Source organism: Andrographis paniculata, unplaced genomic scaffold (assembly GCF_009805555.1).
Source record: "Andrographis paniculata isolate CXL003 unplaced genomic scaffold, ASM980555v1 Contig12END, whole genome shotgun sequence".
In the NCBI taxonomy this organism is placed as follows: Eukaryota; Viridiplantae; Streptophyta; class Magnoliopsida; order Lamiales; family Acanthaceae; genus Andrographis; species Andrographis paniculata.
Window position 1 is genome coordinate 4,079,831 of NW_026137402.1, and position 121,896 is coordinate 4,201,726.

The window sequence follows — 121,896 nt, forward strand, 5'->3', positions numbered from 1 at the left end:
TAAAAAATATATATATATATTTTTTACGAGAAAATGTGGACAAACTGATAATTATGGGACGATACAACCAATACAAGCACGACAAACAACCTTACAATGCCATTACCCTTATGTCCGATAAACAACACAATTCCATCCAGGTTCAATGAATCTCTATCGCTGTCTCCATCTCTATGCTTTGATTTCTCACCTTTTTACAGTTTTTTTATATGTAAAAGTAATTTTTATTTTTTAATAAAATATCTTTTTTAATTATTATTTAAATAAATAAATAAATACAAAACAAATGCTCTATCCGTATCATATGTAACAATTTTTGTCATTTTCATATATCCTAACGCAAATATATATTTTCTCTGTTCGGACACTATAGTCTTAGTTGCGTTGGGCACATGATTTAAAAAATATTGATATTATATTGATAATGGGTAAAAAGTATAGTTAAAAAATATTTTTGTCCTTGTGAATATATTAGTGTAAAAAATAGTGGCAATTATGTAATAATAATAAAAGAGTAAAAGTAGATATATAGTGATACGATTATTTATGAAAATAAGACTATTATTTTGGAATAGACAAAAATAGTAAATAAAACTATTGTATTGGAGTATATATTTTTTCCAGTAAATGTAATTATTAGTTTAATAAATTTATTCTTACATTGTACATAATATTACAGACAATATTATTAAATAATAAATGAATTTAAGGGCACAAAAAAAAAAAAAAAAAAAAAAATCTACTATACTATTACCTAATATAAAATACCAATATATTAAAATTTACATGCAAAAAACTAAATAGATACATATAATTCAGATATAATAGATATAATTTGTGTCTTTTGAAATTTAATTTTATAAATTGGTTGTCATATATTGTAATGTATTATTATTTTTTCTTACACTACTAGTCTACTACTTTATTTTAACTTTTTAATAATTTTACTATGATACCTCTATTTTAATTTTAAATTTTTCTACACTTATATTAAACTATTATTATTTTTTAGTCTTCATATCTGATATTATGTCATAATTAATTCAAATTATTTGTTATGCACATATGTATTGTCTATATTGTCTATTATCATATTAAAATCTATATTATGAAATTCATCTACTCTTTATTCAAACATTGTCTATTATCATATCAAATTTTATATTCTTAGGGTGTGTTTGTTTGAGGGATTGGATTTAATATACATTATTCATTCTATTTTTTTCTCCCAAAAATATCAAATCAAACACCTATTTTTTATTTTTTATATTATACTAAAAATCAATTTTACATTCAAAACATCACATCAACACCTATTTATATCACATTATACAACTATTTAAATTCAAAATTTTTACTATTCAAATCTCAATTCAAAATCCAAACCCTCAAACAAACACACCCTTAATTCATCTCCTCTTTATTCAAACAAATTAAATAAAGAAATCGACACAGAAAAGAGAGAGAGAGAAAGAAAGAGAAAAAAAGATAATTATAATTTAAATAATTTATGTACTCTTTCTCGGTTTTATAATAAAGTATTTATTTGTATTTTGTATCATTGTACTTAACATTAAAAATATCTATTATATTTACATAATTTTTGTACAAATATCATTATATTAGTATTATAAGACACTAATAAAATTATTTTTGCCATTTGTAATATATTTTTATATAATAATTACTATTCAAATATCATAATGCAAAAAGTAAATGTAATATTTCTTTTAACTATAATATTATATATAAAAAAAAGTTATTTAATATTTTAATATAATTTTCATAATAGTTTAATGTAACGTGATATAAGGATGTCTATTCATTTTGTATTTTTTATATGAATATATTTTATTATGTTAGATACAATGGTTTAAGTTATTAATATAAAAAATTAATACCTTGGATTGAATTATTAATTTTTTGCGATGGTATAAAGTGTATATATTGTGTTACGTATATGCATATATTATATATTTATTTATAATATTTATGAGAATTGTTAACACCTAAAAATATGAAGTAAACAAATTCTTTATAAAGAATAAAATAATTTTACAAAAATTAATCATAAAATAACACAATAAAATTTAAAATAAAAACAACTTATATTTTTGTTTACCTATTATTTATTATTTAACAAATGTTTTCAACAAAAAATAAAATATAAAAATTATACTTAAATTTAATTTAATTTAATTATATTTTTTTATTAAGTTATTTTATAAATTTTACAAGGATACATTAAATAGTTTTTTTATATATATATTTATTTTTTACTTTTAGAATGATATTTTATAGAAAATAATAAATATTACAAAAAAAATCTAAATTCATTTTTCATTTAATTTAATTTATTTTTATTTTTCAATGATTGAATAAAAATTAATTTGAAATATAATTTTTATTTTTATTTTAAAAAAAAACAAATAAAATTAATTAGTAAATAATAGAAACACTCCTTCCATCCCGAATATTTTGTCCGGTTTACTGTAGACATAGAAATTTAGTAAGAGTATAATTAATAAATAATTAAAAATATATTAGTGAAAATAATTATCGTATAATAAAAATAATTATAGATTAATGTAAGTAATTAGTATAATTAAAAACAAAAAATCATAAATTATATTTTTAAAAATAAAATTTAAGTGTATAATTCAAAAAAGTGATAAAATAAATGAAACGATCGAAAATAAAAAAATAAACATGAAAAATAGAATGAAGAAAATATAATTAAAAAATACATAAATTCTATATCATACTCGTATTATTTTCCTTTTCATCTTTCTTTTCATCGTGTTATCATATCATTTGAAGGGATTGAATCTCCTACACCGAGTATTTAATGCCGTTTATTATATTGTGCTATCAGAAATTAATATTCTCTCCGTCCCGCCACAGATGACTTTATTTCCTTTTTGATACGTTCCACAAAAGATGACCTATTTTCATTTTTGGTAAATTTATCAATTTTAAACATATTTAATAAATATAAATCAATTTAATTAGACTTCTAACATTTTATGTGTAGACCACTCAAAACTCTTTTATTTCTATCTCTCTCCTCAGTTAACAAATATTTTTATCTATCTTTAAAATTACTCATTTTTTATAAAACTAATTTATGATAATGATAAATAAATAAATATTTTTTTATTCATTTGTATTATATAAAGTTTTATTGTTTATAAAATAATATCCATATTACATATATTTTATTGAGATATAATTTTAAAAATATTTAAATATCAACAACATTACACATATAAAAAAAAATTTATAAATTTATTTGCTGCTGCTGGGATGTTGGTGTTAATTTTATATTTTTTTAAATAATTTATAATATACTTATATTTTTGTAAAAAATTACAATGAAATTTAATTTTCATTTAATATTAAAATAATACTATATAATAAAATATTTCTTAAAAATATATATGTATTTCAAAAATATACAAACCAAATAGAATTTGGAAGTTTTGAGAAAAAAAAAACAAAAAAACAAAAAAAAACCACATAGTTAAAAAAATAAAAATAAAAAAGTAAAAACGTAAATAAACAATATATAGTCTGTCTCCGACTATAGCTGTAAATCATCAAAACAAAACCATCGTCGTCACCACCAACCCAACCCAAGCCAACCCACACTTTATTTCACAATCACACACTCCGTCCAGATTCAATGAATCTCTCCCAAACTATATACATATACAGATATAATTAATTCAATCTGCACAAACTAACCACACCACCATGGGCGCCGCCGCACCTCCGCTGCAAGCCTCGCCGGCGTTCATTCAGGCCGTCGAAAACCGCCCGAAACCCCACGCCCCCGAGGCCGACGGGATTCCCACAATCGATCTGTCCTCAACCGACTCCGCCAAACTGGCCGTCGAGATCGGAGAAGCCTGCCGGAATTGGGGATTCTTCGAGGTGATCAACCACGGCGTGGCGGAGGAGGTCCGCCGGAGGATGGAATCGGCGGCGAGGGAGTTCTTCGGGCTGGAGACGCCGGAGAAGAAGAAGGTATCGAGAGACGAAGCGAACCCCACAGGATATTACGACACGGAGCACACTAAGAACGTCAGGGACTGGAAGGAGGTCTTCGATTTCACCGTCCAAGACCCCACCGTCATTCCGGCGTCGCCGGACCCCGCCGACGGTACGGTTAAGGTCATGGTTAACCAGTGGCCGGAAAAGCCTCCGGCGATGAGGTACGTACTCATTTTATTACTACAACTCTATTCAGTTATAAATATATACTCCTACTATTTTTTAATTGCGATTGTAAAATAATAATATAAAAAAACATAAAATATTTTATATAAAAAAAAAATATATTTTAATTTAAAATAATATATTTTATAATTTAACACAATTTTGGTACGCACGGAATGGACAGACACGACATATTCTATAGGATATTTTCGTGTGGAAAGTCTATTTATATTAAATTAAATATTTATTTCTTTACACTCACAAATAAATTGTTTGAATTTATGTTTTGGTGATTTAATTTATTTTAATACAATATTTGTACTTTACCAATTGAATATAGGTGAAATTAAAATTAAACACACTCAAAATTAGAATAACTTGACCAAGTCTTTGGTCCGATGGTTGAATTCATAATTAAAATAAAATTAACATATATGTTAACGTATTTTATAAATTATATATATTCACAAAAAAGTCTTTTTTTGCAAGGAAATAATGTTTTATATAATACTAACTAATTTGAAAATATAAATCTATATATGATTAATAATATAAAATGTTTGAATAGATAAATATGTTTAGATGAAAGATAGAAATACAAAAATTATATATTAGTATGTTTGTTTGAAAGATTGGATTTTCAATCCACTATTCATCTTATTTTTTTTTCTCCAAAAACATCAAATCAAACACCTATTTTTTATTTTTTTATATTATATTAAAAATCAATTTTATATTATATTATATTAAAAATCATACAATTATTCAAATTCAAAATTTTTACTGTTCAAATCCCAACTCAAAATTCAAATCCCCAAACAAATACACCTCAATATAATTAATATTTGAAAAAAAAAAAAAAAAAAAAAACTTTGTGAATATGGACTAGTGAATCATGGAATAAGAAGTGAACTTTCTTAAATATATAATTTAATATAGTTTTTTTTTTTTTCAATACGTTAAAAAATAATTCATTCAAAATTTTTTTTTACGGTACCTTTTGTTTAGTTGCTTTAAAGTAGTATAATTGTTCTTGTCAATGGGTTCAACAAGTAACATCCCAATCAATTTTCGAACATTTTTTACCTTAATATTCTAATCGAATTCTCCTTAGGGAGGTTTGTCGAGAATATGGAGAAGAGATGCAAAAGCTAGCATTCAAGTTGCTCGAGCTTATAGCACTAAGCTTAGGCTTGGCAAAAGATCGATTCAATAATTTTTTCAACGAGCAAACAAGCTTCATCCGGCTAAATCACTATCCTCCATGTCCGATTTCTGATCTAGCTTTGGGGGTGGGTCGACATAAGGATGGCGGCGCGCTAACAATTCTTGCACAAGATAGTGTGGGAGGGCTCCAAGTGAGAAGAAAAAGCGATGGGGAATGGATTCTTGTTAAACCTAACCCAAACACGTACATCATCAATGTCGGAGACATTATACAGGTAAATTTTATTACAAAGACTTTTGATTAAGTCCTATATATGTGTTATCAATTGCTCAGACTCTTTTACATTTAATTTTTTTATTTTTTAATTTGAATATGATATGTTTCTTAAAAAAAAATAAAAATAATACTCCCTCCGTCCCGAAACTAAATATCCATTTTTTTTGCACGTAGTTTTAGAAATATTAGTATTATCTGTTCTAACTTTTACAACGAATATTATGAATATTATGTATCGAATGTTCAAGGACAAAATAAGGGTGTGTTTGTTTGAGGAATTGGATTTAATATACACTATTCATTCCATTTTTTTCCCTAAAAAATATCAAATCAAACACCTATTTTTCATTTTTTTTATATTATACTAAAAATCAATTTTACATTCAAAACATCACATCAACAATTATTTATATCACATCATACAACTATTTAAATTCAAAATTTTTACTATTTAAATCCCAACTCAAAATCCAAACTCTGTGTACAATTTAATTTTTTTTTCTAGACTTTGCTTATATAACATGAAAAAGGTATTTTAAACTCAAATAATTTTAAACAATTTAAGCTCGCACATAATTCGTTCTTTTTAAGCAAAGTCATTTTATAGGATTATATTAATTCATGTTTTCAACTATGAGTACAGGTTTGGAGCAACGACAAGTACGAAAGCGTGGAGCACCGGGTGAAAGTGAATTCGGAGAAAGAACGGTTCTCGGTTCCTTTCTTCTTAAATCCGGCACACTACACCATGGTCGAGCCTGTGGAAGAGCTCGTCGATGAACAAAATCCGGCCAAATACAATGCTTACAATTGGGGAAAATTCTTCACGAGTCGGAAACTAAGCAACTACAAGAAGCTCGAGGCCGAGAATATTCAAATATACCATTTCAAGAAAGTGTGATTCGAGAATAATGAATATATATAAGTATATATGTATGTATGTTTATGAATGACTACTTTGGAAATAATATGTATGTTTTGTTTGGTTTGTGTTTGTATTTGTAGTTAGTGTTTGATACTTGCATTGTAGTTTGGTGTGACATTCGATAGATGGAATAATGTGTGGATATATTTGGAGCGTAGAAATTACATAATAATCAAATAAAAAAATATTACTCCTTCCATCCGCCTCTAAGGATCACATTTATCTTTTGCGTCATTGTACTTAACATTAAAAATATCATTATATTTGTATAATTTGTTGTACAAATGTATTTTTGCAATTTTTACTTAATTTGTACTATGTTTTGATATAATAATTAATATTCAAAGATCAATACGCAAAAAGTAAACGAGACATTTAGAACAGGGCGGAGGTAGTCTTAAAAGGACAATACGTATTTTACTAGAAAACAAAAATACAATTAATGTTATTCCGTAAGTGATGACTTGGTGGTGTTGGAATTGATTCGTGATCGTGAGGTCGTGAGGATGAACTCGTGGCCCGTAAAATTATATAGGCAGAAAGGATTGGTTAATGTGATGTAGTGATGAATTGTTGTTTTAAGTTACGACTATGAGGAGTTGTATTGTTGATTTTTTGTAAATTTGATTTGCAATGTTAGTACTCGACATTGGCTGATTTCTACATATTTCATTTGAATGTACTCATGGAATAAAATTATTATATGTCAAGCACAACACAAATTTTTTCTCCTTTCTTTAATGTCTAGAGCATTCAATTAACACAAATATCACATATACATTTCTTATACCCAAAATCAAAATGTTAAACAACAATTCTAATACAAAACATAAATTACAACCAAAATATCAAACTTTCGAGCTGTTATAGACTCCTAATACAAAAAAACAACCACCAAAAAAGCCTATCCTGATTAATAACATTAAGCTTTACACGTTCACGCAGATTTGAGAACAACAACAACAAGATATAGGGCAAATACTTTTTGTTATTTTCTTACTCATTGCTTCGGGATAATGGTTTATGCCTCTTTTTTGTTCAATTTTTTTAACAAATCCGGGATGATAATCCTTGTTTGTTGATACAACAAATACTCTCAACAAAACACTCGCACAACAAATATAATGTAATAACACATATCTACATATTATAATACTTCCTCTATCCGGGAAATTTAATCCCAATTTTTTTGTAAAAATACAAAAGAAATGAGCTAAATTTGTCGGATAGAGAGAGTATAAATAAACTAAAGAATTGATACTTTCGACTTGAGACAACAATTGAACCTCTCAAAATTTTCATCTATAGTACAAACAAGCGCTCTAATTCCACAGTAACAGCCTACAACATCATCCGTCATTGTGACATCCCACATTTAACATTACGAGCAAAAACCACGTATTTCGAGTTTCAAGCCAATACATTTTGTATAGATGAATCACACATATATAAATGAAAATAGTTATTTATCTATAATTAACATAAATTAATTTTATAAAAAATTAGAAAATTTAAATATAAATAAAAATATTTATTTATTGAAAAAAATAAATAAAAGGATTTTGAATGAGTCTCATTGTGAGATGTTTGAAATTTAGTTAAATTAGTTTATATTTGTTAATTATATTTATAAATTTTAAATTTAATAAAAATAATAATAGATCATCTTATTTGAGAAGAAAAATGGGTCATGTAAGTTGGGATGAAGAGAATAGTTTTAGCACACCACGTACTGTTATACAACACACTTATAATTATGAACCAACAACACTTGTCTTTATTATACATAATATGTGTTGTCTATAATAAGAGTGTGTGTTGTTTGTATATATTATGGGTGTTGGGTGCTGATTTTTCCAATTCAGCACCCTAATTGTTCCCCAACTATGGTATTAGAGCTTGGTTGGAACTCGAGTTGTGCAGTTTGAATCAGAATATTAATTATTGGCCCTGAGTTAGTATCGAAAGGCTAATCTTAAACTTTTATGTGTTATATAGTTTTACGTTGATTTTTGGTTGAATCTTTTGTGATAAATCTTAATTTTCAATTTTTTATGAATTATTTGACACTGTTATCACGGAATTGGTTATTCCAAAAACGAGTAAGGAGTTAAACACTGATAGTTAGTGAGTCTGTGTGATATATTTGAGTGATGTGAGTTGTATGACTGATGAAAGAAAAATTGAAATAAATAAATATGCTTTTTTTTTATTATTATTATTTTGAACTTATGACTCACACAACATCTATTTCTATATAATAAATGATATGTTATTTATCTTACGATGAAATGTTAATCGTCTTAATTTAAAATGTTGATTGATCAAATTAACACGATGTTGACTTGACTAAGTCAACGCCTCAACTGTCGCCATATATATATATATACACACACGTGTATTTCTCCAAGTGTGATCGAAATACATAATAATGTATATACAAAATACGAATGGCTAAGTACCATATCTATTATAGTATTTAAGAATATAACTTTGACGGTGTTTGGACAAGGATTTATTTAATAGTTTCTAGTTGACTAATAATAGTACAATAAATTTTAATATTTAGTAAACTAGTTTATTGAAAGAATTTATAGGACTCTTAAAGCTAATTTGTCATAATATATTCTATTTCTATTTGGTCTTTTTTTTTTCTTTGTTTATGTTATTTAATAATTATTTTAATATATTTATTTTTGCTTAAATTATAATTTTGTAAATTTAAAACAATTGAACTTATTAATCATTTTATATATATAAAAAAACATTTTATTTAGAAACATATAAACTTATTAAAATTTAGACAAAAAATAAATAAATACTATTAATCTTTATATACATTTTTATCACATAAATTTTATATTAAAAATAAATAAATACTAAAATAGTAAAAAAATACATTTAATATTTATAAAACCAAAAGAGGTAGTAGTATTTATAGTTTTATTTATTTACTTTAAAAACTGGTAGATATAAATACTGATATTGTTTATATTTTTATTAAATTTTAGTGTTTCGTACACATATTATTTTTTTAAAAAAAATAATTTAAGAATGATGTATTCAAATAATCCGAAATTCTGAAAAACAAGGCGTAAAGAATTGACCATCGTACGGTTAACATTACCTGTGAAGAAACTGGCGGACATAAATTTACATTTGTTTGTTCATTGGATTTTTTATTTTTTTATTTTTTTACTTTTTTTTTAAATAAAGGCGTAACAGAAGCCATTTAGATTTAGTACTCGGCCATGGCCGGCGCCGGCGGAGGAGACGACAAGTAACGGCCGCCTAAGCTTTCAGGTATTTTGATCGGTGGGAATGCCGTCGACGGCGACGGCGACGGCGCAGAGGAGTACACTGCCGCCGCCGGCGGCGGCGGCGGAGAAGATTTAACAATTTGTGGAATGAAAGATTTTGGCGGTTTGGGAGACGCCCTCGGCGCCACCCTCGCCGTGGACGGCGTTTTTGGCTGCGACGGCGGCGGCGGCGGCACTGCTTTCTCAAACTCGAGCGGCGCCGCCTCCTCGTCCGCCGTCGACCTGGACTTACCGGCGTCACAAACAACCTCCCTACTCAACTCCGCCCGGCACTCCTCCTCCGGCTTCTGATTCCGGCCGGTCACGAGACAGTTATCCCTGTCGTCCACCACCACCTCCGGCAGCGCCTCGCACGCCGGATCCACCTCCTCGAAGTAATTTCCGGCGACGGCGAGGGTTTTCAGATTCGGCAGGGCGCACACCATTTCCGACACCTTCCCTCGAAACTCATTCCCGGAGATATCCAGCACTTCCAGGCTCTGCAATTTCTCCATCCCCGCCGGCAGCTCGCCGGCGAAATGGTTCCCTTGCAGGTCCAAAACCGCCGTCGTGTTAAACATGGTAAATTCCTCCGGCAGACATCCCGACAGGTTACTGTTCGATAAAATCAGCTCGTCGACCTTCCCCGCCATTCCGGCGAGGCTTCTCGGAAACTTCCCGGTCAGCGTGTTCCCCGACATCACGATCACCGACGCCGGCGAGTTTCCGATGTTCTCCGGGATCGCCGATTTGAACCGATTATTGTTCACGAAAATGGCGTCGAGGTCCTTCTCGAAGAGCTTTTCCGGCAGGGGGCCTTCGAACTCGTTGAACCGGAGATCCAAATACTTGATTTCCGGCAGGTCAAGCACGGCCATCGGAAAAGCTCCGACGAGGCGGTTATTGCTCAAATCGAGCTCGTACAGACGTCGGAGCTTCGAGATTCCGGCGGGGACGACGCCGCAGAATCTGTTGGAGTTGATGTGGAGGATCGCGAGGTCGGCGAGGTCTGCAATATTTTCCGGCAGGTGTCCGGCGATGTCGGCGTGGTTGAGGTCGAGGGCGGCGACGACGGTGAGGTCGTGGTCGTCAATCGCCGGCGCGCAAACGACGCCGTTGTAGGCGCAGACGTCCGTACCGATCCAATTGGCGGTAAAGTTGTAGGGATCGGAATAAATGGCGGTTTTCCAGGCCTGGAAGAAATGGTAGGCTTTCTCGAGGCGGCAATTGGGGAATTGCGGCGGCGGCGGCGGTGGTGGCGCGGGGTTGTGGTGGGCGGCGTAGTGGAGGTGGAGATGGGCGGAGGAGAGAGAGATGGAGGAGAGAGAGAGGAGGAATAAAGGGATTATTGAAAAGGGGCCTGCCATGGCGGACAAGCAAGCCCGGAGAGGAGCGGTGTCGATAATCCGGTGGCGGCGGCGGTGGCGGTGGCGATGGCGATGGCGGGAAAGTGTTATAAGTACGAGGTGGTAAATGGACGGCCGTGCTTTTCGGACATCCATTTTCGATGCCTATAAAAATGGGTTTTTGCTATATCAGGGAGCTGATTGATTGGGCATTTAGGCGCTAAAGTTTAAAAGAACATACGAGGGCAGTATAGGAAATTCATAAATAATGATATAGAAATTCTTTTGGAATAATGTGAATTTTTTTTTTTTAGTTTGTATTTGTATTTTATTTTTTTATTTTAATTTAAATGCTATTTTAACTAAAATGCTATTATAAAAATCATACTCCCCACTTTTTATCAATTTATTTATTTTTAAAAAGTAATCGCATACTAATATCAAAATATTACTCATTCCGTCCCGGTACAATAGTTTGTCTACCATTTTTGTTTGTCCCAAAACAATAGTCTTATATTCATAAATAGTCATATAACCATAAAACTACCTCTATTTTTTCATTTTTATTACACAATTGCTACTACTTTTTACATTAATACTTTTTTATCCATACTTTTTACCAAGGAGAGAGTATTTAATTTTTTTAAATTACAAATATATAATTATATATATAAAAAAATTTACATACTAATAAAATACTATTATTTTTTAATTTATTATAAAATGTCATAAATGATTTGGGACGAAGATAGTGTATTTTTACTAAAAATATTTATATTAAACTACAAATCAATCGGTCTTCTTTATAATATTTTTAAAATTTTGATATTATTTAAAGTTTTAAAAATATTTGTATTAAATATATTTTTATGTTATAAAATACTCCATCTTGTTTACATTTACTTTTGGCGTCGTATTTAAGAAATAATAGTATTTTAATTATAGTGAGTAGTTAAAAGTAGTGTAATAATATTTTTGTCCTTACTTTTTTGTGTAAAAATAATGATGTGACCTAAAGTAAGAGTATTTGTGGAAAAAAGTAGGGTATTTAATGAAATGTTAACTTTGTAATTAGACGTCCTCAAATAAAAATATGTAAACATGGTAAGTGGACGGAAGAAGTATAATATTAAACATTAATTTGTTATTATTTTTAATTTTGTATCTTTAAATGTATATTTTTCATTTTTCTTTTCTTATGCTAGATGTGACAAATCATTTGGTACAACAAAAAATACTACGAATATTTTATGTTAGTATATAAAGTATGGATATTATATATTATGTAAGTGCATATATTATAATGGGTAAACTGTTTTTTTAGTCAAGTAACACTCTTATCATTTTAGTATCGTAAGTAGAGCCTGTCGTAAACTAGTCCCATAAGTGAAAATTTTTCGTTGTTTTAGTTGTTCGGCGCCGGAGACGCCCGTGTGGCTCGCCGGAGGTGACGTGACGGACACGTAGATTTTTTATTTCATTACTTATTTTTAATTTTATTTATATTTTATTTATTTTTTTATTTGGTCAAATTAAAAAAATTTAAAAAATAAATAAAAAATAAATAAATATACGTGTCCGTAAAATAAATCCATTTTATTTATTTTTTTATTATTATATATTTGTATTCGCCGAGTCAAAATATCATACTGTTTTGACACAATTAATATCAAAACTAAAACATTTTTCAAACCTTTGTTTATATACATGTTTCTTGAACTTTTGACAAGTAAAATATATTATGGTCCCATTTATTTATATTTTGTCACTTTTAGTATCTATATTATTAAAATGATAATTTTGATTTATTTTATTCATATTTGGATCAATTTTAGTTTTTAAATTTTTAAAATAACAATTTTGATCCCTTATCAATTAATATAATTCAAATTAAATCATAATTATCACTGTCTTGAACAATTAATAGATATACTAGTAATATGCATTTTTAAACAATAGACTATCCTTAGAGAATCATTAAAAAAAAAAATATTCTCCTTATAATATCTATTAACAAAAATAGATATGTCATTATATTTAATTCATGCTCAAATCCACAATATATATATACTCCATCCGTCCCAAAAAAAAGTATCTATTTGCTTTTTGCATGTAGTTTTAGAAATATTAGTATTATATTGGGATATAGTAAGAATAAAGTAGAAATAACTAAAATAACCTTGTTAATATGTGTGATATAAAGATAATGACATTTGTGTAATATATTGTAAGTTGTAAGGGTATTTGTAATGTTAGATAGATAGTACACTTACTAAAAAAGAAAATGAATACTTTGTTGTGGGACGGACTAAAATGAAAAAATAGATACTTTGTTATGGGATGGAGGGAGTATATATTTCATTTTTTTATGGTAACAATTTAATTAAGACAAACAATTAGCTATAAGCTATATTGTTTCAAACAAATTATTTTTAAATTAAATATTTAAATTTATTTTGAAAAGACTTATTTGGAAAAAAAAAATATTTGAAGGGAGATATTTGAAAAAGAATAATAATATAAATTAATTTAAATAATGAATAGTGTGTTTGTTTTGGGGTTTGGATATGAGTTGAAATTTGAATAGTAAAAATTTTAAATTGAAATAGTTGTATGATGTGATATAAATAAATAATGATTTGATATTTTGAATGCAAAATTAATTTTTAATATAATATGAAAATGATAAATATGGCGTTTGATGTGATATTTTTGAAAAATTCGATGAATAGCAAAATTTGGAAAGAATCTCCAAACAAACACAATGATATTTTCGGATGCCTCTGAAGAGCATAACTATTGAGGATGAGTTTTAATATTGTGTCTACTTTTTCTTTTACATAACCATATTTTATTTTTATTTTTATTTTTATTAAAAATGAAAATTTTTATATTTTCATGCGACAAAGGTAAGAATAATTATATTTATTAATTTTTAAGAAAAATAATTAAAGACTAAAATTAAATTAATTTAATTGAATCAAAATTGTTATTTTAAAAATAAAGGGATTAAAATTAAAACATTAGTAAATAGGTAATATCAAAAATACATTTTACTCAATTTTTAACACTATTAACCAATAATACTTTTTTTTTTTAAAAAAAATATATTTATTTCATCCCTTATTTACCATTATTAAAACTTGCAAAACGTTTATATAAAAAAGTATTTTATTTTTTTATAAAAAAATATAACATTTAAATTTTATATTTAGACGTAATATTTCATCAAAATAACTTTATTATCTAAAAATATATATAAAAATACACAAAACAAAATTAAAAATACAAAAGAAAATAATAATAATAATAATACTCCCTCGTTTTATTGGATTATAGTAAAAAATACAAATATATTATAAATTAAAAAATATTTATTATGTTAAAAAATGATAATTTTATTTTAGTACAGAAGAAAATAAAAAATAGTAATGAACGGTGGAGCAATGTAGATCCGGCATTGCATTCGGCAATATGATTATATGAAAGTTGGAAGGCACGTGGAAGGGCAAAAGTGTCATTTTAAATTCCGACACCACAACTAGATATCGCTATTCTAAACGAGAATCGCTATTGCTGAGTGGTAACATGCGACAAACGACGTCGTTTTGCAAACTTTGCCCCTCCCACGTTTTCTCTCTCTCTCTCTCTCTATCTCCCCGTCATCACAGACGAAGACGGAGACGATTCTCAATAGGAAAGACGAAAGACGCATTAGAGAAGGGAGAATCCCGTCTCGGAGACGATCAAAGAATTGATTTTACTCACTCGCCTTTTCCGTCCAAGACAAGTTTCCACGAACTTTAATTTCTACAGAATTTGGAATTCTAAGCAGTCGGGAGGGGAATTCTTTTTTGTTTTTGCTGCTGAATTTTTAGGTTTTTTTTTTTTGGTTAAAATCCATTCGATAGTTAATTCTTGCACGTGAAATAGAGGTTGGTCTGACGATTGTAGAGTTTTAGGATTTGATCATTATGAAGACAGCGATGGAGAGTTTGCAAGATCTAATTGAAGAAGCTAAACTTCGTGCGGTGTGGTGGATTCTCTGTATATTCGTAGTATCTTACTTCTTGACGCGTAAGCTCTCAGCTGTGTTGTTATTATTATTGTCTTTGTTTTCTGTACTTTTTAATGTTTGTGTTTCTTGAAATCAAGAAACCAAATGTTCTGTTTGATTCTAAATTATTCACTTGAAATGTTTTTAAGCTGATCCTACTTTGTTGTTTTAATACTTAGAATTTCTCGCATTGGCTACATTCCATTCGCTCAAGAATTTTATGTGAATTGGCATTGTAATGGTGTGGTTTGTTTTGATTGGGAATTGAATTTACACTTATGCTGCGTGTTATGACATAGACTGAGTAAGTAAACGGGAGTTTCTGTAGTTGGTGGATAGGAACAAGTTAGGGGGGAATAACACGGTGGGAATGTGGATAAGTGCAGAACACTTGAACTTTTTTTTTTGTTGGCTAATAGATTGTCATTGGTGAAATGGATTGTGATTCTCTAGTTATATTCTTGTTTGAAGGTGATAAAGCGGTTAGCATATCTGGAAATTATGTGTTCACTGGGAAGCTTACACAAAAAGGGGCCATTTATTGTTTCTGTCATCCCTTTAGAATAGATGTTATGAGAAGAATGAATCTGAAATTTCGAATAGTTTTAGAGTTTTCTTAAGGAACTGCAAGTTGTGCTAGGCAAGACCTTTTACTGTATTTTGTCTCTCTAAAGCCTTTTCCTTCTTCATTGCTGATTTTCTTTTGGTTTTTATGTATACATGTTACGGATCACAGATACTAGTAAAGCAATGCTGATGAATATACCAGTAGCCATTTTCTTGGTTGCTGGACTAAGATTGCTCTTGAATGAGGTGGAGTTTCGATGGAAGGTGAAAAATGACAGACCTGTGTCTTACCTGTCACACTTAGAAAAGAAGCAGCTGTCTGTGAATGATTCCCGTCTTACAACTATTCGTCCCCCACAAAAATGGAAAAGAAAGATAGATTCCCCTATTGTGGAAGCAGCAATTGAGGATTTTATCAACAAGCTTTTGCATGATTTTGTTGTAGATTTGTGGTATTCTGATATTACTCCTGACAAAGAAGCACCAGACCTAATACATGATATAATTATGGATATTCTTGGTGAAGTATCTGGAAGAATGAAAGCACTAAACCTTGTCGATTTGCTGACAAGGTATAACACTGGTGCATGATTGTACTTCAAGAGTGGAAGTGTGAAACTTTTAATAGAAGAAACTTTAAGCTGATGTGAATTTGATACATGCATATTGTTTCTCCATTCCTACAGGGATGTTGTAGACTTGATAGGTGATCACCTTGATCTCTTCAGAAGAAACCAGGCTGCAATAGGTGTGGATGTAATGGGAACATTGTCTTCTGAGCAAAGGGATGAAAGGTTGAAACACCATCTTTTGACCACTAAGGAGCTTCACCCTGCTTTGATATCTCCCGAGTGTGAGTACAAGGTGTTGAAGCATGCTGATCTTGTAGTATTTATGACCTGTTTGAATTTTCATATTCATTTTCTCTTTTGCTGTTATATATATATATATTGAAACTTCTTTTACTTAATACATTTGTACAGGTTCTTCAGCGGCTCATGAGTGGACTTTTAGCTGTAGTGATGAGACCAAAGGAAGTACAATGCCCTTTAGTGCGATCCATTGCTCGTGAACTTTTGACTTGTCTAGTAATGCAACCTATTATGAATTTTGCAAGCCCTGGGTAAGATCTTATTCTCACTGGCTCTTTGCTATTCCAAGAAAAAAGCTAGTTTGATTCATGTTTCTCCGTAACTGGTTTATGGTGCTAGAAGGATGGTTATTGTCCGCACATCTGATGAGATTTGCTGAATGAGAAGGCCGTGTGATTTTTAATCATTGTTGCCATATTCATTAAAGTCTTTACACTATAAGGTTTAGTGCTAGCATATATTTTTGCAATAGGCGAATAACCATCAGTTTGATATTTGGCAGTAAAGAATTTTCTTTTTAGTTATTTGTCTTACTACTAGTGGTAGTAGTACAATTTTATTGGGACTTGTTTCTTCTAATAATAAATAACAATAGATTAGGAACATGACTATCTCGTTTCCTTTTTATGTTCTAGGTATATTAATGAGTTGATTGAATATATCGTCCTTTCCCATAACAATGAGGAAGTCAAGGATGCTGCCTGTGATCAATCATCTAATGTCAGGGGTCAGAATCGGGAATGCACAGTTTCTGGAGATCATGGTCAAAGCAATGAATCTAACATGAAAAAGAATATGCTTTCAAGCAATGAAAGAACTAATCTGTCTATGGTGCTCAGTCACGAGAACCAACTAGAGCAGGTTGGCTCCCAAGATCCCGTATCTTGTACAGTGGATGTACCCCTCCATGCACGGCATGCTGAGTGGGCAAAAGCATTTGAGGCAGTAACCCAGAGAAGAACGGAAGTCCTTATGCCTGAAAATCTTGAGAACATGTGGGCAATAGGAAGAAATTACAAAAAGAAAATGCAAAAGAAGGCTGGTCCAGGAAATCTGGCTTCTGATGCTATAGGTTCAGGCAGCAGCATATTGCCTAGAAAAACTTTGGTGGCTGAAGTACCCAAGCTGAAGCCTGAAGCTTCAATTGGATTACAAGACAAAGCTTGTACGCAACTACCACCGCCACCCAGACAACAGAAAACTCAATCTGCTGATCTCAGTTTTGATCCTCTAAGCGGGTCCCTAGAGCTTAACAAGGAGGAGCTTTCAAAGGAAAGCTCTACTATTCATGAACTTGAGAACACTGCTTCTACTTCTTCACATGAAAACAGAACCCTGAAAAGATCAAATAGCACTTCTGACTTGAAAGATCAATCAAACCCTGGAGACATGTTTAGTTCAAGAGAAAGTACACCCATCATTAATGAATACTATAGTGCAGATACTAAAAAGCTTAATGTACAAAACACTAGTAGTAACTTGGACGTGGTGTTGCGCCGTGAAGGGTATATTCCAAAGCTCAGATGTCGAGTAAGGCAACTACTTCCTTTCTGTTCTTTGTAATTGAACTGGATTTACACTTTTGCATGTATCTTAGATTCTCCTTTTATTAAATAAAGTTGCATACTGAAGTAGGGGTAACATGTGATTCAAACATGTAAAGTTACTTTCATGTAATGCCATTGATATTCCTTGAAAGAGTAATTTATGAAATTTAAAAATCCCTGCACAATCAATCTTGGGGCATCCGTCTAGGTCATACTTTTTGGGTTGAGTTTGGTTGATGAGATATCATTGGTTTTGCAGGTTACCGGAGCATACTTCGAAAAACATGGCTCAAAATCATTTGCAGTTTACTCAATTGCTGTAACAGATCCTGACAATAACACTTGGTTTGTAAAACGGAGGTACATGTTTATGTTCAGTTGGAATGACAAGTATTACTATGTTGAAGATACAGTGATATAGCATTCTACATCTTAACAACATTAAGTTCATCAAAAAGTAAAAGTGTCTTGATTAGATCAGGATGGCTCAGTCATTTATACATAATTTATTATATTTTGGAACTCCTCATCTCCAGGTATCGGAACTTTGAAAGATTGCACAGACATCTAAAGGATATTCCCAATTATACATTACATTTGCCTCCCAAAAGGATATTCTCTTCTAGTACAGAGGATTCATTTGTCCACCAGCGCTGTATTCAGCTTGACAAATATCTTAGAGTACGATACGTTACCAACCCATTCTCTCTCTTGGTACAAGTTTCATTCCTTTGACATTCTTGTCTATTCCAGGATCTCTTGTCAATTGCTAACGTTGCTGAACAACATGAAGTGTGGGATTTTCTGAGTTCCTCTTCTCAGGTGTGCATTTTATTTTCATTTGTTTCTTTTAGTAGCATTCTTGGTACTGATATGTACACTAGTTAATACGTATGATTTCAACAATACAGAATTACTCTTCCGGGAAGTCTCCTTCTGTTATGAGGACTCTAGCAGGTTTCTTCCTCTCCTTGTACATAATTGACTCTCCATATATTTGATAGGCTTGAAATTCTTGTTTTAATCCTATAAATTACCGAGATTATGCAGATATCAAAACATTGTCAAATTTCGCTTTATTTGTTGTGATATGACAAATGTTTGACTGCTCAAATGCAACATGGATAAACATCTTTGCTAGTTTATCTGGGAATTTTAAATTATAGTAGTTAATGTATGAAATAAAGTTCCTGATATATGTGTGTTTAGATATGCTTTGGAAGTCTTTTGGGGTATGTTTATGAGTGGGTTTTGCCTTTTGGGTTTTGAATAGTAAATTTTTAAATTGATTTAGTTGTATAATGTGATATAAATAGATATTTATATGATGTTTTGAATGTAAAATTAAGTTTTAGTGTAACATAAAAGAAGTATGTGTGATTTGATGTTTTTGCGGAGAAAAAATTTCATAAATAGTAAAAACTGGGTAAAAGTCCTACAAGCAATGACAACTTGTGTGTTTTGGATTGTTTTGAAAATAGTAAAAGAATTAAATAAAGTTAGACATAAATAGGCATTAGACTTTGATGTTTCTATAAGAGAGAATTTTTTATGAATAGAGCAAAAATAAAGTTGAAAATATAAGTAAACTGAGCCTGTTTGTTTTCCCTATTCAGAAAAAGTCAGGTCGCTGAAGGCTTAAGTGTGGCATATTGTGATGGTGCTTGAGATAAAATAAATCATTAAGTTGTTTTTTCTGTTAGCCACAACCTGGAATTTTACAACTAGAAACCACCTTGTAATTAGTGGATTGTGCTCTCCTGCTTACTTTTAAATATATATATATATATTTTCTTTGCTAATGGTTTTTATTTTGTTAATTTAGATGTGTTTACAAGACATAATAGATCTAAACTTCTATGACTGTTGTATCAGCATATATCTAAGTTTAACAGAGAATATTTGGTCGGAGACAATTTCAGAGTTCAAAATATATTTTTCTAGTGCATCTATTTTGTTTGTGGGATGAGCAGTAAGCTTAATCTTATTTCAGCGTTATGGTTATCATTTTGAACTCTTCTTTGACTGGGAACAGTTAATGTGGATGATGCTGTTGATGATATTGTTCGCCAATTCAAAGGGGTTTCTGATGGCCTAATGTGGAAAGTTGTCGGTACACCTGTTGTTTCCCCTGAGCAATCTACGCCAGTTGTTAGCAGAAACTTATCCTGGAATGCAGATGATGCAAATAAAATTTCTGTGAGGCTGAATACCTCTGAGTCAATGAATAGCTTCTCTGACAATGATGAAGGTGATAAAGATGTCAGTCATGGAGAACAGGAACTAGAAGCTGAAAACCAAGATTCAGACGATGAATCCAACATAGCTGGATTAATGCCACCAGCTCTTAAAACTGACGAAGATATCAATAATTCTGATGAAACCCATACTTTGGGATTTAGAGGAGAATCAACTTCTGCCAGCAGATCTCTGGAGTCAAATCTGGCCTTAATGTCTGTTCCTCAACAAGATCCAACAATGGTGCCTCCTGAGGTACTGTGGATTATGGCCTTATTATGTATCTAAGCCTCATGTATTATTGCTGCCTTCTATTGCAATTATGAATCTGTTGTGTTGACTATCTAAGTAAGTATTAATATAAATAGACTAAGTAGAATTAAGATTAGGGCATGATTCGTTAATATCGATAGAGTAATTCGAGTAAGATTAAGAAAGGATTTTTTAGGGATTTTCTTTTGGCACCTTAATCTTGTTTGATGCATGTGATATTACATCCTACATGTTAACTTTGTTGCAGTTTCAAACACATTTTCTTTGTTTTATTTTTCCACCAATTTGAATAATCTGTCAGGCAAGATGTACATTTCCTTGGAAAATTGTTACATTGTCATGTTTTCGCGCCTTGCACTTGACTGTATCTGAATGTGCTAATTTTTTTATGCCTTGCTTGCTACTAACCGTTTATTTAAGAAGTGTTGGTTTTTCTGACGTGTAAATTCAACTTTCTATCAGCATGTTCACGTGTTTTTTACTTGAACATCTCTTTGCTGCTATATCTATTTATATTGGATTTAGACACTCAGATATCCTAACAATTTTAGGCGGCTGCTAGCTTCTTTCCGGTTATGATACCCCTTTTTAAATCTAATTAATCAGAATATTAGTTATGCATTGAATAGCTTCTCTATTTGACTTTTGATGTTCCTTGCAGTGGACACCGCCCAATTTAAGTGTTCCGGTCTTGAATCTAGTTGACAATTTATTTCAGCTCAAGAGAAGAGGCTGGATAAGGTGACAGTGTTATTTATTTCTGTACATGTGCACATATATACATCTCTATTTGAGCATTTTCTTACAATAGCTGATTGCGTATTCACCATTTCTTTATCTCTGTAGTCTTGTTCATAATATCTTGTAGAATGGTTCTATACCACCAAGCTTTTGATTTGTGTTCAACTATCAAATTTATTCCAATATGTGTAATATGCTGAAGTGGTCTTAATTTATCATCACCATTTTTGTTGCAATACTGAATTAGGTGGGGCAAATTTCTTCTTTAATTGCAGGAGGCAGGTTTTTTGGATATCTAAGCAGATATTGCAGCTAGTCATGGAAGATGCAATTGACGACTGGCTCTTGAGGCAGTTACAATGGCTTCGTAGGGAGGATGTTATTGCACAAGGGATTCTATGGGTCAAGGATGTAAGTTAAAAGGTTCCGTTGATAAAATACTTTCGGTTTCTATAACTTGCATAATTGCAATTCAGTATTTGAAGCACTTACATAAAGCATTCGTGTATTTAGCTCAAATCAGTTATCGAAACTTATACTCAACCCTGCCTCCAGTCTTTTATTAGTGTCCATAACTTTCGAATCTGCTCATTAACTTTTCCATCCCCTCATTTTTTTCATTCTCTCCAAGAGGCATTTTATGCATATATCTTATCATTCATTACCTCATTAGGTGCTCTGGCCCGAAGGCACATTCTTCTTAAGATTGCGAGCTCAAGAACAAGAAAATGATTCCAAAACTGCCGGGGGATCTCATCAGACTACAAAGCAATCAGGTGGAATAAGAACAGCCCAACCAGGATCTTTCGAGCAACAACTCGAAGCTGCTCGCAGAGCTAGTGATGTGAAAAAGATTATCTTCAGTGAGTACTTTATTAACTTGTTTAGATTGTTCACAAGATCTACATCAAATACTATACTGTTTATTTGAGACATTTTTGTATGATTCTTTTTCGGGAGTTCATTGCCCCTTGGTTCACTTTTAGGTGATCAACTTCTTAGTCCAAAACCTCTTGAGTTGAAGGGTTTGTTTGGTTGTTATTTAAATAGTATTTTGATGTGATATTTTGTAAGAGGAAATGCCATATTTTTATTGGACAACATGCGTGCTGAATAGTACTAATATTTTTTATTTGGAACTTTTTCCTTTCAATATATATATATATATATAACTATACATACAAGTTAACGAGTCATGTTTTAGCCATCGACGTATAATTGTTTTAATTCGACTAATCCTTGCATTCTTCCCTTCCCCGCAGATAGTGCTCCCAACACATTGGTTAGTCTAATCGGGCAAAAGCAGTACAGAAGGTGTGCCAGAGATTTATACTATTTTCTTCAGGTAAAACTCCAACTCCACCCACCCGAAAGTCCTTTTCTCTCCCCAACTCTTGCTCTAATTCTGGCTACTCAATTTTCAGTCCACAGTTTGCTTGAAGCAACTCGGCTATGGAATTCTAGAACTCGTACTGGTGTCAATTTTCCCGGAACTACGAGATGTGGTGATGGATATCCACAAGATGGATCTGTCCAATGATATCCACAGGAAGTAAACGATGGTGTGTAGTGACCTGACTCTGTATAGAACACCCAGTTTTGTACCCTTGCGACTTTCGGGGCTATGAATTGAAGGCCGGATTCTTTCTTGGGGCGTCGCAGGTTAGCCGTATTCTATTCTTGGTGTGAAGAATGTATGATAGCTCATGTACAGTTGTCGCTGTCGATGTCTTGGTGGCTGTTTGTTTTCATATTCTTGGAGTTTGTTTGTTTGTATTGCTTCTACTCTACTCTCTATAACCTTCCTTGATTGAATCTCTTATCAATGGATATCAACAAGCATCTCCAGTCTCTGTTTCTTTTAGATTTGGTTTTACTCTTTTGGATTATTATTATTATTATTATTATATTTTAAAATTATTGAATCAAACATCAAGATTTGTGTGTGTGTGGGTGGAATTTAATGTGATTTTGATACTACTTCAATAAGTGGAAATACTTTTGGTTTCAAAGCGTGGGATGGGATGATATTTAGTTAAATAAAACTATTAAAGTAAAAGCGAAGATTACTAATATTGGTTTGTTTACTTTTATGGTTTTTGGTTTTGATTTTGAATAGTAAAATTTTGAATAGAAACAATTGTTCGATGTGATATAAATATGTATTCGTGTGATGTTTTGAATGTAAAATTTAATTTTAGTGTAATAAAATAAATAAAAAAATAAATTTTTGATTTGATATTTTTAAAAAAAAAATAAAATTAAAATTGTGAAATCAATGATAAAATTCCACAAGTACACCCATTATAAATGAAAATGGACAAGTAGTGATAGAAGTAAAGATAAAATAATAGTCGAATAGATATTAAATAGACTATAATTTTTGTCGTTGAATAGCAAAAAAATTAATTATTTTTAATTAATATAATTATTAGATAATAAAATTAATATAAATATATATTTTTGATTTACAAGGACTCAGCAAGGTGCTGAAAGAAACTTTTCAGCACTTGATCTTCAGCATTTAAATAAAATTTAAGACAAATTTTAAATAATAAGTATGAATTTTGAAAGTTTATAGAAATAACAATTTCGAATTTATATCTTCATTCTACACAACGACAGTCATATAATATAATAATAAATGATATACTATTCATATTAATATAATTATTTCGATTAATTGATCGTACTGATTTTGATTCGATTAGCAAATATTTATTAAAAAATTAACAAATATTAATATAATATATATAGTATATATATATATAAATAGTACATTATATAATTATATTTTTTTGGTAGGCCTTAGCCCTATCTCTGCATTTGATAGTGATATTATCAACTCCAAATTAGCAACCTTTGGCTTCATTAACCTTCTTCTTCTCCATCACTTTTCCCTAATGGAATCATCCATTTTTTGTGCCAAAAAATGGAAACTTTAGACCACAATGGCAATCCAACATACCTCTCATTTCTACCCCTAACAACCATGGGCAACCACACATACCTCGAGTCCCCGAGATCGTCGGGTTTCCATCGATCCGCCAAGAAAATAAACGATCCCGGAGCCCCACCGGGCATCGGGATCACACAAGTGCCTTGTGAGAAGAACGTCGCCACTCGAAAAGCTTTATTTGCCCCGACACAAGGATTTCCGATGCTCTCCCAAGGCCCAAGAATCGACTCGGCTTCGTGCACCATGGCCTCATTCGGCGCCCACCCGCTACATCCTGATGTCACCATATAGTACACGTCCTCGTGCTTGAACACGGCCGGAGCTTCCCTTCGTTTTAATTTAAAAACATGAATATTTTGTAAAAGAAAATAATAATAATAATAATATATCTCGTATAAAAAACATTTAGAAATTTTTTTTTACAATTAAAAAATGTCGAGTAAAATTGAAGATTATTTGAAGTAAATGTAAATTTGCAATGCCTCGAACTTGAATATATAGTTTAAGAGATTTAGTAACACTATAACAACTTCAAATGTAGTACAAAATCAGATCAATTTTAGAATGAGGTTTGTTTAGATAGAAGTTATTAGGTTCTAGAAAAAAAATTAAATAATAAAAAAATTGAGTGTTTAATAACTTTTTTCCGTCCCAAAACAATAGACATTTAGGATGTACATGAATAATAGTATTATATTAACAGTGAATGTAAAAGTATTTTTAAAAGATTAAAATACTCATATTTTATGTAATTATTGTGAAAAAATGAAGATAATTTTGTAAAAATGGGAAGTAGTTACAAAAATAAAAATGAGATTATTATTTTGGGACAGACGAAAATGACAAAATAAGACTATTGTTTTGAGACGGGAGGACTCATATTTTATGAGATGGAAATGATATTTTATAGTGATACTCGCTCCGTCCCGTAACAATGATACCATTTTTTCATTTTTGTCCGTTCAAAAACAGGGATATCATTTTTTAATTTAGTAATTATACTACCTACTTAATATAATTAATACCCTTACGACTTTCAAAATATTACACAAATGTCATTATTTTTATATTACATAATCTAATAATGGTATTTTTATTCTTTTCGCTGTAAACCAATATAATACTAATATTTAAAAATCTAAGTGTATAAAATAAATGATACTGATGTTATGGAACGGATGTAGTATCTTCTTTGAAAAAGTTACTATTAGCGAATAGCGCTAAAAATTTCGAAACTATCTGTTAATATCAAATTCTACCTGTATTGTCCAACAAGGGCCTTGATCGTTCGATTCGCGACGTGAAGATAATCCCGGCTCATCGGGCTTATATGCATCTCCTTATTCCGATTCGACGAATAAATCAAATACGCAACACCGTTTCCATCCTTGAAAACCGTCATGTCCCGACTTTCGAACCCATTAGGCCGAAAGCTATGGAGATAATTGAACGGTCCCATAGGAAAATCGCTAGTCGCGACCCCGACTGAAGCCTTGCTATAGGACTCGTCGTCGACATGCATCCACATCACGTATTTTTGGCTTCTTTCATTGTACACAACTTTAGGCCTTTCCAAGACCTTCGTCTTGTACAAATCGTGGAACGAGTCGTTCGCCTCCGATGCCAACGCAATTCCTTCGTATTTCCATTCCCGTAAATTTGTCGACGAGTAGCAACCCACGCCGGTGATGTCCACCCGGGTCACCCCGGTTTTGCCGGCACGATAAGTCGAGCCATTTTTATACTCTCCGTACCTATATTGAAATCAAAATGTTATTCTATTTACAATTTTTTCACTTGATTTATTGTTTAACTCTGATAATTTTGGTAAACATATTATTTTCTCTTATAAAATAGTATATTAAAATACTATTTCACAATAATATTATAAAAAAAAATTATAGAACAAAAGTGATAATCGAATATATAGTAATCAAAATAAAAATACTCATTCAATTAGATGAATAGTACCAAAAGTAGAGCCCCGATTTCTCGTCGAACATAACGCCTCCGCCGTGTGCATGGATAGGGTTCCCGTCGGTGTCGAGCCACACTTTCCCGGGATGGAAGTATCTCCGATCATCTGTTCTCGGATCGACGGCGCCTTCCGGGAAGAAAATGGTCCGAGCACGGGAGGATGCGTCGAGGAATTCGCGGACGAGGTCGATTTCGCGAGGGTCGACTCGGAGGTCGTTGGGCGGGAGGAGAATCAACTCTTCGACGTGCTCGAGGTGGCGGAGAGGGAGGGGATGGAGAGCTAGAATTTGCTTCATTTTCTCGAACTCGACGCCGACATGGCGGAGGAAGGAGTGGAGCTGGAGGATCAGGAAGCAGATCAGGCCGCCGGCGGCCAATCGCCGCCATGAGCAGCGGCGGTTGCCGGCCATGTTGAACTTAGCTTTTTATTAAGTCAAATGGGAGGAAGAATTAACTTATTTATTATTATTATTATTATTATTATTATTATTATTATTATATAATCTCGAGATCTATGTTGAAGAAAACGTTATGTTGAAGGACCCAAAAATTTATAAAATGGAATAGGCAGATCTGTAATGGCCCAAGAAGAAAGAAGGTGGCCCAAAATGATCAAGACAAAAAAAAGGTGGGTAAAAAAATGAAACGGAATCGTCGAACCGCTGAACCGAACTGAATCGAACCGAATTTTCAATTAACCGAACAAATTTGGTTCGAATACAAATACTGCATATTTGATATTTGTTTGGTCGATTTTTCATATTTTTTTTGGTTTGGTTAACTGAATTGAATATATTTATATATTTAAATTATTATATTTTAAAATTTATAGTATTAATAATTATATTCGGTTTGGTTCCGATTTTTGAAATATTTGCAAATATTTTTTATTTAGTTAGAATTTTAATTATTTTTTTATATATTTTTTCTTAATTTCAGTTCAGTTCGAATTATTTGCAAATACTACAATTATTTTCGGTTAACGGTTCGCGGTTTTAAGTATTTGTTCGGTTCGATTCGATTATCAAATACCTATATATTTGTAAATAACCGAACCGTATCCACCCCTATCTTCTTATTCAAATAAAAAAATAAATACTGAGACAAACAAAAATAATAAAATTGATATTTGAATTTGGCCGGGGAGAAAGTGCATTCACAAAGAAATAATATTAACACATATTGCATAATTTGTTTTATTGTAATTTTAAATTAATTTACAATGAGATGTTAATTAAATTTATTTAAATATTATATTTTATAAAAAAATAATTTAAAAAAATAATGAAAAACTTCGGATCTAATATCCTTTAAAAAATATTCCAAAAAATATCCAAAACGATGAACTGTCCCTCCGACAGAAACTTCCCGATCGATTATAATAATATTAAAAATAATCAGTTCTTGCCACGACAAATTAATTGGACAACTGGATATAGTTGTTGCAATAAATTAATTAAATCAATAATTACACGTAACTTTCCAACCAATTCCAGAAGCTCCAGGCTCCAGACTCCAGATAAATCCAGACCGTCCGATTATAAAATCAAAGGTCAAGATCCATCAGAGCCCACACTCCATGACCTCCAAAAATAACCACCAATAATACACGCCCACGTGGCGCCTCACTGACTTCGTCGGCAGTACATACATCCATCGTTCCCACCTGTTTTAGCAATCAATCGTTTTAGCGATTTTATTCTAATTTCTAATCTTTCCAATTTCACTCAAACCCTAAATCCCTAAATATTCCGGCGACGGAGAAAATGATCGGCGGGAAGACGAACTTCTTGGCGATGAAGACTGATGATTCGGCGGTCGGCGATTTGCTGAGCTCGGACATGAAGGACATCGGGAACGCCGTGAAAAAGCTTGCGGATCACGCTATCAAATTGGGGGGACTCGGATTCGGAACTTCCTTCCTCAAATGGGTTGCTGCTGTTGCTGCAATGTAAGAACTAACCCTAATCTGATCTTAATTCAGTTTTATTTATTTATTTTCTGCTCACTACACTCAATTATGTGTGTGTGTGTTCTAATTGGATGGATTGTTTCTTAGAGAGATTTCTTACGTTACGTTGTTGTATCAACAATTTTTGAATCGATTGGCGTTTGTGTGCTATTGTTTGGATTTGGATTTTGGATATGAATTTTGAATAGTAAAAATTTGAATCAAAATAATCGTTTGAATGCAAAATTAATTTTTTATAATAAAAAATAATAATATACTATATCCGTCTGCTCTAAAGTTTTATTTATTTACTTATTTCTTTTTTTTTTATATTTGATTTTTGAATATTAATTAGTACTAAATAAGAAAAAATTACAAAAATATTTGAATCAGCTTTATAATACTAATAGAAGTATATTGGTAAAAAAAAAAATGCAATGACAAAAAAAAAAGAAGGTAAATGTGACTTTTAGAGACGAACGGCGGAGTAAACGTGATCTTTAAAGAAGGACGGATGAAGTAATATATATATAGTTGTTTGATTTGAGAATTTTGTAATTTTGGATTAGGATTAAACTAGCGCGTGTTTTCTTTTGAGTTTTTTTTAATTTTGATTAAATAAGTGTTGGATAAGATATTTTGCATCAAGAAAAAATTATTTTTAATATAAAAGTAAAAGCTATAAGGGTATTTTGGGAAAATAAATCATTTTATTTTAATTTTTAAACTTTTTATAAAAAATACTATTTATTGTAGGTATAAAAAGTGATTAGGGGCATGTTTGTTTGTGTTTAAGAGTGGTTTGGTTGTTTTGAATTTGAATATATTTTACCAAATGCATGTTTTTTTAGTGAAATATTTCGAATGAATTTATTGCTTAGCTTTTCTTACACATTGCTATCATATTCGTTCTTGTTTGATCGAAAACTCATCGGCATTGTGCAGTTACTTGTTGATCTTGGATCGGACCAACTGGAAAACCAACATACTTACATCCCTCTTGATCCCTTACATCTTCTTCAGTCTTCCCTCGTGGCTCTTCGGTTTGCTCAGGTAATAAATCGCCCTTCTCCGAATCGCCAAAATGTCATACTTCTTACAGCTCAACGCCGCCTATGCTTTCGTAATAAGCTCGATAACATTTCTTTCGCAATGAAGGGGAGAAGTAGGAAAATGGATCGCTCTCATTGCCGTCGTGCTTCGCCTTTTCTTCCCCCGACGTTTCCCAGGTATTATTACGTAAACGTATTTATATCCACGGGCGTGTATGATAGTGTCGAAAATGTTTTTTGTTTTAATAGCGCGCCTGCATTCGATAATTGTGTTCGACAGATTGGTTGGAATTGCCCGGGGCGTTGATCCTACTGATTGTGGTGGCGCCGGGGTTCTTTGCCGACACCCTAAGGGGCAGCGTCGTGGGGGTCTTCGTGTGCCTCGTTATCGGGTGTTACTTGCTGCAGGAGCACATTCGGGCATCTGGTGGGTTCCGAAATTCCTTCACGAAAAGCAGCGGGATTTCGAACTCGATCGGGATACTTCTGCTCTTCTTGTACCCGGTTTGGGCTCTCGTGATCTCGTTCATTTAGGCGTATGTTCGCGATTCATCCATCGTTTGTTTATTGCTTTTGTCGCAACGTGTAAAGCTTGGTTGTGTAAAGATACCGGCTTGTGAACTCGGATCGAACTTGGGGTGAATTTCGTGTGTTTGTTTGCGAATTTGTTTTGTGTACTTTGATCAATCGATCGATCAATTGATTGCCCGTTCTTGAAATGAACATAGTCGCAGTCGAAGTAATTAAGAATAAATTTGACTGACGGAAAAAGTATTTCTATACACAAGAAAGCAGGGACAGGAGTTCAGGAATTTGAGTAGAAAACTTTTTCGACAGTCGGGATGGTAAATTTCTCAGGGTGTCGTCGGGTTGAGGCTATTACGGTGCTTTCGCTTCTTTGATTTCTCGGTACAGTTTATCGACCCGATCCTGCATATGCGTCGCGGCGCGGATAATGAACTAAATTAAACGTATTGAAATGGTAATCAAAGTAGACGTGGAGTTCGACGTCGTTGTACCTTGTAGTATTTGAGCAGCTGTGGCCTCTTAAGCTTGAACGTAGGCGTAACTAGGTCGCGATCCATGTCGAAGGGCACCGGGTCGAGATGAACTGCTCGGAGCATTTCGAAGCCTCGAAGCTGCGACAAGAAGCGAGAGGACGAGTATCAAGCAAGAATCGAAAAGATACGAGCGCGACGAATATATATAGGGAATGCGTACGTTGTGTCGTTTGGCAGTCGCGTTTAGTTCGTCGAGTATGTATTTTCTAACTTTGTCCGAGCTGCATAGCGATCGGAAGTCGCCTTTCACGTGATTAGCAGCCGCCCAATCTTCGAGCGCCTTCTTCTCCGGGATGGCCACAGCCACCAGCACCGACTCGAAGCTGTTCCCGTAGACCCAAATCTACAAGCAGACGAGACGTGTTGTCAAATAACGATAGATTGTACACATTAGTGTTGGCAAGAGGTGTCATTCGAGGACTAACCGATGTGATGAGAGGGCATCGCGAGTATACGCTTTCGATGCTTTCGACAGCTACGTACTCGCCTTGTGACAGCTTGAATATATTCTTCTTCCTGTCGATGATTTTCATCGCGCCGTTTGGTTGCCATTCCCCGACATCTCCTACAACAGGCAAGATTTTTATTGCAACTCGGCGTTATGTTAAGAGCTTCAGGTTCTTAGATGTTTACCTGTATGGAACCATCCGTCGACAACAGCCTCATCGGTGAGATCGGAGCGTTTATAGTATCCGGAGAACAATGTGTTTCCTCTGATGCATATTTCACCTCTTGGAACGTCAGAAAGCGCGTCGTATCCCATCTCGGGGATCGACTCGAGCCTTGCTTCGATCGTGGTCATAGGGACGCCGACGGATCCTATCATAGGGAAGATGTTGGCGATGGAAGTGAAGCATCCTCCGCAACTTTCTGTGAGGCCTGATGTGGAAACACAAAGAGAGTGATGTACCGTTTTATGGTTACGGAATTGATAATAGACGAGCAGATACCGTATCCTTGAGATAAGATGCAGCAGCAAGTTACTCTCAAGAATTCCTCGATGTGCTTAGGCAACGGCGCAGCGCCGGACAACATCAGACGAACACGTCCTCCGAAAGCTAGTTTGATCTGAAGCAGAGAAGACCATTGTTGAGTACAGTGCTGACAACATACAATATAACGACTGACAGCGCGATTTAACTGAAAATAAATGATATAGTTCGCACAATATATATTATCAATTCGCAAAATGGGACAGCTTATGAAACTGCTAACCTTATCGAAAACAAGCTTGTCCATGAGAGGAGATGCTTCATCTTGCCTGGATCCTTTCTCCAAATTCCTTAATTTACTGCCGGTTAAATGTTCGATTTCGTAAGAACAGCGAAGGACATTGTAAATGAGAAAAATGTTTGAATTGCAGAAGGGATGTATGTACTAATTGTATGCAATGTAGAACAACGATTTCTTCAGTGCACCTCCGGCTTCGATTTTATCCATGATGCCTGTAAAACACCAACGTCGAAAAAGAACTCAGATCAAGTGATGCTTTCAGAATCTTGAATCGAAAACATTGTAACATATAAATGGTTCCACACCTGTGTATATACGTTCAAAAACTCTCGGAACACCACAAAAGATAGTCGGTTTTAACACAAGAAGATCCTCAATCAAATATCTAATATCCTGCAAGTTCAACAGGATTGATGTCTCAAAAATTCAAGTAGCAATAGCTTAAGAGAGATTAATAGTTGCATTTTAAGATAACTCAAAAGTGTGAGATGTCGATCGTTACCCCCTGCCAAAAACCAATCGAAGAACCACGGAGAATGCAGTAGGTCTCGATGATTTGGTCGAAAATGTGAGCTAGTGGAAGGAAGGAAAAGTATACATCCTCTTCAGTCCCCTTCAGAGTGAACTTATCGGCTTAATCAGTTGAATCGATGAAATCATTCGAAAAACGAAGTCTTTGAGCACAAAAGAGGCATTTTCATTTGTTACCGCTTTGTCGGTCTCTGTAAGAAGTTGATCCATAGATAGAACTTCAGACATGAAAGCAGCATTGGACAGAATGACCCCTTTCGGCTCCCCTGTTGTTCCACTTGTGTACATTATTGTGCAGATGTCTGTCTTCTTTTTGGCCGGAAGTTCGTCATCCAAATCTCCCTAAAAAGATCGTAAACAAATGTGAAACTACAAAATGAATCTGCCATTAAAGGCTAAACAATAGCTGTTAGAGAAAAGATTACATAACACTACTGATTGATGACTCTTACTAACCAATGAAGTAAATTCTTCCCAGGAGAAGCACAGCACACCGAGCTCCTCGGCTGCCTTCTTTTGCTCGTCGCTAATCTTTCCAAAACTGACAATAGCTTATGAAAGAACAGAATGTACCCCTCAGTTAAAGATCTCACAAAACCGACATTTTTTATTGTAACATCGTGAATTATAAGGACTAATCCCATAAAATCTGTGAACTTGCCACAAGCAGTGGCAAGTCCCTTGGCAATCCCGTCACAGGCATTATCCTAGATCAGTTCCTCGTCTGCTTAGTAGCTATCTTAGCTCATTTATCATAACATAATTTGGATTCAGACCAATTAATTCCGAAACCAATAGTTGAAGTTCAAGAAATCTAGCAAACACTGATTAACTTGTGTTCGAGACATGGAACAATTAAGTGTTGGATTAAAACTATATCTTACACTTTGCTCCTCTCGAAACATTGTGCTACCAACATACACATAGATTTACCGATAGAAGAAAATCACTAAGAATTAAAAAATGCAAAGGAAATGAAACGAAAATGAAGAACAATGAATTGCAATTTATAGAAGTCTATGGAAATGGAACACTATTTAAACGCTTGCGCCTAGGAAAGAACCTCCATGAATGCATATGAACGAACAGACGAGGGCATAGATTATTGGCATACATTATAAGACATGCCGGCAATTGCTTGACGGATTGCCAATGGACTTGCCACATTGTGTGGCTAAGTTTAGCAAATTTATTCATATCCCTATAATTATGCATGTAAAACTTACAAAGTAGCACTTAACAGAATAACTGAAAATCAGAATTTGCATGTCACCTACTTTTTAGATAGGACAGGCACTTTGAGAGGCATGATAGCATCTGCGGGAGCGCGACGCAAACATTAGACAACTTTTGAGCACAATAAATACAAATGTTTTTTTTACTTACGACTCGTGTAATTAGCTGCAAGAATTTAAATACATCGTCGTATCCAACTCTATGAACACTATAAATGATTCAAATATGGAGATCATATCCAAGATAGTACTCGAAAATAATTAGCAAGACGATTGAGAGTTAGATTTTCCAGACATCATCAACAGATAACAATATTCTAACACCAAAACTTCAATCCTACACAGGATTCAAAGCGATGGAAGGCATTGTAACACTCAATTGGCTGTGCAATTTCTACAGAAACGAAACGTAGAACAGGCATCAACAGATAATGATATTTTAACACAAACTGTAATGATACACAAGAAGGCATCAACAGATAATGATATTTTAACACAAACTGTAATGTTACACAAGAATCGAAACGATCGAAGGCATCAGAACACTCATTAGGCTGTGCAATTTCTACAGAAACAAAAATGTAGAACAGGCATAGTAGAACACCATCAACAGCTAATGATATTTAAACACAAAAACTGGAACTATACACAAGAATCGAAACAATCGAAGCCATCAGAACACTCAATTGGCCGTGCAATTCCTACAGAGACAAAAATGTAGAACAGGCATAGTAGAACACCATCAACAGTTAATGATATTTTAACACAAACTGTAACGATACACAAGAGTCAAACAATCGAAGGCATCAGAACACTCAATTGGCTGTGCAATTCCTACAGAAACAAAAATGTAGAACAGGCATAGTAGACCATCAACAGGCAACGATACTATAACACAAAAAGTGTAACCACATACAAGAATCCAAACGATCGAAAGGCATCAATAACACTCAATTAGCTATGAAATTTCTACAGAAACGAAAATGTAGAACAGGCATAGTAGAAAAGGAGACCGAACATACAGCTGGCAGCTTGCTTTCATGGACAAAAGCTATGGAAACCTCGGCATGATTGATTATGAACTCAACTGCATTCGCACCTGCAATCAACAACAAATGCTTCGCCAAATGAACAAAACGAAGGTAATACTCGTCTCTTTCCCCCAAAATTCAGAAACATCGACATAGATACGCACCGAGAGTATCGTACAGCGGTACATAGGTAATAGCTCGACTGTTACAAGCCTGCAGTTCAATCAAACCAGAAGAAACCTAATTAACACAATTCAAAGTTCAAACCCAAGCTAAACGCCACAAAAATCAATTCAAACCTCCATCGCCATAATCCATTGCGGACAATTGGCGCCATATATCCCACACTTATCGCCCTATACATCATCACAAATCAACAAAAATTAACATCCAAAACAGAGATCGCACAAACAATTAAACAAAAAAACTATAACAAACTGGATTGACGCCACGACGCCGTATTGCAGAACCAATCCGAAGCGCTGCATCGTAGCTTTGCTGGTACGTCAACCAACTATACGCCCCGGCCTGCCGCCATAACTAAATATCAGAGCTCCGCGACAAGGGTACAACAGTAATTTCGCATAAAAGTGTGAAAAGACCTTTCCGTCCTTGACTTCTCGGCTACCAAGCATGCAGTTCTGAGGGTTCTTCTTCACAGACTCACTGTACACAAAATTTACCAAAAAAGCAAAATCATCCATGATTTCATTCAACTTCATACTTAAAAATGGTGAATCAGAGTTGGTAAATTTGCACCTGAAGAAATCCCAGGGAGAATTGAGGGAGGAAGGGAGTTGGAGAAGTCCGTTTTGAGCATAAACGCATCTGAAGACAGGGCCTGCAGAAGGCTTCCCATTGGCGGCATTCCTTCCTTCTTCAACCTTGACAATATAATCCCCCATTGATTAAAGCTCGCAGCTTGTGATGAGTTAGCAGTGCAGAAGAAGAAGAAGAAGGAGAGGGAGAGATCGAGATGGGAGGGAATTAATTAGAACAGGTTGATGGTGGTGGCAATAAATGGCGAGGAAAGACAGCAAGATAAATTCATTATGAGGGAGGAAAGAGAGTTGGGAAATTGTTACGTCGTCTTTTACAGGTGAGGTGGGGAAGAAATTATGACACAAAGAAACAACGGTTATGTTCATATGGAGCTGTGATGTTTTTTAGTAGGAGTATTATTATTTTGAGAATAGTAATTAAGGTTGCGTTTGTAATAAAGAGAGGATCTTTAAAATTCTTATGAAAAAAATCATTTTTTAGAAAAAAAAATAATACTTCATATTTACCTTTTTTATGGTAATTCTACTTGAAGATAATTTTAATGTTAAATACTATAATATAAAAGATAAATATGATATTTAGAGCCGGACAGAAAAAATACTATTCAATCTTCAACTTCCTTGATAAAACTCATTTTCTCAAATATATATATATATATAGATTAAACTTATCATTTAAATTAAAAAATATTGTTATAATTTAGGGTATGTTTCTTTAGCCTAATTTACTTAAATTTTATTATTTAGATTATGTGTTTTTTTAAAAATATATATATTTTTTTTCTTTCCTAAAAAATCTCATCAAATATTATTTTTATATTAAATTTAAATTAATTTTTTCCAAAAAACACATAAAAAAAAAAAAACACAGCCTTAAATTCATTTATGGTGGTAGTTGTATGGAATTAATTAATACTACATTAATGTATTTGCTGTCTTCTCTCTATCCACCTCTCCATGTGCATTTATTTTTTCCTAATTTTGTTCCATTAAAATTCAACCTCTCCAATTATTTCAATAATAGTATAAATGTAACTAAAACTATTCAGGAAAAAATTGTATATACAAAAAATAAAAAATAGCATATGGCAAGTATGAATTGTGTTTTTGTTTCTTTATTTATCATCTTATTTTCTTTAATTATTAAATTAATTGTTTATTATTTATTTAACATATTACTCTCTCCGTCCCGGACATCTACAATGTAGACACGGTATTTTTAGGAGGGATGTAATTAGCACATAATTAAGAATGTATTAGTAAAAATAATTATCCTATAATATAAATAATCATAAATTAAGATTAAGATAATTAATTAGTTTAATTAAAATAATAAAAAAAATTAAAATTTAAAATAAGATTAAAGTGTGTAATCATTTTTCAATAAAATGAAAGTGGCATGGTACGTGGACCGACAAAAACGGCAACGTGGACATGGTATCTGGGACGGAAGGGATATAAAAATTTAATTTTTTATTTAAAATATCACTACGTCAAATACTATTTCACTTTTAATTTTTTATCATTCACATATTTAACATTCAATACATGAATTGTAATACAGTAGTATTCGATAATTAAGGTATTATTTATTAATTTTTTTGAAGTGTTTATATATAGTGGAAATTTAATATTTTTTTAAGTGTCTTTTTTTAAAATATATATATATATAAATCTGCAGTTGCTATTCGTAGAGTGCACTCTCAGTAAATTCTCGATGAAATCTAATAGCCTACAAATACAAATAGCTAATACGAGTATGTTTGTTTTTTATATTCATTATGCACATAAAAGTAGTTTATTTTTTCTATAAAATATCGTATTAAAGTAATATTTAAGTAAAAATTTAAATTCATATTTCATTTTCATATCAATTTTCAATTAAATAAACTTTTTGTTCACAACCACTTCTCTTTTACTTTTTCTTTTTTTTTTTTTTTTTTTTTTTTTTTATGAATGCAATGATTCTTCATAAATATTATGAATAACATAATATATACATATCAATACAATATATATATATAATAAACGTATATTTTTTATTTGCCCACAAAAAATTAATAATTCAGTGTAAAATATTATTTTTATCTTATTAAAATTATTTTTCCTACCTAAGGTAGTAAAAATATTATCCAAAAACACTCTTCAAACACACCCTAGACTTTTTCAAACTAGGTTGGAAGTTACAAGCGTTTTTACTCCCTCTCTCCCACATAATTTGTTCATATTTTCTATTTTCATCCGTCCATATAATTTGTCCATTCTTTTTTTTTAGAAATATAATTATACACTTTAATCTCATTTTAAATTTTAAATTTTATAATTTTTTAATCTTAATTAAACTATTTAGTTATCTTAATCTTAATTCATAATTATTTTTATTATACCATAATTATTTTTACTAATACACTTTTTAATTACTTACTAATCACACTTTACCTAAATTCTCGTATATACAGTAATAGGCCCATAATACATGGGACGGAGGGAGTATTATTTAGCATATTATATTTTTATAGAAATGATATTATATCACAAAATATTAAATAAAAATACTATTTCTTATAATTTATTAAAAATAATTATATATTAAAATTAAGATGAGTAAATAATTTAATTAAAATAAAAAAATTATAAATTTTAAATTTTAAATTTTAAATATGATTAAAATGTATAATTATATTTTTAAAAAAATAAATTATATGAAATAGACGAAAATATAAGACAAATTAAATGAGATGAAAAAAGTATTATAGATATATATACACATATACACCAATTAAACACGCTTTCTTTTCCTTCAATTACAAAATTATCATTTAACATATTCTATTATACTTTTTATTTAATTTTTTTTATTATATAAAATTATATTATTTACAAAATAGCATACATATTAAGGGTGTGTTTGTTTAGGGGTTTGGATTTTGAATTGGGATTTGAATAGTAAAAATTTTAAATTTGAATAGTTGTATGCTGTGATATAAATAGGTGTTGATGTGATGTTTTGAATGTAAATTTGATTTTTAGTATAATATAAAAAATAAAAAATAGATTTTTGATTTGATGTTTTTTAGGGGAAAAATGGAATGAACAGTATAAATTAAATCCAATCTCCCAAACAAACACACCCTAAATATATTTTATTAAAAAAATATAAATTTTTAAAACATTCATAATATAATTTAAATTTATTTTTAATTAAATATGTATGATATCATAATTCAAACTACAATTTAATATTTATATTACAATAAAATTTCTTGTTATACCTCTTGCAGCGTTCTTTTAACAAAATTTTCAAATTTTATTACTTCAATCCAATTTATATTGTTCTAAAGTATATTTTTACGATTTCTTATGAATTGACAAATTTGTCATTAATTGTATGGTAGATATTAAAAAGTAATAAATGAACGAAGAATAAAACTGTAAAATTTGTATTTAAAAAATGAAATATGACAATAGTTGTCAGATATAGTAGGAAATTAGTTTTTGGACGGAGGGATTAGTATCTTAATACAAAAACTTAAATCAAATCTTTCCGAATCAAACCGAAAGAGAGAGTAATTGGGAAAGTTGGAGGATAAAAACGTAATTTGACGTGGTGTTCTTATCCGAAATGGCATACTTTGTTGAATACCATGAATACTCATTAATATATATATATATATATATTTTTTTTTTTAATTCTTCATGTTACCTATGTTTTGAAATTCATTGTTTTGTACTAGTAACTCCGGCTCCAGGGTTTCATTTTTTTTTATTAATATTTAAATATTAATTTTTATATAAAAATATAATATAAATTAAAAAAAATTAAAAAAATATTATATTAGTATCTTATAATATTAATACAATAATATTTATACAAAAATATATATAAATATAAAAATATTTTTAATATTTAGTAAAATAATACAAAAGATAAATAGAACCCTTACGGATGAAATATTTGCTAACTAGCCAAAAAAGATACAAAATTTATATGTAATTTTACGAAATTACTTTAAAATCTTTGTATTTTCAAAATTGGGTAAAATTTTCTCATTTTTTTTCAGAAATTCTACATCTAATCCCCTGACTTGTTTTTATTTAAGGGTGTTTAATTTGTATGTGTTTAAACCGCAATTGCGTTTCAAAATTTTTATTTCTAAATATTCTAAATTTTAAAATATATTATTTTTTTATACTACTTAATTTGAAAAAAATAATAAATATAAAAAAATAGTTATTTTCATTTGATTCTAAAATCTTTTTACTGAATTTTTCATATTAAGATTAAAATTAATGTTTTTTTTTTTTGATTAAATCAAATTCCTACCAATAATACAAATGCAGCCACAAGTAGATAATGCTTTTTTCTTTTGGTCTAAACCCAAGGATTGTAATGATTTCAATTTGCACGTCTTTGTTCATGTTATTTTTGTCTTATTTTTTTTTTACACATACTAATTAATAAAATATTAATACTTTCATCTGGCTCTAAGAGTCTCATCTACTTTTTGTGTTTTGATATTTGAATATTAATTATTATATAAAAAACATAGTACAAATTAAGAAAAAATTGCAAAAATATTTTCATTAGTGTCGTATAATACTAATAGAAGAATATTTGTACAAAAAATTATACAAATAAAATAATATTTTTAATATTAAATACAATGATGCAAAAGGTAAACGTGACTCTTAGAGACGGACGAAGGAAATAATGAATCATTTTCATTTATTTGTTACACTTACCTTATGATACCCCATAACAATTTATTTTATCTAGTTTTACATAAAAAAATAAAATAAAAATAAAGACAATTATTTTATATTACATTATTTTTACTATATTTTATATAAAATACTAATATACTTAAATCGAAGAAAAAAAAAAAAATAAAACAAATTACTAATGGACAAAAAAAACATACTATATTCGACTTAAATAATATCAAAAATATTGTGTAAGCAAACCAAAATTTGGTGAAATCATTAGGTAAACATTATCACATCATGAGACCAAAACTAACAACTAACTGTCCAAAACATCCGATAACAACACCCACAAAAACCATTCATTACTACATCATCAAAAGATGTCATGTAACTATCCAAACCTTCAAAAAAAGCCAAACCCAATCCCATTCAAAAACATCCCCACTTTCATCTTAGTGCTCCACTTCCCCTTTTGTCCAATTCCTCCACCACCACCACCGCCGCCGCCGCCGCCGCCGTGATCCACAAAGCCCACCTCAAACCTTCATCCAAAAAACAAGAAACTGGTCAAATAGCAAACAGGTAAGAACATTAAATGACCATCAATGTGCACTTATCAAGAATTGGTCCCAATTTTAAATAACCATTAAATAAACAAATAAATACTCACCATTGTGGTTTCTTTCTTTCTTTTTTTATTTTTCCCTTAGCTTTATATGATTGATCCAATTCCAATGTCGTGTTGTAGGTAGGTACAAATAAAGTGAGACAGCCCAAACCCCTCTTTGCAAAAATTCTTTAAATGCACTTTCTCGCTCATCCCCCAACCCCTCCCTCTCTCGCTCTAACCCAACCTCAATCACCTCAACCATTTAATGCTCCTCCATCAGAAATTTCAGACACCCTATTTAATTTCCTCAATAGACCCACCTCAAATCCCCGCCGTCCACGTGTCCCTAATCCTCACCGTCTATTCAATCTCTCCGGCGACAACAGCGCCTCTGGATCTCCGCTCCGGAGACGGCTCGACGAGAAAACCGCCGCCGAGCTCCTCATGAACATCGGACTCGCCAACGACTTCGTCCGCCGGGAAGAGCTTCCGCCGCCGCCGCCGCCGCCCAACCTCGCGCTCGATTCCGATAGCGGGAAGAATCCGCCGATGCTCCGCCGCCGGAAAAATGGGGATTTCATGCCTCGGTAGTAACGGAAGGAGAAAACCCTAGGTTTTGTCAGTGAGCTGAAAGGGGAAGGGCGTTTGCTCCAGAAGCTTCCGCCGCCGCCTGAGGCGGCGCCGCCGCGGCGGTAGCGCCACGGCGAGGCGGTTACTGGCTCGAGAACTAACCGCTCCGATCCTAAATTCCGTTCGAAGCCGAAGGAATAGGATCGCTTCAGTAAAAAATCGCGGCGGTTGAATCTGTCCTCCGATTGGATTGCGCTCCGCCGCGGCGACGGTTCCTGAGTGATTTCGCCGCCCTCCGTTGTCGTCTCCGATTCGATCGGAGTTTCTGTCAGAGGCTCTAGAATTGTGCTCTCGATTAGCATATCGTCGAGGCTAGGTCTGATCCTCGCCGCCATTAATGGCGTGAACGGCGAGTCCTGGCGGAATATTCCGGCGCGGCAGAGGGGGCAATTCGCGTGCGAGCGGAGCCAGATGTCGATACAGTCGACGTGGAAGGCGTGGCCGCAGATCGGAAGCGTACGGACGTAGTCGTTCTCTTCGAACTCGAGAAGGCAGACGGCGCAGTCATGGCAGCCGCTCTTCCGCGTGTAGGCGGAGAGAGGTATGGTTTTGATGATGGATTCGTCGAGTCCGTACGGGGAGAGGACGTGGAAGGCTTCCGTAGGGTCGAACGAGTACGGCGGCGACTCGATGTCGCCGGCGGACGATGACGGAACGTATCGCCGCCGGCGCCGGCGCCACCGCCTGTATCGCCGGTAGGTGTGGATGAATCGCCGTGAGAGGAGGCGCGAGTAAGTGATTATCACAAAGGCGGTTGCTATTATAACCACCATAGCTATCAACGGCGGACTGAAATCCACGCCTAATTTTGACGGCGGCGCCGTCGCCGCCGCCGAATCAGACGACGGCGACGATGACGAGGAGGATGGAGATGGAGATGGAGAAGGAGACGAAAACGGCTGATACAGCGAGGCGTGGTGATGTGTCGACGGTGCCGGCGCCGGCGCCGGCGACAGGCGGCGGCGGAGCATGGCGGAGATGATTAAGGGAGGGGGAGAAAATAGAAAGTTTAATTGACTGAGAGAAGTGAGAGTTTGTTGGAGTTATTGTGTGGAATTGCCACGTCATATTTACTGAATTTAATGCACTGAAGGAGAGGTATGATAAGCTGCGGGTGACTGCACCGTAGGTACGGTGCGCCTTACCTGGGAGAGGCACGTGACCTGCCTGTCCCGGTACGTTATTGGCTGGTGTTGTTTGCTCTCCCTGGTCCTGGAGCAGGTGATCGTGCCTCGTGGAAGCGTTGACCCGACCAATGACTTGAGATTAGTGTAATATCTTTATTTGTAATAATAGTATGCTCCATAAATAAGATTTACCGTAATTTATGCTTCGTTTACTAATACAAACTTTTTAAAATTGATCAATAATAATATATATTATTAATAATAATGTGAACGAAGGATTTCTTTTTACTTTTTAAAATATATTACTTCCTCGTACCCAACAATATATTTTCGTATGTTCCCGGCACTTTACAAAATTTTTAAAATATAAAATAATTAAATATATTTAATTTTTACTTTGCACTTTATTCTACTTTATTATCTAATTTTTAAATTATTTCATATAATACTATCCACTAAAATTTTGTGCCAAATCAAATTTTGTACCTTGTTTGAGACGAAGAAAATACTATTCAACCCGGATGTTATCATAAAAATATATTCGGATTGTTTAGTATTTTGATTTAAATAATTTTTCTGATGTGATATATAAAAAAAATTATGTCGGTAATATAAAAAAATAATATTTTTTCTGTCTCATTGAAAGATTTTTGTTTATTTTTTTTAATGTAATTTTTTAATATTAATATTATACATTAGATTGTAGTGAAAAAAAATAAAAATACCCATAGTAGTATTGTATACTATATTTGTGTAATATATTGTAACTTGAAATGATATTTATTATGTTAAGTAAGTAGTATAATTATTTAATTATGAAATAGTAACATTTTTTTTTAAACGGACGAAAATAAAAAATAATAATTTTTCAATTGGACGAAGAGAGTATTTAATATTAAGATATCGACTTTTCTAAGATAATATAATATATTAAAAATCGTGGGAAAAAAAAAATTAAACAAACAAACTTGTGTAATATATATATATATATTTGCATCAATGAAACAATTTTAAAAGTATATTAAATATTACGATTTAATAAAAAATAAACAAATGTATTTTAGTCTTATGTGTAGGAATGTAGAAATCTACAGAATATACCGAAACATTGACTTATCGTACCGTATCGTGTTGAAAATATCAAAAATTTCGGTACAGGTATTAATTTTCAGAGAGTTCGGTATTTCGGTATGATACAGTACTGATATTATTTTTATTAAATAATGTAATTATTAATATAAATAATAATTATTAATTTTTTCTTAAATCATAACAAAAAATATGTAAACTATTGAAAGTTTATCGATTTTTTCATAATATTTTTGTGATAGAGAATAGTGATATTTATTATTATTTTTAATTATTTTGAAATTTAAAATTATATTTTTGGTATATACCGGTATCTACCGAAATCAAAATTTTCGATATAAGCGATATATACCGGTATCGTACTGAAATTAAAATTTTCGGTATAAACGGTATATACCGGTACCGTACCGAAAATTTTGGTATATCAAAATTCGATATATTGAAACTTTCGATATGGCACCGGTATGTATTTTTGTCATATAGAAAAGTTCGATACGATATCGGTATCGACAGATATTTTCGGTACGGTATGTCATCCCTACTTATGCGTTATATTTATTATCACTTTGATTGTTAAGTAAGCCTTATATGGAAGTGATTCTATTTTTAATTCATAGTCGTCTTTTGGTGGTGAAATATTCCCACGTGTGCCCACATATCACTTCTAAAATTAACATAGATTAATCATATAGCAATTTTTAAGATGAAATTTTAATGTAAAATTAATTTTTAAATCAATCTGTTTATTTTTTTTCTAACTAATTGTAAAATTTATTTAAATATAAATTTTTTTTATATTTTACGCAATATATTTATAATATATCATTGAAAAGTAAGTTACTACTTATCTAATGAAATTAAGACTAAAAAACATTTTATTTTATTGTACCACTTGTCTATAAAATACTCATGCAAAATAAGAAATGAATAGATAGATTGTAAAAGAAAAGAGTATAAAATTAAATTTATACTAATATATACTCCTTTGTCTCTTATTTATCTATTCGTTTATTTTTTGCACGAAGTTTTTAGTAATATTAATATTATATTAAAATATGGTATGAGTAAAGTAGAAAATACTAAAATAATATTATTAGTATTGTTGATATAAAAATAATAACATTTATTTTATACATTGTAAATAGTAAGAATATTTTTAATATTAATAAAAAATATATTTATTTCCATGTAGACTTGCTTGGGAGATTCTAAAACATGCATTTTGTACCGTTAAAATATAATCATTTGAATTTTGTGTTCAAATGTTTGAGTACGAATTATTAAAAATATCGATAATAATTATTATTATTTGTTTTTTTTTATAATAAAAAATAAGGAAAAAATTAATAGTAGTTTCAATGCAATTAAAATGTACTTTTTATTTCTCATATAATTTGTCAATTTTTTATATTTCGGTCTGTTCCATATTATTTGTCATTTTTTAAAAATATAATTATATACTTTAACCTCATTTTAAAATTCTATCATTTATAATTGTTTTATTTTAATTAAACTATTTAGTCATCTTAATATTAATATTAATCTTAATATATACTTATTTTTACTAATACATTTATTATTTATTTAGTAATTACGTAATACTTAAAATTCCGTGTCCAGCTAAAGTGAACAAATTAGTTGGGACGAAGAGAGTATCAAGTTTGGTTACAATATAAAAGATTCACCAATTTTAGTCATCATTATAAACAATTTTAATCAATTTTGGTTTCATCGTTTAACAATTAGCGAAAATTGCTGACATGAACGTAATGGGTTGATAACTACACATCCGTATACAATTATACATGCTTATATTATCACACGGCCGTATATTTTTCTTTTTTTATTTAATTATTTTTTGTTATATTGCGAAATTTTCCAAAAAATACATCGGATATATTTGTTATTTTATAACTAAAATTGATACAATTTAATTATATTGAAGTTACTATTGATTTTTTCCATTGTAATTATTTCAACTATTTTAAATTCAATATATATATTTTTTCCAAAAAATTATATAACTAAAAAATATAATTTTAGATCAAAACATAAAGATATACGACTGTGTGACACATGAACGTGTATAATTGTACATTGGTATATTGTTTTCCGATCGGCTGTCACGTCAACCCGTTACGTCTACTTCACAAATTTTCATTAATTTTTGAACGATGAAAGCAAAATTGATTAAAATTATTTATAATGTGATTAGAGTTGATGAATTTTTTTATATTGAAATTAAAATTGATATATTTAATTATATTAAAACTATTATTAATTTTTTTTCTTAAAAAATATTTAAACAACAATTATTTTTTAATAATTTTTTTTTTATTTTTTTATTTTTTATTTTTATGAGCAAGCAGAGAGTAATTAATTTATATAATTTAGATTTGGTTTAGCATTGTAGTATAATTATTTTCGTTAATAAATTGCAGTAAAATAAAATAGATTAAAGAAACGAGTGTAATTTTGACCTGAGGAATAATATCCATCTGGGCTGAATTATTTTCAATAAGCCCACAGCTTCCATCCCGTCACTCTCAATTACACTAATAATTTATTATAAATAATTCAAATTTATACTTGTAATTTTAGAGTTTTAGTATTTTTACAAATAATTTATCTAAATATAAAAATTATTAATGTAATTTTTTTTTAAATATCTATTATAATTATTATATCAATTAAACTTAAAAAATTAGGGTTGGTTTGGTATGATTTGGAATTGATTTGAAACGGAGAGGTGATTTGAATTTTTGTTTAGTATATAAGAGATTTTGACATTTTTGCTCTTTGAGTAAAAAGTAATTATATGCGTAATGGTATGTTTGTAATTTAGGTAAAAGTTAAAAAAGGTATTTTAATATTGTTGTATGATTAGTTTTTTACTAAAATAGGAAATGAATATTTTGAAATAAAACAGACGAAAAATGATAAAAATGGTACTTTGAACTGACGGAGAGAATATTTTAATATGATATTTTAATTATGTATAATTTTGAAAATTCTAAAAAATGTATAACAATTATGAGAGTAGACAAACAATTCAAAATGAGAGGCCCAATTCAACAAATAACCGATCTATCTAAAGCCCAAAATTGATAAACTCTCACTCAAAATGAAAGGCCCAATTCAACATTTTAAATTTTAATATATTTATATGTATGTGCGTGTTCGATTTGCTATTATGCAAATAAAATATTTATTTTTTTTAGAAAGAAAAATGAAAATATATATTGTAGATTGACTAAATGAAAAAATAAAATAATAATGACTCTCACTCCATTGTTTTTTGTTTAATTTCATTGTTTTTTTTTGTTTAATTTCAATGTTGGGTAGGGGTTAGCAAAATATTCGAAATCCGAAAATTCAATTCGAACCAAATCGAAATTTAAAATTTGGTTCGGATTTTTCGGATTGGATCGGATTGAATTTTTAACAAATTTCGAATTTTTGTTCGAATTGGATCGGATCGGTATCGGTATACTTAAATTCAGAACCAATCCGAAATCGGAAATATAACATTTTAATATATTTTTTATTATACATATTTAATATTTTATTAGAAAATAGTATATTTTAATATAAAAAACTCAAATTTATTAATTATATTTTAATATATTTAATTTATATATAATATATATTTAATATTATAAAATAATAATAAAATATAAAAGAAAATTTAAAAATTTAAAAAATAATAATAAAAATATTTAGAATTTCGAATTTTTCGGTTTGGTTCGAATTTTTCAGTTCGAATTACGAATTTTTGGATTTCGGATTTCGATTATTTCGGTTCGATTCGCATTGGTCCGAAAATTCGAATGATCACCTATAAATTGTTCGGTATATTTTTAAGAAGAAAATGGTCAATTTTATCTAATATGATTATTTCCTTCTTAATTAATCCACTCATTAATTAAGAAATTTTTTCTTAAAAAAAAATTAAATAAAATATATTACTGCATTCTTTTATAATAGGAAATTATTACCATATTGATCGAATTACAATCATTGTGCTGACAACAAACGAAATATATTCTATTAACAAATAATTTGTATTAATGCAACATATTTTATATACATAGTTATAATGTGTTACTTAGTTTATATTTTTAGAGGTGTCTTGTATTAAAATAATTTTTTTATATAAATCTATAATAGAATGTGTTACGTGAACTATTATTATTTACTGTAAATTTATATTTTATATTTATATTATATTAATATATATAATTTATTCTATAGATTAATTTCATGTGCTGATACAATAAAAATCACATTTATATATTTTTTGTATTCCACAAGTATCTTATTTATTATTCTCTCCGTCCAAAAAAAAAAAAGATGTTTTATTGAAAATGGACACGATAATTAAAAAATAATAATATTTAATTGAAAGTGGGTATAAAGTAGAAAGTAAAATACTAAAATACCATTGCTTTTTGAATAATTAAAAAACGTGGGTTAGAGTAATAATTATGGATAGTTTGAAAAAGTACGAATAATTTTGTTATAAAATGGAGACTACAATTTCTAAATAAAGAAACAAAATAATTATTTTGGAACTGACGAGAATAAAAAAAAATAAGACAACTCTACTGGGACTGAGGGAGTATTTAGGATTGTTTCATCTAAATAGTCTTATTATTATTTATTATTATTATTATTATTATTATTATTATTATTATTATATATTTGGTTTCCCCACTTAATTATTAATTTATCTCAATGCTTATTTTTAATTTATCAGCGTCAGTTTCTTTAATTCCAAAGTATTTGCACAGTAAAAATTTTAAATTTGGAGTTGTTCACGGTTTAGCCGACAAGCTGCAACAGATTTTATTTTATTTTTTATTATTTTTTAAAAAAAATTAAAATATAATTTAATATTTATTATAATTATAGAGGAAAAAATATATACAATATAAATTTTATCGATTAAATTTAATACATATTTATATTATTTTATTCATTATCCATCAAATCAATACACATCAAAATTCCCCAAACCCCAGTCAAACCCAAACACAAAAAAAATAACAAAATTCAAACCCACCCTAAAATTCAAATAAAAACCAAACCCAATGACATTTTAAAAAATTTCATCTCATATAAATCAACACAATAATATAATATAGTTTTTTAATATTTATTTAATAACAAAGAGTTCGGTTTACATGGTAATTTCAGAAACTTTAATATTATTTTATTCTTTAAAATATCGCATTAATATATACTTTTTTTTTTCATCATATAAAATAATAACTTTTTATTATTTTTAAAATTTTAAAATTCTAAAACTCTTAAAAAATCTCTTGACTAAATGGAACAAAAAATTTTGAACCATGATTTAAAAAATGTAATAAAAGTAAAGTTAAATTATGGATTGACATAGAAAAGGACAAGCCTAAATTAGATATAGATATATATATATACATATATGCCTTATTGCAAGATTCCTTCATTATTGTCTTTCTTTAGAATCAGAATGTGAATTAGAATTAATTACCTATGGAATAATTACACACACATACATACATACATACATTATTTATATATTTATTGATAATATTGCCCTTTGAATACATCCCCAATAGTTATTTCTTACAAAAAAAAATATATATATATATTAAAAAAATAAAAATTAAAAAATAAAAAGAAAAAATGGCAAAAAGAGGGACATAGAAGAGATAGAGAGAGAATCAGATTCATGTTGGTCTAGATTGTCAAATCAAATGATTTTACATTTTGGATTGGTAAAATTTAAATTAAAATAATTATTTAATGCTATATAAATAAGTATAAACTCAATATTTTAAATATTTTATCTGTTTTATAAATAAATATTTATTTGTTTTTTCACGTAATTTTAGAAATATTAGTATTATATTGAGATATAGTAGAAATAAAGTAGAAATGACTAAAATAACCTTATTAATATGTGTGATATAAAGATAATGACATTTGTGTAATATATTATAAGTTGTAAGGGTATTTGTAATGTTAGGTAGACAGTACAGATACTAAAAAAAGAAATAGATACCAGACTAAAATGAAAAAATGGATACTTTGTTATGAGACAGAGGGAATATAAAAATAAATTTTTGTGTAATATAATAAAAAAAATTAATTTAATATTTTTTTAAAAATAAAAATAATAAAATTAAAGTCAAAATCTTCCGACTATAGAAAAAAATGATGGTATATTTCTCAAATAAAAACAAATATTATTAATAAATAATATCAATTTTTTAAAGAAAAAAAATATAAACATAAGCAAAGCCTTGATCAAATTAAATGAGGTGACAATTATTTTGTAAGAAAAAAAAATAGAAAAATGATATTTTTTACGTAAAAAATAAAAATATTTTTGTAAAATTTAAATGACATAAATAGTATACTTTTTCAAAAAATATTAATTATAATAATATATCAAAACTTCCCGAAACTTAATTGGTGAATGAGGCGAAAGGGTTGGCATCAAATACTTTGATATTTTGGTTTAAATTTTTATTTAAATAAAATTTTAATGTGATATTTTATGATCGATCCACTTTAATAATATACAAAAATATATATATATATATATAACAATAAAAATTGATAAAAATAAACAAAATATTATCTCTTATAATAATACATTCATGATTCTTTATACATCAAAAACAAAAACACCTAAAAATATAAAAAACTAAACTAACACACACTGTTTACGGCGACGGCGACGGCGACGGCGACGGCGACGGCGACGGTGATGGACGCTTAATAATAAATAAATAAATAAATAAAAAAAAAGGAAATAGAATGTGAAGGAAGAAACACAAAGTTTAAAAGGGTTTGCATGTATTTCTTGCAAGATTTGCCTAAGCCTTTTCTTTGCCTACTCTCCTTTTCACTCATTTTCTAAGCTAAGAAACATATATATATATATATATATTAAATCTCATTTTAAATTTTAATTTATTTACTTTTTTTCAATACACTAGGAATTGATTTTCAAAGTTTATTATTATTATTATTATTATGGATAGTTTTTTTTTTAGTTTTTTGTGTGGTATTATTTATTATTTTGGTCTTTTAATTGAAATTTGTATAAAAACAATTCTATATAGTATAATCCATTTAAAAGATCACATTGCAACCAAAACCCAATATATCTTTGTAAATTTATTTAAAAAATTAAATCTACAATTATTTGGTGTTAGAAATTAATTTCTAAGTTGTTAGTCCATGTTAGATCTTGCAATATTTCAAATTAAACACACATGGCAATATTTCAAATTCAATAGACATTAATTTTTTATCAACTACAATTTAAATATAAAAATATTTTAATACAAATTTTACCTAAAGGTATTAATAATAATAATAATAATAATAATAATAATAATGAGTGTCACGTGCAACCTTTTTTTAATATTATTATACACACAAAATAGAATGAAATATGTGTTAGAATTGTGTTGTTAAAGGGACAAAATAAAAGCACATTGTTGAATTATTAAAAAATATTCTCTCCGTACAAAGTAGAGTATTCATTTATTTTTTTTGTACGAAATTTAAAAGATAAAATAAATTAATACACTCGTAAAAAACAATTAAGTAAGATAAAATGATCCCATTTATACACATATAAATTTGTTAAACCATTTTGTAAATCTAATGAACACTTACGTATTCGACGGTAAAAAAAAATTGTTGAATAATAAATTCAAGTATTGAATCATGTAATAGAAAAACTATTGAACTAGTAACTTTTTTTTTTAAAAAAAAAAAAAAAAAAAAAAAACAAAAATTATGTTGTAAATATATAGAAAAAATCTCCATTGAATGACCTAATTAAATAAGAAATAATACATTCTTGATGGCAAAACATATATTAATTACAAAAGAGATTATTGAAGTATAATATAATTAGGATTTGCTCTTTTTGAAATTTAATTTCAGCTTCTTAAAATAATAAAAAAAAAAAAAAATTATTTTTCATATAAAATATTACATTCATTAAAAAGACAAAATTTAAAATTTATTGTGGTGATGGCTTTTTGATTAAATTTAATTAATTAATAATAATAATAATAATAATACATAGAAGTAAAGTAAGATATGAATAGTAAAAGTAGATATGTTATTGTTATATTTGAAGATAAAAAGCATATTAAAGGTGGTTAAGCAACTAATTGGAATTTCTTTTATGGGGAAAAAGGAATAATGCAATTTTTACCAACGATTTGACCATAGAATTTATTCCATTCATTTTTCTCTTTTTCCCAATTCCAAATTTTTATTTTATTTTATTTTTTAAAAAATAAATGGATAATTTTGTTAATGATTATTTGTAAACTTAATTTGTAGTAAGATATATTTGTGTGTCACTATGCATATATTCCACGGGTGATGTCAATTATTATTATTATTATTATTATTCGAGAAAAAATCATTATCAGCCTCATTTAAACTCAATTATTTATTTATTTATTTATTGTTTGTTCCACTAAAAGAATTATCAAAACTTTACACACAAAAATAAATTCATTATTTTTGTTTTACTTTACAAATTTTAACGACCGTGCTAACGTGACTATAAGTAACGTTGAGGTGGCATCTAAGTCGGATCGAACGACCATATTACATAGAATACAACCCTGTTTAATAATAGCAGATGTATTTTTTTTTTATTTAAATCAGAATTACTATATTATTCGGTTCTTATGGTTTGTAATAAAAATATATTTCATTCGTCTTATCTGAAAAACACTCTTTCTACCATAGATGTATGTAAAAAAAATATATCAATTTTCGTTATTATATTAGAATAAAAATAATTACACATTAATATCAAAAATATCATCTAACTTTTACATAAATTACAAAAATAATATTATATATACAATGCAATTAATTTATACATAAATTAAAAAATATCAAAATCATCTTATATACCTTCACTAATCAATAAAATATTATTATTATTTATTAATCTATTACAAAATTTCAAATGCCATTTGAATTAGGATCGAGGGAGTACTTACTATTTTTTCTTATAAAAATATTCACACAGCCAAACAAAATTGTATATTTTTATCAAACTTTATAAAAATTGTTATTATTTATCAAATTTTTTACCTAAAAAAATCCAATCAAATATCTATTTTTATTATTTTATTATACTAAAAATCAATTTTATATTTTTAATAAAATATATTATCTATCTATATCACATCATAAAACTATTTTAAAAATCAAAATTTTTATGGTTCAAATTCAAACCAAATCCCCAAAACAAACGTACCAAAGCCTCCGATGAAAAATAACTGTAATTTCTTTTTTTACGAAAGCTCCAGGGACCCCCCACACCAGATGAATCCAGGACCGATGATCCTACAAACCTAAGGTAGCAAATCGATGGGCGCTCAAATCCCGGGACTTCCCAATATCCAGTCAGCTTCTTCTTCTTCTTCAAGCTAAGCTAGAGACATGGCATGGCATGTATGGATGGATTTGCAGAATTGTACTCCTGAAAGAACAAATCCCCAATCGCTTCAAAGTAAAGCCAACCAAACACCACACGTACATATCCTTAAATTCCTCATCCATCCAACATTATCGATTAATCAATCAATCCTCTCCCTCCCAACAAAACCAAACCCTAATTTCTGTAACTAATCAATTAATATCATGAAATACAACGAAATCTGCCATTTCAGCCATCCGCAGCACAGCCTCAAGTTCGAGTACTCGGAGGATCCTTTCACCTGCGACGGCTGCAAGGAGCCCGGGATCGGCTCCCGGTACAAGTGCTCCGGCGGCGGCGGCGCGTGCAATTACGACCTGCACACGCACTGCGCCGTACCGTCGGCGTCGATCGCACACCCGTTCTACACGAAATGCTCGTTCCAGTTCCTGACGCGGCCGGCGGGGCAGGTGGCGCGTTTCTGCAACGCGTGCCAGAAGGACGTGGCGGGGTTTGTTTACCACTGCAAGTCTTGCGGGTTCGACCTCCATCCCTGCTGCGCCAAGCTGCCGATGCTCCTCCATGACGGTGACATTAAGCTCTACTTGTATAAGAAAGTCGCCGCCTCCTGTCACAGGCATGTCATTTTATCCTTTCCCTCCTCCTCCATCACCTTATTGTTTTATCGATAGAAGTTTTTTTTTTTTTTGAATCGTTATTAGTGTGAATATGATATAAATAAAATACAAATACATAAAAATTAATTTTAATATAATATAATATATAATAATAATTTAATTTAATATTTTTGTCAAAAAAATAAGTAAATAGTAGGAAATTGACAAAAATATCCTTCAAACATATTATGTTAATTCCAACTTTTTATTATATCATTTAAATTTGTTTTTATTTCTTGTTGTCGTCTAAATTTATTCTTTTTTTTAATATATTTTTTTTTACTATAAAAGAAAAAAAAATCTATTTTTATTCACTTTTTTTTTAAAAAAAATAAATTCGTGTTCGATCAAATAAAAATAAAATTTAATGACCGATAAAGTATTATTTTTAATTTGAAAGGTTCAAAGATTCATTGGGTCATGGGAGTTGATTCTGAGTTTGTAACGGTAAAATTAAAATAATTATTTTATATAGAATAAATATACATTAATATGATATTTTTACTGTAAATTTAATTTTTAGTATAATATTTAAAAGAAAAATAATAATTAATTTGATGCTTTGATAAATAAAATTAATATAATAATATATGATTTTGAAAATCACAAACTAACGTATATTGTTTATGGGATTTTACTTTTGAGTTTTAAATTGGTAAAATTTTAAATTGAAATAATTGTTTGATATAATGAATTGTTTGTTTAGTGTTTTAGTTTGATATTATTTATTATTTATTTATTTATATGTGAAATATGAAGAATTGTGTTGGTAATAAAAAAATAAAAAATAAAATTTTGTATTAAATTATTGATTCTCGTTAAAGAATATAATATAAATATTATATATTGATAATTGTGAGAAATTTTTTTGATTTGATGAACTCATAAATATATATTAATGTTAAAATTTGAATGTAAAATTAATTTTTAATATAATATAATAAATAAAAATTAGATATTCAATATGATATTATTTTAAAAAAAAATTAAAATAGTAAAATTTAATCCGAAAGTTCACAGACACATGCATAATACAAATAATAAAACCGAAAATCTTTGGTAAGAAAAAAAAAAAAAATAAATAAATAAATTAGTAGAATATTTTTAGAGTATGAATTAATAAATTAGAATTAATTAAAATAGGTGTGGACGAAAAGGGCGGAGTTGGAGCTACAGGTCATCGTGCAAGAAGTACAACTTCCACGTGGCGTGCGTCAAGGAAATGTTGGTCGAGAGTTGGCAGGAGATATACTACGGTGCGTGGGGGAGCACCTACACCCACACCCACGCCGGTGCCACGTCACTGAGTGCCACGTTGGCAAAGCACAACCACCGGCGGCAGAGGGGTAAAAAGGGAAAAGCACGCAAATGTTGCGAGGTGGCCGCGCTCGCCTTGCAATTTGTCATATCTGCAGTTCTAGGAGATCCCACCACCCTCATCGCCGGCGCCATAGGGGCATTATTGTCCAAATAGATTTTATTTTGTTTTACTTTTTTAAAAATTTGAATATTACCAAGTTATGGAAAATAATATATTAATTGGAAAAATCGTGAACAATATTTAGGTATTAAAAGAATACCATTAGCTACCATGTTGTTGTAATCAATGGGTTAATTTGATTCACTTTTCTTGATTATTATTATTATTAAAAAAAAATAGATATTAATAAAACAATAATATATACATATATAAATATATATATATATATATAACAATAGATTAAATATGAATATACAAGAGATATATAAAATAGAAAGGACAACACATACTAATATTTTATAAAATTATGTTATATTTTCATGTGCTGATTGGAGCAATCAGCATAGTGCTTATAAATTTTCAATCAACACTCTTACTGAAGTGATCAGTAGTTACGATGCTGATATAAGATTATCGTTACTATTAAAATAATATTATACCGACAATACATTAGCCAGACCCACCCAACCCGCAATCCAAATCTTTTGATCCGGATCCAACCCGAAACACTTTTTGACTTAGATCCGCTCTATATAATGTCCTTCCTCCTTCTATCGATCATTCTGTGTATGTGTTTGTCTTATGTTGCTTCTTGCTATTCTCTTGTGTAGGATGGGAGTTTCTTCTCCTTCGTTATTTGCCAACCTATAGAGTTGTTAACGAGTCGAGTCGAGTCGAGTCGAGCTGAGTCGAGCCATATTTTAAATGTTCGTTAACGTTCACAAATAAGGTTATGTTCGTTCGTTAAGCTTTGGAACTCGTTCGTAGTATTCGAACTCGGCATGTTAAGAATTTTTGTTGTTTCAGCTCGTGTTCGTATTCGGTTCGTTTAAGCTCATTCGAGTTCGTTCGAGCTCGTTTGCCTCACTTCTTTTAATTTATATATAAATTAAAAAGAAAATTTAAAATTATTTTATTTATATATTTTAAATTAATATTTTATTTATTTATAAATTATAATTTTATATGTATATATAATATTTATAATAAATATATTATTTAAGCGAACGTTCGCGAACCAAGCTCGGGCTCGTTCATTAACTAAACGAGTCTGTTTATATTATTCGGCTCGACTCGTTAACATTCGCGAACAAGCTTTAACCAAACCGAGTTCGCGAACGGCTCGGTTCGTTTAACAGCTGTACCAACCTATCTTCTCTTCAACTTCTTCGGTAAGTCTCATTCTTAAAGAGTTCTGAGTGTTCTTGGGTTCTTTGGTGCGTAGATTAGGCGTTAGGTTTTTCGGTTGTTTGTCGTCCGTAATTTTGGGGTTTGTTTGGAGGTGGATGGGTTAGTTCCTAAGTGAGTCATCAAGTCGTAAACTGACCCAACAAAATAGTTTCCTCAATCGTTCTTGTCGAGTCTCCAGAAGTCGCTGTTCAATTGTCAGAGTTGCTGTTGTCCGCCGGTGTTCGCTGCTAGTTCACCCGAGAAGTCTCTAGCCGCTGCCACCGTCGAGAAGAGTCCACCGCGGAAAGAGTCGTCGATCGTCTTCGTAGTTGGAGTTTGAAATAGACCCTAACAGGAGTTAGTGTTCAATTTAATAACCCTGTTTACTTATGATTAATATTGTTTTAAGATTTTGTTAAATTTTCTTTGTTTTGGGCACTTAGGTGTTAGTTTTATTTGTTGATGACACATAGAATAAAATCACAACATGGTCTAAAATCAAATTTGCACTCTTTATAATTTTTTAAGTTGTTTGTGAAGTGTGTTTATTAAATCTTAACTCTCAATATATATATATATATATATATATATATGGTGTTTTTGTTTTGTTAGATTGTTGGAAAGAATTTTTTTTTTTTATATGAAATATATTGTGTATGCAATATAAAAATAATGAATATATATAATGTATTATTGTTTTTTAGGAAAACGCGTGAAAAGAAATATAGAAAGAACAAAGCTTAATAATTCTCATGGGTGATAAATTACAAGGTGTGTTAGTTCGATACACACAATTTTTAGGCACAATTCCAACAAATGAGCATAGAGCTAATGGCAAATCGTAAGAGTATAAAATCAAATTTTTATATCCTACGTTATTTCAAATAGAAATATTTATATTCATATTTTTTCAAATAAAAATTATTTCATTCAAACAATATCACACTCAAAGAAAACAACATTATTCTATCAAACATATAAATAAATCAAACTTCAAAAGAGTATAATTAAATAAAACTTTCAATAACATTTTATATATTTAAATGAAAATACTATTAATTACATACATAAATAAAAATAAGAAGACAACGACAAGATGAAAATGTTTATTTCATATCATATGAGTTTTGATAGCGGCAACCAAGTGTTCATACGCGACGCTCCATGCCGCTTTCATTTCCGGCGACCACATTTCTCCAGTGGCCTCCTTTATGGTCTCCAAAAGCGCGTACTTGACTACATCAAAGTGCTCGTCTACCACGCCGTTTTTCAAGTGCACGCTCCCGAGTTTCTTCAACGTCGAATCTTTCACCACCACTTTTCCGGTTTTCCTTAGCTGCACCGCGGCTTCGCACGCCTACAAACATTACATAAAAATATTGTTTAAAATTAAAAAAAAATGCATACTATGTTTAGTTACACATTATCATTTATTGAAGTTCTAATAGTCTTTCTGTCCCAACTGTATTTTTTTTTTTATATATATAATTTCCATCCTTTACGCACAAAAGTATCATTACTAATATCAATTTTTTTTCTTTTAATTTTATATAAATTACAAACATACAAACGGTATAATTACTTTATATGTCGAAACTTTTTATGCAGTTTTATTAACTAATAAAATCATATTATTTTTTAATTTATTATAAAATCCCAACCAAAAGACTACTTTGAATTGAGACAGAAGGAATATTATTAGGTTTAGTAAATCTCTTTTTTTTTAAAAAAAAAAAAAAACAAATCACATAAGATATTTGTTTTTTATTCAAGTCTTTTGTTATTCTTAAAACTTTTATGTGTTTGGTTTAGGTTTTTTTTTTACTATTTATAATTTTTTTAAAAAAAATATCAAATTAAATATTTTTTTATATTATACTTAAACTAAATCATATGTTAAAATTTATTTATATCATATCAAATAATTATTCAAATTAAAATTTTTACTATTAAAAACTCAAATCCAAAACTTAAATCACAAACAAATACACCCAAAAAATAATATTTTATAAAATAAAAAAATATTAGAGTCTAAATAGTTAAAAAAACAAAACAAAAAACAAAAAACAAAAAGAAATACATTAGAAACTTTTTGAACTCTTATCTAAAGAGAGTGATAATCTATAAATACGCTAATTTTAGAAATAGTGATAATTAATCGTTCTCAGCGGAAGACTAACCATGACAAACACGGACTTGGCATGTCCCTTGAGCTTCGCATTTTGCTCCAACGGCACATTCGAGTCTTGTAAGAACGAGAACATCTTTTGAGCTGACGGCGCAATCTCGAATACCCTTTCAATCATCGAACATCATTACATCAAAAAAAAGAAAAAAACAATAAAAAAGAAAAAAACAATAATAATAATAGTACCAAACTCTCAATTTACATAATAACAACATTACCTCAAAAAAGCATAATTTTTATGCAAAACATCACATTCATATATATATATATATATACTTAAAGCTAGCACGTCATATAACTATATTTTATTTAATTTTTTTCTTCTTTTTTTATTAATTTTCAAAATTTTAAAAAACTTCGCAAATACTTTCAAAACATATATAAATACGACGGTAACTCACTTGAGGAAGAACTTGAGAGCCCATTCACCGGAATTCGACTTCATCGAGTTCCATGACTTGATGACAAGAGCTTCCTCTTCCTCTGTAAAAGAAACGGGCTGTTCCATTGCCGGAAAAATCGAAATTTTTGAAAACTAAAAACTACAATATAATCAATCAATGTGTTCGAAAATTTGTCGATGAAGATAAGATAAAGACAATATACTACGAGCATATATATATATATATATACATAGTGAAATGTCAATGTCAATGGCTCTTGAATGGATGGAATGGAAAGCCACAAAAGTAATTTAATCAAGAAGCAAATTCAAATTCAAATTCAAATTCAAATTAAATTCAAATTGAGATTTAAATTGATTTGTTGTAAGAAGAAAACCATGTGCTGCTGGCGGAGGCGGCGCCCCCGGCATGGTTTCACTCCAATTCTCAAATAAGTCAACAAAGAATGGGATTTGAGTGTCGGGGTTGGACTTTTAAATTATAAAATTAAAATAATATTTAATATAATATAATATAATATATTGATGTGAAATTTTAATTAAATTATAATATAATATAAGATAATAATAAACATTAATTTGAAATAATTATTTAATATGAAATATATTAATGTAATTTTTTATCGTAAATTTAAAATTTAATGCAATACATAATAAATAAAAAATAAAAATTCAATTTGATAAAAAGTTTTTTTAGTAGTATGATCTTTTAAATAGATTTTATTTTTTTAATTATGTAATATATTAAATAAAAAATAAATATATTAATATGATATTTTGAGGGATAAAAATTAAATTACTAAATATGACAAGCAAAAAAGTTATACATTATAATTATATCAAATTTTAATTTTTTAAATGTTTCATTAAATTTGTACCCAATAAACGATTTTATTTACTCGTAATTTTATTAATTTTATTTTAATGAATAATAACTAATTTATTATTACTTTTTCTACATAGAATATTATTTCTTTATTATTTTTTAATAAATTTTCTATAATTGGTAGAATACATTTTTCTCTTTTACACATTTTTTTTACCTTTCTTGATGCAATTTATAAAATCATCCAAAAACAAAAATTAAAAGCAAAATGATTAAAAAAAAAAAAAGTAGGGTGTTTGAGAGTTTGGATTTTGAGTAGAGATTTGAATAGTAAAAATTTTGAATTTGAATAATTGTATGATGTGGTATAAATAGGTGTTGATGTGATGTTTTGAATATAAAATTTATTTTTAGTATAATATAAAAAATTGATATTTTTTGAAAAAAAAAATTGAATGAATAGTATATTTAAAATCCAATCCCCAAAACAAACACACCATTATCACGATAAAAATATTATGCCAAAAGTAAAACTAGCACACAAATGGAACAAAAAGAATGAGCAATTTTCAAATTTCTACAATTTCTAAAAATATGTATTCCCTCTCTCCCTCCGCTTCTAAATGTCACATTTACCTTTTGGTCATTATATTTAACATTAAAAATATGTATAAATTTTTGTACAAATATTCTTTTATTAGTATTATAAGACACTAATAAAAATATTTTTATAATTTTTTTCTTAATTTATACTACGTTTTGATATAATAATTAATATTCAAAATTTAAAAAAGTAAATGAAACAGCCAAACGAGATAGTATATAAAAATATATTTTTATAAAACATCACATAAAATATACTATTAAAATACAAAATACAAATAAAAAAATCATGAACTTCACTATTAATTTTATAATTAATAGTAGCCACCGAAAACGACTCGCTAACATATTTAATAATTTTCTAAACATATTAGATGACCCGACACGAAATCGACTCAATTAACACAAAACCAACCCATTTATCTATTTAATTTTATTTTTCTTCTAAAATTAAAATTCTACAAGCAAGAATCAAATAATCAATTCTAAAAGAAAATAAATTATAACTAAAAAAGTCAATAAAAGATACTTTATACACATATACAATAAATAATAAAAATTATTGAAGATATTATAATTGGATTGGACTAAATTTAAATTAATAACTTTTTGAACAAAATATAAGATTGTTTTACATATATAATAAATATATTAATTACTATTAATAAGCTATAATTGGAATGTTTGATCCTAAACCCAATTATTATTGTGTCATAATCGCGTCATCTCATATATATAATTAAATCGAAAATGTTTGACCCGAACCCAATTATTTCAATTTTTGGTTATCCAACATAAACATTCAAAGAATGCAATATTAAAAAAAAAAAAAAAAAAGAAAAAAAAAAGAATGCAATATAATATTCAGTGTGCAATCGAAATGGAGCGGCAAATTCCCATGTTATTATAAACAACAAGCATTAGATAACACACGATATATAAATCAACAACACAATATATATATATATATATATATATATTAGCATAATACAAACGCTAACATATAACAACAATAGTCCACACAACTTATATTAAATTTGCGCCAACACGACTCGCCTATAAGATATGAATCGAGAACACGAGATAAATAATATACACAACATATGTTGTACTAATTCTAGTCATGTGCTAACAATCTACATTTCACGTGCTCGCCAGAGCTAATTAGCACTCTAACCATTTCCTATATATATATATATATATATTCGATGACATCAAGAAACAAGAATCATGTCTTAGAATCAATCTATCTTTTGCATCTAAGTATGCACAATACTCAAAAACACACAATTTATACAATAATGCATTCATTGGGATAAGGAGCAAATTGATTGTTTAAAAGCAAGAGCTCTTACAACATGAACTTACCCGAGTCGAGACGATCAGATATCAGGCGAGACCATAAGCCAGCCTGGAGACTTTCGACGCCAAACCTGAATGTGCTTCTCCTATGATTTCGAGAAAGATAAATTCAGTTAGTTTTGAAAGCAATGGGAATGTACAACAATGGTGTAAAAAGCTCCCTTTGCTCTCCCGTCTCTATTTCTTCGACAAGAATGTAGCCTCGCATTTCTCTTCACCCAAAACCGTAGCTCACATTAGGAGCCGCGACAACCGACTCGAATGGAATTTCGATTCTCTCTTTCACGACACACCGCATCTCACCATTTTCGGTCACGGGGACCTTCCCCGGCGGGCACTTGCCGTCATTTTGATTTCTTCTCACATTGTTCAACCATTGCAGCTGAAACAAGTCCAGAAACTTAAACTGATCGCTTCGTTTTCTCAGACTGGGCTCGAAACCGGACAAATTCAGGATAGTGATCACCCCAAGTATAGTCAGCGCAGTCCTGGTAGCTGTGCCGATCAAGAATTTCACCGGTTTGAGCGGGCCACTCGACCTGGATTGGCGCGGATCACTATCTGATAAATGGATGTTGTTTGGAATGGATTCGGGATCTTTGCGGGCGCTAGGTGGAGTCCCTTTTTGAGGATCTTTTCGAGCGGAAATGAAAGTTGAGAGATAGCCGGTGTCTGCGATAATGGGTTGAGAAGGTCGGGTTGGATATGGTGGAAGGAGAAGGTCGTTGTTGTCCTCTGTTACGCTTGCGAAAGCGATGGCTTCGTGTATGACTTCCAAATCCTTGCCTTTGTATTCCTTCAACACTTTGAGCAACTTCCTTTGGCTGAACTCGATTTCAGCCAAGGCCGACTCTTTTTCGTACCATTGTTGCTGCTGCAGTGCCTGATAATAACAAAAATGCAACAAACTTCAGCATATGTTAGATATGTGTGTTTGTTAATAGAAATGAAACGAATAAAGTAACTTCAACACAGTCGGTCCATAGATTTCCAATTTGTAAGACGAAATACCTAAATAAAAGAAGAAAGAAATGAGATTCAACGAAAAATAGTTGCTAGAGTAACCCAATAATTGAATAAGTAACTCTATTTACATATGTTTTCGACTCAATTTTGGCACTATTCTTTCGTAAACTTCCTTGGTAAAATATATTACATCCAAAACTTATTTTTTTAGTTAAAGTATTATGCTAATAACACATACAAAACACCGCCTCAAATCCCTATTTTTATGCAGCTTTTTGCTATTTAAAAAAATCCGAGACACTTCGGAAACATATATAAACAAATTCTGAGCTGAGGTCTGAGGTGAAAGCTGACAATTCATCACAAATTTCTCTCTCAAAAACGTATTACACCGATACCTATTTTCATTTAAAAATATTATATCAATAACCTATTTTTATACAAAAACATGACATCAAACACTTGTCACATCAAATACCTAATTTTCATTCAACTTCTTTCTATTTTCAAAAATTTCCGAAACTCCATAACACTCCTAAAACATATCTAAACAAATTTTGAATTAAGGTCCGAGGAGTAAGCTAGAGAAGTTACAGATGATTTCACTTAGAACCATTTCATACAAAATAACAACTGTTTATTTGCTTACAGCAATTTCCGTAACAGATTTCACATGTAACGAAGCTAAAAACCGGAGTCTAAAGAACGAGCTTAAGCCTTTTTATTTCTCAGCTCTCACTGTGGATAACAAACCAAGGGAATGTAGCATTCGCACGTTACAAACATTAATACTTAAGTCGTTTACACATAAATTGGAACACTCATTCCTATATGCATCCAAACATAACTTAAATTTCATGGTTAACTTATATAGGAAAGAGTAAAAAGAAACATGTACAAAAGTAACAAATTCGCAATCATGTATCTTCCTGTAAAAAATCTCAACGACAACACACCAGCCAAGAATGTACGAAAATAGGAACAATATGTCAAGGTCTAAACCAAACAGAACTTGCTTTAATACATTGTTATCCTTCGACACAAAGCTCGACTCACTTATAAATTTAGTCATTTTTAGGGAGCATAACATCTAACATGCTCTAACAATATTTTCGATTTATGACAGGAAGTATCATCATTCCCATTCCACATTCTTACGTAACATGACAACATATTTTTGTTATGTTAAATGCAAATCAATAGATTTTTTTATGTATTTCAAGCGTATCATAGTTGAAAGAATTTTATTTTTCAAATATATAATCGTTCAAAATAAATTTAGGGTGTGTTTGGTACAAGAAAATGAAAATATCTTCATATCTCTTGTCTATTTGAGACTGAGAAATCAAAATTGAGAAATAAATTATCTTTTATTCTCTATTTTTATTTATCTTCAATGAACAGAGAAATTGAAATAAATGAAAGTTCAGAAATGCACGGTGTGCTCATTTGATAATTTTTTAAAATTTTCTATAATTCAACTAACAATTTTTCTATAAAAATACATTAGTTTCTCTCGTAAAACATCATGTTAAAATTACTATCCAAATAAAAAATTCAAAACCAAAATACCAACTAAACACACCATATTTCTCAGCATATTCACACTCCACTAAAGCCTCTCAAACCATCTTTATGGGTTCATCCTCTTTTCTTTTAGAACTCAATATATCATCTCCTCCAAATTGAGTGATCCGTATTGTTGTATTTCTATGTCACATTTATCAATAGAATTCTAACATTCTCCGAACAAAATAATTAATTCTCATTCGCCGTTGAATTATCCTATTTTCTACTATCATTTAATTCAACAGTACCATGATATGTATAGCTGTTCAACAACACAATTTCAAATTAAATTCAGCTAATGTCAAACCCTATTTTGAACTAAAAATTCCTCAAATCTGGAGTCCTACAAACCCTTATTCATAGAAGCATTTCTCGAACTAAAATCACGCAGTTCAAACGAAGCTGTACAGTAGCAAGAACTCTAGTCTCGAATAAACACAGCAACGAATGCTTTGGAAAAGACAAATAACCAGTAGCTGAAAATTGCAGTCCACTAATTTTCAAAAACTCGAGTTCAATGACAAGAAAACTCCATAATTCCAGATTTAATTACTCTTCAAACTCGACAATTCGATAAAAATCCAAAATCCAGCTACTACATACAGCAACTGCGAGAAGAAAAAAAGAAAGAAAGCACACCTGCAGTGAAGAGAGCTGGAGTTCGAGGGATTCGAGTGCATCTCTGATCCTAAGAAGGTTGTCCGCTTGGTCAGCAACGCCATTATCGTTGTTGTCATCATCATCATATTCGAAGTCCTTGGAGCGAATGCAGCTAACGATCTTGGACCTCAACTCGGAGGTCTTAGCCAAGACCAGGCCGATCCGATCTTCATCCATAATCGTCGATTGCAAAATTGCAGAAAGTATTGTTGGATTCTTGGATTGATCGATCTTGTGGGTTGGGTTAGGTTTGGTTTTGCAAAGCGAAAAAAATCTGAGCTAAGTGTGGTTTCAATTCAAAGTTGCCAAAAATGTTTTGGACGTTTTCAGACTTTACACTTTCCCATTTTATTATCAACTAAACGGAAATCCACCGCACCTTTAAAAAAATAAAAAAATAAAATAATAATACTCCCTCAGTCCCTGAACTAAATAACCATTTGCATATAATTTTAAAAATATTAGTATTATATTGGAATACAGTAGAATTAAAAATAAAGTATAAATAACTAAAATAATCTGTGATATAAAAGTAATAACGTTTGTGTAATATATTGTAAGTTGTAAAGATATTTGTAATGTTAATAGATAGTACATTTACTAAAAAAAAGAAATTAATACTTTGTCATGGGACGCTAAAATAGAAAAATGGATACTTTGTTACGGGACGTAGAGGTAGTAAATGTGTTTTTTTTTTTTTTTTTCTCAAACACTTCTCAAAACTAATTTATATGTTACAAATATTCATTATTTATATATTATTTACACAGTTTTCTATATCTTATGTAAAAATAAATAAATTTAAATTATTTCAAAAAACATACTGTAAGGGTGTGTTTGTTTGGAAGGTCAAATTTTGAATTGAGATTTGAATAGTAAAAATATTAAATTGAAACAATTGTAAAATGGTATTAAAATAATATTTTGAACGTAAAATTAATTTTTAGTATAATATAAAAAAATAAAAAAATAAAAAATTAATTTGATTGAAAAAAAAATAATTGATGAATAATAGATTTTTTAAAAAATCTAACAAACGAACACACTCTAAGTACTTGTTTAATTGTTGTATAGTAAATATTTGTCATTGCTAGAAATTCTCCCTTTGTACGGCTGATTGATTTTGACTGGTCAAAAAATTGTTGTCGTTATAGATTTCTAGACTTACTCAACAAAGTATAAACTCGATCTTAAATCTATAATCATAAGTTAAAAAGGAGAACTAGGGTGCGTTGTGGATTGGCTTAAGAAATAAGTATAATTATATCTTTTATTTTTTCTAAATATAATATATAAATTAATTATTTTTATATTCTTTTCGTCCCATAAAATTAGTCTAGTTTCTTTTGAACATGCAATTTAAGAAATATTGTGTTAAATAATTAATTAGTTTGATTAATGGATGTAATAAAGTAGTATATTAAATATTTTTTATTTGATAAAATATTAAATTAAAAGTTAAAATATATATATTTTTTAAAATATTGAATTTTTTATTTACTGAAATTATTTAAAAAAATAATAATAATTGTATTTATTGTAAATCAATACATGCATTTAAATTAAAAAAAAATTAATAACTTAAATGTAATTTATACAATAAAAAATGTAATAAAAAAATTATATAAACAATATATAAAATTTTTTGAATGACATATCAAATTTAATACTATATAAAATTTTTTGAATGACATATCAAATTTAATACCACATCGCATACATACGGTATAAAATTTTTGGTATGAAATATTTTGGTATACCAAATTTGCGAATAAAAAATACTAAATTACGGAAATAACATGCATACTCGTAAAAGAAATACCAAAAAAATTTTAAAATTTCGATACAATATGACTTTTTTTGTATGATAACGATATACAATAAGATATATTCAGTGTATATAGATAATTTAAAAAAATTGGTATTTTTGTATATACTGATTATTTGATACAACATCTACGTCAAATACCGAAATTTAAAATAAGTTTATAATTTTGCTGTATAAATAAGATTTATTTTTTATTTTTTTTGAACAAAGAAAAAAAATCAATATCAAATCTCATTTTTAATTAATTTTTCAGTCATAAATTTTTAAATCAAACATCAAATTTTATTATATATTACATTAAAATTTAATTTTAAAATTAAATGAATATTTATTTATATAATATTAAATATTCATTATTTTTATTATTCAAAATTTTAGCCCAAACTTCTAAATTTATAATTAACAAATAATAAAATTAAAGATATTAGTAAGTTAATAAAATATAGTTAAGTTTTTTTAATTAGAAGTATTAGTTATTAATTATTATTAAAATAGGAAAATGAATTAATTTTGTGGGACAGCTAAAAGAAGAATAAAATAGACTAATTTTGTGGGACAAAAAGAGTAATGTATTATAGTATTGTATTAATTATTATTATTATTATTATCATTATTATTATTATTAAGTACAAAAATAATAATTTTAATTGAAAAATACTTTTACTTATTTAAGAAGCTACCTGTAATTTTGAAAAAACCATTTTTCAGTCTCAAAAGCTGTCTGTGCTTTTTTTTTTAAAGCCGAAGTCAAAAGAAGCTGGCAGAAGCCAATATCGGACCTTAAAAAGAATAAAATACTGTGAATAAATATAATTTTTGGAAATGCAATAAAATGGTAGGGAATTAGACTGAAAATGCATAAATAGGAACTTGAAATAAATACATCAACCAAAACAAAATTAAAAACTTGAAATGTTGGAATAAAAGAGAAAAAAGAAAAGAAAAATACATAAATAAAAATGAATGTTAAAAATCATCTCACTTAAAAATATAAATTTACAGAAATACACATTATTTATTTAATTTATTATACACTCTCCATATAAGAGTATCATCGGTAGTTAATGTAAAAATATCTCTTCCAAATTGTTTTTGTGGCCTAAAAATCATCCCTCGACTCACTCACTGATTCTCTCCTCCGTGGACATCTCCCACAACTATCATTCAAACAGCATATTGTTTCGATGGAAGCCAAAATTCTTGAAAGTTTTTCAACTCAGAAAAGAAGGTAAGAAACCCCAGAGGAACTACAGGAGAAAGGAAAAACTCGACGAATTTTTTATCACGGTTGTGCGTCATGATGTGCTTATACTCTAATCTCTCACAAAACATCATGTCAAAATACTATTTAAATAAAAACTCAAATCAAAGCACTCCATTTTAAATCAATTTAAAACCACAATCAAACAAAAACTATAGACATATATAATTATATACCACAAGGGATCCTAACATTCCTCCCTCCCTCCCATCATTTTCGTCTCAAAGGCGCACACATATACACAGAAAGATGTATCTAAGTTCGGAACCATTGCATAATTATATCAGAGGAGCATACTACACGCTGTTATTCCCACCTATACATATATAGTTAAGCTCGAGATTAATTTTTACCGTTGTTTTGATGAGTGTCGTCAGCGGGGGTGTTGAGATCCAACATTCTTCCAGCAGAGACACCTTTTCTAGGGCGCTTCCGGGATTGCTGTAGGTTTGCAGCCGACGAGGATGCTTTGCTGATTTCTGTTACTTCTCCTGCAAAATGTACAACAGCCATTGTCGACATAGAGTGAGACAGAAACGTCGACATTCATTCACTGGCCGTAGATCATTCACAGGTTTGTTAGATTTTAAACAACCCGGAAAACCATACTCAAGAAAAAGATTTCAGTCAGCATCGCAATTTGAATAAAAACATCCAAAGTTGCATCGCATTGCGAATAAATAACAGAATCACTCGCCATCAATTTCACCAAAAACTATGTGCTCGGGTAAATATAGCATATGCTAGACATGATATAACTGAAAAGAAATATGCTTCCATTTAAAACGTCGTACGCTACTGATAAAGATTTAAATTCCATCATCAGATTCATTCTTCAAGTCTATCTAAGAAACTGCTGTTTTACGATTAATAGTTGAGATATAAAGCGGGAAATATAATTATATTCCTTGCAATACGATGATTTTTAATATTTCTAAATACCCGAGTTGAGATCAGCTTCCTTCTGGCATTTCTTATTACCGTTTGCTTGAGAACTCCGTCCGACTGTCAGCTCCTCTGCCCTCTCAACGCCTTTTGATCGGTAGGGAGCAATAATGAGATTAGTGAATTGAAGTGGGCCCAGCAAATCATTTTCGATGCATTCATACCTGAAAGATGAGGAAGACGGTGGTAAAATTTCTACATTCGCAAAATACGGCAACTAAGAGTTATAAATAGAAAATTTTCTCACATTTTTTTGCAGAGGTTGTCGGTGATAACAGAGAGATTAATAACTTCCATTCTAACTTTCATTATTTGGTCCTCGTCATACTCATCAAATGGCTCCTCAAGAAATTTTGACAGCTTCTCAACGTTTGACTCAAGCTGCTGCTGCTGGTCCTCGAATAAAAGCTGTTTTAATTCACTTTCCTTCTTTGACGTCTCGCCGTTGAACAGCTCATCACCGAACATGTAGAATGCAAAAGGATACGAGTTTGAAAGAGCACGCCTAGATCGGAAAAGCCGGTAAAGGCCATTAGTAACCCAGGCAAAATCTCTTAGCTTTGAGTCCTTTGCTTCCAAATTGGATACTTTTTCCTTTATAATTTCCTTCAATTTAGATTCCTTCTTGAAGGAATCCGTATGCGCTTTGTAACGATTATGATAATGCATGTATCTGTAAAGATCTCGCTTTGCACGCTCAGCAGTCTTTTCTTTGTCTTCTTTGTAGCGACCACAGCTATGGTTGGCAATATGAGACCACGTGTGGTCCCGGCCCGTAGCTCCACCGCACAACCAGCTGCAGCAAGAAGCATAAAACTTTTTAAATGAGAAACATTCCAGAAAATTCGAACCTTACTAACAAATGCAACATAGAGAGCACAGAGATTTGATCCACACAATAAGATCTACGTATTTAACATCAGTAATTCCAAGAAGCAGTATGAAAAAACACTCAATTTCAAACATTGTGACGATGAATATTCGATTCATGTCATTAACAAGAAAAAATGCATCGTGCCCCAAAAGTAGTGTTTACTTGTAGAACTTTCCACCCGATTTTACTATTCCAACTTTTTTTTCTTCCAAAAACATCAAATCAAACATCTATTTTTTATTTATTATATAATACTAAAATTTAATTTTAATTCAAAACATTACATCAATACACATTTATATCACATCAAACAACTATTTCAGTTCAAAAATTTATTGTTCAAAACCAAAATCTTACAAGTAAACACACATCGGCATAATTGGCACCACTTAATGAAATTAATAGAGGCACATAAATATACGGAACTTTCTGTGACAAGAAGGGATATGAAAAAAACTCTTACCAAAACGCTTGTCCACATATGCAGCTCACTAGGTTGCAACCACCATTCTTCTCGACTGGTTTGTGACACTTTGGACAAGGCTTTGTATGCACTGTTATCCAGTTAACAGTCTCGGATTCATCCCGACATTTCTTGGTCCACAATTCCCACATCAAACACAAACACGGGGAATGTACTTCCGATAAGCAACTGAAACAGAACTGAAAACCACAAGAGCATTCCACTTCACAGAATTCGTCGTTTTCTACCCTAATCGCATTCCCACAATGGGGTATGCTAGGACACCATTTAACCATCTTATTGTCTTCAATATACGACTCAAGAAGAAACCGGTCAAATTTCTGTACTAAATCAGGGTGCTTTACTCTAACTAGCTTTCTTATAACAGCCTCGTCGCAAATAGAATTGCATTGATGGGCCATACACTTGATCCTTTTGCTTTGCCCCTCTTCTATTTTGACAATGAAATGCTCGGTCCAACCTGGAAAAATAAATAAATAGAATCACTACATGACAAAACAGTGGGAGAACAAAAATGCATTCAAAAATTAATTACGACCTAGCATTTTACACCGACATGAGCATAAAGTACAGACAGAATCTAGTCAACAAAAAGAAAATGAATCCATATTGATAATCAGAGCACTCACAATTGTTGCAAAAGAAGTGGCCGCAGTCCATTTTTGTCACATCTTTTGCAGGAACATTGTCCATGCATACGTCACACGCTAGTTTTGAGGAAGTTTCTGGTTTATTGAGGTCAACACATTCGGCCACGGTAAGACCTGCCTCAGAAAACATGCAAGATTTCCCCTTCTCAACATAAACTGAAATCAATTTCTCAACATCCCATCGATAATGAATGAGAAGAGTTCTGGCATGATGTTCTCTCACTGATAACAAGTCCATTATTCTTCGCAGATCCTCTTTCTGAAAGGATCACAATAATGCCATGGTTTAGTTAACTGAAGGTGTCTCAATCCACTTTTGTTACTTGTGCACACCGTAAGTGTAAGAAATAAAACAGAAGATCACACTTATTTTTTGGAATCATTTTTATAGAATATACGACTCTGTTTATATAAATACTTTTTCCAAACAAATCACATGAAATACTTATTTATTCTAAAAAGATGTCGTATACTATTTTCAAAATTTTCCAAAACTCTAAAATTCCAAAAATGGAGCTAATTTCTTTTGCGTAGTCTTTATGCAACCCAATGATATGAAGTTTGGATACACAATCGGGTGTGTTTGTTTGTGGGATTCTCACTAAGATTTAACGATTCACTAATTGTTTTTCCTAGAAACGTCAAACCAATCACCTATTTTCCATTTTTATTACACACAAAAATCAAATTAACATTTAAAACATCACATACTTATTTAATACAATATAAAAAGCTATTTCATCTAAAAAAATTTCTATACACAATCACAATCTTAATTCCTAATCCCACAATCAAACACACCTCATAGACTCAAAAAGATTTGGAAACCAACAATCCAAAAATATGTAAATAATATACACGGAAACACAAGTGAATTAAGAAAAACATTGACGGAGTATCCGAATACATTTATTACCTGCGCCGCCAACAGAGATTCTCTTGTGATTACCTGTAACAAAATTACCAAAGAACAAAAAAAAGGGAATAAGCTTCTTTCCATTATAAACTATCATCTTCAAACACAAACTTGGTAATATCTTCCAGAACTCATTGTTGAACAAGAAAAAGCAGGCATTGCATCAAAATATAGATAAACAATATCTCAACAATAAAAACCTTTCAGAGACATTGAAGAAATGAGAAATTGCAAGAATTTAAACAGACTAAACAATTAATTCAGAAAAAATGGCGTTCATTCTATTCAGAAACCATGGATGATTTTCAGAAAGAAAGCATCATGGATTCAAATCACTCCGATGAAATCCGCTACTTATTATATATTACCACACTCGCAGATATGAAGATTCCAGGAAACAAAAAAAAAAAATACTAGTAAGAAATTGCATTGTTTCTTAAATGTCGAGGAAACGCTTTGCCAGTACTCACAGACCTTTGAAGAAGAAGTTCGCGACGTCGCCCACTGAGCATCGTAATCATCATCTTCGAGTCCGTCAAGCGATTCCGCTTCTTGATCAGAGGAATACGACTCATATTCCTCGTCGCTGCCGCCGCTCACATAGTAATCCTCCTCCTCCGCTGCCGCCGCCGACGCCATGAATCAATATCCGATCACTATCAGAGTATGAATCAGAGCATATATGTACACAATAATTAGGGGTAACAATGCACGTATTCGATAAACGGCGGTGCTGATCGGAGCAATAAATCAGTCTGACGAAATTCCGGCGGCGATTGGTGAGAGGCTTAACGTTGATCGGCGGCGAGAGGGGTTTCTTCTTCTTCTTCTTCTTCTTCTTCGCGGCGATTGGGAAGAGAAGCCGAAACGACGTCGTTGCGGAATTGATTGAGCTTTTCAGCTTTAAAACACAATAAAGAATACACAGAGGGTTTGAGATAATTATATAGCTCTGTTATTAATAACAGAATTATCCTAATAAATCTCATACATACAGATATACATATAAAATTTAATAGTAATTATTATTTTATTAATTTAAATAGATATTTTTGTTTTTTTAGCATTTAAATAAATCTATTTATAGATCATAATAAATTTAAATTCTTATGCAAGCAGTGAGCATATGCACAAATTTAGGGCTGTGTTAAACAATCTATAATTCATGTTCATATAAAAAATATCTTATTTATAATAGAAAATATATATATATATATATATATTAATATTAGATATTAGATTAGATTGAAGGCAAATCTTTATAAAATATGTAAAACAAGTAATTTTGAAGGAAATATTAACATAATGCTTTTAACAAATTCATTATAATTGTACAATATTTTGTATGAGTGAAATCAACATTAGTACAAATTTAAGATATATTTAAGAGTTTCATTTTTTTTTATAATCAAATTAAAATACTCTCTCCATTTCATAACTAAATATTCATTTATTTTTTTCATTAGTATTATATTTGAAAAATAACCTTATTAATGACATTCTTCGTCTATATCTCATATTTTGGTGTGTTTGTTTGTGGGTTTAAATTTTTAAATTTGAACTTTTGAATAATAGAAATTTGTAGTTAATAATTATTTAATATGATTTAAATGGTTATTAATTTGATATTTTGAATGTAATATTCAAACCATCATGCAACTTTAATAGAATACTATAATATATTATAAAAATAAATTAATTTATATATTATATTTTAAAAGATTAAAAAATATAATTATATTATTAATTTTAATTTATATATATTATACTTGAATTAGAATTTAAAATTATAATTAAAATATTAAATTTAAATAGAGTATATAATTTTTATAATTATATTAAAATTATTAAATATAAGTTTAAAATTTTAAAATTTATTGAAAAATACGAATAATTTAATAATCCTATTATATTGTAATTTTATTTTTAATTTATTATATTTTCTTTAAAGTAAAATTTTAAAATATAAAGAATTAAATTTAAAAAAATATATATTTTCTATACTTTTCTTTAAAAGATTTAAATATAATTAAAAAATATTAAAAATATATATATATATCCTTTTGAGTAATTTTAAGGGTTTAAAAACACTTTTTTATCAAAAACTGTTTTTATAATAATTCATCCAAACACAAAATCAAACTTATTCTACTTTTGACTTCTACTTCTACTTCTACTTGTTTTTTAAGTCAATCCAAACGGTGCTTAGATAAAAAAAAACCAAAATAACAAGTAGAGAAAAGTTGGTATAACAGCATCTCGAGCTAATGAGTTTTAGTCGAGCAATTACAGACAACAGCAGATTTTTTACAGCAAGAAAAAGAGCATTGTTTTTAAACGCTTTTGTAATAAAAGCAATCATGTTTTCAAACTAGTCGATTAAAAACTCCATCTAATGAAGTAAATAGTTGCAGAATTGAAAGATCAACTCAGGTTAGGTGCAACAAAAACCATATAATCATCACTGGCGAAAATACCTCCGGTTAAGGAGATGGCGATCGAGGCATCACATTCCATCAAGATCCGTACGGAATAGATAGTCCTCGTTGTCTAATTCTTCATGGAAAAGATTCAGCGAAGGGGCGTCTGTCTTTTCCATGAATTCAGTGTTGTCTGATGATTGTTCACCCTGCAAGATGAAATATAGTCGGAATTACAGCACAAGATGGTGAAATGTTTGGGAACTTTAGCTTGACGTATAAGCAGGGCGAAGCGAACCTTCTTCAAGATGTAGAAGAAATAATGAAACCCATCGCCGAATGTTTTGCATTCGATGGACCAGGTAAAAGTTGGAGCATTAAAGAAACGACGCCTAAAGTGTGGCTGAAAAATAAGAGAAAGAGAGATCCTGAGTCACTATATAAGCAAGCAATTCTAAATTTGAATGAGAGAGAGAGCATCAACTCGTTTTTCCAACCTGGCCGAAAGAAATGGAGATGAAAATGCCTTGGGGTTTCAGGACTCTGTAGACGCCTTCAAGCATGGCCGTAACCTTATTCACAGTCGCATCTTGAGGATTCCAAGGATCTCCCGAATCAACAAACAATACATCCTACACATTCATCGAAAAATGGGAAAATATCATGTAATTATGCAGAAAACAGGAAATTGACAGGTAGAATAGTGCCTATCTACAGAACAATAGCCGGAAGTAGATTATGGGTGTGTTTGTCTGGGGGTTTGGATTTTGAATTGATATTTGAATAGTAAAAATTTTGAATTTAAATAGTTGTATGATGTGATATAAATAGGTGTTGATGTAATGTTTTGAATGTAAAATTGATTTTTAGTATAATATAAAAAATGAAAAATAGGTGTTTGATTTGATGTTTTTTGGAGGAAAAAAATTGGGATGAATAGTGGAAATGAAATCCAATCTCCCAAACAAACACATCCTATGGATTAAAAATAAGACATATAAACTAAACATTTGGAAGGAAAAGCTAGAACAATATCCAAAGAGTGACAACAAAACGAAATATAAACGGACATCACAAGGTAGATGATAACGTAATACAAATACAACAAATGAACTGACCGTAGATGAAAATAGTCCAAAACACATGTGGCGGTAGTTAGTGTGCTGACTGTAATTAGTCAGCATCGTAAAGACAACACACGAAATATAAACCGGCAGTACATGAAATATAAATCAATAACACAACATATATATTAACATATAAAACAAACACAAAACATGAACTAACAGTACATAACAATAGTCTATACAATTCATATTACAATTGATCTCAATACACAAAGTATGTTAATACAACACATAAAGATAAAACAAACACACACTAACAATCTACAAAGCACATTCATTATCTAACAGACTATACTTCATGTAATACCGATATACAATTAAAGGAAAATAGAAGGTATGGAGAAAGTAGCACATTAGAACCTAATCCACATATTAGACGACCCAGGTTAGCTTTCATCCTCTAGTTATACAACTAAAAACACATCAATTTACTAATGCATCAAAGAATTATAAAAAAGAGTGTTTCGTGGAATTACCATTGTTCCCTTCTCTACAACCACATCAAAAGATTCGTCTCCAAAAGGCAGGTCTAGCATGTCAGCTTCCAGCACTTTAATTTCTGTCAGAAATAACAAGCAGCAAAAAGAAAAGCGGAAATGAGGATAAAATCACTCCATCAGTTTCTATTCGAAACCAAAACACCCTAGATTACAATTTCCAAAGCCGGAACCAAATTTTCATCTTTAGGTATGTATTTACCTAGTCAAAAATTATAAAGGCAAATATGTATTAAACACAGCCCAGCAGGAAACTATTCTATCGTGGAGGCAAATGATCGTGCTCAATTAATAATCGAGTAGTAATTATCCACAAATTCATCTTATTTATCTGCTTCTTAAGAAAAAGTAAAATAATCAAACAGTCACAGCAATGGTAACTCTTATTCGATTATTTCTCTCCAACAAGATACCCCTAAATTCAAGAGAATTTCGATTTACATTGTTACACAACCAAAATTATTACATATACACGCTAGTAATTCATCGAAACTTCAACATAAATGCAAAGGCAATAACAGCAACATCGGCAGCATCACAAATTATCGTTAAATTTACGAATTCAAGTTAAATATTTAGGCAACCAAACAATTATAGAAGTATGTGATTTTGATGAATTCTTCAGAATGCATTTCTCACAGAATCATAAATTACAGAGTTGGCAACCTTTGTATCCTTGGGATATTACTCTTTGCTTCATCTTCTCGACAGCAACTGAGGACAGATCAATGCAGGTCAACTGAGTAATTCCATCTCTGTACAATTCTTCACACAGCTGAGAATTTCCACAACCAATTTCCAACACCTGTTCGTTGATTAAATTGGATAATATAGAAACGTACACCACAAAAGTTATAAATTATAAACGAACAGAGATCGAAAAAGGAGATTTACGGTGGAGTTGGGTTTAACATATTGAAGAATTAGGTGACGGAAATGAGAATACCCTTTCAACCACTCATAATGCTCTTCCTGAGCAAACCTCTGGTCCCTGAAATTCAGATTCAAATCCAAATTCAACAAATTGAGTTCAAATGCACGAGAAGAAACGTTAACGCATACCACTATAAGAAAAATCGGAGAAGAAAGAAAGGGATTTTGCGGCTGACCAGTAACTTAGGTCTCGGTATGCTGAAACGGTGGCCGGAGCAACGTCCGGCTTCTTCACCAACATCGACTCCATACGAATTTCTGCCTTCGCTTTTGAGGGGTCGGGAACGAATAAAACCCTAGTCCTCAATTTGGATATTAGTTATCTTTGGCTTTATGATTTGAAAATTCGAATACTTAAATTTATTTATTATTTTTAATCTCTCGTAAAAATTTTAAATGGAATATGATGATATGACGGTAACAAAAGCTGAGATGACATCTAATTAAGATGTAACACGGCCATGTTCAAACAATTAAAAAGACAAACACAAAGGTATATTTAAACACAATCGTACTTGATATAAACACGCTTGTGTGTCAATTTTTTCTTATCCCAACTACGACATGGGAGATATGATCACCGCCACCTCGATCTTCTATGTTTCCTTTAGATGATCTCTTTTTTAAAAGTATATCACAGTCTACCACAACCACTGTCGAGGCATTTTTTCAACCGCAGTTCACTACAGGTCACAATTTGCATGTGCACCAATTACTTGAGCTCCCGTATTTTCTTTAGGTAATGTTGTTTTTCCTTTGGGAAATGCATTGCAACCTACTGGAGCCACTGTTGAAGCGTTTTCTCAATCACAATTCATTGGGGATCAAGATTTGATTACAATTTTGGGGATCCGATCGCCGTCAATCCAAACTTCTGCATTTTCATCACGTAACGTTGGTGTTTCGTGACATACATTAATGTTGCTCTCTTGTTTCACGGTCGGGAGTAGGTTTATTGCCCTGAAATTGCAACTCTTCCTAGGCTTTCAAGTTTTGTACGCCATACGAGACATTTCGAGAGGATTGCATTGTGGCAGCTTGTAAGCCATAAACATTTTGCTTGAACCTCATCGTATGGACCACAAGACCATCGCAAAGATGGTTTAGCATGTTATTGAAATTCTCGATTCTTGTCTTCTCGACCGTATTATAAGTGGTCTTTTTCTAGATTGTGTACTTGTGGAAAACTCTTCGTATGCAATTTCTTAATCTCAATTGGAGCTCTCAAGACCCATGGCCTCTAAATCTCGATTGGAGGCTCCAAAGTACAACCGGTAATGTTTTGATATATCCGTATTATTTTTAAAGATAAAATGACTCATATTCTTTTGAAATAACACTACTATCAAAGGACCTTACGAATTTAGAAAGACTATGATATTCAGTGGACGGGAAATACAAAAGTATTAGGAATATTGTGGGTAGACTTACGTGTATTTTGAAATTTAGAGATCATGCATATTTATAAGTTTTCCACTTAATAAATTTTAGCGCTCATCACAGCTATAGATATGTAAATCCTTAATATGATATATCTTATTTATTCAATGTGAATAGAATTTTTTAAAACTTTTTTCTCCGATTTGTAAGCTCACAACACAGTTTGACGTCCGCTTAGAGTTCAAAACTTGATTAGGCACATATATAATGTGTGATATGGATAATTATATATGGATAATTATATTTTATCAATTTCTCACTCACCGTAATTCAATTTTAAAGATAAGCTAAATATTTAGCCACTATTTGATTTCTTTGATCTTAAAACGAGAATTCCTACCATTATTGCATACATATACTACAAAATTGAAAGACACTGACATATATATTAATGTTTTCCTTTGTATTATTTTTCGTTTGTTACTCTATCTTCTATACTTTGATTTTGGGTGATAGCCGAAACAGCATACATTCTAATCCGTTCTTCAGCATTTAAAGCCTGCATTCAAAACAATAACACAAATAAAAATGAATTTGATCACTTCAAAAATATAGTTTGATGGTAAATAATATCAATTTTGCTCGATTCAATATTTAAAATGCAAACCTCTTTATTCCAATTTGCTCGAAGCACAAACAAAGTCAATAATATGGTTTGTAAGAAACAACCGGCCATCACGCCAAGCCAAATCCCTTTGACGCCCATATCGAGTTTGTACCCGAGCAAAGCACCAAAAGGAAGCCCAAATACATAATAGGTTCCGATATTTATTACAGCAACAGATACCTGCCAACCCGCTCCAATTGCCACTCCTACAAAGCCGGACGGAGAAAAAAATAAAATAAATCATCTACTTAGGTTAATATTTGATGATTGGATGAGAGGTAACTGATATTTGATTTATGATACAATGTATATAATTAAAATAAATTTAAAATATATGTTCATTAGTGTTTTAAAATTATATTTTAAAAAATATATTCAATAATCTACTTAGGTTAATATTTAAGGTGACGTTCTTCAAAATAATTTTTTTATGGAAATAATTTTCAAAATATATAATATTTTATATTTTATTTTTTCACAAAAATCAATAATATAATATAAATTATTATTTTTTTTATATTACCGATACAATTTTACACATTTTACATAAAAAATACCTCAAACTAAAACACAATGGTTGGAAGTTGAATTAAATTGAATTTATTCAATTGATATTTAATTTATAATAGAATATGTAAGTAAAATAAATTTAAAATATATGCTTTAGTGTTTTAAGCCTATATATTTGAAAAAAAATATATATTCAATATAGATATAATTTTACATAAAATAATTTTTTTATAAAGATATTTATTTATTAAAAAGGGATAAAATTAAAAAGTATTATAAATAATTTCTACATTGAAAATACTTGAAAACAAAATAGAAGTACAGTGTAAATTGAAAACAAAAAATTAGCCAATAACACATATTTATATATTTATATTTTAAAAAATATTCTTTTCTCCACAAGTATGTTTAATTATCTGGACATAAAGATAAAAAAAAAAAAAAAAAAAAAAAAAATTAGCCAATAACACATATTTATATATTTATATTTTAAAAAATATTCTCTTCGCCACAAGTATGTTTAATTATCTGGACATAAAGATAAAAAAAATATATATTATGTTAATGTAAAAATAAAAGTTATGTAAGGATATTTTGTTAAATATTGATAGGGATATGTTTATTGGATGATAATAAAATTATTATTATCTTGTGTTAAATTAATAATAATATTTAAGTAGATGAGAAAAATAATTGTTATCTATGGTATAAATATATATTTGACGAATATACTTAAAAATAAAAAAAATAAACTCAAATTTAGTAGACTGAAAGAGTATAAAATAAATTGATTACCGTGAAGTATTGGCTGAATACTATTGAGAAAAATTGTTGCGGCCAAAAAATAGCCTAATTTAGATGTTTCCGCGATAACTTCCTTACGGCCCGTGAATAATTTTGGGAAGGAGTTCCGGGTTGCAAGAATGATTCCGGAGAACAAAAGACCAAACAATGTCGACGTACCAACGGTTACAATCACTGAGAACTTTGCTGCCTTCGGACGATTAGCTCCTAACTCATTTCCGATACGAACACTGCATAAATTGTTATTATCTCTTAAAATATATATATATATATATTTTAAAATTTATATACTTTTGAAAAGTATTATCAAACAATCATATTTTTCTAAAACATTATATTATACTTATTTTTTTACTATTTTTAAAAATATATTTCTAAATAAAACTTAAATTTGCAGGATTTTTTTACATATGAGTTTTAAATATGTAAAGAAGACAAACCTAATAGCAGCACTGAAGCCAAGAGTGATCATCATTGTCCAAAGATCCAAATTCATGCTGTCATATTAACCAAATTGTCATATCAACAAAATAAACTCAATAATAATAATAATAATAATAATAAATAATAATAATGCTTAAATTTTATATACTTCGACATAAATATATATGATTAAATAAATTACTTCATAATAATCTGAATATACTATTGTTCAAAAATATATACACCACATAATATTTTAATATTTTGACTATATATATATATATATATTTTTTTTAATTTAATAAAGCAACAAATCCAGGATCTCTATGTGTTGGGCCGGCCCGGGCATGAGTCACCTGGGCTTACGGTCCCAAAAATATTAATCCTTTTAGGAACGCATTTTTATAAAATTTTACATTAAAAAAAAGTAAAATTTGTAAATATATATAAATTATTAAAAATATATACTATTAAATTTTATTGACTTGTATTTAAACTTGAAATTTTTATTTAAATTTTTATTTTCATATATTTTATTAAAATATATATATATTCAAGACAATCAAACAAACAAAAAAATAATAATAATAATTTTAAATTTTATTAATATATATATATATATTTATTCACGACAACCAAACAAACAACAAAAAAATAATAATAATTTTAAAGTATTAATTATAAATGTTTGAGACCCATCAAAATTAGAAACTGCTTTAACCACTATCAATACCTATCGTATATAAAACATTTACCTTGTTTTCAAAATTAAATAGATACATAAATTATATATTTTTATTAAAAATATTATATAATATAAAATAATTATTATAATTATATATATATATATATATACTAACCAAATAGATATTGCATCAACTGCAATTTCTGGATTCTTTAGCCAACCAACCATAAGAATCAACAGAGTGTAATACCAAAGCTCCAAACTGTATATCATAAACAATACACGAAACAATTAATAATTAATTAATTATAAAAAATATTAATAAAAAATAAAATAAAAAAATTATAAATAATCTTCTTACCACAACATGATGGCCGACGCAAGCGATAATTTCAAAAAATTCCCAAGGGATTTAAACGCCGCCGACGAAAATCCGGTCCACGATGCAGGAAAATATCCCGCAACCACGTAAACAACTTGGGCCAATACGACGGCCCACCACGATAAATTCTCGGCCATAGCCGCGCCGAGGAGGCCCTTCTCAAATTTTACGACAACTATCCAATTCAAAATGACATGAAATCCCAAACCTACGATGGAAATGATCGTCATCACCCAGATTTTGCTCTGCGCTTGCAAAAATTTTTGCACGGGAAAATTGATCGCGTACGCGAACAATTGAGGGAGAACCCAGAGAGCGTACTTTCCCGCGAGTTCGGAAATGCTCGTACTTTGGCGTAGCAATTTGAGGATAGGGGCCGTAAAAATGTATAACGGCAATAGTAATAGGGCCGTGATCGTGGTTATTATGCACGATCGTTGCATGTAGATCCCGAGCATCTCGAATTGGCCCGCACCGACCGCTTGCCCGCATAGCGTCTCGAGTGCGCTACCCATACCTAGCTAGTGAAAGTAAATTTTATAGAGGAAAAATTACTGCTCGATTTACTTATTGTTGAAATATATTATATCGAATGTTTATTTTTCACTTAAAGTATTACATAAAATATATTTTCATTCAAAATTTTGTACCCCCTCCATTCTATTTGAAAGGAATTTTTTCGATTTTGTATTATTATTTATTAGTTAGTAGAAGTGTGTAAGAAGTTTTGACGTTTTTGCTCTTAACTTTATATAAAAATTAATTGTATATGTAATGATATGTTTGTAATTTAAATAAAAGTTAAAGGGTATTTTGATATCAATATATGATTACTTTTACTAAACAATTGAATGAGATAGACAAAAATTGTAAAATAAATTCTTTGAATTAGGACGGAAAGAATACACAACAGTTTCGAAAACATATGTTTGGTTTTGTAAAGAAGACTTTTCATAATTTTAGCTCTTTATTTGAAATATGTTTTAAAAAAATAAGATATAAAATCATTGCATATACTTAGACTTTTATACAGATATTTTTAAAATTTCTCATATTATCCATCAACGGTAATATTTTCAAACAAATATCACATCGAATTATATACATATATATTTTCTTTACAACACATAATATTAATATTTAATTTTTTATTATTTCAATTTTTTTTTTTTTAATTTTAAAACTTCTTTAATCTTTTGATACCATAATATTTCACGTGACCTCCACGTGTGCATATGCGGCACCTCTGAATCCGTCCGCATCGACGGATCAAATCACCTCTAGGATGCCGCATATGCAGATCACGTGCAATTTTCTATAACTAGATAACTAAAAAATTAATCGTTATTCAAATATATTTCAAATAAAAGGATTAAAACAGCGTACCGACGACTCTACTCACCATTACCCCAAAAACGAAGCCTTCGAGCACGTTTTGCACGACGGATACGGCAGCCAGCTCGACCTGGCCGAGATGTCCGACGAACGCAACAGTAACAAACCCCATGGAGAACTGCGCCACGGTGGTGAGGATCGCCGGCGCGGCTATCTCCCACAACTTCTTCGACTTGTCCCACGTCTTCCCTCGGAGCTTCCGAACATTGTAATGACTAAAACCGGATCCGGATCCGGGTTCGGGTTCCGGTTGGGAATGTTGTTCTAGCTCAAATGGCTCCATTTTGGGCAACAAAAGATTGGTATCCTCAATGCTCATATATATAATTTGGGCATATATATTTATCCTAAGATGTTTTGATCAGATCGATCATACCATGATGTCTCTAACTGCTTCCGAAGTCTTTATCTGCAGACAAGACAAATTAAAATAGCTATTTATAGGATCACCACACTCAATTTCTTGGCCACAATAAATCAAACAAAATTTACCCTTTTGATTTTCGTGTTCTTGTATGTTATTTTAGATAAGTTTGAAAAAAAATTGGTTTGAATTTGATATTAAAATAATATATGATGCGATGTTTTGTGAAAAAAAAAAAAAATGAATTTTTTTAAGAAAGACAAAGTCCAAATAGTAGAAATGCTGAATAATAATTGTATTGATATAAAAGCGTAATATTGTAGATATATATATTTTTTAAGTAAATAAAAATCTTCTAAATAGAAAGTGAATTATATTGTATAGATTTTGTTTTTTTTTTAAAAAAATAAACTAATAAATTTTTGAAAAAATGGTATGAACTTTGTAATGTTATTATTATTTTTTAATTTAAAATAAAATTATATGAATTAAAAAGTGGAATGCAAATTTCCGACCTTTTCATAATTAACTTACACAAAATGACATAGATCAATATATCTTAACATATTATAATTCAATATATGTTATTTTATAATATAATATATATTGATTGTTCCTATAATATATGTTGATCCAATCGAATCACTGTTTTACGACAATTTTTTTAAATAAAAAAAAACAAATTAACCCACCTACCTACCAACTCGTATTTACAACAAAAAAAAATTAAAAAATAAAAATAAAATAAATAGCAGTATTTTTACTCACCTCCACGAATTAGGCTGGAGAATGTGTCTGTGTAGAGAAGTCTTGGCATCCATTATTTTAATTTTAAAAATAATCCATTATTATTATTATTATTATTATTATTATTATTATTATTATTATTATTATTATTATTATTATTATTCTATATTGTAATTGTATTATAGTAGTAAGTATTTGTTATATATAGTAATTGTATTGAGATATATTATAGTGGATTATTTTAATTACTGTAATTGTATTATAGTAATATGTTATATTGTAATTATATTATAGTAATATGTATTTGTATAGTGGATTATTATTTTTATATTGTAATTATATTATAGTAATATGGGGTATTTATTTAGTGGATTGTTATTATTGTAACTCAATTATGTTAATATGTGTATAGTAAATTATTAGATTTATTTTTTTTTAGTATTCTAAATTCAAATCAATATTATTTATTTAACACAAAATATATATATTTTTTTTTATAAAATATCATAGTAAAATACTATTTAAACAAAAATTTAAATATATTATATGGGTGTATTCATCAATGATTTTTGCTGAAATAATTTCTGATAAATATTATAAAAAAATATAATATGTATATATATATGCTAATACAGTATATAGAATGCGTTAACAATTCAACACGAAAATATTATTTTTTATAATACGAATATAATTTTATTTTTATTTTTTATCTAATATAAAAACATTCATAAATATAAAATGAACAGCCCCATTATCTTCCATTTGATCGTTGTAATGAAAATAAATAATTTTATTTTTCTTTTTTAAAAAAAAAAAAAAAAATGAACACCCCCGTATGTTTCATAAATAATATATATATATATTTTTTTTTCTGTTGTTTGTTTGGACTTTTTTAGGATGTGTGTGTATTGTGGGTTGTCTTATTTATTTATTTATTATAATTATAATTAGAACTATTTCTATCATTGTTCTTAGAAAATTTTGGTGCATGGATAAGAAATTTGGAAATGTTCAATGGGCGAGTTATTTATTTGGATAATTGGATTTGGAATGGAATTTGGTACATAAACGTGAACTCATCAAAGTGTTTTTTAAAATTTCAATTAAATTAATTTATATTTGTTAAATAAATTTAATATAAATAAATATACTAAAAATAAAAATATATATTAATTATTATGAGAGAATTTAAAATAAAAAATATATCTGAATGTTTAAAATTTTTACTATTCAAAATCTCATCGTAAAGTTCATACCTTCAAACATACACACCCATCAATTACATTCAATTATTATTTTTTTTTTTATTTTAAAAATTATATAAAAATATATTTCCTTTTAAAATGTTACATCTAATGTATATTTATATTACATTAAATATTAATTTTTTATTCATTTTTTTTACTATTCTCAAATATCTCTATTTATATACACTTATAGAAGTTTTTTGCTATTTATCAATAACTATTTTTTTTTTATATATATTTTTATAAAATATTATACTATAAAATAGTACTACTATACTTTTTATTATTTTTAAAATTTTATGTAATTTGAATTTCAGACTATACTTTTCACTATTTAATCCACACGGTTTTCAAAATAATTATAAATATTATTTAAATAAAATAAATATAAATACAAACCAACTGCAAAAGCCTGTGTCTAAAACTGTCTATATAAAGAGCTAAATTTCAAAATACTTTGGAGACATATTAGGGAATCTATGGTAATGCCGTATACCTCTTGTCTCTACAGTCAACTAGCTTTACCAACTACCTAAACAATAATACACAATATATATATATATATATATATATTTACTTTCATTTTTTTTAGTCAAATAAAAAACCCCAACCCCTAATGTAAGATATTCTATTTTATAACAACGTCAACAACAACAATAATAATAATAGTAATAATTATAATAAGTTGGTGTACAAAATTAGTACTTAATATTATTGAACCTGCCTTAGTCATGCACTTAGTGATATCCCACGCTTACTCATTTTCTTATCTTTGAATCTGCATACATAATAGTCTAGTCAACTACTCTTTATATTAATAGTAATACGATATCTTGTCCTGTAAAGGATGGTCCGGTGGTGCAGGGGTTGAACTTGCGCCTCAGATCCACCTCCTACATATGAGACTACTATATTGGGACAGTAATCAACACATATATGTACCTTATAATTCAATATATATATATATATATATATATTTGTACTCTATATTTACACTAAAATTCAACATAGTTCTTCTAACATTACTTCTTATACCATTTCACAAAAAAAAAATCTAATAAATTCAACATATATATAACTCAACCCTTTTCCCCCTAATATCATTTTTCATCTATAATTTTCATGAATAACTATATCATGTAGCTGTGTATATATATACACATATTTACCCCAAGTTAATAGTCGAACAAAAAAAAAAAAAGAAAGATAAAGATAAAAACATGTTTACGAGTCGCAAACATGTCGCCTAATTACGGTTCGTACCTGGGATTTTCGACACCTCCGTCTTTTTTGGCGGGGAAATACGATCGCAGCGAGACACGGTTCCTCCCGATCCTCTTCAATTCAGTGTTCGATGTAAGAGAGATTCGTCTAACTTACCTAGATGAGAACACAAGACTAGCCACTAAGGCTGTCTGGTTTCGAGGAATCAACCAGTTCAGGAACTTGATCGAGCAAGACGTTCATTTCATCAGGAAACTCGCCCTTTGCTCGATTAGTTTTCCCTCCCACGACCAATGCCGTCCCGTCTTGAAAAGCCCAAATCTTTTTTCCGAGTCATGCACAGATAATAATACTTTCAGATAATATTCGACGTAACATATATTGCCCAAACGATCAGTTCATGAAAGTCGAGAAGATAATTTACCTGGTTATGAGATAAGAAACTGATACATGTGGTGAGCATCAGAGCGCCGAAACCGGCGTAAACAATTGGCACTCCTGGATCGGTCTGTTCAGCAACAAAAAAGAATTTTAATCTTGCGAGAACGGATAAACATTCGAAACTTTTTTGTCAATTTTCTAGTCACCTTGATTTCAAGACCAGTGCTTCCAATGGCATCCAACACCGTGATTCTTACGCCGCCGATGTCGATGGGGAGTTTCGAATTCGGCCTCCTGACTCCTGCGAATTTCCCTTCTTGATCGTAAAGGACCACCGACTGCATATCCCGAGCTAGCATTGATCTAAACACGAGAAACAGCAAACATTAATGAACCAGGCATTGCTCGATGGAATGATAACATATTACAAAATACAGATATAGCTCGACGAATGGATAACACTGTAAAACTATAATTCAGAAGTTTACAATGACAATAAACACATCATAATGGTTCGAATTCGAGCCCAAGTGAATAAAAGATTACAAGATAAGCTCAGTAGGCTCGATAACATTTAGCTAGCAATCAGATCAGGTTATAGCATGAGATTTCACGACGAGTTGAAAAGAAAGGAACGTACATTCCTTTAAGGTTCGAAGAATTGGGATCTTCGATGGGCAAGAAAGCTCCATAAAGCTTCTTGTCGCCATTGATTTGCAGAGGCGCCATGGCCAAATTAAACGGTCCTTGATCATCCTTCATTATTTGCAATGCCGACAATCCCCAATCCGTCTGGTATATAGTGATCCCGCCAAACCTTAAAGGGTCATTCACTTTTATTGTTTTTCTTAGCAACTCTTTTCCGTTGAGGTCAAAAAGCGAAAGATCGCTATGAAATTGAGAAACCTGAAGCCACAAGAAAGAGCATCTAAAACGCCCATAATGGTTAGTAGTAAAGAGGAATCACAACGGCCTACCTCTCCGCTTTCATAATAGTCCATATAGAATCGGTTGACGTGAACTTCAGTGTTGAAGGACTCCGCTGGAACGGATAGGAATCCGCTCGGTTCCAATGCATCCCCTATAACGAAGTTTAAACCCTGTGGAACTGTTACAGAACCTCTATAGCTTCCGGAAGCGCTAAGAGTTCCACCCGCCATTACCAGAAGCAATGCTATATGTACTCCGATCGGAGCAAACCTACCCGCCAGGCCCTTGAATGCATACAGCGACGATCCTTTTAAGAATACCTAAAGTTTAGACATGAAAAAAGGAAACTTCCATTGTTAACGCACTTCGCCTTAAAAGGTTAACCTGACAAGAATGACGTATCTACGAGCTACTTTTAGATAACCTTAACCATTTACAGTGTGATCTAGAAAAGAATGTAAAAGGATATTCACACTGACAAGTCTTTTCTAGCACGACCTAATTGTCCCACATTGTAGTTAAAAAGTCCGAAAGAGCTCACAATAGTTTCGTTAATGTCCATGAATTTAAAGAATAATCCGGAGAGTATATATTACCCCTACAATTAACTCAATCTCTATTGTCCATAACAAAGTCGACAAATGAAGGTAGAACTTTCATCTATAACAAAGCAAGTTTTCAGAAAATTTCCAAATTATACAAGAGCTACGAAAAATCGCAGCATAAGGGTTTGAAAGGTTACCTTAGCTAAACATTTGAGTCACCAAATAGGTAGGAACTTACGAGGGAAAAACCACGACAAATTGAGATCAAATAAACATGTAAATTTTTTCTACGTAAATTCCATGGTTGCTCAATAGACGTGGATCACTGGAAGTCCATAGGCATCGAAGTAAAGAGATACAAAGCAACAGAAACGGATAGAAAATGGATAAAGTACCGTACTTCATATCCAGAGCCCATTAAAATGACACCAAGATCCTGAATGGATGCTCTAGGCAAGGTATCCGAATATTCCTGCTTGCGAACTGCTTCAGCAGAACGTAAGAAGGACCACCTGAAACAACAATTTTGACATTCTCAATTACGAAGTAAACAAACCGCTACTGAGAAGTATAATTTATCCATCAGTGAGACATAAGTCGAACCTTCTTGCTACCTTCAACATGGGGATTTGTGTCGTGTATGTACAAGCAATAAGTGATAATCCAAGGAGGGATAATGTCCCCAAGAATATTGGAGATGAGAACATATGGTCAAATCCAAAGGTAAGAATCCACTTCCATGTGACGAACCCCATTACAGGATTGTCTTCGGGGAACTTCTGAAAATAGAACTCTGGTGCCTCCCCTTGATCGATAACAGTTCCTGAAAATTACAAAGAACACATTTCAAGGAGCTTATTACTCTCCATAGTATAACAAAAGCATCGACATTCAGATATTCTCCATTGAAAACATCACTTCAAAGTGTAGCAAAACTATAATCAATATCTAAGCCACAAACACACCATTTTGATACTTATCAAATTAAATTAGTATAAACATTTTCAACAATCTTAAATAGCAAATGACTTTCAGATATTATTCACGGCAAACATAACTTCAAAGTGTAGCAAAACTATACGGATATATACGCCACAAGCACACCATTTTGATGCATTCGACTGAATAATTAGTGCTAATATTTTCAACAATCTTAAAGACAAAATGCTTGACCATTTCCTTATAGAAATACAATGAGGGGATGCTTCTGCTAAAACAACTATATCTTGCTTCTGTAATTCCGACAAACAACCGAACTTGTTAACCATTGATGCAGAACTACAGATCAACTTTTAGTGATCATCATGGTTATAAACCCTAATGACTCAAAATCAGTAAATTCAATGAAATATACCTAAAGCCATAAGAGCAGCAAGAGCAAACATCTCAGCAATCGCCAGCGGCAAATTCGATAGAACAGCCAACAGCCTCTTAGGAATCGCCCTGAGCTTCCGAAAACTGGGTTGATTTCTCTGAGCCGGCGGCGGAGGAGGAGGATTCGGCTCCAACCGACCTCCTCCACTTTCCTCGCCGGAAACCGCCGGCGCTCGGCCCGGTTCAGGCGCCGAAATCTTCGTCCTCGTCGCCGATGGCAAGCTCTTCTTCTCCTTAACCTTTACGCCACTCCTGTTTTCGGAGCCTTTAAGCTTCGACGACACAACCGTCCTGCCGCTGAAGACGACGGTTATCGCGAGTGTTCCTCCTCCATTATTTCTGCGGAGGGAAGAATTGGCGAAGGGAGTGGTGAATTTGGTGGCATTAATGGCGGTTTGGAGCTGAATGTTTGAAGAATTGAGATTGAGATTGAGATTCATCGTCAGGTTCATAGTGGTGCTTGTGAGAAATCTCAGAGTCCGTTTGCCGTTGCTTTATCCACAAATATCTCACTCTGTTTTTGGTCGGAACTTTTGCTTGAGATTTTTTAAAAATTAAATTAAAAAATACGTATAAAATTAATTTTTAATATAATAATAATAAAAAATACAAATTAAAAATAAAAATAACGAGACAAATCCTTTCGATTCATTAAAAAACCGGCCTGACATAATCAATTCATGGGCCGGGTCAGACAAATCAGGCCTGACCAACTTACAAATATTTTTTTATCTAATTTGGGAGTGTTTCTATTTTATTTAAACTTGGGCTGACTTGGGCTTGAACCGGTCCGGTCCAGCTTGCCTGAGCAACTTGAGTAAGGCCTTTTGCAGGTCCGGATAACACATACTTGTAGCAGGCTTTGATTTTGTAGTTTTGCTTAAATTTTTTAATAATAAACATCAGGTAACGCATGGACTTGTAACCGTAAACAATTCCGGTCTGTTGTCTGATTTTAATTTTTTATTATATAATTTCTATCAGTTTTGATGAAAATATATTATATTTTCTTATTTAAATTAAAAGTTCAAAATCAAATCCCAGACAGACAAACAAATCAAGTGAAGAATAATGGAGTAATATCCTTTGAACGGTAAATAAATGCTATTATTATTATTATTATTATTATTATTATTATTATTATTACAATTCTTTGCAGTATTTTTATCCTTTTTTCTGTGCAATTTAAAAATATTCATATTGTATTATATTAATAGAAATAATCTATATGTAGATACAAAAATACCCTTTAAAAGTTGGTACGGATGAAGTAAGTACCCTCCTGGTGTAACGACTAGTCACCTCATGTGTATTTAAATTTTTTATTTTATTAATATATTTTTTTTGAAAACAAAATATACACGATGGATGATGATTTACCGGTACACCGGGAGCACAATTCATCGGGAGTTGGGGGTAACCGAACACCTTCTACTACATATTCAAACCACCTTTTAAAATCAAAACAACCCAACATCACCCAAAATCATTTCAAAATATATTGAATCGGTAAATTTTCGAATAGCAACCGCGGTTTTCATGTCATCAAAAAAAATATATATATATATATATTGAATCGATAAACTTACTCAACAACAAATGTACGTGCTATCATCAAGATTCATAGCCAAACCAGTTGAGGCTACGTATGTACTCCGGCAATTCAACTCCGCCGGAGTACAAACCAGACGATGCACGCCGCGGTGGGATCGATGCAGGGTACAAACCACACGATCCACGCCACGGCAGGATCGATGCATTTTTGCTATAGTAAACTTCGTACAACAAGATTACATATACAGACAGATCGAAATCCCCATTCGATTCCATCGACAAACCTCATATTAATTCCTGCACGAAGAAAAAAAAAAAACAAAACAAACAGTCGATTCAAAACACAAGAGCTACTTACAATGCTGCCGAGGGATTGCGCTTTATTCCATGGCGCTCCGGCGAGGGCACGTCTCGCTCGACCTGACAGTTACAGTCACAACGGGCTCAACGAAACTTATTCACGACATAATAACCTTTAAAAAAAAAAAAAAAAGAAGCAAATATCGAATATCATCGATTACATAGTGATTTCTATCACGACCTAATTTACGCAAGGATTAGATGCAAGAGTATGAAAAACCCGATAAGAACAAACATAACTTTCCCGGCGACTGACTTCCAGTCGATAAAAGCTGAATGGTAGTGATGAAAGCCATGGATGTAATCTCCATGAAAGGAGCTCGAGAACAAGTACGGGACTCCAGAAGTCGATCCGTATACAGTGCCATCGTTAAATCCGTTCATCTGAAGGTTAAAAATGGCGGGCAGGGAACCGAATAGCGAGGACAGTGTTTGGTGACCGAAACGGGCAGCCGCCATCGGCATAAATTCCGTCACGGGATCCCATAAATTAGGCTCGACATAGTTTGCACGGACGACTGGAGTTTGCGGCCTTTGCCCCATTGGTCGATTAGGGATGGAAGTTTCCGGAGTCAGTCGGGATCTCGATTTGCCCCGGCCGTAGATAGGAATTAGCTTATCCTCGTAAACATACGCCTTACAAACGGGGCACTCATGAGAATGCGAGTGATGCTGAAGCCATTGGTAGAGACACGGCCAGCAGTAAAGATGACCGCAGAGTGTAACGATCGGATCTTGTGCAAGTTCGAAGCAGATGTTGCACTCGAAATCTCCTGTATCGTACGTCGCATCCGACGATGAATATGACACATCCATCGATTCACCTACCTGCCAATGATCCATGTACAATTAATTAGGAGTAAAAAGAACTACGTCGATGCTCGAACATTTTTATATGCTCATTTAAGATATCCGCAAACAACAAATGTGTCGACCTCGTGATATTAATAAAATATCTTAGGCTAAACTGTGTTTTTAGTCCCATAACTGGACCTCTTTATCATTTTAGTCCTGTAAGTGGAGTATGTCACAAAGTAGTCCTGTAAGTGGAAATTTTTCGCAATCTTAGTCCTCTGGCGCCGAAAATACCCACATGGCTCGCCGAAGGCCACGTGTCTACTAGGTCAACACCATCTGACGGACACGTGGATTTTATTTTTTCTTAAAAAAAAAAGTAATTGTCTTTAGAAATTTAAAATAAAAAATAAAAATAAAAATCCATGTGTGAAGACAACTAAAATTTTTTTTTAAAAAAAAAAAATCCACGTGTCGCTAATCTGACGAACACGTGGCCTCTGCCGAGCCATGCGGGCGTGGAGGACTAAAACTGCGAAATTTTTTTACTTACGGGACTAGTTTGCAACATGATTCATTTACGGGACTAAAATGATAAAGAAGTTCAGTTACAAGACTAATAAAAACAGTCTACCCAATATCTTTATCATTTCACATTAAAGTAAGAAAAAACTATTGCGACACATATACATACTATCTATCGAACATAAAATACCATAATTTCAATGTACAAACAGTGAATATATTTATACTTAATCGATGGAAGGAGTATATGCTAATAACCTATGAGTTGGCCCGACAACAACAAACACAAGTCGCAGAAACAACCCCGACTAAACAAGATGAAGATTATTTCCAAAGTTATGTGTTTATTTAGGCTTTCTATTTTTCTTCCTAACAACATTATGTTCAACAGCTATTATACATAGAAATCTCATGTTTGCCTCAAAATTTCTGAAACCCGAAAATAGTGCTACAAAAATGTAACCTATTTTCGAAGTTGTGTTAAACGTGTGCTTTCAATTTTATACGCTTTCCATTTTCTTCAAATGAACATTTCATTCGCCTATGTTATATTCGAAAGATCATATCTCGCCTCAAGATTTCTAAAACTCGAAACTACCAAAACAAAAAGGAAATCTATTTTCATATCTTTTGCTTACATATCTTTCAATTTTAGTTACACTTTGCATTTTTCTTCCAAACAACATTACATTCAACGACTATTTTACATTACAAAAGATCATATCTCATTTTCACCACAAAATTTCTGAAACCTCAAAACTACAGAAGCAAAACCAAAACACATATAAACAAACACAATTAACCCTTTCACCATTAAATCGATTCCCACATTAAGCTTCAATCAATGAAAATCAGCAGAAACAATACATCAGCATGCTAAAATGGCTGAAAAAAGTGATTAAGAACTACAATCTGGTTTATAACCCACAGAACAGAACGAACACCACAAACATCATCCAGGCTAGAAGATAAGCCTAAATTAGCGCCAATCAACATTAAAACTTTACCTAGATAAATTAAATTGAATCGAATCAAATCAAATAAAAAGCTACGAACTAATCAATCAGTTCCACCATAAAAATACTCGATTCGATACCTCTATTCCACAAATTTCAAAAATGCAAACACAGAACCTTAAACCTTAACTAAACAATCGTTATATGATTCAAATCTCCCAATCATCATGCTGTTCAGCAATTAAATCACCTATAAAGTATAAATACATACAAAAAAAAATATTGATAATTATAATAATCTCAAAAATCAAAAACCCTAAAAACAATACTTTCCTGCAAAATTTACCAAAAAGGAAGAGGGGATGACGAGGCAAACAAAGTTTCAGAAAATAGTTAAAAGAGAACAGTAGAAATATAACAATGCGGGCATGAATCGAAGTAGTGGCTTAATTAGTGATAATACGAAACCACCTTCTCCTTGGAAATGGCGATGGAGTGAGAGAGAGCAGGTAGGTGAGGGAGGGAAAGAACAATTTGTTTTCACACTCTATCTCTCTTTATCTCTCTCTCTCTCAACTTAATTAACATGTTTTCATTACAGAGGGCCATTTAAATTTTTTTTATTTTTATATTTTTTTAAAGAATAAATATTTTTATTTATATTTAAAATAACATATTTTTTATTAAATTAATTTATATTAATTATAAACAAATATACGATATTTTTTATTTACTTGTACCATAGAAATTTTTATTCTTTTATAAACTAATAATTATATTGCATATAATTTTTTATGTGATATAATTTTTAAAATATTTAAATATATATTCTAATTTTTAATTAAATTATTAAATTTATTTTAAAAACTACTAATATTATTAATTACATAAATAAATAATAAAATAATATCATAATTTACTATTATTAACTAATTAAACAAAATTATCTTAAACATCATATTATCTTAAAAATTATTATTATATTATTTTTTACTTATTTTTGTCTATCTCATTTGAAAATATAATAATTTTTATATATTATTTACATAATTTTTTTTATACCTTATATGAAAATATCTATTCAAATGATTTTACAAAATAAATAATATGATATATATATTAGTTTCTCTATGACAAAATATAATTATTACTTATATACAAAATATAAGAAGCAAAGAAAGAATTATTATTATTATTATTATTATTTACCGGAAAGAAAGCATTAATATTGGGATGTGTTTATGTGGTGTGAGTTTTGAGTTTAAATTTTTAATAGTAAAATTTAATTTTTAACTTAATTTAAAAAATATTACTCCCTTTTAGTGCATATTATTATTATTATATTTTTTTTGTAATATATTAAAAAAAAAGTATTTTTTTTCCTTTTTTTCAAAGGGTTTTTTTTTTAATTTTGTAGTAAATTAAAAAAATAATAGTATTTTATTGGTCAGTGTAAAAGTGTATAAGAGATGTTGATATTTCCTATACGAAAATGGTGTAATATTTTTTTGGTAAAAATGACCATATTGGATCTGATACGAAATTTTTTTAAAAGATATATATTTTATTTAAAAATGATAAAAAAATAATAATAATTAATTTTTTAAAAAAATTTAATTAAAAATTAAAGAAAGTAAAAAGAGAGAATATAATAAAGATAGTGATTTATTGTAAATAAATATGAAATTAAAAGTTATAATATGTTTGTTGACTGTCAAAATTAATAATAAGTAAATTTAGCTAATAAATTAATAAAAAATAAGAATATATTTAATATTTTATTAGTTAATATAAAAAAAAAATATTTTTAAATTAGACCAATAAAAATATTAAAAAGAAAATAATACTTTGTGTTTGAAGATAAAAGAGTATTTGAGTTAATATTTTATAAGAATAATTTCTTATGAAATGGTAAAAATTTATAAACAAATAGAGTAATTGAAAAGTCTATATCATGAACAAAAGTTACAATTTTAATTAAATTTTATTTATTTAGTACTCCGCCGCCAAGCAAACCCAACCCAAATATCTTTGTTTGGTTGAGTGAAAAAAAAAAAAAAAAAAAAAAACTTATTTTAACATAAAAATAGAAAGTATACAGAGATGTTTTCAACGTTTATTATAAAATATATTGTGTGTTTGTTTGAAGAATTTTGGGGGAAATTTATTATTTATATAATTTTTTTTTTCTAACAAATATTAAATTAAATACTTCCTTTGTTCCTTTTTAACAATCTATTTATTTTTTTTTTATTTTGGTATGTCCCATAATAGTATCAATTTTATTTTTTTATTAATTGTTATGTCAACCTAACATTACAAATATAATATTTTTTATTTTTATTTTTACTTTATCCCAATATAATATTAATATTTTTAAAACTTCATGCAAAAAGCAAAGAGATATATATGGGACGGAGAGAGTATTTATTTTTATTTTTTTATATTATACTAAAAATTAACTTTACACTCAAAACATTACATCAATATTTCTAATTCAATTTTTTTAATATTCAAATCTCAATCCAAAATCCAAACCCCCAAGCAAACACACATGTGTTCGCTTACAAAATTTTCATAAATTTTTACTATTTAATAAAAAAAAAAATTTCCCCAAAAAATTAAATCAAATATCTAATTTTCACTTTTTATATTACACTAAAAATTAATTTAATATTCAAAATATCACATCAATACCTATTTATATTAACTTATTCGAATTCAAAATTTTTAATATTTTAAATCCCAAACAAAAATCTAAATCGCCACGCTAACACACTAATTATGATAGTGCATATGTACTAAATGATAATGACATATTTAATTGACAGTGTATGTGATGCAACGATAATAACAAATTTAGAATTATGTGTTTAGAGTAAAATTCAAGTATATTTGTAACATAACAGCAATACCAAAATTATTATCATATTTTAAGAAACAGTGATGGTTAAGTAGATTTTTTTTAAAAAAATAAATTGTTATTTATAATATAAAATTGATGGACATAGCTAAATAAAGTAAATATAACTTTCATAGGCAAATAAAGAAATATACTATGTATCATAGCACACATGTACTCTATTCGCCCCCCAATTTTAGCTCATTTTAGATCAAGATCAAGAAATATCATATTTTATTGAAAAATATATAATTGAAGGTATTTATTAAAAAATTTTAAAAATAAAGAAAGAATATAAATATGAATTAATAATACTCCCTCCGTTTAAACAATAAATATACATTTACTTTTGGCGCAGAATTTAAAAAATAATACTACTCTCTCCGTCCAATCTCTATTATCCTAAAATATATTTGTACAATTTTTTAGGTGATTGTTTTTTTTTAATAATTGACAAATTTGCCCATAATTGTATAGTAGAAATTAAAAGTAATAAATGAATAAAGAGTAAAAATAAAAAATTTGTGTTAGAAAAAATAAATAGGACAATAGTTATTGGACGTCCCAAATAGGAAAATAGGATATTAGTTTGTGGACGGAGAAAAGTATTTTAATTATAATAAATACTTAAAAATAGCGTAATAACATTTTTATCTTTATTTTTTTTATAAAAATAATGATGCGATGTAAAGTAAAGATATTTATAAAAAAAAAGTAAAATATTTAATGAAACAGTTACTTTGTATGTCCTAAATACGTAACTGGACATGGAGTAATAGTTAAATGTAAAAACTTTTATTTCATAGGATAAAAAAATAGAAAAAATAATATATTTTTTTACTTAAAAAAACAAAAATAAATTTAGATAACAAAAAATAAAAAAAAAAAAAAAATAAATTTGAATAAGAGAAAGAATAATAGTATATGATAAATTAAAATATTATTCAAGATTATTACCATGTTTATATTAAATCAATGGTTAAAAGATTAGCTGCAATTATAATTAGTTAATATCATTATTACACTCAATTATCAATAATACTTATATTACTTAATTTATAATTATTTTATCTGATATTAATAAATACAATAATATAATATTATTTCTTAATTTATTAAAAAACCGCAAAAAGATACACTCGAATATATAGTATTTTTTTTTATAGTAAATATGATAGTATATAAAAAATGGGCATGAATCAATGATAAATCCAATCAAATCAGCACCATGCCGATTTCGACGTATCAACATATGTTATAAAAAAATGACCATTATATATTTATAATATGACATATACTGACTACAACCATGAAAAAAAATATACTTACAAAGGTTCACACCTATGTATTGAAACAAAAGAGTAAAACATAATTTTTTTTTTAATAACATGAAAATTCGCAGCCGCTACCCGAAAGTGCACACTGGACAAACCCCCGACCAATCTAAACTATGCAAATTAGACCTGACAAAGCAAATCACACTAGGCGAACCATGTGTGACAAGTGGACCGAGAAGCATCGAAGTTGACAAAATAAATATATATAACCATTTGTTCCATATATTTAAAATGACAATAAATATATGGAACAAATGAAAGTAGTATTACATATATTATTTGGAAAGCGAATAAGAAATTTTGCTTATATATTCAGCAAACCCTCTATTCTATTTCTTTTGCCGTCCTCTTGTTTACATGCTTTACACGCTATTCATATCACAAAATATGACATTAAATTCTCAATTTTTTACTATTCCCAAAATTTGAAAAACTTAAAAAACCTGTGTATAAACTGATAACTGACCATGCAAATTCAAACCTATGCTAAAAGACAATTAATTCAGCATCGGATCCAAACAAGATGGTAAATTCCAGCACGAGCCGAGTCGAGTCTTATGTATATAAAATTCGACATTAGTTCTTGTGTTTGTCATGTTAGCATTTCATGATCAATTTCTTGGCAGGCAATGAATACAACCACTAAAGAAACAAACAATCCCTACACATAAAATGTGATTCCAAATTGAAAACATATATATAGTGAATCCCTAAATATCTCTTAACAAAATTTCTCTAAATCCAATTTAACGCAGGAGATGAAATGAGATAAGATGAAGAGTTCTTACTCATGTTTTCAACCCCGGTATTCGGTATTCGATTCACTCTTCGCAACTACTTTGTGTAGAGATACACCATTGAGAAGACAAAGAACCCCGCCATCTGCATCGACGATGTTTACAAGGAAAATAAAATGTAAAAGGGCGGTTCCTGTAAGCTGGTACTTTAAATTTTCACAATGCAATTCATATTTCTAATTAAAACAACACATGCAGCATCATAACATGGTAATTTCTGTATGCTTTCGATCCAAAATGTAGATGATTTTACAGCTGCAGGTTTCTGGTATAATAGTCGCTATGTTTGTCATAGGGTCATCGAGTGTTTTGCAGCATAACGGCTTAAGTGCAAAAGTCTACTTGGAGTGCAATGAAAGATAATGGATTTTGAAGACAACAAATGCGAACATTTATATAACAGGTTTCTAAAATCCATCCGAAAGCCAACATCACGAGCTTGACAGAATATAGGGAACGAAAAGAGGTATACGTATAGATAACCAAATCGAACGAGCATTTTCTTTTTAAGCAAAATAAGTGAGACTGTGGACAATAAAGAAATTAATAAAATATATACATATATATTTATGATATATATATAGTTATATGCTAAAACTAACACTCCCTCCATCTAAATTTATACTCACTTTTTCTCTAGAAGTCATAAAAACTATTACCGTTTAGCCTTTTAGTAAAAAATCATCTTACTTTTTGTACTATTAAACACAAAAAGTAATAAAATTTGTCATCCACATTAAAACCTATGCCCAAAAATTTAAGCAAATTTAAATGATGAAGGGAGTAATATTCTTGCCACTTCAACCCCAAAGGATTTTATCAAAAAGGTTTAAGATGAAGACCTTGTGCCGATACTGCTATGGAAAGTGTGTATTAAATAGCAGGAATATAAAATTTTGAGGATGGTACCATTGAGAAAGATGCTCCGTAGTATGGAAAGGCAGCAGTAATGAATCTTTCATACTCATTATGTCGGAAAGGTCGAACAGGTATCTGCACATCACAATACAAAGATGACTTAGCGAGTGCTTGCATGCATTACCGTGCTCACTGAGAAGTAAAGTAGCATTAAAACAAATAAGGAGCCTGCAAAGCAACGGCTCACAGAACTAACAAACAGTTCATTCGTCTTACCGTGTTCACTGAGAAGTAAAGTAGCATTAAAACAATAAGGATGTTTTAGGAGCCTGCAAAGCAACGGCTCACAGAACTAACAAACAGTTCATTCGTCTCCAAACATGGAGGTGGGACCTTCAGATACAAGCATATACAAGAAATAGAAAACCAGAAATTTACGATCAACCAGAATTTTCAGTGATTAGAGTGTTTTAGTACACAACACCACAGAAATTTCGACAGATAGGTGAGTTCACATGTCCAAAACCAATTCCATAAAACTTTTTATGTAATAACATAGTTACTAAAAAAGCTTATTTCAGTTTGAGAATGCAACCAGTAAACGGAAATGTTCAATAACTCATCAATAATCAGTATAACTATTTTTCACTAAATAGAACAGAGAGATCCCCAAAGGATTAAAAGTTGAAAACTGCGCCAATAGACAATTACAGGGGAATAGAGAAGAAGACAGAATGATTGGTAACAACTGAAGTTTAAATACATGAATATCATAAATTAACAATATCTACCTGCTTCGATAAACTCAAGCGTGTATATCCCAGTCTCTGGTACTCGACCTTGAATTGGAAAACACCATAAGCATCGGGAACCTTGAAAGATGCATAATACAGGCCCTGTAGAGAATAATAATATATTGAGGGACGCAAAACAGAGTGATAAAAGTTGAAAGAGTGAATATTGCAATCGAGTACTGGGCCCTATGATAAATAAATATAGCACCTTCTTATCAGTTGACATGGTTTTCAGAACATATGGGCTCATCATGTAAAACTGAACTTGCAGATCATCAGCCACATATGGCTTCCAACTCGAACCGGACCATTCATAGACTTCAACAGAGTAGTGCTTCAAAACGAAGAAAGTGTTCTCAATTCCTTAATTCAACCATCCATCTGGTTAATCTAATTGATTTATTCTTGAAAGGAAGTACACTTCTGGCTAAACATTAATACCAGGTCATCTTTGATCCTGTACATTGAGGGTTCATCTACTTCGCCAACTTTGTTATGCCTGACATTAACAGCCTGGAAATAGGAATATCCATAAAAAATGTTGAAAAGACAATTAATGGAAATAACAAAAAAATCATAAGACTCAAGGGTTGAAAGCAGCAAAATGCCTTTGAACGAACATTTTGCTTTAATGTAAATGAAAGGACCAAACAGATCAGTGCCATAGAATCAAACAGCTTGTGCAAAGTGCAAACCTTCAGATGCCCTCTTTCATGGAAAACCCACTTGCTAAGTTCGGTCAAAAACTGCTCATTCCCACTTTTCTCAAGTCTGTTCATCAAAGTACTTGCAACTTTAAAATTTTGAAACAGGGAGATTAATAATGATTATTCTACAATAATATTAATTCCTCACAGAAATACAGACACAACAAATTCCTCATCACACACTCCCCATCTCAATGTGCTTCCCCATCATATTGACAAAGCTAAACTTGCCACTTTCCTAATCTCTGTGAATCAAAAGATGTACTATTCATTTAGGGTGTGTTTGTTTGAGGGTTTGGATTTTGAGTTGGGATTTGAATAGTAAAAATTTTGAATTTGAATAGTTGTATGATGTGATATAAATAGGTGTTGATGTGATGTTTTGAATGTAAAATTGATTTTTAGTATAATATAAAAAATGAAAATAGGTGTTTGATTTGATGTTTTTGGGGGAAAAGAAATGGGATGAATAGTGGATTTAAAATCTAATCCCCCAAACAAACACACCCTTAAAGTGTTGAAACTGGGAACACAATTACATTTATACTTCGATGAAAATCAACTCCTATTAGCAACACCGACAAGCATATTCTCCATCATACCCTGACCATGAGTTTTACCATAAAGAAATTCCTGGAGCTATATGAGTCCAACCTCTCCATTCAAACATTTTTTTGAGTGACCCTTAAATCTCTTTCACTGAGATATATAAGCTCTTCAGATATTCAAAGGTAAAATGATGATCAACACTATGTAAAAATTCTGGCATTAAAACTCACTTTATAGCACTTCCGGCTTTCTGTACTTCAGATCGGAAAAACCTGAAAGGCATCCAAAAAATAAAAAATGCATGATTTCATGTTAACGAAGGACCAACATAATCTACTAACCGGTTGCTGAACATGCTTAGTGAGCCAGATATCAGAATCCGAGCATTGTTTCTTGCCTAAAAAATCAAACATCAAAGATATAATATCAAATAAAGAAATGTCATCAGACAATACCTCAAATGAAAAGTGAGGATGTTTGCCAAGCTCAAGAGAAACAGTGCCTCATGCCTTCCCATAATCATAAAATGGGAACTTATTAACCATTTACAGACACTTAGATATGTGACTTGTGAACTTGTTGTCAAAAACATAATCACAACTAACATCCTAACGATACTAGTGTTCACCAGAAAATTCTTTTCTTTCTTTTACAGGAAGTGGGTTTGTGCATCAGGCCCAAAGGTTTGTTGGAGACAGACCACCAAGTGGTCGCTTATAGCGAGGGCAAATTTTAATGTTCAATAAACTAAAAATAAAATAAAATAATTGAGAGAATTTTAAATTTAAGATAATACAAGCTTGATGTGATTAATTACAAGCATCCATTGCATGGCATTATGTTGCAATTGCACATAGCCAGTATCTAAGCAAGAACATAGACATTCCTTAAGTGAAGAATTTGTCAAGTATTTTCCTAACTGACATACCTGCACAATTGAAACTAGAGAGATTGACGACCCTGTCAAAGTGGGGGGATTTGACAATTTTGAGTTTGGGTTGGCAGAATATGCGGCCGGAGAAGCTGAGAGAACTTTTAGGCCCTGAAATTTTGAGAAGGATTTATTATTATTTGAAAGCAGTAGATAATACTAATGATGCACAGTACACACTCTATGCTTATAAAAGAAAAAAAAATATGTACATATATATATATCTTACAAAATTGTTTGTGGCACTGATTGAATGACCAATTCCCTTATAAAGCACAGGAGCCTGCATCACAACCAATCATAAATATACTAACCAAAATATGAAAACAAAAAACAGCAAATTGTAAAATATAGGTTTGTGGCAACTTCACACTCAACATTATAATATCAATCTATGTATTTGCACACACCAGTCTATGCCCTTAATGACAAAATGGGGAAATAAACACTCAAAGTAGATGATCAAACCAATGTGATAATTTTACACAAAATATTTCCACCAAATAGCATGCAAGAAAAACACACAGACCAATGAGGCAGAGCAAGCACTCCCATTCTCTTGATGATCGAATTATGCACCCAGCAATACTTGCTGAAATAATATTTTGTGATGTCAATAATGTCATGCCAGTGACAGCCATAGCATTACCTAACCAAACAGCTTGAAAGGACAACAACAAGAATAATCACCTCTATCCTTTTGTTACCCAATATAACCTCCGATTGAATGAAATCATCAGCAGCAACCAATGTATGATCACCTTCCATCTCTGAAACTGCATAGCTTGTGTGATCAATCACCATGGCTGCTGGATCCTATTATAATCATCTCCCACATTAACATATTTTCCAAAACTCTAAATTACAGCATCTCAAGGATAGATTTACAAAGGCATAGCCTACCTCATCGAAGTCAACCCCGCATTCAACCGCTATATCACGAATCAATTCCGAAGCCGATGAATCAGCCGCGAGAATCAAATCACGACCAGAATCAACAAATTCTAGTAATGATGCCGCGTTGATGGAACCACCAAACCCTAATTTAGCATTTTAAAATAAATAAAAATGAAAAAACACACAAATTAGCAATTACCATTTCACCTCAGGAAAATACATTGAAGCCAGTAAATCTCAAAGTTTCAAGCAAATAAAAATCCAGAGTTTCTAAACAAATACGCAAATTACAGCGTCGATTTCAAGCTGCACTTACGATCGGTTGTCGGGGCAAAGAGAACAACGGCATCGTAAAAATACTGTCCATATCTCTGCAAGGCGAGCTTCGGATCGTCGGCGAGCTTGAAATCGAGGTCGAATCCTCTGGACTCCAGTGACTTGAAGAAGATAGAATGCGACGACTTAATCGCTAAATCATCGAGCAGTACCAAAACCCGTCGATCTGCGGGGCTTACTTCCGAGAACGAGGCACAGAAATTCACAAACAGCGCAGAACAAATCAACAGCAGAGCGCCGAAATACCTCGACATGGCGTCCGACCTCGCGAGTGAGGGTTTGGCACTGGCGGAGGGTTTGCTCCGGCGGAAAACTGCAGGAGATTCGAATGGTGCAGTTTTTCCCGACTACTACCAAAGTCGATGTTCCAAAAACGCGATAATGTTATTACGTGTGGGAAATGTTCGAACTGGACGGAACTGGACGAGAAGGAACTGTAGAGGGTTTCGGGCTCTGGTGCGTCAGATTTTGTGTTTAATATGACGTGGCAGTCTGCTATTGGACGCGCGATCATAGTTGACCTTGTATGCTCCGGTTATGTGTTAATAGCATAAAAAGTAGTAATAAAACGAATTTATAAAACTAACCACAGGCATAAAAGACGGCAATGCCCCTTCACTTCCCATACAAAATGACAAAATTACCCCTATCAGCACCCAATTTTCTCCTTCAAGATGATCTTACACTCACCAAGCCACAAGGTATCTAATTCACAAAAAATCCACATTTTCTTTTTTCACAAAAAAAAAAAAAAAGAAAAGAAAAGAATCCATGGATCAGCATAAGAATTGAAATCTCACACCCAAAATATTGCCCAATCCCACAAAAATTAAAAAAAAGAAAAACTATTCTTGTTGTGAAGATTTACTGGAAGACTTCTTAAGCTCCCATGGAGTCATCAAACACCCCTTGTAATGAGAATGTAGGAACCATGATGATATAGAACCTTCCTTTTCCTTCCGAAATATCGAAGAAAACACTCTCAACGACTTCTTCACGACACAGATCTTCTCATTCCCGGGATGTCCACAATTCGGTCCTACCGTAGTTTTCTTGATAGACTTTGGCAATATGCAGCCGCAGAACGAACCTACACGATCATAAGTGTAAGTATACATATATACATATACATATATGTAATATAGTCGAAGATTGAGGTCATGTGAAAAAATTGATCTATATTTTATGAGAAAAAAATAATACCCCCTTCATCCTTAAACAATCTATCAATTTTTCCATTTTGGTCTGTTTTTATAACAAATTATTCATTTTTTTAAGTAAATGTACTATGTACTTAACATTACAAATACCCTTCAAATTTACAATATATTACACAAATGTCATTACTTTTGTAGCATACAATACTAATAAGATTAGTTTAGTCTTTTTACTTTTATTTCTACTACATCTAAATATAATACTAATATTTCTAAAACTCCGTGCAAAAAACAAACGGATAGATAAATATGAGACGGAGAGATTATGTTTTTTAGAAAATTATAAAGATTGCATAGAAAAAAAAAAGTGAAAAGAAAAAGTGGTGTAGAGACGAGAAACCTATTCGGGCGAGACGGTTGATCCACTTAGGTATGTGATTTCCGGTCAATTGGTGGCAAATGTCGCAGGAGAAATGGTTGCAATTCTTGGCAATCAAGTTGTACGCATCGCCCCAATATCTTTTCGCGTGATGTTCGATGGATTCACGGACTTGGTCGTGGTTTAGCCTCGTCGTGCCTATGAGGATTGATTTTCGGAATTTGAAGCCGGGGCATTGCCGTGGTTCCACTTCAAAGACGCCGGTTGTGGGATACTCGTGAGCTCCGAAAGCGTATTCGGTACCGTACACTGCAAGATGAAACCTTTCGATCAAATTCAGAAAAATGAGCTCAAGCTCGACTCATGTTGAGTGAAAAATTACACATTTGTCCCTATATAATTTTTTGTTTGGATTCGATTACGCTTGAGTTTGTACTCAACCTCAAGCCAAAATGAAACTACATCGAATTTAACTCGGTCATAGTAAAGTCCGATTTCGTCTTTATTTAGCCAGGGGTGGCAACAAGATGAATTCGACAAAACTCAAAACCTCATCGGAAATGAGCTCATGTTCGTAAATTCAACCTTATGATTGACTTAAAATGTTAATATTATGTTTGACATAGAAAACAAAATCAAAATCAAATCGATCATTTGTAGTAAAACTAAAAGATCGTAGTAATGTTTACTTACATTTTTTACACTATTCAATCTACAGAATGTTTCTACTTTCCATCAAAACACAATTATGGTATCAAATTTTCATTCAAAACACCATATACAGTACATATCTATGCCAAAACTCATTTTGTAACATATTGAGAATTTTTCCGAACATTGCCAAATGATTCAATACCATAAACAAAAACCAAGATTAGTTTCTCCGTATTCTCAAAAACAATATTATCTTCAAAGAAAATATCATATCTAAATTTCACGCATCAAAGAATCTTGACACATCGAAAGCATAAAGTTAGATCCATAGAAAATGAGCACATTTAATTGAACAAGATATGCATATCTATCGATATATATATATGTGTGTGTGTGTGTGTTGTATTTTAGAGCATCTACGTACCTTCGACCCCAGAGTGAAAGATACCAACACCGGCCCAAAAAAATAAGCCGTTGATCGAAGTCAAGTCATACACATTGAGATAAACGGGAGTTTCATCAGGGCCAAAGCTTGCGGTCCGAACTTTATGGAACAAACAAAACCTTGGCGACAATTTGCCTTGCATATGAAGAGGTACGACGGATTGCCATCGCTTTCTTAATTTGAGTTTCATGTTCTAAAGTTAAAATAAGATTTAGAAACCTACCGAAAAAAAAAAAAAAAAAAAAACCGAATGTAAAAAGCACAAAAATTTCAATTAGGTTTAAACAATAAAAGAATAAACTCATCACAATGAAAGAATGATCACAGAACGATTGATGTGTTCTTTTGAGGGTTTTTTTTTTTTTTGTTTTTTTTTTCCTTGAGATGAACGTAATTGTTTGATGTGATATTTTGTATTGAAGATAAATTTAAAATACAAATGAACAAATCCCATACAAAAAAAATAAATAAATGAAACCATATTAGTCAAAACAAGCACAATTAACTACAACTCCACACTTTTGATGCTTTCTTACACCCAAAATCCAATCTTGTAATACTATACAACTTATCATAAATGGTCGTTTTCCTTATTATTTTTTTACAATTCATTCCTCATATTCATAAATAAAAAAAATTAAAAAAAAAACATGTCAAAATTATTATTTAAATTGATTAAAAAAAAACGTTCATGTTGGGCCCATAAATGTAACATTGAATGTCCTTATTTTATTTATTTATTTTTTTTTACAAAATATTGCAATAAATAATCACCTTTATTTTAGAAAATTTCCAAAGCTTAAAAAAAGCTCTATCTAAACATAACGCCATTTCCCCTTCAAACTCAACTTCGTATTATTCATTGAAAATTATTTTACAGTATAAGCATTTATGTGGCATCGAGTTATAAAAAAAAATAAAAAATAAAAAATAAAAAAAGTCCAAATGAATCCATTGCTGTAATTGTCCGAAACTGCATAAGATAATGTTTGATTTTAACCATAATTTTGCTATACAGTCTTTTTTTTTTAGTTTTTTTTTTATTTTATTATTATTATTCTTCATTTATATCACAACAAACATTAATTCAAAAAGCCAAAAACTAACTCCAAAACCTAAAACCAAAGGCACTAAAAACGTGGAGGTGAAAAAGTAAAAGAGAGAGACTTCGAATTCGGGAAGCTAATGCAAGAAAACGACAATTGAAATGTAGATTCTTACCGACCAGAAGTGTTCTTCAGATCGATCGGCGGCGCCGGAAGATTCCTTCAATTGGATCGACAAAACGGCAGCGTTTTGGGAGGGTGAAAGGTAAAAGAGGAGCAGGAATGAAATGAGGATGGGAGAGAAGGCACGCGCATCGCATTTGTGGAGAGAAAAAGGGTACGATGATCATCGGACTCCACAGCTGTCGCTTTTTGGACATGCGTTCAAACGAGAAAAGGCACAAATTTTTGGGGAGAATCAGAAAAACAAACAAAATAAAAGTAGACAGAGAGATAGAGAGAGAGAGAGAGATTATGACTTCAATTTGAGGTTCACCTCTTGACCGCTGATCTCAACTTTTAGGTGAAGACGAACTACACTACAGCAAATTTGGGTATTGTTGTGATGCTTTATATTCTTCCACCTAAATTGCGTCGGAACTTGTCATAAATTTAAACCCTAAATCCAAAGATATGTCGGGTTGAAACGATTGAGACAATAGAGTAAAACAAATTAAATCAAACTTATTATATTAATGTTTTCAAATTCAAATCTACAAGTCTATGCGCAATTCCTCGATGAGAAATCGCTAAGTTTTTACCGGTAGTCTCATGATGAGATATGGAAAATAATGAATATTGCTGGACCTGAGATCACAAATCTATCCTTGTCACTCAATTAATAAGTTAGTGAGTTTTTGTACATTAGACTTGCACTTACTAAATACATTAAACACAGTAAATTAATAGATTACTTAATAGATTTAGTGACGTCTCACTGATAGCTCAAATATTTTTAATCCAACAAATTGTTTTGTTTAGCTTAGTTAGGCAGTTTTAAATATTGTTTAATTAGTAATTAATTAAAAAATATATCAGTAAAAATAATTATGATTTTATAAAAATAATTATATATTAAGATGACTAAATAATCTAATTAATATAATTTTTTTATAAATTATGAATTTTAAAATGTGATTAAAGTGTATAATTATATTTTTTAGAAAAAAAAAAGCAAATTATGTTGGATGTACGGAACTAAAAATAATGAATAAATTAAGTGGGACGGATAATTTATATTATAATTGGCTTTGTGTGTGTTTCTTTAATACTAAGATTTATTGAATTTTATTTTTTTTAAAAAAATATTTTTATATTATAAAATATTCAATCAACTATTATTTAATATCAAAATCAAATAAATATTTTTTAATAAAATGTATCATCCACATTAAAATCTCAATCATCTGTGGATGTTGAATCTACTCACATCTTTTTTAGTTATACAAAAGATTTTATAAGATATTTAATGTGATTTTTGTAAATTATACTCCATTTGATTTAATGATGGAATTAAATATTACTACACTTGGGTATGTATCTTATATTTCTGATTTTTGTAAATTATACTCCATTTGATTGAGTTTTTAATATTATTTTTTTTTTTCTGATAGAAAACTTAAATTTTACTATATTTTAATAATGTCAAAATTTTTGGTAAATTATATATATATATATATATAAATTCTTAAGTGCCTTGATTGATGTAGCTTATAATTTTATTTTTTTTTACTATATTCTTTATTTTTATTGTAATATTTTATAGTGGATGGTGGTTTGGCATTGACGATGTCACTGAAGACGCAAAATACTCCCTCTGTCTCAGTCAATGTTACTGAAGATGCCTTCATATCATTCAAATAAAAAAAATTTATATATATTTTTTTATTTATTACATCACCTAATTTTTAAATTATCATATTTAATACTATCCAACTAAAAACCTATGCAAAATACAAATGTTGCACCTTGTTTGGGATGGAGGGAGTACAATTTTAGTATTTTACAATTCTGAATATTCTTGAATCAAGCTTGACTTAGGATTGGGTTTCAATTTTTCTTAATTTGATATATATTATTTATAATATATATTTTATGAAGTTTCACTTACTGCTTTAGGGCGTGTTCGACAATTAGCTGATAGCTATTAGCTGATTCAGTTAGGTGGTTTGACTAGCTGATTTGATTAGTTGGTTGTATTAAAATGTTTGGTAAAACAACTGTTTGATATTAGATGTTTATATGTAAAATGACAATTGAGGACATTTATATTTTAATTTTTTCTAATATATTCAATTGTGTTCTTTTGAGTGTTGAATATTTGAAATTTTTTGTTATTAGTTATTGAAAATTGTAAAAATGTTATGAAATATTATTTATTTTTGTTATAGTTAAATTTTAAAAATAATATATTTTTATTAAAAAATATAAATAGTTTTTTATTGAAAATAATATAAAATATAATATAATAATTTTTTATATATTTATTATGTTAATTATCAATTAGTTCGTCATATTTATAATTTTCAATAAATTTAATTTATTTAATTTTTTAAGTATAAAATTTATATAATGTAATTTTAATATAAAGATAAATTATTAATATTTATATTTTCTAATTTTTGTTGATTTTATTAAATTTGTATATTTTACAATTAAAATAATTTATATATAAAAATTATTTATTCTAAATTTGTAAAAGTAAAACTATAATATAATAACATATTCTAATATAATTAATAAATAATCAAAATATATTTATTTATTTAAATTGCATAATAAATTTTAAACTGGAAAAACTATTTTAAAACGCTGGGTAAGTTAGTTTTTCAGAAATTAGCTTTTTAGGTCCAAAAAGCTATTTCGAAAAGCTAATTTACCAAATACCTAAATTAGTTGTTTAACCGGTTAATAGCTAAAAACTGTTCAATAAGTTAAAAACTCTTCAAAAAGGTCTTTGTTAAACACCCTCTTAATCAGTTGAGTGAAAATTTATTATTATAAGAACATTTATTTTTTAAAATGATATTATTTATTATATATCAATAACTTATTAATATATATATATATATATTTTATTGAATTTGACTTTGAATTTAAATAATATTTTAACATAGTAAACATTAACAAATAGTCCCTCCGTCCCATGTAATATGGGTGTATTACTGTATACACGGGAATTTAGGTAAAGTATAATTAATAAGTAACTAAGAAGTATATTAGTAAAAATAATTATAGATTAAGATTAAAATAAGTAAATAGTTTAATTAAAATTAAAAAAATTATAAAATTTAAAATTTAAAATGCGATTAAAGTGCATAATTATATTTCCAAAAATAGAAATGACAAGTTATGTGGGACGAACGAAAATAAAAAATAGAGGCAAATTATGTGGGACGGAGGAAGTATAACTTTACCATCTCTTAAAAAATTATAAATAAATACATCCGCAGTGTAGTAATATTGTGAATGCTCTATGCAGAGTTTTGGCTATAATAATAATAACAATTATAATAATAATAGTATTTTAAAGCAAACTTAAATATTTACCCTTTATAAAAACATTTTTAAAAATACATTATAAAGTTTAAAATATTAAAATCAATAAATGTAGATTCTAAATCTGAATAATTTTATCAAAGCAATACATAAGATCGAAAATTCTTATTCCCTAAAAACTCTTCAATCCACCGAGTCGAAGACTAAGATGTTTCTTCATATGGCCACGAGCCATCGGGGAAAGAATCAAGCGCATTTTGCTTCCCAAAGATGTAATAATCGAAAACAGCCTTCATTCGTTCATACTTTTCTGTATGATAATTAATATGAACGATTACGGGCTTAATTTTTCGAAGTTCAATATTTTTTCGAACAATCTTAAACAGTACTTTGCTATTCATAAAAAGCAAGTAATCCATCACTCTTCTCGAAGCATGGAGCCCACCATATCCTGGATACGACGGGATAAAAAGCTCTTGATTGAACACGGCCTGGTCCCAAGCATTATTTTCCCGGGCTAGTCTAGCCGCCACCCGATCCAAAAGTTCTATAGCCGGGAGCGTCGGACGGATGTAAAAAAATCCCGAATTGTGGGCCCATAACCTTATTGTATGCGCATCTCGGCCCCACCCCACCTCGGGATCATCGTAAAAAGCATCATCGTGCCCGTACGCAGTCTTGTTGTCATATCCATCTGTCATAACCTCTATATCTGAATCCCGATGTAGATAGTTTAGTGGATTTTGTAAGAAAACTATATCTACATCAGATAAGACTACACCGTATCCCATCAGTAAGAACTCTCGCAGAACACGAAACTTCAATCCTGAGACAATATGACTGTTTTCTGATATGGCAAGAGTTTGAAAGTTGTCGTCGCCCGGAGCGGGTCTGTACACCGGGAGATTGCTGTTCTGACAAAATCGGACGATATTGTCATCCAGGGCGAATATGAGGTAATTGCCAATCCCGAGTCTTTGGACACTCGACAACCAAATGCGCAATGCATTGAATATGTAGTCGTTGGAGTTTGCCAAAACGAGTATTAGCTCGTGATTTGGTGCGACCACCTCGAGCAATTTGGCAAGTCTCGGGTTCACGGACTCGTCCGGCGCAACCGTCGGGTTCGTCGGCGACGCCTTGAGGGGCTCTTTTTGAGCAATGTTCTTCCTTATCTTTTCTTGATGAAGGTTGTTTTTGAGTTTTTTGATCTGGTTTTGTAAATTTGTGTTTTCATTTGAAACTACAATAAACTCTGATTGTAACCTTTTGAGATGTTTGGAAGTGTTGCATGATGAACTTGTTATAACCTTACAATGAAAATAAGTAAATGAATGAATAATAAAAAAATGTATGCACAAAAATTGATAGTATTAAGATAAATTTCCAACATAAAATAGAAAATTTTGTTTATTTTCAAATATGTTTTTAGAAGTTTTTATTATTCAATCTTTTGATTTAATTTAAAAAAATTACATCCTAAAAATTATATATTAAATAAACTGAAATCAAGGTTGAAGTAACCTTTTTTTTTTTTTAAATATTGTGTGTTATTTAAAGTATGTTTACTTTGTGGGATAAATTTATAATATATAATCATATTATTTTAATGAATTATATAATCATATGATAAAATAATTAATTTTTGGTTTAATTGATTATTGTATAATATTATTAATTTTTTTTTTCTAAAATATCTTTGATTTTATGATAAAATTAATACTAATTTAACTATTAATAAAAAATAAAATAATATTCTAACATTAATACTTAGTCTTATTTAGTCCCACTTACAAGGGATGAATTAATAATCCTCCTTTCGCCACTACTATGATGATATATACTTTACTCTTTATTAGGAGTCATAATAATTCATATTAAACATGTTATTTTATTTGATAAAATAATATTATCCATTCTAATAACTCAAAGTAAGCATACCATTTTTATTTTATTTCGACATGATTTGTTAAAAATATTATTCAAAAAAAAATACTAAAATATAATATACAATATATAGCCATAACAATAAAAATCAATAAAAAAATACATTAAAATTAACAAAAATACACAAAATATCATTAGTTGTAATATGTCTGACTTTTCACTCCTCAATGAAACCAAAATAAAAAATAAAAAAATATTTGTACCTAAAATTATAAAACTAAACAAATAAAAATTAAATATTATTTCAAATTAAAATTTTAAATATTTTACAAAAAATCAAAATTAATAATAAAATATTATTTTTTATATTACTAACAAAAACTTTTATATTTCACATCAAACATATCCCATAAGGATTTGTTTGGATGTAGGTTGAAGAAATAAAAGATTGATTTGAATTTTTATTTAAATAGTATTTTGATGTAAAATTTTGTAAAAAAATAATAATATATTTTTATGAAAATTGATTTCAATTTGAAATCCCAAAAAGAAATCCAATTCTTCATATAAATTCATATTGTGAGAAAAAAACAAGATAGTAGGTATTATATATAAAAAAAAAAGGTAAGAATTGGGTATGCTCTTTTTATAAAAGCAACACACATATTTTTTCAAAAAAAATTAATATATCATATAAATTCATTATTTTTATACTATTTACATAATTTTAAAAATCTTACATCATAAATATATCCCTTCAAACAATTTCATAAAATAAACACACAGACATATTAAAATAATGGCTAAAACTAGGAATATGTGTAGTAATATATAAAGTTATAAACCTATTTTCATTCAAAAAATTCATATACAAATCACCCATAAGATCCCCTTTTATATGTGTGTGTGTTTTTTTTACAATGATCATAATATTAATATAAACATCATATTCAAATTACTATTAAAATTTTTATTAATCAAACTCCAAAAAATGTGATATCATAAATTTAGATATACAGGAAAAAAAAAAAAAAAAGAACTCGCACCTTTGAATCCATACTCGCCGCAAACGATGTATCAAATAAATTTTTATATCCGTTAGGATGTAAGAAGACGATAACAAAAATGAAGCCAAATAGTGCTCCGACACAAATTGTAGCGGCAATTCTCCATCGCCGCCATGATTCACCGCCAATGCCGCGTCTTCTCCCGTCTCTGCAATAACGAAACATGTTCCGAATCCGACAAGCTGAACAATTTTATTTACTACTCATAAAAATTAAGGAAGTTCATAATATATATATATATATATCGAAATATATATTAAAGAAGTAAGATCTTATTATCTAATAAATGGTAATAACATTAAGGAAATCTTTATGAATTTTCTATTCTTATCAGTAAACAATATTATTGTGGAAATATTGCAATTATTACACTAAATTGCACAAATTCAAAACATACATTACAATATTAGAATATACTTATGTTGTAATAATTGTTTCTATTCTATTATTATTATTATTATTATTATTATTATTATTATTTTATTGGTCATCCATATTATATTTATATCACTATTCAAATTAATTTTCAAATTTTAAGTAATATTTCATCAGTTCGAGATATGATATCATGGTTATTATAAATACGGTTGTAAATTTATTCCCGGATCTTTGGATTTATCGAACAAATCTCGTATACAAAATACGACAATAAATTAGTAGCGGAAGCGATCAAATCGAATAAACTCAAATTAATATAACGGAAAAGAAATTGAAATTAAAACATCAAGGCAAACACATATCTGGAAATAGGAAAATCAAAACATGAACAAACAGGACCTAACATAGGCAATTAAATCAAAGATGAAACTCCCTGTTTCATGTTCTACTTCTCTGTTCGCTTGTGTCTTTGTTTCTCCATTTCGACGGCCACAACAATTCACGAAGACGACGACATCACCGGCGCTACGGGCAGCAACTCCAATACGCAATGTCCTCTGGCGCCGGCTCGTCTGGAAGCTCCGATGAGCAGACCCGGACAGCGGCAGTCGGCGGCGGCTTCGCCACCAGCAAACGATAGAGGACGAATTCGGCAATGGCAACAACTTGTGACGACACAGCAGTGACCGGATATCCAGCGGCGGCAGTCGGTGACTTCGCTCTGAACAACACTCAGGCAGCTAGCTACTGGTCCAGTCGACGGCGGTGAGCGGCTGGAACTCCTCGGACAGAGGCGACTGCTTTCGGACTAACCAGCGGCTGCACCGATCTTCTCCGACGAACTCGAACCCGATCTTCTTTCGACGGCGTTAGGGACGCAACGTTCCGCTCAGTCCATGGTGCGAAGTGGCCCGAGGTAATCACGCCTTAAGGTTGGAGGTCGGCTTGTCACTCTAAGCCTCGACGCCCACCGGAATCGGCCATAAAGGTCCTGAACCTCACCGGAGACTCACCGGAATCCTTCTCTCGGCTCCTTTCCTTCTCCCATCTCGGTCTCCCCTTTCTCTCTCTCGACTACACCTATCTCTAACTCTTGGTGTATCTAGTTTTTCACACTACTCGATTACACTCAAAGCCCCTCGAACTAATTTCTATAACAAACCCACAACTTACCAACTAAAAACCACACGGTTATAACCAACCTAACTAATTATGTTTAGGGTAAGGTGGGTTTGGATTAAAGGGTTTGGACCGATCCGGTGGGTCGGACCACGAAGTGGGTCAACTAATTATTTATCGAGGGATTTGTCAGGTTAGACCTCGAACAGCTAAAATTCCCAACAAATACAAAAATTTAAGAGGAATATGATTAGTAATAATTAAAAATATATTAGTAAAAAATTAATTACAATACAATACAATACAAATAAATATATATTAAGACTAAAATAAGTAATTAATATAATTTAAAATTAAAAATTAAAAAATTAATTAAAGAATGTAATCCTTTAAAAGAATGATATGAGATATGAGACTGACAAAAATAGAAATTGTGTCATAATATGTGAAATGAAGGAAATAATTAATCTTTTAAAATATTTTTTTACTAAGGTTGTGTTGGTTTGGCCGATTGGATTTAAAAAATACTTAATAATTACTACAGACTTTAAATTAAAAATCTCACACCTAACACCTATGTCTGTTGTTGATTCATAAGCTTTCTTTTTGTCAGAAATGATCACAGTCTCTCTTGTCCAGACTTGTTCAGTCGGTTTCGTACGGGCCATTGGAAACGCCGGTTCGCCGATTTCAAACACGCGTCGTCGAACCGAAACCGGTTTTCCGGTTTCACACCGGCGGTTCCGAAACCATCATCGAACCAAAGCCGGTTTTGTCTGAACTCAAATCAGCAGTTTTCGATTCGAATCCACGATGGGTAAAGACTGCTGGGTGAAGAAGACAAAAAAATAAAAAGAAAAAAAATAAAAAATAAAAAATGAAATGAGAGAATTTGAAAGGAAGAAGGAGAAGCAAAAATAACTTGGCTGTTGCTTGTGGATTCATTGATTAGCACATTAGAATAAATATATTCATTATTATATATTATTAATTTTTTATAAACTTAAAATAATAATATTATTAGTAAAAAATAAATACTATGTGTTGATGATTTATATTTTAAGTTTATAAATTTTTATTATATAATTATAGAAAATAGAAAAATATTTGATTTGCTATTTTTGTGTAAAAAAGAATTGGATGAAGATAAAAAATTTCATAGAATAATACAACAAAATCTGAAAATATACAATATACAAATATAAAATTAGTCCAACATTTCAAACCTCCAAACAAACACAACTTAAAAATTCATACTTCAAAATCCTTAAAAATCCAAATCTAAAATTCAATCTCCTAAACAAATATCAAAACCTTCAACCAAACAAACACTTAAAATAAAAATAATAATAATAATATCTCCAAATTTTTCTATAAAAAAATTATTTTTAAAAAATCAATTCCAACATCATTTTATTTTTTCACTTTTATTTATTTTAACAATATTTAAATATCATATATTTCAAACTATCACATCAATACATTACTTTTTTCAATATAATAATAATTTTTTCCAACATAATCGTTACAAAACCTTCAAACAAACACAACTTAAAAATCCATACTTACAAATTTTCAAAAATCCAAACCTCCAAACAAACACAACTTTAGTAAAATAAGATAAGATGCACATGGTAACTATAGTAAATCTCATTATAACAAAAATAAAAATAAAAAGGTAATTGGAGATGTATCAAAGAAAATGTGATTATAATAGATGTTCTAAGCAATAATTTAATTGTAGCATAAAATTAATAGATTAAGGGTCAGTTTGGATTGAATTAAAAAATAATTATAGGCAAAATTGTCCAAAATTCATTTTTGTTTGGAACTCCTCGTAATTCTACTTTATAATTTAAAAATTACATAACATATTCTCATATTTTTCTGAAATGTTGCTTCAACTCTTCCACCATTTACACTTAACAGAGTGTACACAACACACATAAATAATGTTATATCGATGAAATGTGTCAACTTTAGAATTCATATTATTGGTGTGTGTTGCGTACGGTCTCTTAAAAGTAGACGGCAGGAGGTTTGATGCAACATTTTGAAAAACATAAAAGAGTGTTACACAGTTTTTAAATCATATGTGAGAATTATGCAGAAACATTTTGATTTTTTGTCTGATTGTATATTTTTTGTAGAAAAAAATATTTAGATGTAATAAAATTTGTAAATGTATATTTCTCCAAATTTTTATAATTTATTTTAAAATTTTATAAATTATATTTAAAAAGTTACACTACTTATGTCGTACGATTATTAATATGTATATTAAATTTGCTATTTCAATTATATTTTTAAATTTTTATTTAAATATAATACTGTATATAATTTCAAATTAATTCTATTGTATAAATTCTTTTAAAATTTTATAAATTATATTTTAAATTTTAAATTATGTAGTATAATTAAAATTTTATATTTTTAAATTTGATATTTCAACTATATTTTTAATATTCAATTTAATTATAATTTTAAGTTATTATATGTTATATTATGATTATTATTATACATACAATAATAACTTTTATTTAAAAGTCAATTTAAATTTGTATAAATATTTTTTTCAAAAAGTAAAAGTCAAAACCAATTTTTTAAAAGCTAATCCAAATAGGCTTAGATCTAGTTTGAATTAGCTTTTAAAATAGGTTTTTTGATTTTTACTTTAAAATTTTATATTGATTTTTATTAATTTAAAAAATAATTCTTTAAATTTGTTTAAAGTTTGAAATAACGTCACTATCAAATATAAACTTAAATATACAAAAACAATTAGTTATTATTATTATTATAACATAAAATAATTTTAATTATATAAATACCAATAGCCACGGCTGCCACACTTTACAGACCTTCATTCTCTTCCTTCTCATCTTCCATTTCAATGCAATAGGTCCGGCATTATTGTTTCATTTTTTTCTTCTTCTTCTTCATTCTTATTCCTCTCCATCATACATCTATACCTTTTTTCTCCAACGTCAGCCGTCGGGTTCGGGGGGCAAAGATTTTTTTTTCTTCTTCCTTCTTATGTCGACGTAATGGAGATCACCAGCGATCACCGAGTTCGGGGGGCGGCGGATCCTCCGGGTTCCCATGTAGCTTCGTCCCTGAATATGTAAATGTGAGCACTACAATGAAAAATACGACGTCAAACCTAATTTTACACATAAGAATTTGTCAAAGTCCACGCAATATAGTCAAATAGACTTATTCATATTTGACCATGTAAAAAAAAAAAATATATATATATATAAATAAACATGCAACAAACGAACAATTGTATTATTTTCTCCGCATGTTAGACAAAAATTGGGTAAGCTATTTTTTTAGTCCCGTAACTGGACCCCTTTATCATTTTAGTCCCGTAAGTGGAGCATGTCGCAAACTAGTCCTATAAGTGAAAACTTTTCGCTGTTTTAGTCCTTCGGCGCCGAAGACGCTCGCGTGGTTCGCCGGAGGTGATGTGTCCGCCAGGCCAGCGACACCTGGCGGACACGTGGATTTTTTTTTTTTCATTTTTTAAATTTTTTTAAAAACTTATTTTTAATTTTATTTGCATTTTTTTTTAATTTTTTTTATTTAGTCCAATTTTTAAAAAAAAAATTAAAAAATTAAAAAAAATGAAAAAATAAAATAAAATAAATCCACGTGTCCGTCAGGTGTCGCTGACCTGGCAGACACGTCACCTCCGGCGAGCCACTCTGACATCTCCAGCGCCGGAGGACCAAAATAACGAAAATTTTCCACTTATAGGACTAATTTGCGATAGGTTCCACTTACGGAACTAAAATGATAAGGGGGTCCAGTTACGGGATTAAAAAAAACAGTTTACCCACAAAAATTTGACGATGGACATATGATAATTTTGGTTGTCTAATTTATTATTTATTATTTTAATTTGTTGTTTTATTTTTTAATCATATGCGAAGATGAATAAAGAGTTTTATATTAACAATTCCTTTCATCAATTTATATTTCATATTATGTTAAACTCAATTCGTTCTCAAATTTTATTTTTGGATCAAGCAATATTGTGGGTAATAGTTTTTTTTTTCCCATTTCTTTCGCATAAGTTTCTTTCAAATATTTTATAGAATAAATGTTAGTATTTTTTATTCCATTTTCACACTACTTAAATTAATCTATTCTAGTAAAAAAGTTTTCATCAAATTTGATCTATAAAATTTTTTATATTAATAGGTTATGGTCTTCCGTTTAAATTCTAATAAAATATGATGATGTGAACATTACGATGAAAAATTTGGAGTCTGACCTAGTTCTTCACTGTTATGTTAATATTAACATATTGTATTATGATCTAACTGGAATACATAAAATGACAAAAAAAAATGATAAATTTCAAGAATAATTTCGATAAAAAACTTCATATAAAATATATATACTATGTTTTGTTTCAATACTAAAGAAGTTTTTTAATATTGATATTCTTTTCAACTCTCACTTTAAATATATAATGTGTTATATATTAATTGCATATAATAAGTTGTTTTGTAATTGTCGTGTATGTAATTAACATATTATAATATACATATGGAGTATGGATTCAATTGAAATGAGCACTATTGATTGCACCATTCCGCAATATGTATCCCGATATATATTTTTTGGATTATTTCATTTATTCATATTGCTTGAGCGCAATTCTGGATATGCTTTTCTGTCGGACATATTACTTGATTGTTTGCGTGGTTTTTATTATTGAAGATGTTTGAAAGGGCGCCGAAGAAAAGTTATAACACTAAGTACTATAAGATCCTCAGGGTGCCTAAAACGGTGTCGGCCGATGATTTAAAGAAGGCGTATAAGAAAGCAACGATTAAGAACCATCATGATAAGTGAGGGGATCCTGAAAAGTTCAAAGAGATTGCTCATTCATATGGTTTTAAGTGATTTTGAAAAACGTGAGATCTATAATCAGTATGGTGAAGATTAAGGTTGGCAAAAATTAACCGACCTGATAACCCGACCCGAACCTGACCTGAAATTGTTGGGTTTGGGTTGAGATTTTCGACCCAATTAATAATTGGGTCAAACCCGTTTAGCCCTTTTAATTAAATGGGTCAGGTTAAGGTCCACATTTTCGACTTGAAAATAATCCGTCTAACCTGGTTATTTAATATTATTTTAAATTTAAATATATTTTTTAAATTTTATCAATACAATTCAATATTTATGGCCAATTTTATAAAAATCAACAATAAAAAATAAAGGATTGTGTTGTGTACTATTATCTAGCATTTGTTAATTTAATTCTTGGATATCGGTTTCATGATATGAATAAATATTTTTTTGCTTTAATATATATATATATATTATGCATTTAAAAATTTTGTTAGTATAAATTGTAATTTTAAATTAAAATTTAAAAATTTTAGATTTAAACAGGTTATATGAGTCAGATTCAGGTTACCCGATTAATAAAATGTCATGTTAAGGTTGCAAATATCAACCCATTTAATTAAATGGGTCAGGTTCAGGTCAAGGGTTTTGTAACCAGTTTAAGCTGACCCGAACCTGAACCCGACCCGACCTGATCCGGTTGCCAGCCCTAGTGAGGATGCCCTCAAAGAAGGAATGGGTGGTGGTGGAGACAGTGACATGTATCGGACTCTTTTCGGAGCTCTTCGGTGAAACCAAATTTGGAGATGGTAACAGTCGTGGAAGAAGGCAAAGATGAGGAGAAGATGTAGTGCATCCATTAAAGGTGTATCTTGAGGATCTCTATCTAGGGACCAGCAAGAAGCTCTCCTCCCTCGCAATGTGATTTGCTCAAAATAAAATTTTTGAATTTTCATAAAATATTCTTAACATGGTATCAGAGTCATGGTGTTTGTATTGAGTATTGATCATGTTTGAATTTTCGAAATTATCATTTTTAGTCTTAAATGTGTCCCACATTGTGAAAACTCTTTTGGATTATAAGAGTGAATAACTACTCAACCCAGTATTAATTGGTTTTAGGTTTGAAGTCTGGATCCCTTCTTAATATGGTATCAAAGTCTTAGTTCTCGAGTTCGAATTCCACCATCTCCCATTTGTCGTTGTCCACGTGCAAGTTTCGTTTGGTAAC

General features: G+C 30.3%; 18 protein-coding genes across 28 annotated transcripts; 4 read left to right on the plus strand and 14 right to left on the minus strand.

The window, feature by feature from the left end:
* Window positions 1-3,648: 3,648 nt before the first annotated feature.
* LOC127256401 (protein DMR6-LIKE OXYGENASE 2-like) lies at window positions 3,649-6,653 on the plus strand. The gene is made up of 3 exons (XM_051282409.1): window positions 3,649-4,217; window positions 5,336-5,663; window positions 6,309-6,653. The coding sequence occupies exons 1-3, from the start codon at window positions 3,757-3,759 to the stop codon at window positions 6,564-6,566; spliced, it is 1,047 nt and encodes a 348-aa protein (XP_051138366.1). The 5' UTR covers window positions 3,649-3,756; the 3' UTR covers window positions 6,567-6,653.
* Window positions 6,654-9,828: 3,175 nt separating this feature from the next.
* LOC127252966 (leucine-rich repeat extensin-like protein 7) lies at window positions 9,829-11,391 on the minus strand. The gene has a single exon (XM_051277354.1). The coding sequence runs from the start codon at window positions 11,389-11,391 to the stop codon at window positions 9,829-9,831; it is 1,563 nt and encodes a 520-aa protein (XP_051133311.1).
* A 3,430-nt stretch (window positions 11,392-14,821) lies between these two features.
* LOC127253946 (uncharacterized) lies at window positions 14,822-23,378 on the plus strand. Of its 2 annotated transcripts, XM_051278768.1 has the most exons (16): window positions 14,822-15,113; window positions 15,198-15,312; window positions 16,029-16,431; window positions 16,546-16,723; window positions 16,843-16,982; window positions 17,367-18,261; window positions 18,538-18,638; window positions 18,815-18,959; window positions 19,032-19,100; window positions 19,190-19,235; window positions 20,314-20,771; window positions 21,451-21,530; window positions 21,806-21,941; window positions 22,204-22,393; window positions 22,793-22,875; window positions 22,955-23,378. In XM_051278768.1, the coding sequence occupies exons 2-16, from the start codon at window positions 15,210-15,212 to the stop codon at window positions 23,084-23,086; spliced, it is 3,159 nt and encodes a 1,052-aa protein (XP_051134725.1). In that variant the 5' UTR covers window positions 14,822-15,113; window positions 15,198-15,209; the 3' UTR covers window positions 23,087-23,378. The 2 variants fall into 2 exon arrangements, with proteins under 2 accessions (XP_051134725.1, XP_051134715.1); XM_051278758.1 differs by having other exon boundaries at window positions 14,822-15,312.
* Window positions 23,379-24,322: 944 nt separating this feature from the next.
* On the minus strand, window positions 24,323-26,877 carry LOC127255281 (uncharacterized). The gene is made up of 3 exons (XM_051280759.1): window positions 26,461-26,877; window positions 25,749-26,243; window positions 24,323-24,816 (listed from the first exon to the last, which is right to left on the minus strand). The coding sequence occupies exons 1-3, from the start codon at window positions 26,874-26,876 to the stop codon at window positions 24,402-24,404; spliced, it is 1,326 nt and encodes a 441-aa protein (XP_051136716.1). The 5' UTR covers window position 26,877; the 3' UTR covers window positions 24,323-24,401.
* A 1,254-nt stretch (window positions 26,878-28,131) lies between these two features.
* Window positions 28,132-30,188, plus strand: LOC127253636 (cold-regulated 413 plasma membrane protein 2-like). Its single transcript, XM_051278303.1, has 4 exons — window positions 28,132-28,417; window positions 29,363-29,470; window positions 29,576-29,646; window positions 29,750-30,188. Exons 1-4 carry the CDS (start codon window positions 28,233-28,235, stop codon window positions 30,001-30,003), a joined length of 618 nt encoding a protein of 205 aa, XP_051134260.1. The 5' UTR covers window positions 28,132-28,232; the 3' UTR covers window positions 30,004-30,188.
* Window positions 30,189-30,209: 21 nt separating this feature from the next.
* Window positions 30,210-35,650, minus strand: LOC127253627 (probable CoA ligase CCL6). Its single transcript, XM_051278292.1, has 19 exons — window positions 35,320-35,650; window positions 35,163-35,226; window positions 34,999-35,088; window positions 34,860-34,916; window positions 34,725-34,773; window positions 34,552-34,628; window positions 33,572-33,611; window positions 32,751-32,845; window positions 32,472-32,636; window positions 32,266-32,376; window positions 32,069-32,156; window positions 31,909-31,975; window positions 31,746-31,821; window positions 31,481-31,598; window positions 31,164-31,409; window positions 30,956-31,095; window positions 30,691-30,873; window positions 30,489-30,608; window positions 30,210-30,399 (listed from the first exon to the last, which is right to left on the minus strand). The coding sequence occupies exons 1-19, from the start codon at window positions 35,463-35,465 to the stop codon at window positions 30,349-30,351; spliced, it is 1,983 nt and encodes a 660-aa protein (XP_051134249.1). The 5' UTR covers window positions 35,466-35,650; the 3' UTR covers window positions 30,210-30,348.
* Window positions 35,651-40,246: 4,596 nt separating this feature from the next.
* LOC127255916 (RING-H2 finger protein ATL65) lies at window positions 40,247-42,320 on the minus strand. Its single transcript, XM_051281694.1, has 2 exons — window positions 40,720-42,320; window positions 40,247-40,591 (listed from the first exon to the last, which is right to left on the minus strand). The coding sequence occupies exon 1, from the start codon at window positions 42,258-42,260 to the stop codon at window positions 41,013-41,015; it is 1,248 nt and encodes a 415-aa protein (XP_051137651.1). The 5' UTR covers window positions 42,261-42,320; the 3' UTR covers window positions 40,247-40,591; window positions 40,720-41,012.
* Window positions 42,321-53,057: 10,737 nt separating this feature from the next.
* LOC127255094 (uncharacterized) lies at window positions 53,058-55,263 on the plus strand. Its single transcript, XM_051280475.1, has 2 exons — window positions 53,058-53,605; window positions 54,789-55,263. Exons 1-2 carry the CDS (start codon window positions 53,193-53,195, stop codon window positions 55,117-55,119), a joined length of 744 nt encoding a protein of 247 aa, XP_051136432.1. The 5' UTR covers window positions 53,058-53,192; the 3' UTR covers window positions 55,120-55,263.
* Window positions 55,264-57,302: 2,039 nt separating this feature from the next.
* LOC127253479 (hemoglobin-2) lies at window positions 57,303-59,118 on the minus strand. Its single transcript, XM_051278101.1, has 3 exons — window positions 58,885-59,118; window positions 58,476-58,590; window positions 57,303-57,652 (listed from the first exon to the last, which is right to left on the minus strand). Exons 1-3 carry the CDS (start codon window positions 58,989-58,991, stop codon window positions 57,407-57,409), a joined length of 468 nt encoding a protein of 155 aa, XP_051134058.1. The 5' UTR covers window positions 58,992-59,118; the 3' UTR covers window positions 57,303-57,406.
* A 2,411-nt stretch (window positions 59,119-61,529) lies between these two features.
* On the minus strand, window positions 61,530-65,198 carry LOC127253473 (plastid division protein PDV2-like). The gene is made up of 2 exons (XM_051278088.1): window positions 64,852-65,198; window positions 61,530-62,560 (listed from the first exon to the last, which is right to left on the minus strand). Exons 1-2 carry the CDS (start codon window positions 65,047-65,049, stop codon window positions 61,892-61,894), a joined length of 867 nt encoding a protein of 288 aa, XP_051134045.1. The 5' UTR covers window positions 65,050-65,198; the 3' UTR covers window positions 61,530-61,891.
* A 2,592-nt stretch (window positions 65,199-67,790) lies between these two features.
* Window positions 67,791-72,755, minus strand: LOC127253489 (probable E3 ubiquitin-protein ligase ARI2). Of its 3 annotated transcripts, none has more exons than XM_051278121.1 (7): window positions 72,305-72,754; window positions 71,831-71,863; window positions 70,894-71,173; window positions 70,244-70,724; window positions 69,154-69,702; window positions 68,943-69,070; window positions 67,791-68,452 (listed from the first exon to the last, which is right to left on the minus strand). In XM_051278121.1, the coding sequence occupies exons 1-7, from the start codon at window positions 72,467-72,469 to the stop codon at window positions 68,304-68,306; spliced, it is 1,785 nt and encodes a 594-aa protein (XP_051134078.1). In that variant the 5' UTR covers window positions 72,470-72,754; the 3' UTR covers window positions 67,791-68,303. The 3 variants fall into 3 exon arrangements, with proteins under 3 accessions (XP_051134078.1, XP_051134070.1, XP_051134086.1); XM_051278113.1 differs by having other exon boundaries at window positions 67,795-68,452; window positions 68,904-69,070; window positions 72,305-72,753; XM_051278129.1 differs by having other exon boundaries at window positions 68,336-68,514; window positions 68,904-69,070; window positions 72,305-72,755.
* A 1,292-nt stretch (window positions 72,756-74,047) lies between these two features.
* LOC127251779 (uncharacterized) lies at window positions 74,048-77,144 on the minus strand. Its single transcript, XM_051275649.1, has 7 exons — window positions 76,984-77,144; window positions 76,769-76,865; window positions 76,541-76,679; window positions 75,854-75,936; window positions 74,748-74,882; window positions 74,549-74,653; window positions 74,048-74,459 (listed from the first exon to the last, which is right to left on the minus strand). Exons 1-7 carry the CDS (start codon window positions 77,055-77,057, stop codon window positions 74,337-74,339), a joined length of 756 nt encoding a protein of 251 aa, XP_051131606.1. The 5' UTR covers window positions 77,058-77,144; the 3' UTR covers window positions 74,048-74,336.
* Window positions 77,145-78,598: 1,454 nt separating this feature from the next.
* Window positions 78,599-84,285, minus strand: LOC127255557 (protein DETOXIFICATION 33-like). 2 transcript variants are annotated; one of them, XM_051281145.1, is made up of 9 exons: window positions 84,186-84,285; window positions 83,430-83,462; window positions 83,061-83,330; window positions 81,638-82,179; window positions 81,452-81,538; window positions 80,609-80,665; window positions 80,160-80,398; window positions 78,855-79,060; window positions 78,599-78,746 (listed from the first exon to the last, which is right to left on the minus strand). In XM_051281145.1, the coding sequence occupies exons 2-9, from the start codon at window positions 83,430-83,432 to the stop codon at window positions 78,654-78,656; spliced, it is 1,497 nt and encodes a 498-aa protein (XP_051137102.1). In that variant the 5' UTR covers window positions 83,433-83,462; window positions 84,186-84,285; the 3' UTR covers window positions 78,599-78,653. The 2 variants fall into 2 exon arrangements, with proteins under 2 accessions (XP_051137102.1, XP_051137111.1); XM_051281154.1 differs by lacking the exons at window positions 83,430-83,462; window positions 84,186-84,285 and having other exon boundaries at window positions 81,638-82,175; window positions 83,061-83,168.
* Window positions 84,286-86,429: 2,144 nt separating this feature from the next.
* On the minus strand, window positions 86,430-90,380 carry LOC127252104 (cytochrome c biogenesis protein CCS1, chloroplastic). Its single transcript, XM_051276139.1, has 8 exons — window positions 89,849-90,380; window positions 89,098-89,317; window positions 88,895-89,006; window positions 87,997-88,269; window positions 87,660-87,925; window positions 87,226-87,382; window positions 87,063-87,146; window positions 86,430-86,959 (listed from the first exon to the last, which is right to left on the minus strand). The coding sequence occupies exons 1-8, from the start codon at window positions 90,318-90,320 to the stop codon at window positions 86,813-86,815; spliced, it is 1,731 nt and encodes a 576-aa protein (XP_051132096.1). The 5' UTR covers window positions 90,321-90,380; the 3' UTR covers window positions 86,430-86,812.
* Window positions 90,381-91,453: 1,073 nt separating this feature from the next.
* Window positions 91,454-94,637, minus strand: LOC127256388 (E3 ubiquitin-protein ligase RMA3-like). 3 transcript variants are annotated; one of them, XM_051282389.1, is made up of 3 exons: window positions 94,530-94,637; window positions 92,023-92,610; window positions 91,454-91,842 (listed from the first exon to the last, which is right to left on the minus strand). In XM_051282389.1, exons 2-3 carry the CDS (start codon window positions 92,596-92,598, stop codon window positions 91,777-91,779), a joined length of 642 nt encoding a protein of 213 aa, XP_051138346.1. In that variant the 5' UTR covers window positions 92,599-92,610; window positions 94,530-94,637; the 3' UTR covers window positions 91,454-91,776. The 3 variants fall into 3 exon arrangements, with proteins under 3 accessions (XP_051138346.1, XP_051138355.1, XP_051138336.1); XM_051282398.1 differs by lacking the exon at window positions 94,530-94,637 and adding an exon at window positions 94,405-94,497; XM_051282379.1 differs by lacking the exon at window positions 94,530-94,637 and having other exon boundaries at window positions 91,454-94,373.
* A 4,171-nt stretch (window positions 94,638-98,808) lies between these two features.
* On the minus strand, window positions 98,809-104,561 carry LOC127254140 (dolichyl-diphosphooligosaccharide--protein glycosyltransferase 48 kDa subunit-like). Its single transcript, XM_051279055.1, has 13 exons — window positions 104,147-104,561; window positions 103,837-103,973; window positions 103,624-103,749; window positions 103,163-103,216; window positions 102,931-103,044; window positions 102,344-102,399; window positions 102,233-102,274; window positions 101,442-101,517; window positions 101,188-101,259; window positions 100,955-101,080; window positions 100,744-100,848; window positions 100,004-100,087; window positions 98,809-99,179 (listed from the first exon to the last, which is right to left on the minus strand). The coding sequence occupies exons 1-13, from the start codon at window positions 104,418-104,420 to the stop codon at window positions 99,132-99,134; spliced, it is 1,314 nt and encodes a 437-aa protein (XP_051135012.1). The 5' UTR covers window positions 104,421-104,561; the 3' UTR covers window positions 98,809-99,131.
* Window positions 104,562-104,826: 265 nt separating this feature from the next.
* On the minus strand, window positions 104,827-108,485 carry LOC127254148 (deSI-like protein At4g17486). Of its 5 annotated transcripts, none has more exons than XM_051279095.1 (5): window positions 108,344-108,485; window positions 108,023-108,215; window positions 106,781-106,994; window positions 105,724-106,011; window positions 104,827-105,256 (listed from the first exon to the last, which is right to left on the minus strand). In XM_051279095.1, exons 3-5 carry the CDS (start codon window positions 106,989-106,991, stop codon window positions 105,012-105,014), a joined length of 744 nt encoding a protein of 247 aa, XP_051135052.1. In that variant the 5' UTR covers window positions 106,992-106,994; window positions 108,023-108,215; window positions 108,344-108,485; the 3' UTR covers window positions 104,827-105,011. The 5 variants fall into 5 exon arrangements, with proteins under 5 accessions (XP_051135052.1, XP_051135061.1, XP_051135043.1 ...); XM_051279104.1 differs by having other exon boundaries at window positions 108,023-108,209; window positions 108,344-108,474; XM_051279086.1 differs by having other exon boundaries at window positions 108,027-108,428.
* Window positions 108,486-111,548: 3,063 nt separating this feature from the next.
* LOC127252974 (arabinosyltransferase RRA2-like) lies at window positions 111,549-121,525 on the minus strand. Its single transcript, XM_051277368.1, has 6 exons — window positions 121,341-121,525; window positions 116,458-116,572; window positions 115,691-115,779; window positions 115,217-115,398; window positions 114,293-114,447; window positions 111,549-112,655 (listed from the first exon to the last, which is right to left on the minus strand). The coding sequence occupies exons 1-6, from the start codon at window positions 121,523-121,525 to the stop codon at window positions 111,549-111,551; spliced, it is 1,833 nt and encodes a 610-aa protein (XP_051133325.1).
* Between the last annotated feature and the right edge of the window lie 371 nt (window positions 121,526-121,896).

Coding starts and splice junctions, on each gene's coding strand:
- LOC127256401 (XM_051282409.1), top strand. CDS start 3,757: ATGGGCGCCGCCGCACCTCCGCTGCAAGCCTCGCCGGCGTTCATTCAG. Junction 4,218..5,335: donor GAAAAGCCTCCGGCGATGAG/GTACGTACTCAT, acceptor AATTCTCCTTAG/GGAGGTTTGTCGAGAATATG. Junction 5,664..6,308: donor ATGTCGGAGACATTATACAG/GTAAATTTTATT, acceptor CTATGAGTACAG/GTTTGGAGCAACGACAAGTA.
- LOC127252966 (XM_051277354.1), bottom strand. CDS start 11,391: ATGGATGTCCGAAAAGCACGGCCGTCCATTTACCACCTCGTACTTATA.
- LOC127253946 (XM_051278758.1), top strand. CDS start 15,210: ATGAAGACAGCGATGGAGAGTTTGCAAGATCTAATTGAAGAAGCTAAA. Junction 15,313..16,028: donor AGTATCTTACTTCTTGACGC/GTAAGCTCTCAG, acceptor TACGGATCACAG/ATACTAGTAAAGCAATGCTG. Junction 18,960..19,031: donor AGCTTGACAAATATCTTAGA/GTACGATACGTT, acceptor TGTCTATTCCAG/GATCTCTTGTCAATTGCTAA.
- LOC127255281 (XM_051280759.1), bottom strand. CDS start 26,876: ATGGCCGGCAACCGCCGCTGCTCATGGCGGCGATTGGCCGCCGGCGGC. Junction 26,244..26,460: donor AAATCGGGGCTCTACTTTTG/GTACTATTCATC, acceptor ATTTCAATATAG/GTACGGAGAGTATAAAAATG. Junction 24,817..25,748: donor GCCCTTGTTGGACAATACAG/GTAGAATTTGAT, acceptor ATTAAAACGAAG/GGAAGCTCCGGCCGTGTTCA.
- LOC127253636 (XM_051278303.1), top strand. CDS start 28,233: ATGATCGGCGGGAAGACGAACTTCTTGGCGATGAAGACTGATGATTCG. Junction 29,471..29,575: donor TGGCTCTTCGGTTTGCTCAG/GTAATAAATCGC, acceptor TTCGCAATGAAG/GGGAGAAGTAGGAAAATGGA. Junction 29,647..29,749: donor CTTCCCCCGACGTTTCCCAG/GTATTATTACGT, acceptor TGTGTTCGACAG/ATTGGTTGGAATTGCCCGGG.
- LOC127253627 (XM_051278292.1), bottom strand. CDS start 35,465: ATGGGGGATTATATTGTCAAGGTTGAAGAAGGAAGGAATGCCGCCAAT. Junction 35,089..35,162: donor GAGAAGTCAAGGACGGAAAG/GTCTTTTCACAC, acceptor TTATGGCGGCAG/GCCGGGGCGTATAGTTGGTT. Junction 30,400..30,488: donor AGCTGCTCAAATACTACAAG/GTACAACGACGT, acceptor ACGCATATGCAG/GATCGGGTCGATAAACTGTA.
- LOC127255916 (XM_051281694.1), bottom strand. CDS start 42,260: ATGCTCCGCCGCCGCCTGTCGCCGGCGCCGGCGCCGGCACCGTCGACA.
- LOC127255094 (XM_051280475.1), top strand. CDS start 53,193: ATGAAATACAACGAAATCTGCCATTTCAGCCATCCGCAGCACAGCCTC. Junction 53,606..54,788: donor GTCGCCGCCTCCTGTCACAG/GCATGTCATTTT, acceptor TAATTAAAATAG/GTGTGGACGAAAAGGGCGGA.
- LOC127253479 (XM_051278101.1), bottom strand. CDS start 58,991: ATGGAACAGCCCGTTTCTTTTACAGAGGAAGAGGAAGCTCTTGTCATC. Junction 58,591..58,884: donor GCTCTCAAGTTCTTCCTCAA/GTGAGTTACCGT, acceptor GATGATTGAAAG/GGTATTCGAGATTGCGCCGT. Junction 57,653..58,475: donor CCAAGTCCGTGTTTGTCATG/GTTAGTCTTCCG, acceptor TAATGTTTGTAG/GCGTGCGAAGCCGCGGTGCA.
- LOC127253473 (XM_051278088.1), bottom strand. CDS start 65,049: ATGGATGAAGATCGGATCGGCCTGGTCTTGGCTAAGACCTCCGAGTTG. Junction 62,561..64,851: donor TCCAGCTCTCTTCACTGCAG/GTGTGCTTTCTT, acceptor TGTTATTATCAG/GCACTGCAGCAGCAACAATG.
- LOC127253489 (XM_051278113.1), bottom strand. CDS start 72,469: ATGGCGTCGGCGGCGGCAGCGGAGGAGGAGGATTACTATGTGAGCGGC. Junction 70,725..70,893: donor CCACTTCTTTTGCAACAATT/GTGAGTGCTCTG, acceptor TTATTTTTCCAG/GTTGGACCGAGCATTTCATT. Junction 69,071..69,153: donor GACAACCTCTGCAAAAAAAT/GTGAGAAAATTT, acceptor CTCATCTTTCAG/GTATGAATGCATCGAAAATG.
- LOC127251779 (XM_051275649.1), bottom strand. CDS start 77,057: ATGGAGTCGATGTTGGTGAAGAAGCCGGACGTTGCTCCGGCCACCGTT. Junction 76,680..76,768: donor ATGTTAAACCCAACTCCACC/GTAAATCTCCTT, acceptor ATCAACGAACAG/GTGTTGGAAATTGGTTGTGG. Junction 74,654..74,747: donor TCTCCATTTCTTTCGGCCAG/GTTGGAAAAACG, acceptor CTTATTTTTCAG/CCACACTTTAGGCGTCGTTT.
- LOC127255557 (XM_051281145.1), bottom strand. Junction 82,180..83,060: donor GCTTCGTTTTTGGGGTAATG/GTGAGTAGAGTC, acceptor TACTTTCACTAG/CTAGGTATGGGTAGCGCACT. Junction 79,061..80,159: donor TATTCAGCCAATACTTCACG/GTAATCAATTTA, acceptor CCGGCTTTGTAG/GAGTGGCAATTGGAGCGGGT.
- LOC127252104 (XM_051276139.1), bottom strand. CDS start 90,320: ATGAACCTGACGATGAATCTCAATCTCAATCTCAATTCTTCAAACATT. Junction 89,007..89,097: donor ATGTTGAAGGTAGCAAGAAG/GTTCGACTTATG, acceptor TTGTTGTTTCAG/GTGGTCCTTCTTACGTTCTG. Junction 86,960..87,062: donor GTTTCTTATCTCATAACCAG/GTAAATTATCTT, acceptor CTCGGAAAAAAG/ATTTGGGCTTTTCAAGACGG.
- LOC127256388 (XM_051282379.1), bottom strand. CDS start 92,625: ATGGATCATTGGCAGGTAGGTGAATCGATGGATGTGTCATATTCATCG.
- LOC127254140 (XM_051279055.1), bottom strand. CDS start 104,420: ATGTCGAGGTATTTCGGCGCTCTGCTGTTGATTTGTTCTGCGCTGTTT. Junction 102,275..102,343: donor CTAAGCATGTTCAGCAACCG/GTTAGTAGATTA, acceptor GATGCCTTTCAG/GTTTTTCCGATCTGAAGTAC. Junction 101,081..101,187: donor ACAGGATCAAAGATGACCTG/GTATTAATGTTT, acceptor TTCGTTTTGAAG/CACTACTCTGTTGAAGTCTA.
- LOC127254148 (XM_051279095.1), bottom strand. CDS start 106,991: ATGAAACTCAAATTAAGAAAGCGATGGCAATCCGTCGTACCTCTTCAT. Junction 106,012..106,780: donor CTTTCACTCTGGGGTCGAAG/GTACGTAGATGC, acceptor TTCATCTTGCAG/TGTACGGTACCGAATACGCT. Junction 105,257..105,723: donor CAACCGTCTCGCCCGAATAG/GTTTCTCGTCTC, acceptor ATGATCGTGTAG/GTTCGTTCTGCGGCTGCATA.
- LOC127252974 (XM_051277368.1), bottom strand. CDS start 121,525: ATGGATGCACTACATCTTCTCCTCATCTTTGCCTTCTTCCACGACTGT. Junction 116,573..121,340: donor TCAGGTCGGGTCGGGTTCAG/GTTCGGGTCAGC, acceptor ATTTGAGTTCAG/ACAAAACCGGCTTTGGTTCG. Junction 115,780..116,457: donor ACCGGCGTTTCCAATGGCCC/GTACGAAACCGA, acceptor GTGAAAAACTAG/ATACACCAAGAGTTAGAGAT.